We start from the raw sequence: 115,877 nt of genomic DNA on the forward strand, positions 1-115,877 counted from the left end.
ATCTGCTTATTTGAAGCCTTGCTTATCTGGTTAGCAAGGTGAGCTCGACTAGCAGCCCTTATCTCGACTAGCAGCAAGATAATGGTTAGGTGCGACCCTGACAGCTACCTTATTGTGATCCGTTGGTTTCCATATGCACTCTAGCCTTCTCCTATTTTGCTTCATCGCTCATAGCTCCTGATTGAACCAGGACGCAGGCCGAGCTCTGCATTGGAGAGGGTGTTTAGGAGCAATCATGTCTACAGCCCTGGTGGCAGCTGTAAACCAGCCATCAACCAGAGCTTCAACAGGAGCACCAACCACTCCGAAGCCAACTACACCAGAACACAGAGTGCTGTCCTCTGAAGATGCTGCCCACAGAGACTGGCGAAATGTTAGGAAGAACAACCTTCAGAACACGGCCAAAGAGCCCGAAAAACCCACAACAACCATTAGATCCCGTCCGTGAAAGCCTTCACAAATACATTGTTCTGGGTGGGTTTTGCAGTGTGGTTTTGGGCAGGGTGATGGGATTATGTTTCTATGCTGTGATGGGTATTGCAGGGTTTGTTGGGGTTTTTTTTTTTGGTGTGTGTTTTTCCCATTTCCGATGGGTCTTATGGGGGTTGTTTACTTTTTGCTTTGTTTTTTTTTGCATTTCCGAAGGGTCTTGCACAGTTTGTTTGCTTTCTGCTTTACTTTTTTTTTTGCATTTCTGAAGGGTCTTGCACAGTTTGCTGTCTGCTTTGCTTTTTTTTGCATTTTTGATTGGTGTTGCACGGTTTGTTTGCTTTCTGCTTTGCTTTTCCCCCATTTCCGATGGGTCTTGCACGGTTTGTTTGCTTTCTGCTTTGCTTTTTCCCCATTTCCGATGGGTCTTGCACGGTTTGTTTGCTTTTCTCCCCCCCCTTCAGCTGGAATGGATTAATCACATTTCCGATGGGTCTTGCAGTGCTTTGTGGAGGTTTTTTGGTGATTTTTTTCTTCAGCCGGAACGAATTAATTGCATTTCAGTGCATTCCTATGGGAAACGGTGCTTTGACTTATGACCATTTCGAGTTACGACCATAGTTCCGGAACCAAATAAGTTTGTAAGTCGAGGCACCACTTTAATCTCAACAGGTTTTGGCTATTAATTTCCTTGACTTCTAAAGCCATTTTCATTGCCAGACCAAGTCAGATTTGTGCCAACTTGATTTTCCCCATCTCTTGGTCATGCTATTCTATCATAACATGATCTTTAAAATTAACTACAGCAAGCAGAATGAAAATTTAAGATAAGCTTGCTTCTGTGTAAGCATAGCTACTGATAGGGATTTAAGTCCAGTAATTTCATTTGAGAATGCTCAATCTCCAGTCAATTTCACAACCAGCACCAGTCAACCCTGATCTATTCAGTGTAATTACCTGTGTAGAACATTTGCTAGGTGGATTTTCCTTATTTGTTAATTCTCTGAAAGAGAAAGTCACAGCTAGCACATATCATCCACTTTCTCCAGAGACGACAACTCCCACTGTGCTCCAATGGCACATATTTCTATCCACACCTACAAAACAAAGAGTGCATAAAGAGTCATGGAAAACAACATGGATGATGCTACCTTCTGGAACTTTACTAGTCTTACATGAAATCATGGAGATGACACATTAACAGTTTCATTGGGAAGCTCCCTAATGCATTGACTTTTGTGAATTTTGTGTATATATTGTCAAGTGCAAGAGCAGTTGTCTTAATTTTTTAAAAAAGAGAATACCATACTTTTCTCCTCACAGTGCCTTTACAGCAAGAAAGATTATGAAAGGTTGGTCCCCATTGCATCTTATGAAAATAAATGATTAATTTTTACTGTTTTCCTAACTTTGCACATAAGAAGACATTTTGAAATGGTTTTGCAAATGACTTGGAGCTTTTCCTGCAAATAGGTCTCATTCATATTAGAAATGGAAGTGGGCAGTGGTTTTGGAATGAGACATTTCCATTCAAACAACTTTCCTCTTCTTTTTTTTTTCCTTTCCTGCTCCATTTTATTTATCTAAACTGAAAAGCTACAGTATGCATGCACCCTGATAAACTTTTATAGGTTGCATTAATATGGCTGGCCCTGCATCCAAAAAATGGAGTAAGCTATATTCCTGTCTCTCCCACCACCAAAAAAAAGTAGATTACATAGATGTGAAAAAGTAAAGCTGGACCTTCACCACTTTAGCTGTCTTGGTGCCATTCCAGCTTCTTCCAGCAGGGAGCAAAAGCCTTCCACATTGAGACTTTAAAGCATTTTGCTACTATATGCTGCAGCAATATTCATTAGGGAACAAGTCAAGGTCAGCTTAAATGGACAAAAAGTTTAAAATGGTCATCTAAGTGTGATGATGTGAAGACAAAATATGGGGAAAGGGATTGTGTGTAAACACATATGCAAGTGCACAAACACACACTTTTGCTCGCTCATTTTTTGAAAAAGGACTCCACATCCCCTTTACCTCCTTCCATGCCACTGGCCTTCTAGCCATTTTTCATATGTTAACATTAAGCATTCTTCACTCACTGGCCATGAACAATTTGATTAAAGAACAAATTAAGTTTCTTCAATCTACTCTGTTTTTGTTTATGGGTTGTTGTCTTTTTTTTAAATTAGGACCCCAAGACTTAATAACCAGAGGAAGGTGAAAGTAATTTAGAATAAATTAACATAGCATCTCCAAGCACGTTATGAACAGAAAATTGTTTTTCAAAAGTGTCTGAACTTTTGGCTCTTTCAACAAATGTTTGCTCCTGCCTACCCTACGCTTCTCTCATTTCAGCACTGCTGTTACTGTTAAGCCATTTTGGTGTCAGAAAGCCTGCTGATCTCCCAAGCATCTACCAGGAGGTGCCACTGTCTGCCCATCCCAGGTTTAGCTAATTTAAATCAATACCAGGAGTGTTAGTGCCAATGTCAAAAGAGGATAATGGAGAGAATAAATTGGTAAGAGGGATGCAGGAGACACTATTGAACACAGATGTGTTCAAACTCAAGAGTATTTGTGCGATTACTTGGGTTGCAGTTATGATGTTTCTTGGAAGAGGGAGAATGAACTTTCAGAAATGATTGATAATCCTACCAGTCTTATAATAGTCAGAATAACTCATTCAGTCACCTCCAAAGGGAATTCCCACTTTCTCCCCCAAATACACTAGAAGCTGTATGATCTGTCCTCTGAGAAGCTAGTCAGATTGCTGCTGCTGCTGCTGCTGCCACCACTGTCTCTGGGCCGCCTCTCCTGCTGTGTATACTGAGAACTGGCAAGCAAACAAGTACAGGAGGGAAAATGGGCAGTGGCTTAATTTACAAGCTGGGCTAGGGCTGCCAAGGGTATAGAGGGCCCCTCTGGGACCTCTCAGTTGTTATTCATTCAAGTCCAGAGCTAAAAATGGCTCCATGGGAATTTACTGGCAGAGCCAGTGGGAGTAGAAAGAAACAAACACAGGACAAAGTGAAGGGGGGGTGTAGCAGAACTGGCTGACATCCGGAACAAAGAGAGAACAAGTGTTCCACCCGGATATTTGGTTTTTGCAAACTGGAAAGGCCCCAGAGAGATTGGTTGAATGCTGGCAACTGTGTGGGGCTCCTATAGGCTGGAGCAGCTGGTCAGGCTGTGAACAGGTACAAGACTCAGTTGAGCTGGCTACACACTAGGTTTTCAAGATACAGAAAGAGAAGGAAGAGCATGATTAGTAGACACATTGGCCTCCCTTCATTATTTTCACGTTCATCTTTGTGTTCAACACAGATGAAGCTGCTTTAAACTGAGCCAGACCACTGTCCCATCAAATCCAGTGTTGTCTACTCTGACCCTTCAGGACAATATATTTCCCAGTGAAGTCACGGAGGATTGAACCTGTGACCATCTATAGATGGGAGCAGTCCCTGTACAACCATCCAGGTTTGGCTGCCACCTTTCTCAGTCACTTTTGACCACATTGCAGGAGAGTCTAGAGTAGCCTCTGACTTACCCAAGTCAGACAGCCTGAACGAAACTCTCCAGGACTTCCTTCCCATCCAGTTCCTTCTTTCAAAAGACCTCAAAAGTTGATGGAACTCCTCACCAGCCATTTCCAGAAATGCCCCACCCATCATCCCCATCCCACCCTGCACACACCATTGGCTCAGTCTGTGAGAACCACCAACTCGTTGTCACTCTTGTCCTCGCCTTCTGAGTCCTCATCTTCACTGTAGTGGTACATCTCCCCATCGGGCACCAAATGGCTGTCCTCGGCCCCATCCCCATCCCCTTCCTCTGGCTTCAGGCTTCGCGTGTTGATAATGACTGGCATGTTGGGTTCCATTCCATGGGGCAAGTAGTGATCCATCAGGGGTGGAGGTAGCTGAATTCCAACCGAATGTTGGTACATGAGATCTGAAGAGGAGGGTGGCCTCTGGCTGCCCTGCGGCCTAGGAGAAAAAGAACAGCGTGCTTTAAAGAGCATGGACTTCTCTTCTGTCCCCTTTAGTCTACCTAGTTTTCATTTATTCATGTTTTTGCTACCACCAATGTACACCCCACTTCCTCACATGGGAATAGAAGGTCAGAGGTTAGAAAAATTCATTTCTTGGCTTTCAATTCCCAGAATCCTCCAGCAAGATTGGCCAAGAAAGGACCCATCTCAAGTTCTGGGATAGATTCCCCAATGCATTGGCTGGTGTTTGTGTAATACTGCTCTCTAGTGGATAGAACTGGAACGGATTAGCTATCTACCATCTCGTAACACAAACTGCCAATAGAGATGGGGATGAAGCGTCAAAATGATGCTTTGTCTTGGTTCGTGGGTCGTCAAACTTGACGAACCACAAATTTCACTCCCAGTGGCCTTATGAACCAATAATCAATTTATCAGACAGCCCATGAGACTATCTAAAAATAAAAGCTCCCCTTCCCACTGTCACATACCTTGCCCAGCTACCTCCCCCTGCTCTGCAATGGCTTCCACCAAAACAGACTGCTGGAACCACTGTTTCAGTTCCAGGAGCCTAGCTTTTGCTAGGAGCAGTGGGGAGGGCTTCCCTTTGGGCAAGCCTGATGGAGGCAATTCCCCCCCATACTGCCTTTCCAAACCGGGGGGGGGGGAGGGGGAGAGAGATCACTTCAGTAAGCCTTCCCCAATCTATGTCCCAGGGGCGTAGAAAGATGAAGCCTGACCCAAGTGATCCTCTACCCTCCTGTCTTTGCACAGACAGCAGGGTGAGGAATCGCTTCGATCCAACTTCCCTTGTATTTCTATGCCCACCCAGGCATAGAAAGACAGGGAACCCTGATCAAAGATTGGGGAAGCCTTACTGAAGTGATCTCTTCCTCCCCCCCCCGCCCCGCCCCACTGTTTGGAAAGACAGCTGGGGGAATTCTATGCTGCAGGGTCATAGAAAGACAAGGAAAGCCTGAGCAGAGATATTCCCCCCCCCCATCTTTGTAAACAGGGGGTGGGATTCCCTTGGAGCAGGCTTTAACAAGCCACCCAAAGGGAAAACCCCTTTCTGCCTATGCCTCTGAAGTACAGCTAATCCGCGGGGGCATAAGTAGAGAGGGATAGACAAAGGGACGGATATAAAAGGGTTATATTCATTGCTTCATATTTGTTGGGGTCTCTGGACCTCAAGAATACAAGGCAACGAATATCTGACAAATCAGCTATATTCACTGAATATTGTGATTCATTGTTAGCTTCGTCCCCATGTCTAACTGCCAAGCATTACTAGGAATTCCCTCTGTAGATCCAGAAAGGCTTTCAGGCCTGCCGGCCACCCATCAAATGCCACAGATGCCAATGTGATCCAGCAAAGCATTTAATCACGTGTGATCCTCCAAAATCCATGAGGGCTTGGAGGTGATTAAAGTTAAGGCCCCTGGCTCAGGATGACTCGGAGGGGTCCATGTAAATTGGTGACATCTTTGGCAGTGAAAAGAAATTTTCAAATAATATAGGGTTATGTTTCTCCATAATGATAACCCAAAAGCTTATGCTGGTCCCAGCTCTGATGGGGATACATGAACAACTCCAAAACTCATATTGTGCTCATAGTTTGGGGGCAATAATGTTTTGGATGATAACTCCCAGAATGCTGGCTGAAGGATTCTGGGAATTCTTATACAACATTTCCAAGCTGAGCAAAGCTGAGAATCACACAGTGGCCTTCAACACACCACGGTTGTTTTTGTGCCCCTCAGAGGCCACTCTGGAGAGGGAGAAATCCCAAATAGTTTTAGTCTACCCCACAGGGAGAATTATATCTCCAAGGACCACAGTTCTCAACCTGAGCTAACCTAAGGGTCCCAGGCAAAGCATAGGCTGCGTTGCCTTCCCAAAGCAGCTGCCTTTCAGCTTGAGGGAGTTCTTTGTTCAAAGGGCTGTGCTTGCTAGCAACTGGGAGGAAAGGGGTAGGGAGCCTCACGCAATCAGGTAGCCCTGCCTGGCGTCTTGCCGTCGGTTCCTCATCAGTGCCTTGTATTCACCCACACGGAGCCGCTTCCCTTCTACAATGCAAGTGCGCTTTGGGCGAGGCTTATATTTGTAATTGGGATACTTTTCCAGGTGCTGACGGCTGAGCCGTGCCTGCTCCTCATAGTAGGGCTGCTTCTCCTGGTTTGACATGGATTTCCACCGAGAACCTGCAAAGAAGGGGGGAAAGGCAACAGAGAAAGCAGAGGGGTGTTTAGCTGCCATGTTTGTTTTCAGCAGCCCTTGTCGGTCCTGCTTTCAGTGAAAACACTGCATCTTAATGAAGAAAAGGGTGCTTTTCTTTGGGAAGAAAGGAGAACAGGAGACCCGAAACCAAACAGGTGAGCTGACAATTCATATTTCTAAATCCAAGATCAGAAATTCAGATTAAGTCATTAGTCTTCCAAGACTAAAATAATCTCTCTAAAAAGATCATGCAGTGGACACAGATTAAGACAAGAGACTTTTCCACTCCCTTGTGGAAGATCAGCAGAACTGTGGAACGGGGGGAGGAGCCTCTAAAGCCCTTGCACTCAGAATCCAACCCAACAGCAAGAAGATATTCAACTGTTTTACAAACCAGCTGGATACAAGGCTTGCAGGTATGACCTATGTTTGTAAGGACATGGAAGAGAGCTTTCTCTGCAATGGCACCTCAGTTATAAAATCCCCTCTCTAGAAAAGTCAGACCACTGGCCCCATCCTTGATAAGATTTTACTGGCTTTAAAAAATGATATTGTTTCTGTTATTATAGAATGCTTTGCCTATTTGTTGAGATCATAAATGCATACTTTTTAACAATAAGAAAAATTGCTAAAATCCTAGCATCATTTTATGTTGATGTAACACAAGTGGCGTAGAATAGACATATACTGTTGCATAATGACTCATGGTACTCTGCACACAACAGACAATATCCATGCTGATTCCTTAATGTGTGGCAATTTGCCATCAAAAGTTACTCCTTTTTGCGTTACACTCACAGGCATACTTAATAGGATTTTGCTCAATAATGTATTACATCCCTATTTACAAAGTAAATATACTGAGAACTCCTTCCCAGAGGAATTCCCTCAGATGTCTTCATTTTTAATATCTCATGATCAATCCGGAAAAGAGGACTGTTTCTAATGTGCACTAAGTTTGAGATTCTGTGCAATTTTGATCCATAATCAGCAATTTTGGAACCTGCAACAAGTAGCACAAAATGCACCCCTATATCAACTTTATTAATTCATGGTGTAAAAACAATACAAGAAGCAATTACACCACTGAACACTTGATAGCATCTTCCCTTCTTCCACAGAAGATCAACAGCACTGCCACAGATATAAAAAACAAAATCAAATCAAATGTGCACACACACCTGTCCACCCCAGAAGTCTAGCCTACTCAGCCTTGGGGTGTCCTGCCCTCCAACAGGGAAGGTTTGGTGTACCCATAATAAGGATATGCCAGTCATCTTTCTGGATCAGAGAGGCCTGGTCTATGAAGCTTTGGCAAGACCCATGTTCAGCAGCTTCAGTGAGGCTCACCACCTGTCCACTGCTCCTCAATCAGCCTGCTGGAAATTTGTAGTTTTTTCCCCCCTTCATGGTGGTAGACCAGGTCACCGAGCCAGTCTAGCCAGGGGTGCTTTCACTGTGGGTGACTGGGAACGGGGCATTCTCTCTAAATTCAGCATCCTATGACATAACTCTAGTTTTCCTGCTCTAGTTAGGGCCCTGATTATAGTTAAAAAGATGCACTACACATTTCAAATCATAGCATGAATATTGACTAAGCAACAAGATCTAAAGGATTCTAAAGGATCTAAATGCCAATGCAGAAAAATGGGACTGTGGATGTCCATAGAAATACAGAACTTTCTTTGGCTCTTTTTCCCCATATAAATAGAAGAGTCCAGTGCCATTATGAACTGGCAGAAGAAAGGGAAAAAATTACTAGTTTGGCTAAAAGATGCAGAAAACTGCAGATAGCATGCCTTGTAGCCATGCTGGCTGGGGTCTTTGGCAAGCTGTAGTTCAAATAAGGTAATCTTTCCCATTCTTGACTAGCAACCCACACATTGCTAATTAGGACTACACCCTCCTACTGACCTTTCTACTCACCTTCCTACATTAATCTCTGGATTCTTTCACAGCACAAGGTATGGTGAGCAGGTGCAACAGCTAAAATAGACTCCCCTGCAGTGTAATTTGAATTCCCTAGGCTGTTTGACCTTTACTGTCATTCCCACCAGACTGCAGGCTAGGAGGAATGCAAGCTGGAGAGATATGGAAGGTTTCACCCAAGCAGTAGACCAAGGAATGAATGAATCAGTGAAGAGGAAGAGATATCTAAAATTACTTTAGTGACACTAAAGAGCACAGAATATATCAAATAAATAGCTAAACAAACCTGGACAAGTGTACTTGGTCAAGAACTCTCAGAAACTGAACTGATTCTACAGTTTCTTGAATCATCATCCCAACTTTCTAATAAAATTTAAAAATTTAAAAAATGTTTTTAAAATGTTTAAAAATATTTTAATGGTGTGTTTTTTAATATTGTTATAAATTTAATTCTGTTTTAGTGTTGAGTCTTATAGTGTTTTTCAAGGTTATTATTGTGTAGTTTTAACTGATTGTGAGCCATCTTGAGTCCCTAGGGACAGAAAGGCAGCATATAAATAAAATAAATAAATTTAACATAAATTATTAAGTAAACTCAAAAACAAAACAAAACAAAACCCCTTTACTTCTTTCTTTTTGCAGAACACAGATGTGTGCATCCCTTTAAAAAAAACAAGGTGGTAGAGACCATAGAACAGAGTATACTACTTCCAAATCATAGTGAGGGAATACCATTTTTACATTCTCCTAACATATCCTTTTTAAATTAAAAAAACCTCTGCAAATAAAAATTAGAACAGCAAGCAGACCTTTCTTCATAATGTCCTAGTTTCTACCCAACAGAGAGGATCAAGAAAACAACTAGGGAGCATTCATAAATGTCAGCACTTGTAACTGTAGTCAGCCATCAAGTCCACAAAGGTGCCAGGTTGCTTACTCCCTTCCCCTTCATAAGCTCTTGAGTATACTTCATGAAAATAATGCAGATCTCTAAGCATTAATTCATCCTACTGGTTACTGTAGCCTTGCATGATTAAATAGACAACCCAGCACAAGGATCCTCAACGTAATCTCAGAGATAGGAGCCCTATTTTAGCAACAATGCATGAACCCAAATTAAACATGCTAAGAACAACCACAAACCCCACTGCATTTTCATTCGCACCAGAATGGATGAGCTTTTCAAAGACCACATAACCATCCAAGCTGAGCTAGCAATAGTGAAACAGCAGCTGAACATGAGGCTAGGGTGTGGGAGATGCATATCAGGTTGAAGGACCACCACCAGTGCTGAGGACTTATTTTTATTTGCGGAATATGACACCCTTTTTTGTATTGTTTTATTAAACTTTCCACTCACTACCCTACAGTAGACGAAGAAATCAGAAAAAAGTACATGGAGATTGAGAAACCCAAAGTATGTATTTTGAACTGCAACCCTGTTTCCATTTACTTGAAAGTAAATCAGCCAACCTTTCTTCTGAGTAAAGGATTGCAATGCATGATCACTATTTAGCACTTTCACAGGTGGCTCATGGCCAGATCAAGGTAGGTGCCACCTCCTAGATTTTGGGATAAAGCATACATCTAGTCTTCCCTGCTGCATCTACAAGTTGCTACTCCTTAACAGCCTTGTTCAACTTAGTAGGCGACATTCATAATCTTCTATTTAACTTCTGGGCTATGCTTCAATTGCCAGAAGATAATATAGCTTCTCAAAATATACTTATTGGAACAATCTTCAAATTACATTTTAAACAAGAGGTTTATGGTCCTAGTTTATCCTCAAAATGGCAGGGGAGCATTCAAAGACATGTTTATTAGGTTGTGTTATATAGTCTCAAGTTGGAACTGACTTAGGGTTTCAAGATAAGTGAGATATTTAAAGAGTAGTTTTACCAGTTCCACCCTCTACCCTCAGTGAGCTTCCATGGCTGAGTGGAGATTTGAAAACAGGTCTCCTGAGTCTTAATCCATCACTCTCTCCACTACATCAAAGGCATACTACATGTGTATTATAGCTAGGCTCTTTTGCTCTGTCTCTAAGCAAGGACAAATTACAAGACACAATATTGATATTCAGGCTGAAGAACATACAGCATGTCACTGTTTGCTCCATGGTATAAGACTGCAAAATCACCAATAAGATTTTGGAAATAAGATCTGGCAGAGCTTGCTTTGTATAATTAAGGAAGGTGTTTCTTTCTCCATTCCCCATTTCTCATTGGCTCCTACACTGTTAACATTTAGAGATGTCCCGACACCAAGTAGTTTACTGATGTTGTTTTTTGTTTGTTTTGTTTTGTTTGTTTGTTTGAGTTAGCCAGCAGTGCCATGTATGCTGAAAATAATCATAATAGGCCTTTTACTTTCAGGCTAAAAAAATTATGGTTCCTCCAGATTGGTATACTTGGACTGGCTGCAAACTAAGATTTGATATTTCAGCAGGGAACACAGCAGAAAATGTTGTTATTGTTAATATTTGGCCCTTTACAGGCAAGCTCCTGTGGCTTACAACCTTGCTAAAAGAGATAATTGGCATGCATTGATTTTCTTCTGAATGATAAGTATAAGGCAATCACTCAAAAAGCGACTCAGTTACTGCAAAAAGATTCAATACTATTTTGTCCATTCTAACGTTGTGTGTTTTCATGCTGATATACTTTGCAAGGCTTTGGTTATGCATAGCCTTTAAGGTTATTTTGCCTCTCTCTCTCTCTCTCTCTCTCTCTCTCACACACACACACACACACAGAGAGAGAGAGAGAGAGAGAGAGAGTGTGTGTGAGAGAGAGAGTGTACATATTAGATGTTCCAACATAAGTTAAACTGTTTGTTATATTTCTTTTTATATAAAATATTTGTTGTGGTGTTTGGCTGCATGAACATCACTGATTGACTGACTTGTTATTATTGCCTTTACCTGTAGTGTATACTGAATCAAGACAAAAGCATCAGGAACAAGATTATGAAGGATGCAACCATAGTATTTTATGGCATTCAGCAGGGGAAAATAATTTGTCCTGGATTAGAAAGACCATCTGACTACACTATCCTGTAAAATACAGAAAACTGGATATCTACTTGAAGGGTGATGGAAGTTTTCTGCGATGACAGATCAACAACAGGTTGCTTCAGAGCAGGAATGGACAACTTGTAGCCCTCCTGATGTTTGCTGGACAATGATTCTCATTAGCTCAGCCCTGGCCAGCACATCCACTGAAGAAAGATGATGGGAGCTGCCATGCAAAAACATTGCAAGTTGCTTTTCCTTGGTTTAGACATAACCATTAGTTTCATACTCCAGTTCTCAGGCCATGTCTTGGAAACATCCCACTAATTTCAACAGAGCTCAATCTCTACAAAAATCCTTAAGAAAATAGATTTTAATTCTCATCTAGTTCTGTCAAGATAGTATATCAGCTGGTTATACTAATGGTTTGCGGTTATATGTTTCACTCTGGCACAATGCAATTATTTTAAGCAAATGTTCCTTGTGTATTTCTAATGGTAGAATTGATACAGGGAATGTATTAGCCTAGTGCAGCACAGCTGATTAGAAAACTGTTTAGTATGGATAGTATTAACAAGAGATCTGTCTAAATGGCCCAGTATCTGCCATGGTAGTTTTAACAGGTTACCTAGAGAATTCGTAATATGCTTCCCATCACTCCCTACAAGATCCCATTTCACGAGGCAGTGTTCACAGAACTTTAAAGAAGAGGTATGCAGCTTCTAAAAATTCAAAGGTGACACAGGTCCACTCCTGGACCTTGGAAAAAGTGGCCATTAGAGGGCCTTTTTCAGTAACATCTACTGAAAAAGGCCTTCTCACGGCCTATTTTTTAAACATTAGATTGGGGAAATGGGGGCTCAGGGGGAGAGAAAAAACATCACAGAACTGCCTTCCACTCCCCCCAGAGAGACATGATTTTTGGAGCTTTTTGTGTTATTGTTTAATTTAAACTGTTGAGGAATAAGGGAGGGAGCTGAAGGGCACATTCGGGTTCTTGAGGGGAAGTATACATGCCTCACAGACTGTACTTTGTCAACCACTATTTCAGAAGTATGGGCTTGGACTTGGGATATCTGGGTTCAGAGCCCTACTGAACAGACGTAAACCCTGATCTACCTCAAAAGGGTTACTGTGAAGACAGAATGGGAGGGAGAAAAGCCATGTAGAGTAAAGCTGCCTAGAGTGGTTGTAAGACCAGATAGGCGAGATAATAAATAAATAAATAAATAAATAAATAAATAAATAAATAAATAAATAAATAAATAAATAAATAAATAAATAAATAAATAAATAAATAAATAAATAAATAAATAAATAAATAAATAAATAAATGCTGGCTTGAGCTCAGTAGAACGTAAATCTAAGCAATGGATAATAAATTAAATAATAAATTAAACAGATTCAACCCTCACCCTCTTTGCCCTGTTCAATGGGCCTAAATAATTGTGCTGTCTTTATCACTGAGACTGGTTTGGCAAAGAGACACCCTTTTTGCCCAGCGACAATAGGCTTTGAAGATAATCCTGCAGGTTGATAAGAATGAATACTGGCATTCTGCACATTGCCACCTAGTTAGTGGAGACTAAAATGCCCGCTGAACAGGGCCAAAAATGCAAGCTCATGCTTTTGTTGATATCTTTGATCAGTCGATCGCTGCAAACCTGTGAACTTCAACGTTCATTCTAGGCACCTTAATGTGGGAACCTGGTTCGGAAGAAAGAGTATATGCTGCTGTCAGGGTAGCAAATGCATATCCCCCCAAATGGTGAGAATGCAGTCCCCATGACCCCTCACCACCAGCAATGCTGGCCAAGACTGGTGACAGTTCCCGTCCAAAAAAGCCGCTGGAGGGCCAGACAATCTCCAGCCCTGCCCTACTGCTGGAGGTCTTTCTTCTGTGAACCACATTTTCAAGGCCAAGTTCTTTGGACTGATACCAATCTATATTCCGTCTGCTTCCCATCAAGTCCACAGTGAGGGATTCCAGCCCAACATTCTGCTCTTGAGCCACAAACCCCTATTTCCCCCATCCTCTGGCCTCAAACAAATGATCCGAGCACAACAAAGACCGATCATGGTGTTTTCTTCTGAGACAAAGGAAACAGCTTGCCCGCACAGTATGTACAAGCGATCTCCCTGTAACCTGCCCCCTGAGATCTGCTAGGTATCCAAAGGAACTCCCAGAATTCAATATAGCTGCCGGCTAGTGGATTCCGGGTGCCACAGCCCAAAAAGGCACTTTTTCTAAACCCTGACCAGGACAGGCAGCATATCTGACTTCATAAATGACAGTGAAGGTTGAGAACATCTCCTCTAGACCAGTGTTAATCTTGTATTTGTATCATTAGCTTGAAAAAAAGGCCCATGACCACAGCCATATATTCAGCTCCCTGAGAAAGAGCCAGCCTTAACTTCCTCTCTGCTCATGTGGTTTTTCTCTTTTTCTTTTCTTTTTCTTTTTAAAATGTTCACATCTGTGTTTCTTGTTCAGGTATGGAATCTGAAGAATCAGACCAAAGAAGAGTAAAGATGTGCTTTTGTTCTTTTATCAAAGCAAAACCTGCTGATAACCTGCATAAGATTAGCAATAATTTCTTGCCTGAGGGCATAAAGAGCTAACAGTATGCTTGACAGAAACACTCAAAACCAGGGGAAATAGAACTAAAAGGCATTTGCCTGTGTACATTGTCTTACCTAGAATCTTACTGATGCTTGAATTGTGCATGTCTGGGAAAGCCTGCAAAATCTTGCGCCTCTCATCCTTGGCCCACACCATGAATGCATTCATGGGGCGCTTTATGTGATTGTTGTTTCTGGATTCTGGGAAATGCCTTGACCCTGTGCAGAAATGACCAAGGAACAGAGGTTGAAAAGCCACTGGAAAGCTCAGCTAAAAATAACTGATGAAAGGTGAGAGAGTTTGAGAAAAGCGCCCTCAGCATCCTCCTTTGTTGGGCCCCAAGGCCTATGAAACAACACCAAAAACAACAAAGAGTCTGATAGCACCTCTAGACTAATAAGTTTTATTTGGAAAAGCTTCCATGGATGGTAGCTCAGTTTTCCAGATGCATGGAAGACAGCCTCAGTAGACAGATTTTTAGATATACACAGAGAGGAGGTGGGGGATGTGAATTGACACAGAAATGGAAAATGTCCAGCATAGTGATGGCCTTAATGTACACCTATTGTTGCTTTTTGTGAAAGACTGCCTAATAGTCCTTGGGAGGTAACAGGACTCTTTAAACAACAATTAACTGCCACTGTTAAGACCATTACCATGCTGTACTTATATACACAACTGTAGTGAAATTAAGAACCTGCAGAGTTATTGGAAGTAATGAGTTCTCAGCTTCACTGGGGAAAAAATCTCATTATTCAAATAAAACACTTTCTTTTGCAAATTTCCCCTTCTCCTCATTATTGGGCCATGGAGATACTGACAGTGGGAAAAGAGCTCAAATTTTTAAGAAGGACAACAGTCATTACCATCCCCATCACAGGTTAACACGGATTCATCCAGTCTCTGCAAAGATGTTTCTTCTATCTGTTCTTTTGCAGGTGAAGAATCCATGCTAGCATGGTCCTGAAACCACAGAGGAACATGAACAGTTGCGTATTACAAGTGCAAGCAAGTTCTGAGGGACAGTTAACAGTTTCTTCCATAGAAGCATTTAATGCCATTTGTTTTAAGTTGAAACAGAGTAAAACTCAACTTCTGTTATTCCAGAGGTCCGAAAAGAATGGCTTCATTTGACCTTTCAGAATAATAAGCCCCAAACACTGGGCTAAAGAATTGAAAAAGTGCTCCTTTGTGGAAAAGCAAAAGATCAAACAACAGCCAATATACACTATGATCTACAGCACAAAGGAACTTGGGAGGGAAAAATATATGTACAGTACTCTACTTTAAAGGGAAGTCCCATTGTACAAACAAAATTCAGGATGGTTTCTGCAGGCACTTAAAAAAACCTATAGTAGGCTCAGTTATAAACAACTTTATGGAGTTCTTCAGCAGAACATTTATTAGTTCTGTTCTGTTTAATGATGCACCTAAAGTCTGCAACTGATGAGTTTCCAATACAATGTTTTCCAATTCAAAATATCTACAACAGGAACAGGCAAAATGCACCCACTGGCTATGTGCAGTACCTTCCCTCCCCCCTGGTATTTTGCAGTTCCTCACCATCCCCCCAAATTGTAAAAGCTTTTTTTCTTGGGGGGGAGGAGAAACACACCTTTTCTCCTCAGAAAGTCTCTTTGTCCTCTCTGTGTACATGGAGGGCAATTTTGCCACGTTTTGAGGGGCCCCAGCCAGCACACCTGAGGCTCCTCATCCCTCCAACATATGTATTATGGTTTTAACCATTAGAGTTGAAAAGGGATTGCTCACTTTTCAAAAACCAAAAAACCAAAAAACAAAACCACAAAAAAAAGATTAAGAAAACTTTTTTAAAGTTAAAGTGTCAGAGTTACATCTATTTTTCAGGTAACAAATGCCATTGTAATGACTTTTTTAAAAACAATAAAAAGAATACATATACAAATCAGTCTATTCAATAATAGCCTTCCCTTTAGCCCCTTCTCCTCTGATGTACAACCTGCCAAATCTGGAAAAAGTCCCTCAGCCCTACTGTAGTCACCCACCCCTATTTCCAGACTAAGCCCCCGGAGACTAATGGATCCGGATGGTTTCCTGAATGCTCTGGGGGAGTATCCGTCTGATATGGTTGGCGCTCCTGTCGAAGCTCAGGTCACCCTATGGAATAGGGAGATGACCCGGGCGGTTGACACGATTGCGCCTAAGCGCCCTCTCCCTGCTCGCCGAGCCCAGACAGCTCCCTGGTATACTTCTGAACTGCGGGCGATGAAGCAAGAGGGGAGACGGCTAGAGCGCAGGTGGAGGAAGTCCCGCTGGGAATCCGATCGAACACGACTTAGAGCCCATTATCGGGCCTATTTCGTGGCAATACGGCTGGCGAAACGGCAATATTTCTCCAGCCGTATTGCTTCCTCAGAATGTCGTCCAGCAGAGCTGTTTCGGGTGGTCCGGGATCTTCTTCAACCGGGAAACCCGGTGGAGGTCCCGGACTGCTCATCAGCTCGCTGTGATGAGTTTGCTATTCATTTTGAGGAAAAAATCACTCAGATTCGCAGTGGGCTGGACTTCACTGTTACTGCAAAATCGGAAGATGTGTCCAGTGTGCCGTGCTTAGGTCAAACTTTAATGGATGAGTTTCAATTGTTGAGACCCGAGGATGTGGACAGGGTGCTTGGATCTGTCCGTTCTACCACCACGCCGCTCGACCCTTGCCCATCTTGGCTAATTGGAAGATCTGCCAGGGGGGTTCGCACTTGGGTCCAGGAGGCCGTGAACGCCTCTCTGAGAGAGGGAGTGGTCCCTACCGCCTTGAAAGAGGCGGTAATTCGACCACTCCTTAAAAAGCCTAACCTGGACCCAAGGCTGGTGGTCAACTACCGACCAGTGGCGAACCTCCCTTATTTGGGCAAGGTGTTGGAGCGGGTTGTGGCCGGGCAACTCCAGGCGCTGCTGGATGAAACGGATTTTCTGGATCCATTTCAATCGGGTTTCAGGCCGGGTTTTGGTACAGAGACAGCCTTGGTCGCCCTGTATGATGACCTTTGCCGGGAGAGAGACAGGGGGAGTGTGACCCTGTTGATACTCCTGGACCTCTCAGCGGCTTTCGACACCATCGACCATGGTGTCCTTCTGGATAGGCTGGCTGGGTTAGGAGTTGGGGGCACTGTTTTACGGTGGTTCCGCTCCTTCCTAGCTGACCGTATCCAGAGGGTGGTGCTGGGGGACAGTTGCTCTGCCCCATGGCATTTATGTCATGGGGTTCCTCAGGGCTCGATACTGTCCCCCATGCTGTTTAACATCTACATGAAACCGCTGGGAGAGGTCATCAGGAGGTTTGGGCTGAGGAGTCAGCAATATGCTGACGACACTCAGCTCTACCTCTCGTTTTCCACCAATCCAGGTGAGGCGGTTTCTGTGCTGAACTCGTGTCTGGACCTGATAATGGACTGGATGAGGGTTAATAAATTGAAACTCAATCCAGACAAGACGGAAGTGCTGTTAGTGGGTGCTTCGCCGGACAGGTTGGAGGGCCACTTCCCTGTCCTGAATGGGGTTACACTCCCCCTAAGGGACAGGGTCCGCAGCTTGGGGGTGCTCCTGGACCCCAGTCTAACACTGGAAGCCCAGGTGGACTCGGTGGCCAGGGGCGCCTTCCTCCAGCTGCGGAAATTATACCAGCTACGGCCCTACCTGGACGAGCGGAGTCTCATGACAGTTACACATGCACTGGTAACATCTCGTATTGATTATTGCAATGCGCTCTACGTGGGGCTGCCTTTGAAGACGGTCCGGCGACTGCAACTGGTCCAGAATCGAGCTGCGCGGCTGGTGAGTGGTGGGGCCGCCAGAGAGCACATCAAGCCGATTCTGTATAATTTACACTGGTTACCAGTTGCTGTCCGGGCCCAATTCAAAGTGCTTGTTTTGACATATAAAGCCCTAAATGGCTTGGGCCCTGGATACTTAAAGGACCGCCTCCTTCCATATGAGCCTACCAGGCTGTTAAGATCTTGCCAGGGGGCCCTTTTGAAAGAGCCATCCCTCAAGGAGGTAAGAGGGATGGCTTGTAGACAAAGGGCCTTCTCGGCAGCTGCCCCCAGACTATGGAACGCCCTCCCAACTGAAATTCGCCTGGCGCCGACACTGATAATATTTCGGTGCCAGGTCAAAACCTTCCTGTTCCAGAAGGCTTTTAATTGAAATAACATTAACTGTGGGTCTTAATGATGGCAATTTTAATTGGATTTTTTAATTGTATTTTAATTGTATTTTAACTGTATTTTAATCATTTTGTTTTACTGCACTGAATTTTGGTTGTTGTGAGCCGCCCAGAGACCTTTGGGTAGAGTGGGCGGCATATAAATTAAATAAATAAATAAATAAATAAATAAAATAATTATGAACTAATTCTAAACCTTCCCAATGATGTATATAAATTAGTTTGGTTCAAGCAACATCCCCATGATTACTCAGCTCTTTCCCTATAACATTCAGCCTATAGGTCCCATGAAATCCTTCTGGTGATCTGGGGGGTCTTCTGCCAACCAAATTTACTGTCACCATCAACAGAAGTATATTATTGAAGTTTGATGGTATGGAAGGAGGCCTTCTCTGTCTCTCCTTCCAGAAGTGAGGGAAACACTCTGGCACTCCATTCTGCATCCTCTGTACCAGAGAGCCCTGCAATTATGGTGCAGTTATGACAATAGTGAGCACTGCAACAGCAATCTTGGTGGCGCAGATGTGATCCCTTTATATTGACCCTGGGAAACTGCCTACCCCTGCCTTACCTGCTAGCTGACAATGCCCTGTGAGGGCTACAACTGCCCTGTGAGGGCTGCTACTCTGGGAAAATAATACCCTTGTAGGGCTTCTGGTGTTCTAGTAAGCATATCTCAAGGATCTTAGTGTCAGTGGTTTTGCATTTTGGCTACAGCATCATCCCATCCTATTGTTTGTAATGCTGGGGGGGGGGGTAAAGGGAAGGATGGGGTTGGGAGGGCTTCCATGGTCATTTGGGCTGCAACCCAATCTCGTTGTGTTCTCTAACTGCATGAAAAAAGTGCTGAGAGGCCAATAGGTCATGTCCTGTTTCTGATAATATGGCATTGACAAGAAACTGTACAATTTAACTGTGCAAACTTACAATTAGTTAAATCTAGCCCAAATCCAAATTATGCCCCTAGCAACTCATCTGAAGCAAGACTATTTTAAATTGGTCCTGCACAAGGTTCCCTCTAATTTTTAGCCCTGCTAGGCTCTGCTCCTCTTGTGCATGACTGCATCCCCCCCACACACACACATAGGGTTCCGCTGCAACCAGAACCAAAGGGGCTGGAAACACTTGCTATGGGTGCACAGAGGGGGAGGAATGCTGTGCAGAGGGCGATGGATTTGCAGCTTAGAGGGAACCTGGGTTCTGGAGAATTTTATTGATCACTATTTCTTAACTCTCAAAAACCTAAATGCCAATCACTTTCTTTACAGACAGAAGTATATATATATCATATATATATGATTTCCATACTAGAATTATACAAATCTAGTTTGTGAAAATTTGGATTCCCTGTCAACCTCTTTTAAGCAACATACAACAGGATAATAAAACACCTGGGAGAATTTGACCCAGGTCAATTTGGGAACAAGTTTATAGAGGATTGGCAGTAGAGCTAGCATTATGTTTAGGACTCTAGTTTATAGGAGGTTTTTGGTACACCTGTTTAACCCATCAAGAATTCCAATATGCATCCTGGATGAGGCCAGCCTATGTTACACACTTCAGTCAATATCTGTTTCTTGGCATTAAAGTCCACTGGAAAACAGCACAGGATACTTTTTGTCCTAATAGGTAGGAACAGATAGATAACCTATTTGGCATGTCTTTCGTCCAAGCCATTTTCTGTTGGTAACTCCTGCCTCCTAAAACATCTGTATGTTGCAAGTGGCTGAAGTTTGGCAAGACAGTTTACAACTCTTTAGGTGATAATGGTGCAAAATGACCCTATTTCAAGTCTCATTTTATGTCGATACTGCAACAAAATATGACTTTTGGGGAACCAAGAGTTCCCATACTGGTGCCTGAGGGTTAACAAAACACACAATCTTAATATCCCATCCCTTTAATACCGCTCCAAAAAACAGCATCAGTAACTGCAGTACTTCTGACCTTCCTGTAGGAATGATTTGGAGAGCCATCTGTTGCTCTGCTTTGGTTGTGCAAAAGTTGTCGGGCATCCTGAATTGCTTTGGTGATAGCGTCCCCCTCTCCAAGGAACCCTACAAACAGTAGTAATAAGAGCAGCCGTTGGTAATAAGTCATAGTAATAGCAACATGAATATCATATGGCCAACTGACAACATCTCACAACTTCACAAAGATTTTCCCCTTTCATAAAGTTCTACGGGGGAAAGAAGATATTGTTTCTGTACAGAGATATATCTCTTCACCCGCAATCCTGGATCTATAATCTTTCTGAACTCCCAATTAATCCTCTGTTAGAATCATGAGAAACTTCTCTTCAGAAAAATTAAGATTGATGTTAAAATGATTCCAGGGCAATAGGATAATGGTGAGAATGTCCCAGGAGCCACTGGATGCTGACAATATCCTCCAGTGCTAGCAGAGACTTCCCTGCTGGCTATGCTTTACTGATATTAAAAGCTGGAGGATGGGGTGTTCCAGTGATATTTCAGAATCCACATACCAAGCCCCTTCATTCTAGACATATCTCTGGAATAGGGGGAAACACTATCAGCCCCAGAGTTGTTAAAATGTATTTTCCTCTTACTAGAAACAAAGGGAGGGAAATTTTGCACAAAACCCAAGAACTCCTCCTCTCTTTATGCCCTGGCTGCTATAAGCCCAACATCACTTAGGAACTAGTGGTTTTCCCTCTATGGATTTTTCTCCTTTGCCTACAATAAGATTGTTTTGTTTGTTATCTTGTTCCTTCACTTCTCAGCAGTCGTTGTGAGACTGCAGATTGTGCCCAGCTGATTCAAAAATACATTAAATCACCTCCATGTACTCTGCATCCATTTATCTAGAAATAATAACACTGCTTGGTTCAGTTTGTGCTGTTACTACCACAAACCAGAATCCCACTTCCTCCATAATACAGTTAAAAAGAGAGAGAAAAAAGTCCACCTTCCATTGTCTATTTTTGGGTAAGCATTTGGATCAAATGCTAAATTCCCCTGTGGGTATCTTAAATATATAGCTCTTGAACAGAAGCAGTTTTTCCATGGCATTTTCTGATCCATTTGTTGCTGTTTTGTGATGTCAAGTTGCTTCTGACTTAGGGCAACCCTATAAATTTGTGACCTCCAAACGGTCGTGTTGTTGTATTCGTGTTGTTAATAGGCCTGCTCAAACCTTGCAAAGTCAAAGCTGTCCTTTATTGAGCCAACACAGCTCATATTTGGTTTCCTTTTTTCCTCCTGCCCTCAACTTTCTCTAGTACTGTATTCTGATTCAACAGTAGAGTAAAAACAACCATTACCGCTGGGGTTGCAAGTAAGCACTCTCATTTTTTAAAACATAAATGCATCTTAAAAGGCAGTAAAATAAATTTAAACAGGATAAGTTGTTTTATTCTGAGTTGCACATTTGGTCCCCAACTAATTCAGTAGCATCCAGAAACAGAGAGGCAGTCAATTTCACAGCCCTACCTAGGAATGTTGCAGATAGAACTTAGAATCTATTGCATGCAAAGCATGTGCTCTGTCCCTGAGATAAGCCAATTCTCCTATTTTTCTAGTGCAATGATGACAATGTAGGAAAATATCCCAAACAGAATCTTCACACCCTTTCCTAATCAACAGCAGGTGAAATTCTTTCGAGCACAGCTTGAATAATTGCTTTTTTGACTATAGCTCCCAGAATACTCCAGCCAATATGGACACTTGGTTCTAACCCAAATGAGTACATTTACAAACTCACCATCAATGATGCAAATGGTGAATGATTATTCCTTATTCCACCTTAGAAACAATGAAAGAGAAATCTCCTTGGACCCACCTAGAGGAAGACTGGGAGGGCTGGTCTGCAGCTCCTGGGAAGGTCCATGATTTGGAGTAAGAGACTGACAGTTGCTGATCTTCAAACTAGGTGAGCTGGAAGAATTGGGAAGCTCTGAGCCTTTGGATTTTGCTGTTAAGTTCAGCGGCTGTGAAGACTCCTGAAAAAGAAAAAAGGGTACAAGAAGCGCATCTCCTCTGACATTCAGAAACCAACAAATAAAACAGTTCAGGAGTTTCACCTGGATTTGTAGGTGGCCTGAACTTGCAGGTCTCTTCAGTGCTGAAGGAGGGGGGCTGTGTAGCAGTTGCATGGGGTACTCAACTACAAATAATACAGAAACAAAAGAAGATCATGCACAGAGTTAAGCAGGAATTAAAATCTTTTGCTCAGCAACCAATTCCAAGGAACCAAGATTTCTACCCTAAGAACTAAGTACCAGACTCTCAGAATTATGCTAATCAAACAAGGTTTGCACAAAACTAAATTTTAGCTGCTAAACAATTACAGTCCTCTGCAGTGCTTCTCCAAGTGTGTGGGGATATCCATATCCTCTCCACATGCTACATGTTTTCTGCAGCAGACAGCAAGAGAACATCAGTCCTTGGCATATTTTGGCCCATTAGGATGGATCCAGACTAAATTTCTTCCCACTGGGAATAATGAGATTTACCTTACTCATTTCACACTGATTTCAATGTAACATATATGCAAGTAATACAACCTGAAACAGCCCATTAAATCCAAGTGTTTTGACTTATTTGTGACTTATTGATTGAAATCAAAGAAACCAACTCAGTTATCAACACAGACTTTCACAGTTTCAATCATTATATTATTCTGTCTTCAGTTCCCAAGACAAAAACACCAAGGAAAACTGTGTCTTAATACTAAGAATTCCATGTTTTCATTGCCTCTTCATACCTGGTTTGCAAGGGATTGGCTGAATGGGAAGTGCCATTTGAGGATCTGTGGTGACTGGAAGAGGCTGGTGGCCGGGGGGAAAGGCTGGAATCATTACATAGGGCATGTTGACCTGCTGAAGAAGCAGAACAAGGGAAGTGGAAGAGAAAGATACTTGCAATATTACCTTTGGGGAACAACATTAGACAATTAGAGAAGTCTATCCAGTATCAACTGGATAAATTTATTTTATTTCTTTCTTTTATTAGATTTATATACTGCCCATCTAGACAGATGGTCTACTCTGGGTGGCATTACAAAATTTAAAAACAATAGAACCAATAAACATGCAAAAATCCAAGATGTGAAAATGTAAATATTAACAAAACTGTGGAAACGGCCTTCTCACTTTCCAGGCACATAAATTTCAGGTGGTTAGTTCATGTATCCACTCATCTATGGAGATACAAATGAGTTATTATCTCAGCTACACTGGAGGAACATCTGAAACTTCAGTCCAAACACAAATCTGAAGTTAGAGATATTAAGATCCCACTGTTTTCAATGAGACAGGCTTTCAAGTGGGACATAACTCCAAATAAATGATTTACAACTGCAGCCTTAGGCACATATTCAAAGTCTCAATTGACTTAACCATGGCACCACCTTAAACCATTTTTATGCCAATATTTTTACATCCAAAAAAAAGAAATTAATGTGACACTGCTACCCTAATCTGAAAATAAAAGTTGGGGCAAACTCAAGTCCTTTCCTTTGGAATGTCAAAGTACCACAACTAAGAAAACCTTCCTTGATCTGCTCAAATGAAAAAGAACATCTTTTTTACCTGGATTTGTTGTTGTAGCAAGTTGATCTTGTGTTGTTGCTGGATAAGTTGTTGCTGTTGCTTGGCAATCTGAAAGAAGGAAAGTTGATGAAGAACTAAGGTACTTAACAAAGGTGTTTACTAACCAAGCTCTCTCTCTCTCTATCTGAAGGTCACCTGAGCAGATGAGCTCACTTCTATTGAACTAAGAGAAGGTCACTGTTTGTCTGGTGCTGGCAAAACAAGACAGTTCACCTATAAATTCATCTACAAGGCTCGTGGCAATGGCAGTGGGAGAAAAAACCCAACTCAAGGCATATCATATTCCCATTTCAATTTGCTCACTTGTTTTTACATCTAATACAGTACTACTGAGAAATTTCTACCCACTCCAAGGGCCATGCCAGAGCTACTGACATGGTATAGAATAAAAGGCCCAATGAAGAAGATGATAAGAGATTAATTTGTGATAAGAAAGGAATTAACACTTAGTTGAATTGTGTGTTAACAACACACGGACAGCTAAATTATTAAAATGAAAATCAAGATTATAATGCATGTAGTAATGATATATTGGAATAGGTTCTGAAAAATGCAAGCACTGATGAAGCTATGAGATCTCAACCTGTAACCCAGGACTGTGGATCCCCAGGGCAATGAGTCAAATGCTTTGTCTGTTATTATTTCCAAACTGCAACTACCAAAATCAAAGTATTTAATGGTAGCTAAAGAGAGATGGGCATTGGAGATGGGGGTATTCGTATACGAGTATCCCCCTACAGGTGGAGATAACAAGGGTCCAACCCTATGGGGCCGGATGGTCCACTCATGATTGCTCCGCTGCTGTGACCACCACAGAGCCTTCCAATGGCTCCAGAGATCGCGTTCGGTGAGCCACTCTTCGACCTAGCAGAGAGCCTTGTCGTTCCACCTCCTGTCAGGAATGGCGAGCCAAATGTGATCTCTGGAGCCATTGGAAGGCTCTGCGGTGGTTGCAGCAGTGGCGGAATCATGAATGGACCGTCCAGCCCCATGGGGCCGGAGCCTCATTATCTCCACCTGTGGGGGATATTCATATTCGTATACGAATATGAATACCCCCATCTCTAATGGGCATGAATCTCAGTTCAGGGGTTCATGCCGATTTGTATGTGTGGCACCACAAATGCTATGTGTTCCTTTCCCACACCTCCCTGGCTGGATCCTCCACTCACCAGCTGGCACACATTCTCTCCTCCTCCTCTTCAGCTATTCCATCAGTCTCTGGCAGTGGTACAGGCTTCCCTGCCCTTCCTCCTTGGCTGATTGCCCACTCAGACAAGGAGGCAGGACAGTCAAGCCCACGCTCTTGCTGGGACTGGCTGAACAGTCAAAGAGGAGGAGGAGCGGGTCTGACTGGTGAGTGGGTCACTGGCTGGGAAGGCAGGGGAAGGGACCAAGCAGCACCTGTGGTGCCACACATATGAAGCAGCACAAACCTCCAAAGTGAGGTTCACACTGATCTCTATAGCATTGATCTGCACACTGCAGGCATGAAGCCTGTTATATGAAATTGAGTTGTGCTTTTCAGGCAAAGAAGTTATTGGAAGGAACTGAGTTGCACTTTGCAGGCAAGAAAGTTGTTCCACTGTGACTTACACCAGAGGAGACATAGTTACAATTGAGTTGTTCTTTATATTACTGGATAGAAAATGTTCACATTGGTAAGAGTGACTTGCAAATCTACCCATATTGCTTTGAACTTTCTCCCTCTCATTGGCCCAGTCCTCTGCCCTGAGCACCGCCTACTAATGAAATGCACCTTTCTGAACAGCTGTGACCTTCTTGGTGGTGGTGGTGGGGGTACTCTTTAAGGTGGGCTGTAATCACCAGAACTTTCCAAGAATTCATGGGCACAGAGGACACTGAGAGCCACAGTCTCACTGCCCATTAGGCTCTATAGAGGAAACCTCCCAAAGAAAGACCCTTAGGAAACATCACAACTTTCCTTCTTTCCTTTTGCAAATTGACAACAGAAAGCAAAGGCCAGAGAAGCTAACACTGGATGCAAATGACCCAAAGTTACTTCTCTGGGGGGGAGGGGCAAATCTAAAAGCGTGCAGCTTTGGGTTTGTGGGCTGCAATTCCTAGAATTCTGTCTGGGGAATTCTTGGAGAATTCTGAGAACTGCAGTCCAAAACATGGAACAGCACACCCACACTTGGTAGCTTTACCATCAACCATCATATGCCCGCCAAGGAGCACTGAAGGATGCAGATTGTTATAGTCCAAATATATCTCTTAGGCCATCATTGTCCTCCTTTCTCCTTGACTCCTTCAAAATCGGAATTTCACCCATGAGCTAAAAAGGGTGCCCTACCCTCTATTCTAAAGGTTGCCCTCACCAGAAAACCTAAAATACAGGGTGTTAGTTTTTAAAAGTGTGAAAAGTCTGTCACTGCTATTACATTTGGTAGCACACCTGATGAAGTGAACTCTTATGCATTAAAAGCTCAGGCTGCAAAAATTATATAGTCTTCAGTGTTTTATAGCTCCCTTTCTCTTGGCTACAACAGAATCTTGTCTTCATAAAGATGTCAGTTTTTCTACACTCTTTGGAACAGTGGATTCGGAAGTATATGAGAGGCACAGGCATCTTGCTCAGTACAGAATCCTCTTGAGGAGAGAGATGGGGTATAAATAAGACAAATCATGTCAACCGCCCAGGTCATCTCCTATTCCATAGGCTGACCTGAGCTTTGACAGGAGCACCGACCATATCCACCGACCATATCAGACGGATAATCCCCCAGAACATTCAGAAACCATCCGGATCCATTAGTCTCTGAGAGCAGATCATCTTAATAGATCCCCCACCCTTGCAGAGGGGAGAAGAAGCTAGCAGACTAAACTTGACCAGGAAGTGGTCTGAACATGACAACAGGGTCACAACCAGCCCCTCCACATCCAAACCACCATCTTCCAGTCCTGTTGAGAAAACCAGGTCCAAGGTATGGCCCTTCTCATGTGTTAGGCTGTTGACACATTGAGACAGCCCCTTGGTTGTCATGCTGGCCATGAAGTCCTGAGCCGCCCCAGTCAAGGCAGCCTCGACATGGATGTTGAGTTCCCCCAGCACCAACAGCCTGGGAGTCCTCAACACCAGGTCTGAGATTACCTCCATCAGCTCAGGCAGGGAGACTGTTGGTATGCAGCAGGGTGGGCAGTACACCAACAGAATCCCCAATCAGTCTCGTAAGCCCAACACACAATACAGGCCCTCAAGACCTCCTCTCAAAGGGATAGGAAGCCTGGTCAAAGAAATAGAACTCCTATAAACTATAGCAACTCCCCCTCCCCGACCCTCCGAGCGACATTGGTGCTGGACCAAGTACCCAGGTGGACACAACTGGAAGAGGAAAACACCACCCTTTCCCACCCAGATCTCAGTAATGCACACCAGGTCAGCACCCTCATCCAGAATTACATCATGGATGAGGGCAGTCTTATTTTGTACTGACCTGGCGTTCATCAACAGCACTGTGTGGCTTGAGGGTTTGCTGATATGGTCACCTGATACCATCTGGTTGGGGGTAGGACTAGAAGAGGGGATAGATGTAAGGTATCTAACCTCTCTTCTCCTACGTGGGCATGTTCTACCCCCACCACCATTCCTTCACTATCAGAAAGTAAACATTTCCTATTTCTGTACCAAGAGTGCTGTGTATTCCCTTTCATCATTTGGAAGTCACAGGGGCTGCATGACAGGAAGAGGAAGTCTTTAATTACTGAAAATCACCACCACAACAATGTCATCCCAGTGGTATCAATTCTGTGTAATAAAAGACTTCCTCCTCTCGTCCTATACCTTCTACAATTTCCAAAAAAATTAAAAAGATTACATAGGAGCTGTGGGAACCACAGGACAGAAGTAGGTGGTATTTAATTTCTGAAAAATCATCCCTGCTGGTGAAATCATCAGCCTTACATGGGAATAATTGTACAAATAAGATTTTAGTCAAACATTGCTAAACACAGATGCATCAACATTGTTCAACACCACAGAAAAGCAAACTTAATTACTTTCAGCCCATCACGGTCCAAAATATATACAGTGGTGCCTCACTTGATGAGGATAATCTGTTCCAGCGAAATCGCTGTAGAGTGAAATCCTCATCAAGCGAAATAAAAAAGCCCATGAAATGCATTGAAAACCAGTTCAATGTGTTCCAATGGGCTAAATATCTCAGCATCCAGCGAAGATCCTCCATAGGGCGGCCATTTTGGGTGCCTGTAAAGTGAAAAATCCATCCTAAAGCACAGCGGGGAGCCATTTTACACAGCGGGTGGCCATTTTGAAACCTGACGATCAGCTGTTTTGATCGTCGTAATGCAAAGAATCGATTCCTGAAGCAGGGAACCAATCATCGGGAAGTGGAAAAAGCCATTTGAAACATCGTTTTGCAATCGCAAAAACCTCATCATCAAGCAGATTCGTTGTTTAATGAGGTAATCGTTAAGCGAGGCACCACTGTAGATGGTAAATTTATATTTCGTCACACAACTGAAATAATTTGTAGCCCAAATCTATAGAAAGGCTAAATATACAGAGAAAAGATATTTTCAATTACAGCTGTAATATAGGCATTTTCTCTAGATACACTGACTTTGTAATAAGAGAAGGGGGGAAATCAAAGCCCAAAGCTTTTGAAGATTTACATTACAATCCTATGCACAATGAGAATAATCTTCACACAACATAATGGGACATACATCAGCATAAGCAAGCACAGCATTGGGCCAATCACATGAATAATTACTGCTTGCAAAAGCTTTAGCTCTGGTCTTCCCAAGCTCCACTCAAAAGCTAGATAATTGGAACACTGTTCTTATTGTCATTATCCTTCTATATCACCGCAACATATTGTGTGAACTTTCAAAATGTATTTACTTTGTACTGGTGCAGTTTCTCATTTTAAACATCTCTTTGTATAGTAAGATAATCAGTGTTTCAGGTTTGATATTATGTTAGGTAAAAATCCCTTTCCGAGATCACACAGGATCTGTCAAGTTCCAGCTCTGTTTTTCAACCGCCTTCTAAGTTATATATCCCAGCTGCTCAGAAGGGTCAATGTGCACATTTCTGCCCCTTACCTGTTCTTGCTGCTGTCTGGCTAGCTCCATCTGTTGCTGCTGTTTCTCAAACAACATGGCTGCCATGTTCTTCTGCTCAGAATGGGCCGTCAACAGCTGGTCCCGCAGGATGGACAGCTGGTTAATCATGACCAACAGCTGCAACTCCTTTTCTGCCAGGCTTTCCTGAGTTCCTGGGACATTCAGCATCCCAAAGAAGAGAGAATTGGGAGATGGCAATGTTTAGGACTACAATATTAAAGCTGCAGTTCTTGGATCCCAAGGGCCATGCAGTTTTTTCAGATTTTCCCCTCAGGAAGTGGGGTAAGAGATTCACAGTCAGAGAGAGAGAGAGATATTCACAGGAACATAAACAGCTGCTTTGGTTCATCTATTCTATTATTGCTTGCACTGATTAGAGGGAGCTCTCCAAGGTGTCAAGCAGGATTCTTTCCTGTCCTAACCAAAAATGCTAGGAATTAAACCTAAAATCATCTACATGCCGTACAGGAGACTGACCTCTAGGCCACTGGTTCTTAACCTTGGGTTACTCAGGAGTTTTGGACTGCAACTCCCAGAAGCCTTCACCACCAACTGTGCTGGCTGGGGATTCTGGGAGTTGCAGTTCAAAAATGTCCGAGTAACAAAGGTTAAGAACCACTGCTCTAGGCTATGCAACCTTGCAATAGTTTGCAAGCTTTCAGGAAAGGTGTGCAGCTGCAATATCACAGTTCCAATCTCCCAAGAGCAAAATAAAATATTTTTCATGGGTGTGTTGCAACAGACTACGGATATGCATGCCTCTGACTTGTCCCTGGAAAGGAGGAAACAATACACCTGGACCTGAAGTTGGTGTAGTTCATTTTTACTTAGATCAGTGACAGGAGAAACTGAAAGAAAAAACAATGCCCCCAAACTGACAATTCCAAAGGGAAAAAGACTTCTGCCTTCACTCCACATTGCTATCATGAGCTGACAGTGCAATGGAAAAGCTGATACATTCCCTCTTCTTCCCCAATGGATTATGGATTCTGTTAGTTACAAATATTTTGATTTATTAAAAAGGTACCCTCAGTCAAAGAAGATCTATAGATATTTGTAATGAAGGTACTTTCACCATTTCAGAAGAGGCATTCCTCCTCTTCCTCCCACCCCTCCCCAGGAAGTTGCTTCTTGAAGGTTCCTGCTCTGACACATGTTTTCCTTGTAAAGCACAGTTCTGCTTGCAGGTGTAAATGGATCTAACTGATATATAATGCAAGCCATTCAACTTACACTATGCACAATTTCTTTATCTGGGTGACAGCTCAGATGAAATCCCACTCAAACAATTTTGTGACTTATAACCCAATTATACTAAAAGAATGTGTTCCCTCCAAACATTCAATCACAAACTTCTACAAAACAGTAGTTGCTTTTGCATGCATCATCATAAGACAGAACTATGAAATCTGATAATATAAATATGTTGATACTTGGACTTCAAACCTGATTTAACTGTATCTTGCAGATACAGCCATTTTTCTCTGTTTCCCTGTTGTTTCTTAGCACCATCAGAACATGGGGTTACTTATATTTGCATGCAAACCATCCATTTCTCTTTAAGAAAGCTGTTTCACACTAAGAGATCTTTAAGAAAACTTTGAAAGCACTCTTACAAAATCCATTGCCTGTTGGAGGTTCTCTGCTGGAAGATTTTCTTTTCTTTTGTTTAAGTGCTGATTCCTGATTGAAAGCTTCCAGCAGGCAGCTCTCTCTATGGAACTGAACTGCAAATGGGAAGGTTTAAATTTCCTCTCCAGTATAAATGGATACTTAAAAAACAAAACAAAAACAAAAAACCACCCTAGCTTTCTAGAGGTACAAAAAGGAGTGGGAAGTCATGGGCAAAAGCACTAGATGAAGCAAGGTAAGGAGAATGTCGTACAGATGGTGAGAAAAATACAGATAATATTGGTACAGAAACTAGAAATTTCAGAACAAATGCTCCAGCTGGAAAAGCCTTGAAGAGGGAACAAGAGGTTTTTGTATACAAGATTTACTCTCTCTACCCAACATACCAAATTCCCTCTTTTTTCTGGGGACTAGCCCTAAAGAAGATATAGTTTAAAGAAAAACAAAATTAGTCCAAGTGCTCACCTTTCACTTCTTTGGTTTCCATGGGACTTTTCCCCAGAAGTCTCTCTTTCCAGTCACTGGACAATAGCTTCTCAATAGTCGGCATTACTGTCACAAGGAGAATGGCAGTGTAGGTCACACACAGGTGGTGTTGCATTTTGAAAAGACAGAGCTTTAGAAATCATTTTAATGCAGAATATTACAAAGACTAGATTGAATCAAGGAGGATACATCTCCAACAAGTCCCTCGAAGTCAAAGATAATCCAGAACATTAGGAATTTAGTTCACAAGTTGTTTTTACACATTTCCTTGACAAAATCTAGGGGTGAACATGAAATTCCCTCCGCTCTACTTAATAAAATATTATTTCATCTTTAAAATGATTATTATTATTATTATTATTTATTTAATTTATATCCCGCCTATCTAGTCGCGATGGACTACTCTAGGCGGCCAACAGCAGAGATAAAATACAATAACATAAAACAACATAATTACCACAACAATTAAAAGTAGGGAAACATTAAAGGAGAGATGAAAATCAAAAGCTATCTGGTGAGAAAAGTTATTCCAAAGGCGATACTTTGCTATGTAGTCTGATACAGTATGTGCATTCAAAAAGTACTATATGTTCTTTCTGGTTTAATCATGTTCATTTGCTGCAACTAAAGATCTAGCCCAATAAGAAAGGGGTATAAAAATACACAAGCAATCATCTTTTACCAAGTGAAAACAAATACCAGTCACGATTGTCTGTCTAATTCAGAATCATTGCCTAGACCTAATGCCTGGAAAAGTTGTAGAACAACCTTCATTACCTTCTTTTAGGTTTTTTTTGAAATCCAATTTTTCCCGATTGTTAACTGTAGTTCCAAATGGGTTACTGGAATCTAATGCCTTGTCCACTAGATATGGTGATTCCTAAAAAATAATGAGCAATTGTTAATCGATCAGTCAAGGTCAACAACATTCAGGAAATTAAAAAATGAAGGATGAAGAATTTTCTTCACAGAGTCTTTGTTTTGTAACTACATTCCCTAGTGCAAGTATGGGCAACTAATGACCCTCTAGGTATTTTGGGAAACAGCAGCAGCTCATGGCAACCTTAGTAAGCCTAGCCAGTGGTAGCTGCAGTCCAACATCTGAAAATTTTTGTCAATAACATTTGGAAGGTGTTCTCGCATGTTCTAATGAATGAACTGCATGTGGCTCTGAGCGTTCCCCATTCAAATAGGAATGTCTGCATCCAACCATCATCTTACTTTATTTTAAATTGCAGAATGAATTTAAATGCTGCAATAAACTGCAGATCAGCTTTTAAACTAGGAATAGAATCTCTCTAAACAGGGTCCTGGGAAGGTATGGCATTGGATAACTAATAAGCCAGTTGAAGAGAAGAGCAAAGAGACATTCTGATGCTTGTTCTCTCTTCTGGATTTACCCCCATCTAGCAGGTTACTGTTTGCCTTAGGCAGCTCATCTTCTGATCTGCTGAAACTGATGCAAAACGCCTAGTTTGTCCACAATAAAAATTCTCTCATTTATTATTAATCTGTGGATGCATGAAGTGACTTGGTATTTATAACTGAGACCTGGAGGTAGGGAACAAAGACAATTTAGTCTTTCCCTGCTATGTATTCCTGGGTACTGCACTCAAACTTGAGGAATAAGGTAAGTCACTGTAGTTCATTTTCCTTCCCAGGTTCTGTGCTTGTCTGAGCATGTCTAGAGTTTGTTCTGGGCACTCAAGTCAGATGAGAGATTCTGCTGGGATGCTTCTAGCTATCCACTCAAGACTTGGTATTAGGAACAACGCCTGGTTATGACATTCTTCTGGATGAGTTGGATGAACTGGGATGCAGTGACATTGTATTATAGTAGTTCAAGTCCTACCTGGAAGACCAATTTCAGATGGTAGCTTTACTGTGTTAGTCTACAAGGTTCTAGTTTATCCCCTGTGCTTTTCAACATTTATATGCAACTGCTGGAAGAGATGATGTGAATATATGATTTGTGGTATTGCCAGTACTATTTTATTCCCATTCCTGATTTTACTCTTAGTTTTACTGTGCTGCATTGTTTTATTACTGCTGCTGGCTTTTTTATTTTAAGCTATTTCACTGCCATTGTTTATTCCTATGTTGTGTTTTATATGTTTATGTATTTTATCCATTGATTGGTCAGAGAACTTCAATTAATGGATGGTTAATTAATAAATCTGTAATGGAATAAGTTACGCCTTCATGAGTGCAATTTTTCCCCCAGGAATTATAAACATGAAATGATGCTCATACAGAAACATGACAGATCTACTACTACAACAAAAACACCTATATTGATACAGTACTATATTCTTTTACTGTCAGTCACTCTCCAAGGTCTCTGGAAAGCGTATCTGCCAGTCCTGCAATCCTCAAACAGAAATATTAGCAATTGAATCTTCAATCTTTATTCCCATAACATGTGTTCTAAACCTGGTCTGTGGGCCTTTACCTTCAATACACATAAGAATCCCTAACTCACTGCCCTTTCCAAATGTTTCACAGTCTTATAACAGCAAAAACTTGGTGGCTATTAGCCAGCTCATTTTGCAATACAGCATTGACACAGAAGTGCAAATGAAGATTTTGAAGTCTCTTTCAACTGATTCAAGGTCTAAAAGCCATCAAACTACTCAAAATGCAAAAGGATCATAATTAGCTCTCCCAATGCTTCTGTGCCTTCTTCAAAACACCCATGGGGTGGGAAATGTCTGAGTTTGATTAGAGCGGTGGTACTAAAGGAGTTTTCCTTGTGCCATCTACTACAGTATATAGTTCTCCTGACCCGCACAGTCCAAGAAGAGTAAACAGCAACACAGGGTGAAGGTTCTTAACCATTTAGGCAGTGCTGCTGATTTGATCAGATCCAAATGTCCTTACAGATGTTTTTTATAAGAAAATCAAAACATCAATGGATTCGCCTCAAATCCACTGTCATGGACACAAAAGTAATACCAACGCAGACCTGCCATAAGGCCAACAGAGATGATTGCCTCTGACAGCTGATGTTTGGATGTCAGGAAAGGGCAATAAATAAATTTTATTTATTTATTAACTATTGTAAATTTAATGCCAGGGCAGAGGCATATGTTGCCTCAGGCAGAAACTGGACTGGCTCTTTGTGAAATTAAATTTTTTTGTGCAGCTGAGCAAGAGCCCTGTCTCAAGGCAAGGGGTTAGGATAAAACTCAAGAGATTTTTCCCACCTTCGGGAGGGTTTGAGGATCACTGACTTCACACAGCAGTAATGGCGATTTCTGCAGTTTCTCAGAACCAAGTCTGGTACTAGTTGCCTCTCCCTGTGTAGACTTGAAGTAGTTCTCGTTCTTCTCCTCTGTTTTAATGGCACAGTTCACCATGTTCCCAGCTCCATTGAGCTCCACCTGAGGAGAGGCAGGGCTCCTCATGGACATCCTATAGGAAGAATGAGAGGAAAAAAGAAATTGCCATAGCAGAGAAAAGGAAAGAGGTGGGAATGAATTGGCCAACAAAAAGAAAAGGAGTAAAGGTGAATTGAGTTTGCAAAGGGGAAACTAATGGACTGAGACAGATATTGATGTCTGGGAGACTGGTTTAAGGAAGATCTTCCTATTTGGAGGGGAAAATTTCAAGTTAATTGTAGAGGTATTTATTTAGAGCTGTTTTGGGAAAAGTGATTGTCTTGCCTTCTATATGATTTATTTCAGGAATAGGAATAGATTCAAAGGACTGGTTCAAAAAAGTCAAATGGTGCTTTGGGTTTCAGATACTATTTCTTTGTATTCAGTTTCTTTGGCAAGTTATTTGTCTTTGAATCTCACCAGTTTCCTTTTCATGAATTGTATATTTTGTTGTATTGTGTGGGGAATCCACTATGTAGTTCTGGAATTTGGGACTTCAAATCAGCCCTTCCTCTACTGTTTTGGATAATTGTTGTCAAATCAAATAAAACAAGGCATAGTGCTTAATAACTCTCTGAAATGCCCTCTGCCTTGTTTTTTTTTTTTTTTTGCAACTATCCAAAACTGAGTATATATGGAAAGAACAGAAGCAGAACTCACTGGAATTTTGTTGGTATACCTAGGTAGGCAGCAACCAGTTATTTCAAAGGAATAGTCTGAACAACACTTTCATAATTGTTTTTAAATTTGTAAACTGCCCAGGGTAGACCTTGGATATAGATAGGCGGGACAGAAATTTAATGAACAAACAAACAAACAAACAAACAAACAAACGAATGAACAAACAAACAAACAAACAAATAATATTGACTTCTGTGACTGACATTGCATCTGAAGTTCATGACATGCCATATCCTTCCTGCCATGCGTGCGTGCGTGCGTGCGTGCGTGCGTATGTATGTATGTATGTATGTATGTATGTATGTATGTATGTATGTATGTATGTACGTACCGTGTTTCCCCAAAAATAAGACAGTGTCTTATATATTAATTTTTGCTCAAAAAAACACATTAGGGCTTATTTTCAGGGGTGTTTTATTTTTGCATGTATAACAATCTACATTTACTCAAATATAGTCATGTCATCTTCTTCTGGTTGCTGCACAATGGTGGAGGGCGGGGCTTCACTTAACTGGGGCTTATTTTGCGGTAAGGCTTATATTACGATAATCCTGAAACATCATACTAGGGCTAATTTTCAGGTTAGGTCTTATTTTCGGGGAAACTATGTATGTATGTATGTATGTATGTATGTATGTATGTATGTATGTATGTATGTATGTATGTATGTATGTATGTATGTATGTATGTATGTATGTATGTATGTATGTATGTATGTATTCGTTTGTTCGTTTGTTCATTTATGCATTCATTCATTCATTCATTCATTCATTCATTACATTTCTACCCTGCCCATCTAGTGGCAAGTCACTACTTTGGGCAGCTTACAACAAAGTATAAAAAAAAAGAAAAGAAAAAGAAAGAGAACCCCATCCTTAAATCCACTCAGATAGGCAGACATAAGCAAGTGCCAAGATGGTGATGGAAACAACATACATCAAATGATCAAATTTGTATCAGTGTGTGTGGTTTACTTTTTTCCTTATAAAATGAACACCCCATCATTTTATTTACCAAATGCGAGAGGACTGATTGGAAACATTAACAAACAACACCTGTACTATACACACAGATCTAACTTCATAGGTCCATTACTCAGAACAGCCCAGCCTCAGTGTCTGACCAAGAGCAAAGCCCAGCCTGCTGAAGAGTTCTGCAGAACCTGAGGATAGCCTGTTTCTGAGATTGTGACATAGAGCGTCAGACACAGAATCAGAAGATTTGGATTAAAATCCCTGCTCCGCCAGAGAAATTCATAGGCGTATAAGATGAATACTTACACATCACCAAAAAGAAGGAGAGCTCTTCAAATGGAGGACATGCAAGTCACCTTATCCAGAGCAGCCACTGCATGACTAGTCACGTCCTACAAGCAGGCATTGGGCAAATGGCCATCCTCTCTTAAGAAAGCCATTTTGAAATGGAGGTCATGACATTTTGTTAAATTTCTAACTGTGACTATGGCTTCAAAAAGACAGGAAACCCCTAGTCTAGTACAAAAATATTACAGTAATGCCCCTTCTGTCCCCTAAAATGCTGGAGAGATGGCCAGAATATAGTGTAATGGAAAATTCCTGAATCAGCAACAGGCAGTATCCACAGATATATATATGCATTCTTTCCATGTGGCTAAACATGTAAATTGAACCTTACATTTCCTTCACAAAAGCTATGCCAGTGTACAGCAAATGTCAAGGGCAAAGTGGCCCTTGGAGAAATCTTGTGTTGGACCTTTCAGGTTTCCCATTATCCAATCCAATCCAATGTGTAGCATTTTTTTCTGCTATACAGAGACAAAACAGGAGGAAAAGCATAACAGGTTGGGGGCAAAAGCAGCCATTGCAACTGGCCAACTGCCACCATCACTGCCACTCAGAGCTCTGGAAAAGCGCAGGGCAGTAATTACATAACAAACAAAGCCTGTCTCAAGCTGTGAATTAATCAAACTGCTGAAAATAAAACCTTCCTCTCAGGAACTTCAGACAAAAGAAATGAAAACAACAGGGCTGGCTGGGTAATGAAAAGCCAGCGCTCTGAATAGGGGACAAAAGGAAGTGGAACAATAGGGTGTTGGACAAAAGCAATAAAGTAAAGGGAAGTGTGACAGCTGAACAATGAGGCACTGTGCACACCAGAGTTTCTGATCTTAGCAGGGCTTTTTTATCTCAGTTCCCTGCCCTTCTCTGAACAAATCATTGTGCTTTTCAGGCTATTGAGTTTCCTTTGCCACTTGCTTTTTTGGCTCCTACAGCCATGCCAGTCAAAACCTGCATCCTTCCATTTTCACCCCAGTACATGCTGCATCCCACCAGAGACCAAATAGATTCATCTTCAGGAGACAAAAGCCATCCGTGTGTTGGGGAGGAGCACTGATAAGTGACAGGAACTCATTCCCCGCCCCATAAGGCATGCCAACTGCATTATGTAGTCTTTGGCACACATATCTAGTGGCAACAAAGAAGGTCCCTCTGCCACTGGGATGACAGTGTCAAAAGAATGGTCTCTATTTCCTCTTTGTTCTGTCTTGTGCTGAAAGACCATACAGGGCAACACTGTATAAATCATATACTGTATAGTGTTTATATATTATCTATATTTAGGCTCGTGCAACTAAATTCCCCCATCTCTCCAGCCCCCAGTGTGCAAAATGAATAAGTGTAGCTGTAGAAGGGATAGCCATGTTAGTCTATGCAAGCACTACAGGTGAAAACAAACAAACAAACAAACAAACAAACAAACAAACAACAACAACAACAACAACAAAGACAAAAATGTGGTGGCACCAAAAACTTTCATTTTTAGAAGAATCTCGTGATGCAGGTGTTAAACTGCTGTACTGCAGCCAAAACTGTGCTCACAACCCAGGGTTCAATCCCAGGTAGCCGTCTCAAGGTTGACTCAGCCTTCTATCCTTCCAAGGTCGGTAAAATGAGTACCCAGCTCGCTGGGGGGGCATTGTGTAGTCTGCATAATTAAATTGCAAACCACCCAGAGAGTGCTTGAAATGCTGTGGGGCAGTATTTAAGCAGTACGCTTTGTTATATAAGCAGCACACTTTGTTTTGCTTTTTTTTAATGTGAACTTTCGTGGACAAGTCCAGTTCATCAAACATAAGAGAAGGAGATATAAGATGGCAAATATTTATTTTGTTTTCACCTAAAATAAATAGGATGAGCTATACTGCCAGCAGGAAGAGAGTGAGTGCCTGAAAACCAAAAAGAGACTCCTTCTATTAACAAAGACTGAGCCAACTTCACTTAATGTGAGGCAGATCACAAAGAGGGTAAAATATTCTAAGGTGACAATGGAAATCTGAGTTGGATCTCAATATGACCTTCATTAAACCATGCAAGCAAAAGTCATCTGTAACTGCATACACATAATACCTCTTGAAATCTAGTTACGTCTATTTTATGTCAGAAGCAGGGCCAGATAGTGCCCATGCAATTTCTACAAAGCCAGAATAGATAGTTTATTATTATCATGACTATTTTGCCGTTAGCCCTCATTTCGTTTGCTTACCTTGAGTACAGACTGAACTCTGTTCTCACCTTTCCGCCACGTCAGGAAGCAATATAGTGTTCTCACAAAGAGGAGCAAACAAAGGGCATGCCTTAATCAGTCAAAGTGAGGCAACTGACTGAGGTGGAAGACACTGGGAGCAGTGGCCCTGTTCTTCTGAACTATTCTTTTTGAGCTGCCCTTATCACATCCTTTCTGCTGGAGGACAACATGCCTGCCTAGAGGTGCAGAATCCTAAACTAAGCTGCTGCCTCAGGTGAAATGGAGAATACTGTCCTGCCATCCACACTGAAACTAAGATTGAACAGCCAATGGACCAGCATCTTGTCCTATGTCTCAGGTAGCAAAATTTCATGGACCAGCTCTGCTATCAAGTCATTTGGTGTTTTAACTGGAAATCTCTGGCCTGAAGCTAGGGCCTCACTCAGTGAGTTTCGTGGAACTGTACAGGATAAGGCCTCTTCAGGTACATAAGCAAAACAAAAGCATGGGCACTGATCCACTGATGCTTTGTCCAAAAGAAAGAAATCCATCCCTCCAAAAAAAAAAGAAAAAAGAAAAAAGAAAAGAAAAGAAGAAGAAGAAGACGAAGACAAAGCTATGTGTAACACTTGCACATGCTATTCTATATGTATAGCCTCTGTAGTAGAGGTATTTTACTACTTAGGCAAATGTGGGGAAATAAATTTAGAAATAATAGAACAGGAATTCAAAAATGGCATAGTGGGGAAGACAATGGTCAGATACCCCATGGGTCTGTTCTCAAACTACCAAGTGCAGTCAGACAACCTCAAGCCCCTTGCTCTCCCTTCTCAGTGTCTTTTATCTTTAGACTTAGACTCAATAGGCATCACCCACCCACCCAGAAATGCTTCTGCCAGACCTCAGTCCAGAACATGCTCCCAAACCAGACTGGGAACTTGCCTCAGTGTCATGCTGACACTACACACAAACACATTCTCACATCATGCATGTGTGTTGTTTGCCCCTCATCTTTGGCCGAGAGATACCAATACCAATTGCCCCATTCCTGTTATACTTCAGGGCAGAATTTCCTTTGGGGGAAATTCATGTAAACAAGGATTCTTGACCCTGTCTCTCGATATATTTGCTGGTACACAGTGCTTGTCTGTTCCTGTGGCTTGCAAGACAAAGGCCTCAGAAGTAAAGTCCTGCTTTAAGAGTTAGTCTCCCTTACACTGGATGCAAGGAATGTTGGCAGGGAAACAGCCCACGCTGCAGTAAGTGGTGCATGGAGGGCCTGAGGCCACCTTTCTCAAGTTATCATACAATTCCCTTTACAGAACAGCTCAAAAGAATCTGCAGAAGGTCAGAGCGGGAGAAATGTAAAAAAGATCTTCAGGGCACCCTGTCCTGCAAAGATACAATGAGTAAAGATGAAAATGAACTGAGCATAAAGAAACACGTGCTTTCATTCCAGTCCTTATTACTTCAGAAACCCTGTTGAATGCATAACCCCATTATGCTGAGGGGAAAAGAAAGCTATATTCTTGTTGCAGGTCTCGCTCACTCACTCTCGGGTATGTAGCCGTGTAAGAGGGCTGCATTGTCATTGCGACAATGGGGGAATCAAGAACAATCAGTTGGTGGTGAGCTGAAAATGTATTCATTTTAAAAGAGCACACAAAGGGAAAGTTCCAATCCTCTGGCGGGTCAGATTCCTATTGTACTTTATCTTTTGGTACCACTGGAAGTTTACTCTCAAAATGGGTCCGTTACTTTAATAGGTGTCTGTTTGAAAAGGGACTCATTGTATTTTTTTTTTATTGCATGGCTTGCTGAACAAAAAAATGTGTTCAGTTATACTTGGTACAGGCTTGCTCCAGAGATGGGCCCATTCCTCATTCTAATAGTCTCAGGTAGTTACCTCAAGGGGAGCGCTCTGAACAGCAAACAATGGAAATGGGAACAATTGGCCCAGTACATGGGAAATGTCTTCCTGTAACAGGGCTTTTCTTTTCATGCTTCCTTTTTCCCCCACTGGGTGGGAGGCCTAAACAAAGCCTGAAGTCTTATAAAGTACAAGACAAAAAGAAAAAGTATGACTGAAGCAAGGAATTTTTTTTTGCAAAATTTAAAGAGAAACTGGCATTTATGTAGATAATAAAAAACACTTAAGCAACAATGTAAAGAGTGGCTTTAGATTGTTATTAAATAATTCACATGTATATAGCATTTATGTGCAAAAATAGTTTGCCTAAGAAGCATGATCTCTTCAACTTGACAACCACCATGATATTTATTGCCATTTCTAGTTCACCAACTGGACAATAGAACTAAAAGGCCAGTGGCTTTACCAAATATACCTTATAATGAGTCAGACCATTGTCCATCTAACCCAGAGGATGATTCTGTTGATTCTCCAGATTTATTATGCTACAGCTTCCATAATCCTTTACTGTTAGCCACACTAGAAGGGGCTGATGTGGGTTCTAAGACAAAATATCTGAAGAACTAAAAATTCCCTACTTCCCAACAACATTAATACTGTCTACTACAGTGGTTCTCAAACTTGGGTCCCCAGATGGTCTTGGACTGCAACTTCCAGATATACTGGCCAGCACAGCAAGTGGTGAAGCTTCTGGAAACTGCAGTCCAAAAACATCTGGGGACCCCAGTTTGAGAACCACTAGTATACTGCACTATTGTACTACCCATATCTTCCCTCCATCCCTAAATTCCAGGCAGGAGTGTCTGCCAGTGATGCAATTTGACAACATGAGACCTTCTATACACAAAGCATCCATGCTCTATTTCCAAGATATTGCTGCTTCCACAGCTGTATCCTCAGCTAAAAAAGAGATTTAAACCCTGTTGTCTTGAATCGGAATCCAAAACTGAACATTCCTAATTTCAGAAAGAAAGGTATATTATTTCCCTATCATTAGTAAATAACTATGAGCAATTCAGATGACCCATTTTTGAGGCAAAGACTATACTACATCAATTTTCTCAGAGCTACATTCTGAAGTCACTCCTAATTGGTACTGTTTATGGCCACATTCAATGTTCACACTGTTAATTTTGCTTGAGTTTGGGGATCCTTGTGTTAAACTATCAGAGACCTGATAACTATGATATTGAAGGGACACAATTTGATCAACGGACTCCTCAAAAACAGGCTTGAGGTAACTCTGAATCTGACTCTGAAAATATGCTGGACTGAGCTAGAATGTTAGTTGATTTACAGCTATTTGGCAATTGTCCTGTAGAGAGAGATCAGCCTATACTTTAGAGGCTGAAATCCAGTAAAATAAGTCACAAGCAGAGAAGGCCCATTGAATCAGTGGGCATTTAGTGAGTCAACTCCTCCATAAAATTCATTGGTTCAATGAGCCTATTCTAATTATAACTTACTTGTAACTTAATTGTAACTTGGATTTTAGCAGCTGAAAGGGAAACATTATTGCCTACCTCTAAACGCAACACCAAACATTATGTTTGAGATATATTTATCTTAAATAGCCTTGCCCTGAGAGCTAGATATATGCATCTGGCTGGAATAACCATTGAGAATAATCAAAGCCAGTTGAATTTATTTGTAAGCCCCAAAACTGAAATCTTGTGATGGCGCCAGACTCTCTCAACAGTGGCTGTGCAACTTTTTTCTCCCTTCATTGTTATTTCTTTGTGGCATACATCCTGCTATTCTCCCTCTCTGCACTGCCACCCTTCCTGGCTAAAACCTGACTCTGTCTCTCCTGTTTATTCTGCAGAGGTGGTTCCAGTGCCAGCAGCAAAAAATAGCAGCCCTGTGACTGGCACCATGTGAACATTTATAAACCTGAAATCAGAAAATGGCACTTTCTTGAGAACTAGTAAACACCTTCAAACAGTCCAGACTGTAGCCATATATGGTTTCTGAACCAAAGGCTGTTGATGTAACAATTATGATCTGGAAGAACTGGTCCTCCAATTTTGATAGTTTAAAAGTGGAGTCAAACAAAACATTCTTCATGAAGAACAGGTATGCAAGTACTGTTTCGCTTTAGATGATTATGATTTTGACATGATTATTTCTAAAATACTGTACACCCCTTTACTATATAGCAACTAGATCATATTTTATTTATTCCAGACAAACCAAAAAGTTGCAAAGAAAGCTACAATTGCACATATGTAAACTTGAACACAATATAAATGTTCAAGCCCTGGAGATGATCAAACGATTGCAATCACACTTTTCTGAAGTGTCTTGAGTAGGACAAACTGTGTATTTAGTGAAATTCATATTCTGCAGAAGACTCGGTTGCCCATCCAACTGATTAAGCAGGAAAGTGGGGATTTTATGAAGCATCAATATTAGTTCTGCTGGGACTTGAAGAACCAGGTTCAAGTCTCCATTAAGTCATTTCCTTTCATCCTGACCTACCTTACAAAGCATCTATAAGGATCAAGTCTGGCAGAGAGGAAAACCATGTATGTTTCCTTGACTTCCTTGGATGAAACATATCCAATATATAAATGATTTAAAAATAATATTTTGCTATATATTAGGCAATACTCCCAGTCATCTTCAAGTTTCCATTTTCATTCAACGTAAAGCAGTTATTTTTTTATCAAAAAGCAGGTTTCATTCATTTCCAAGCTCTTGAAAAAGAAGATTGCTTTTTTTTAAAAAAAAAAATGTGATCTAAACCACAGATATTTAATGTCTTCATTGAAAAACAAGCAAAGCCCACTTAATGTGGATGAGCCAATTGATGTCAAAGTATGGCAAGTCTGGAAAAGTATGTTTATTTGACTGTTGCAAATATAACTATGTATGAGGCAATGTGTTGCATGCACACTGATAGCATCTCTTGCTTAAATAGGCTCTAGTGACTACAGAACTCGTGTAGCCTTCGTAGCTGGGCAGACCAATTTCTTCCCTCCTCTTCTTGTGCGTTACATCAATCTGAGTTGAAATATATCAGATGGCTGGATAGTTCCATGAGTTTGGGATTTGGATGCAGAGCCAGAAATTGGGAGTTGAGTTATCTACTGTACATCCCAAAAGAGCCAGCCTGTGTGACCTTGGGCAAGCTACACAGTCCCCAGATGCTCTCAGGAGAAGAGAATGGTAAACCATTTCTACATATTCTTTACCTAAAAATCCCTGGAAAGGGTCACCATAAGTCAGAATTGACTTGACAACACACTATTCTTATTCTTATTCTTATCATCATCATCATCATCATCATCATCATCATCATCATCATCATCATTATAAAACATATCAGGAATAGAGGGAGAGGGAGTTGACTTTTAGTCCTCCAGCCTAGTTTGACATACTGTGCCTATGCTAAAACCAACACCTGTGGTTTCAGAGTGTGTACCCATGTTGGTGCACAACTGGCTTTTATTTCAACTGGCAACAAGATCACTTCAATATTTTTTAAAAAGGTCATTCAATAATATTCACATGTTCTGTGCTCTCCTTGCTATCAAGGTTCAACAAAACAGAAGTGTGTGGCACACTGAATTTATATTATGATAAAGAAGGGATGTCCTTGCTGTGTCCAGAGGTTATTTCTGCAACACTTCTAATCTAAAGGAATGATTTCCCAGTGGAAGTGACTGATTCCTCTTTTGCATTCCAATGCATCTTGTTATATTTATCTAAATCACATTTTGCTTCCCTCTTAATTAATATCCTCTAACATGGCTAAAGGGATGTGGTGGCGCTGTAGGCTAAACCGCAGAAACCTCTGTGCTGTAAGATCTGTAGATCTTCAGCTGTAAGTTTGAATCCCCATGACGGAGTGAGCACCCGTCGCTTGTCCCAGCTCCCGCCAACCTAGCGGTTCGAAAGCATGCAAGTAGATAAATAGGGACCACCTCGGTGGGAAGGTAACAGCATTCCGTGTCTAAGTCGCACTGGCCATGTGACCACTGAAGATTGTCTTTGGACAAAACGCTGGCTCTATGGCTTGGAAACGGGGATGAGCACCGCCCCCTAGAGTTGAACATTACTGGACAAAAATTATCAAGGGGAACCTTTGCCTTTACCTAACATGGCTAAAAAGCAATATGAGATCACAGAAACCTATATGAAAACGTTCAAACACCTAATAAAATCTAAATACTGGCCACAATAACCACAGCAGTAAAAAAACAACAACAAACCTCGTTCTTCAGAAGGAGAAAACTTTGGGAGTTCTGCCTGACACCCAACAGCCGATAAGAAAGGAGCAAGGTAAATTTCCCAAAGGAAAGACTTCCACAGGTTTGGCATCACTGCCAAACAAGCAAACAAATAAAAAACATATATTGTATGTACTGTATATCTCAAATGATTAGGGGGTATATAAAGGAAGACTCTAAGAACTTTCAATATACTCATCTTTATTTCTTTCTGCCTATGTTTGGAATACTGTGTCTAATGGGAGTTCAACTGCATATAATATAAATAATTTCTAAGAAATCTGAAGCAGCCAAACACCATGGAGCATGGCTGAATGATGTTAAGAAGCAAATCTGTCTCTCTTCCAGGCCAGAGTATGAGAGGAAAGGAAAGGTACAGCAAACTACCAGCACTGTTCATTGCCCTGTTTTGCATAATGGCAGGCTTCTTTTCTGCTCCACCTGAGGTAAAAAGAGAGAGGCTGTGCCAGTATAGAGAAGGCATTTTCCTCTTAAATGCTCTTTTACCCATGCTTTGAGGTCAATGTGCAAATAAAGATGAACAATTCCTGAAATGGTGTCTCTGATAAACACACACACACACACACACACACACACAAAATAAACTGGTGATGTGAAATTTCAACAGTCTCCAGACAACTCAGCGCTGTGACAACTCTACCAGCTCAATAGACAGGGCTGATCCTTTGTGACTGGGCTTGAAGCTGGGGAATATTCCTGTGGTGGCCATCTGTCTGAGTTTTTTAAAGTTGATTGTCCATGCTGGCTATGTTTAGAAAGCTGTTCTTGAATCCCCAAGTACTATATAATTATCAGCCAGTGTCCAATATTCAGTTATTGCACAAGGTACTAGACAGCATGGCAGCTTCTCAGCTCCAAGGGTTCCTGGATGAATCAGGTAATGTACAATAGATCCTTTCCAATCTGACTTCAGGCCTGATTATGGGTGAGCACTTTGGTTGCATTGATGGATTACCTACACTGGGAAATGTGCAGGGGAATTATGGCCCTCTTTGTTCTGCTAAACCTCTCAGTTGTTTTCAGCGTTACTGACCATAGTATCCTTCTCAAGTTATTTCTCTCAAATGGATCTTGGAGGTTCTGTTTTAGGTGGTTTTAATTCCTCCCAGCAGAATAGAGCTCTGAAGGTAGTGCTGGGAGAATCCTGTCCAACACCACGGCCATTGGCTTGTGATCTTAGCTCAATTCTGTCCCACATACTTTTTCACATGAAACTGCTGGGGGATGTTGTCTGCAGTTTTGAGGTTCAGTATGAGATCCTGAAGCTGAGGCTTCAATACTTTGGCTATCTCATGAGAAGAGAAATCTCCCTGGGAAAGACCCTGAAGTTGGGAAAGTGTGAAGGCAAGAGGAGAAGGGGACGACAGAGGATGAGATGGTTGTACAGTGTCATCGAGGCGACCAACATGAATTTATTTATGTATTTATTTATTTATTTGATTTATACCCCGCCTATCTGGTCTACTCAACCACTCTAGGCGGCTTCCAGTATAGGATAAAATAATAAAACACAAGAACATTATATAATCATTTGATACAGTTACAATAAAATAGAATGTGAATAAAATAAGGAGGAATAGAAAAGAAATCGGGAGGGAAGGCCTGGATGTACAACCATGTTTTTAATTGGGTTTTAAAGATTCCAAGCGTAGGGGCAGCACGAATCTTTGAAGGGAGATTGTTCCAGAGGCGAGGATCCACTGCCGAGAAGGCCCGGTTTCGTGTCTTTTCCTTCCGGGCCTCTCTCAGCGTCAGGCTCCTCAGCCTCACCTCCTGACTCGGGTACTAAAAAATCCTGGAAAGGGTTGCCATAAGTCTGAATCAACAACAGCTAAAGATTCAACTAGCTAAAATACATGGACATACAGAACAAGATAATATAGCATTTGTGCCTCCACAACTCATGCATGATAGGCAGGTGAGAATCATTCTTTTTCCCTTGATGATCAGCACTGTATTTCTATTCAAATTACAGTAATTATGTATAATTAAGACTGTGTTTGCATATATTAACCTAAATTTGCACATGCAAATTTAATACAAAAATGCCCTACTTTTGAGTAATTGTTGTCCTCCACACCCTCATTATTTATTATGCCTGCCATCTTTTTGGGGCAAAGTTACAATGACCACCTTAGACAGCCCTGCCCTCGGCATCATTCTTGCTACAAGCTTTGCTGTCAATCACTCTGCTCGTAAGTGCCTCATAAGCATCTATTTGGCCAGAAAATGAATACTGGACTTTACAAGCCTTTGGTCTGATCCACCATGATGGCTCTTACATAGGCAGTGCCTAGAAGAGTTCTGCACACACATACCAAACACTGCTGAATTTATAACATTTTTTGCATAAGCAACACAGAAATTGCATTTCCATAACCTCTCCCCAATACCTCTAATTGCCACTGATAGCATCTGGAGGGAAATAAAGGAGCTACAGTGCCCATTAGTTCTATTTCTGAAAATGACACTTTTAAAGTTATGATACAATCATATGCAACAAACCCAGCATTATCCCAAGAATTAAACCCAACATTATCCCAAACATCACAGTGTCATCCAAACTGCTAGAGTGTGGCCTTTGCTTCCTCACTAAAGGGATGAGCTGCCTTTTCCATCTGTGAAAAGCACATTGCCGTCACTTAGTATGTTATTAATGATCTATTTAAAAGGAGATCCTATTCTCATAAAGAGGCTAAAAAAGTGTTTATTCTTTCTTGGGTAGGGAACATTTATAATCAACATAATATATGTAAACTGTTAAATACTAATAATAAAAAACAGGAGGTTCAAGTAAACAATAAGCCAAAGCACATCCTGTTCAACATCCAAAATTCACTTTTTCCTTATGTTTGTTCCTTGTTCCCTGGGTCTCTAGAGAAATTTTAATTCAAAATCCATCTTATGCACTAATAAAAAGAACAGCAGCAGCAGCAGCAGCAGCAGCAGCAACAACAACAACAACAACAACAACAACAACAACAACAACAACAAGGATAGAACCAAATGCCTAAAGAAGTGGGATTTATTGTTGTTCAAAGATTAAAAACAACTAAAAAGTCCAAATATTTTAAAACACACTTAAAATGCAAAATCCATAGTCAGCAGTGTGATACAAAAAGAGAAGCTACGTAAATCAGAATCAGCCAAGCAAAATTATTTTTGAAAAATGCTGGCTGTTTAATTAAAATCTGGTTTTTAAAAAAGATTTATATTTGTAGTTTAAAAACAAATTTGACAGTCTTCATGTACAAATTACTCCAAATGAAACATATTAATTTTAACTAGGCTATTTGCAATAACCAGTTTGAAGATGACATTTAAAACGTCAGTCCCTTTCTTAAATTGGGTAGAAACCCTTTTCTAATATACACTATACTGCTAATCATCTTCAATTCGTAAAAGTGTGAATTTTAATACACTAGTTTCTAGTCACACCACATTAAGGACAAAAAAAGTAGGATGCTTACAATGTAAGTGGAGGCTTCTGTTTACAAAGGCTTGCCCCAGTGTGAGGGTTCGACCTTTGACTCCATTTTTGCTTCAAAGAAATCAGTAGATTTTTTGTTGCTTTGAACCAGGTGAAATATTTATTGGTGTATTTAACAAATAACAAATGTTTATAACATGGCTTGAACCAGAGTAGACTTCAGTCTAGATGGGTGGGGTATAAATCTAATAAATAAATAAATTGAACATTTTTCTCCTTTTGCCAATGAGTTCCAAAGGGGCTTCCAATCTTCAAACAGGAACAGGCTTCTACCCCAAGGGCCCGGCCAATCTATAAGGATATTGTCTGCTATGGGCTGTCCCATCTCACCTTCCAAGAGGGGCATGGTCTCGTCGTCCCAGTTGTCATTCCACAAGGAGTGTCCCTCTGGTACTGGTTCCTTCCAAGGTTCTCCCTGTAACCCTTCCTCCTCATCTCGTTTATCCTCCGTTTTAGTCTTTCTTTCCATTCTATCTCTACTCTCTTTTTCTCTTCCCTCAGTCTCCTTCTCCACTCTCTTGCCTTGGCTTCTCCCCAATATGAGGGTTTGGGTGGGATCTCTCTCCTCCTTCTATAATCAGCCTCTTCTTTGGGCACTCTTAATCTCTCTCCCATGACCTACTCCAGGGATCCTCCATCCACACCCATTCCCAGCCTGGCGGTAACTGTTCTTCCTTCCTTTTTATCTCTGCTGCTCCTGCCTCAAATTTCACCCTCTTCTTCCTCTCTTCTCCCGCAGTTTCTCCCTGAGCCCCTCCTAAGGTCATTCTTTGCATCTCTTTTCCCAGCTCGCTTGTCTCTGTCCCTCGCTGTTCTGTCTTTGTGGGAGCCGATGCTGGCTGGACTCGTGCCTCCTTGTCTTCGGTGTGGAGGAGGGATGGCTCTCCAGCAAGTGGGGTATCCCCCTCGCCTCCTGCCTCACACCCAGAAAGAAGGGTTTACATTACATTACATTACATTACATTACATTATATTATATTATATTATATTATATTACTCCTTCATGGATTGCTGCCTTGTCGTGGCGAAGGGGCTTGAGTAACTCAGAGAAGCTATGGGCTATGCCGTGCAGGGACACCCAAGACGGACAGGACATAGTGGAGAGTTCCGACTAAAAGCAATCCACCTGGAGTAGGAAATGGCCAGCCACTCCAGTATCTTTGCCAAGAATGCCCCATGATCAGAAACAAAAGGCTAAAAGATATGACGCTGGAAGATGGGACCCTCAGGTCGGAAGGCGTACAACATGCTACTGAGGAAGAGTGGAGGACAAGTACAAGTAGCTCCAGAGCTAATGAAGTGGTTGGGCCAAAGCCGAAAGGATGCTCAGCTGTGGACGTGCCTGGAAGTGAAAGGAAAATCCAATGCTGCAAAGAAAAATACTGCATAGGAACCTGGAATGTAAGATCTATGAACGTTGGGAAGCTGGAGGTGGTCAAACAGGAGATGGCAAGAATAAACATCGACATCCTGGGCATCAGTGAACTAAAATGGACAGGAATGGGCGAATTCAGCTCAGATGATTATCATATCTACTATTGTGGGCAAGAATCCCGTAGAAGGAATGGAGTAGCCCTCATAGTCAACAAAAGAGTGGGAAAAGCTGTAATGGGATACAATCTCAAAAATGATAGAATGATGTCAATACGAATCCAAGGCAGACCATTCAACATCACAATAATCCAAGTTTGTGCACCAACCAGCATTGCTGAGGAGACTGAAATTGAACAATTCTATGAAGATTTACAACACCTTCTAGAACTGACACCAAAGAAAGATGTTCTTCTCATTCTAGGGGACTGGAATGCTAAAGTAGGGAGCCAAGAGATAAAAGGAACAACAGGGAAGTTTGGCCTTGGAGTTCAGAATGAAGCAGGACAAAGGCTAATAGAGTTTTGTCAAGAGAATAAGCTGGTCATCACAAACACTCTTTTCCAACAACACAAGAGGCGACTCTATACATGGAAATCACCAGATGGGCAATATCGAAATCAGATTGATTATATTCTCTGCAGCCAAAGATGGAGAAGCTCTATACAGTCAGCAAAAACAAGACCTGGAGCTGACTGCGGTTCTGATCATCAGCTTCTCATAGCAAAATTCAAGCTTAGACTGAAGAGATTAGGAAAAACCAATGGGCCACTCAGGTATAATCTAAACCAAATCCCTTATGAATACACAGTGGAAGTAAAGAACAGATTTAAGGAACTAGATTTGGTGGACAGAGTGCCTGAAGAACTTTGGATAGAGGCTCGTAACATTGTCCAGGAGGCAGCAACGAAAACCATCCCAAAGAAAAGGAAATGCAAGAAAGCAAAGTGGCTGTCCAACGAGGCCTTAGAAATAGCAGAGAGGAGAAGGGAAGCAAAATGCAAGGGAGATAGGGAAAGTTACAGAAACTTGAATGCAGACTTCCAAAGAATAGCAAGGAGAGACAAGAGGGCCTTCTTAAATGAACAATGCAAAGAAATAGAGGAAGATAACAGAAAAGGAAAGTCCAGAGATCTGTTCAGGAAAATTGGACATATTAGAGGAACATTTTGCGCAAAGATGAACATGATAAAAGACAAAAATGGGAGGGACCTAACAGAAGCAGAAGACGTCAAGAAGAGGTGGCAAGAATACACAGAGGAATTATATCAGAAAGATTTGGATATCCCGGACAACCCAGACAATGTAGTTGCTGACCTTGAGCCAGACATCCTGGAGAGCGAAGTCAAGTGGGCCTTAGAAAGCCTGGCTAACAACAAGGCCAGTGGAGGTGATGGCATTCCAGTTGAACTATTTAAAATCTTGAAAGATGATGCTGTTAAGGTGCTACATTCAATATGCCAGCAAGTTTGGAAAACTCAACAGTGGCCAGAGGATTGGAAAAGATCAGTCTACATCCCAATCCCAAAGAAAGGCAGTGCCAAAGAATGCTCCAACTACCGTACAATTGCACTCATTTCACACGCTAGCAAGGTTATGCTCAAAATCCTACAAGGTAGGCTTCAGCAGTATGTGGACCGAGAACTCCCAGAAGTACAAGCTGGATTCCGAAGAGGCAGAGGAACTCGAGACCAAATTGCTAACTTGCGCTGGATTATGGAGAAAGCCAGAGAGTTCCAGAAAAATATCTACTTCTGTTTCATTGACTATGCGAAAGCCTTTGACTGTGTGGACCACAGCAAACTATGGCAAGTTCTTAAAGAAATGGGAGTGCCTGACCACTTTATCTGTCTCCTGAGAAACCTATATGTGGGACAGGAAGCAACAGTTAGAACTGGTCATGGAACAACTGAGTGGTTCAAAATTGGGAAAGGAGTACGGCAAGGCTGTATATTGTCCCCCAGCTTATTTAACTTATATGCAGAATACATCATGCGGAAGGCTGGACTGGAAGAAACCCAAGCCGGAATTAAGATTGCCGGAAGAAATATCAAAAACCTCCGATATGCAGATGATACCACTCTGATGGCAGAAAGTGAGGAGGAATTAAAGAACCTTGTAATGAGAGTGAAAGAGGAGAGTGCAAAAAACGGTCTGAAACTCAACATCAAAAAAACTAAGATCATGGCCACTGGTCCCATCACCTCCTGGGAAATAGAAGGGGAAGATATGGAGGCAGTGTCAAATTTTATCTTCCTGGGCTCCATGATCACTGCAGATGGAGACAGCAGCCCTGAAATTAAAAGGCGCCTTCTTCTTGGGAGGAAAGCGATGACAAATCTTGACAGCATCTTGAAAAGCAGAGACATCACCTTGCCAACAAAAGTCCGAATAGTCAAAGCTATGGTTTTTCCTGTCATGATGTATGGAAGTGAGAGCTGGACCATAAAGAAAGCAGACCGCCGAAGAATTGATGCCTTTGAATTGTGGTGCTGGAGGAGGCTCTTGAGAATCCCCTGGACTGCAAGGAGAACAAACCTATCAGTTCTAAAGGAAATCAACCCTGAATGCTCACTTGAAGGACAGATCCTGAAGCTGAGGCTCCAGTACTTTGGCCATCTCATGAGAAAAAGAGTCCTTGGAACAAACCTTGATGTTAGGAAGGTGTGATGGCAAGAGGAGAAGGGGACAACCGAGGATGAGATGGCTGGACGGTGTCTGCGAAGCAACCAACATGAACCTGACACAACTCCGGGAGGCAGTAGAAGACAGGAGGGCCTGGCGTGCTCTGGTCCATGGGGTCACGAAGAGTCGGACACGACTAAACGACTAAACACACACATATTATATTATATTATATTAATTATTTTATTTATTTATTTATTTATTTAGATGTAGAGAAGATTCAGCAGACAGTATCAACACTTTAATTTACTCTTCTGTTTGCATAGATTCTTAAGAAAAAACATTAATGCATAGAAAATCAAGTATTCACTAATATAAATAAACACAATGACACTAACTTCCTGATTGCATTGTACAAGAGCAAAGAAAATAGCCAGGAAAGTAATCCTTCTTTTATTGAAAAGGTTTGCTAGCTTCCAGCTACTTTAAACATAACAGGGAGCAATGCTAATCTAATAATATATTTTTTAAAAAATTATTTACACTTCCTATGAAGAGTTACATGGTCTAACTTCAATCTTATCTGATAATATACATTATAAGGGGTTTGGGAGTATCTAACCATAACCCTAACCCTCCCCCACCCTGCTTCCTTGGATTGTAGCAAAATAATGAAGTTTGATTGTCATCCCTTCAATCCAGAAAAAGAGACAAGCGACTTTCTGAACAAAAGTCTAAATATTTGGATGCCTGAAGCTACATATCAGGTGAAATTATTTGAAAGTGTCTGCTAAAAAATCACTTTTAGTAGGGCCATTTCCAAGTCAATCTGGAGAAAGCAAAAAATGAAGACTGAAACAACAGTTTCATTCATTCCCAGACGTGTAGGTAAATCACAGCTGTTCATACTCTTAAATTTTTTAAAAAAATGTTCCAATCAATGTAAATATTTCACAGTTAACAAGTAAATTCACTGAATTGAACACCTTATGTTTGATATGCTACTACAGTAATATTATATGTAAGGCTGCCTTTGAAGACTGTTAAGAACGTTTGGCTAGTTCCAAACATGACTATAAGTCTTCTGACCAGAACCTGTTAATGGAAACATGTACCGGTTCTTAACATCTTTACTGGTTACAAGTCCAATGTTTTATTATTAAATTGCTTGCACTTACTTTTAAAGATTTACATTTCTCGGGACTGGAGTATCTAGAGAAGTATCTGCTTTTACAAACATTCCATCCATTCATTCAGATCACTGGTTCTTAACCTTGGGTTACTCAGGAGTTTTGGACTGCAACTCCCAGAAGCCTTCACCACCAGCTGTCCTGACTGGGGTTTCTGGGAGTTGCAGTTCAAAAGCATCCGAGTAACAAAGGTTAAGAACCACTGATTCAGATCATCATTGGAGTCTAGTTTCCACAGCCTTCAAGACTAGAAATTTTAAAATACAAATAAGGATGCTAGCTTCTACAACTTAATCCATACTTCACACGTGTGTAACTACAATCATGAAAGCATTTCTTTGTGAGTACTAATGTCCAATTACATCTGAATATAATTTCAAAGAATAAGGAAATATATATTGAGTTTGGGGGAGCTGAAGTGTTTGTTCAAAATTAAACCAATTATTTCAGCCATTGCCACACATTTGTCTGAACTGGCAGTTCCTCTATGCTCAGGTATACTGTAAGGACTACTACAAGACGTGCTCTCTGTCTGTCCTGCCCTCATGGCTAACTGCACCAAAACTAAATAATCAAACTGAATCCAAACTGAAAATTCTGGCACACAGCAAATATCAGCTGTATACATGAGCTTTACTTACCTGATTATTTTCAGGGTTCCTTCTCTGTTGAGATCATCTGACTGGTTGTATCATCAGGGCAAATCAATCGACAGAGAGAGGCAGAAGGACAGGATGAGCTAGGATGATTCAGGCAAACTGTGGAGGAGGCCTAGCCTGGTTCACACAAGCATGCTTGTTACAGTATTTGATTAGGCAAAATATGGTATTTGCATGAATGTGTAGCATGAATTGATTCCAAAGCATTGTGATGATTTTTTTAAAAAAAATCTGTCTGTGCTCTTTGATCTTTGGTGGCCCATTCACACATGCAAAACATGACTGGTTGCTGCAGTCATCAGATGATTGATATGCAAGTATAAACTAGTCATAATCACTCCAAAACAAAGAAAGGGAAGATGGGCTTCCAAATGGGGAAAATACTGTAATCTATTGTGAGATGTAGACACAAAGGACTTTCTGGTGCTTTTAGGCTGTGGAACACTCTTCCAAGAGAGGCTAGTTTGGGCCTTTTATTCCTGCCTTTCTGCAAGGAAGCAAAGACCTTTCAGTTCAGGTAGACATTGGACAACAAGCTTATCTGCTAAGGACAAGGCTTTTGAAGAATGAACAGCAGACTTTTAAACTACTGTTATTCCATCATCATCATTGGCTTTTAAAACAAATTTTAACTCAGTTGTATTTTAATATTATAATTTGTTTACCTGTTTTTTATGTACCTGTGTTTGTACCTATATTGCACCAGGACAGGAACAATATGAATCAGATGAATATATAGGCTGAAATTCTGTTCTTTAGCCTAGTAAGTGGTATCTAGAGTAGACCCATTGAATCAGTGGAACTTCAGTAAGTCAAATCCTCCATAAGATCCATTAACTCAATGGGCCTACTGTAGTTACCGGTACTGGCTGAGTGGTTCAGTGGTTTAGGTATCTGATTTGCAGAGCCGGAGATTGTGAGTTTGGTCCCCCACTGTGCCTCCTGAGAAAAGAGCCAGGCTGTGTGGCCTTGGGCAAGCTGCATAGTCCCAGGATGTCCCCAGAAAAAAGGAATGGTAAACCACTTCTGAGTAGTCTCTACTTGGAAAAACCTGAAAAGCATTGCCGTAAGTCAGAATTGAATTGATGGCACATAATTACTATTATTATTGTACTTGCAGCTTACTATGCCTAGCACCAGGATTTCAGCCACAGACAGAAAGACAACACAATATGCAAATTATAAAGCAGTAAGCAGGACCTGGAATGAAAAAGTTGCAGTGCATTACCATCCTTTCCCATTGAAGTGCATTGGTCAACTATGTCTTCTATCTAGATGAAGAGTATGGTCTTCAATCAGGCTATTCCATTTCCTATCCCAGCTATCCATTTATCCTTTCCAGCTGACTAGAAAAGCACTGTGGCGACTGTGCATACCTAACACTCATTAGGCAGTTTGCATATGTATTGGGGAGGGTTGGGTTTGCCACCCTGGGGATTTTATAGGTTTTGGGCAACCAACTTTAGCAACACTGGTGTTCCCTTTAGCATGCCAACACCTTCCTCATATTTCTCAGTAGTCCATCTTTGGCTCTTGATTCATCAGCAACTACTGTGTATGTTCACAATTACAGGGACAATGAATTTAGACAGTTCAGCACAATCAAAAGGAGCCTAAATTTTATTTTTTGTCATGCAAAATGTGCTGCTTTGAAATCTGCTATGATGACTTCTTTAATTCTTTCGTTTCTGTTCTACGGGATAGCAGGATCAAGAATTTTGATAGAGATACTGTGGTCATGGGCAAGCTGTACAGTCTTAGAGCATCCTTTAAAGACAGGAATGGTAAATCATTTCTGAGTACTCTATACCAAGAAATTCTGGAAAGGTTAGCAAAAGTCAGGGCCAAGTACATTGTGATTGTTATTATTAGCCTGGTTAACCTTTTACACCATGTAATGCAAAAACAAAACAAATGGCTTATGGTATCTTTAAGACTAAGATTTATTTTAGTGTAAACTTTTGTGGATTACCTTCTTCTTCTTCAGACAAAATGCACAATTACCAGCTATGGTATGGCCATGAATCACTGTCAGACAGGATATACAGAAGGGCAAAGATGTGCCAGCTCAGCAGAATGTCCTCAATCCTAGAGACAACCAAGCTACCTTACTGTAGAGTAAAAGAGGCTATGAAAAAATCTTGAAATTCATAATATTCTCTACTTCCGTGTATCTCTTCAATGTCCCTGTGTGCCCTTTAAAGGTACCTTAAACATTATGAGTGGACTTGGAAACAGTTACAAGAAGTTATAACCATTTTAAGACTATAAGGCAGGAGGAGGAAGTAATGAACAGAGTCTAAAAGTGAAGCTCAGATTCTCTATTAATTAGGCCATGCCAATATCTTTCCAATGACTGGATATAAATTTGCCAACACTGCACTACTAGCTACAGGTTCAGTTGCAATGACAGGAGCAGCTCCACTTTAAAAAATTAGAGATGGCAACAAATGGACACACACACAAACAAACACACATACAGAGAGAGGAGGGGAGAGGGAGAGGGAGAGATATTTTAAGGCCACAGAACTGACTCAAAGATCCCTCCTTCCATCTCTTCAGCCAAATCTAAAGAAAAACCAAAGAAGATATGATGACTATCCATTTATGCATTACGTTTAAAAGATTCCATGTAGGAACTTTAGAATGTTAAAATATTTTAAAATTCTAGCATTTTAAACATTATATATAACATCTATATCTGATGCATAAATTGATGGTCGTTGTTTCTTGCTTGGAATATCTCCATTGTATAGCTTACATACAGACTTAAAGACAAATTTTAAGTTAGTGATGCTTTTTCAAGTATTTTGCTCAGTTCATGGAGGAACTCAAGTTTGAATAGATATATTAATCCTATTTTATCCATCCAGCAACCCAGACAGACAGATTAGGATGAGTTAGTGGCTTACTCAAATTGATTCAGTGAGCTTCATGACTGACCAGACATTTAAACATAAAGGGAATAGAATAATTTCCTTATATGTTGATAAACCAATATAGTGGACTCATCAAAGTGCATTCAGAATATATAACCCTAAACTACCTTGTAAATCAGCAAAAGTGAACTCTTCCTATGAAACCTATGTGGGTTTTCATAGGAAGAGGTTCCTCCAGATATGAAAACTTATTTGACGGGTTCCTCCAAAGAAAAAGGTTTGGGAAGCACTGTTCCTTTACATCACACAATAACTGTGAGAAAGTAGAAAGTAAATCACATTGAATTAGATTTTTCCTTCCCATCCCATTACCAGCTTTTTTCATTTGCTCTCAAATAAAACTGATGCAATGTAGTTCTTTATGCTGACGATATTACCATCCTACAGTGTGTGCAACATGAATCCTCCTGACCGGTTCTAAGCTATCAAGGTCACATTACTATTATTTATCAGAACAGCCAAGCTGACCTTTAAAAATTCCAGTTTAACTCTGAAATTTGATCAGAACAAACAGAGACACAATCACAGCCATGTGAGCTTGAAGATATTCCAACAGAATATTTCTTAGCTTGTCTATTATGAAACTCTATCCTGTGTTATTTCTCTCATTTTGCCTTTTATGAATTTCTCAGCCTGCCTGTTCAGCACAAAAAGGCGAACTCAGCTTACGTATGACATGTGGCTTGTTGTGAGGAGAAGCTGCCATGACCTCACTTACTATATGGCTATGTAGCAACCAGAAAATGTCTAGTATGTAGGAAACAAACAAATCTTACAACGAGTTGTTATACCACAGAGTGGTCCTATTCACTCTTCCAAGCAGTCAGCTTTGCTCTCCTCCAGGATACTCCATCCCATGCTCTCCCCCACCTGTTTTTACATTTTTCTAGCCCCACATATAGAGCATAATATGATGGCCATCCACTTGTAAGTGAATGGTGCTACATAAACCTGTTGCTGACACAGATTAGCATGACTAGTTCTTTGGAAATAAAGAAGTACAATCACCGCTGTCAATCCTGCTGCTGTTCATAGCCTAGCATCAATCTAAACAAGGACAAGGGTCTTAAATATTTGCAAAAGAATGGTACTCTGATTCAGCACACAAATTATTTGAAAATATTATATGTGGAAATTGTTAGTATATAAAAGGCTTTACAACTTTTAAAAAAAGTTTGTTGATATTGCAAAGTTACCAAAACAACACATTAACTAATCAACGCTTCTTTAGAACTGCTGGGTGGCTCAGTGGTTTAGGTCTGGAGTTCAATTTTCCACTGTGCATTTTTGACAAGGGCAGGACCCAATAATCAATAGGGTCTCTTCTGGCCTGTAGTTGTAAAATTTAGATTTAGATTTAACCTCTGACAATGTGGTCAGTGTTATTTTATCTTTTGTTTATTATTTATTACTTTAATTAATATACTGCTCCGTTAATGCTGAAGTACTGTTCTCGGTGGTTTACAAAGGATTAAAACAAGGCTTCACGATAAAACACTAAAACATAACACAAATAGCTGTAATGTGGCAAGAGCATTAGAAAACAAACAAAAAACCAGTGGCAGCAACAAATTATTACAGAAAAGCTGGAGGCAAATGCTCAACTGAGGTCAGATTGAAAAGCTCTTGGAAAATAAGTACTGTATTTTCAACTGTCTCCTAAAAGAATACAAGGAGGGAGCCAGGTGTACCTCTTCTGGGAGCTGGGTCCATAGTCATGGTGCCACCATGCAGAAGGCTCTGCCTCTGGTCTCTCTCAGGATGGCTACCCAGAAGGGCCTGGACTGAGATGATCTGGTGGGTTGGGCAGATGACATTGGGGAAAAGTGCTCTGACAGGTAATGTGGTCCCATTTATATGCGAGTGTCAAAACCTTGAACCTGATCCAGGACACAATGGGTAACTAGTAGAGGTTGTCAAGATGGGACAATGTGATCTAATTTGTTTGCATCAGCCGCCAGTCTGGCCACCACATTCTGGATCTGCTGCAGTATCTGGCTCAGGCTCAACAGCAGCCCCACATAGAGATCATTGCAGTAGTTGATCTTGGAGATCCCCAGTGCATCCACCAATGTCCTGAGGGAGACTTCAGGACATTGGTGTTAGAGACAGGCACTTAAAACCCCTGTGTAATTATGAACCTGTGTAATTAACATGCCAACATATGCACACAGTTGCCCACCTAAGAGTCATCTACTTGCAAGCACATTGACCAAAGTAGACAAGAAAACATGAATAAATAAATTAAAAAGAAAAGGATGAGGATGTGAACTAGTTCTTGAGTAGATGGACATATCACTGCTACAACCTTGTTGCAAGTCAGTTTTAGGTACCATAACTATTTTTTTCTGAAGCATTTCAGTAACTTAAAGATATATATGTTAAAATTTAAATGCTAAGCCTAATAAATATGTGATTCAATATCTTCCCATACTAAAGAATGGATCTCTCCAATGTTTTGGAAATATGTTTTTGTTTATATAGACTCAAAAATCTGTAATTTTTATCCCTCACTCATTTTAAGCTCTACAGCAGGGGTGGGGGAACTTTTACCCTACAGATGTATTGGCTTCAACTTCCATCACCTCCACCAAGCATAGCCAATGGTAAGGAACTGTGGAGACTGTAGTACATCTAGAAAGCCAAAGAGTCTCCAACCCTGCTCTGCATGGAAGCATATTAACAGTGGAAGTCATGAAACTACATGCAAGGGGTTCTGTTATGGACCAAAATCAGAGCACATATGTTAAAACCCCATCAGCCACTAAAGAATTTCTAGGAGGCAGTATGTTCCAGGATTCCTCATCAGAGGAATCTGTTAGGGTCTGATAATGCATTGATACAATTTTACTTTGAAGACCAAGTATTTTATTGGTCACATGTTAAAAATATAGGCAACTGAAATAAATGATCAAATTATGGTAATATAATTAACATAATAATATTTTCTTTGTTGCTTTGTCCCCCAAATTTCTGTAGCCTGAGTTCCAGTCTATCTTCGTGTGTGATTTCCAAAAGCAGCATCCTTTCAAGCATGCGGCAAACTTGTTTCTTTTGAGGGCACACATGAGACAGATCTGCAACCCAAGTCTGGCTCCGCAACCACTGTACTATATGAATTTCCAACATTCATTTATCTTACATCTTCAGATGTACACTTAAAACATTCAGTGCACAAAAATGCCCTAAGACAACAAAGTTCTACTCATTTCAAAGACCTGCTCATAGCCTTGCTTTGAGACAAAAATTGACGGTTAGTTCATTATCAAATTTGAATATTCAAGAGAGAGAGAGAGAGAAAGAGAGAAATCCATCCAAAATGATTCAACACTTTTCTCCCCAGCCGAGTGTTTTGCCCTCACATTCACAGAAATGTAAGTTATTGGTGTCTGCTAAAAGCACTCCCTCCCTCCTGCTACTTCCCAAGCTCATCTGGTCCAACACATTCATGCTTTGCAACCAAAGATTTTGTGCCATTTCACACTACATCCAGCCAGGACATTGCGTGATAGGGTGAAAGGAAGGAATTATCTTTGGCTCCTACTGAGGTGTCACTTAGATTATCCAAGTGCTAATCTAAGGGGCATTTTCACATGTGAGACACAAACACTTTTTGCTCCAGTTGGTTTGAAATGCAAATTTAACACCCACTCTGACCAAAAAAGGATACAGGTTGGCTTAGCAGTATCAGCAGAACAGGGAGGTGGGGGTGGGGAGAAAAGAAACAAATGTGGCAACACCGCACAAGGCACCAAAGCCAAGATATGCTTGCGCTTGCTCTCCTTCTCTCTTACCATCACCACCACAAACGAAAACTTACATTTGTAAATCTATTGTCGAAAATGATAATCAAACACAGTACTCAATCTCTTACTCTTCATTGGGGGACGTATCATTTACAAGTCCACCTAAAGAAAATCTTTGGTAGCATACCATTTAGACATATTATTTCTGTATACTGTATTTATATTCCAAATGATAATTAACAAAAAAGAGATAATTTTATGCATCTTATGTGCCTTTAGATTCTAAAAATACCAGGTATTTTAACAGGATATAGAAACTACATATCATATATTTTCGGGGCTCATTATCCCTCCTGCAAATACATCTATTAAAGTGAAGTGTTTCCCCCCTCCTTTACTGAAAGAGTTTCATCCACTTACAAGAGGTCTAAGAAAGCCATCATTCCTATCTGTCCCTTCTGAAAAGAGCCCTCCTCTTTATTTTAGTGCCTTGAAGATAACAAGAAAAAGACACCAAGTTTTAGTGGAAAAGAAGCCTCTTTTATTGCACTGCAGTAAGAAAACAAGAGGGTTTCAAGAGAGGAAGCTTTTCTTTTGCATTGTCTGCTGGCTTACAGTGATACATGACCCACCCTAAAGTTTAGGAAGAATGGCATTTGTTTTGTTCCACAACTTTGAACAACAGACAAGAGTCTCTTTGTGTCTCTTGCAGGACTGAGGCACCTGTTCTCACACTACCCCAATCCCTCACAGTACGCCCTTATTTATCCCTGCCTGTTCTGCTGCCTGCTCTCTCCAGCAAAACAACTTTGGCAGCCCCTTCCCACACCTGCCTTGATCTGGCGCCCTGTCCAAAGCAGAGGCTGGGCACAGTTGCTCTGCAGGCAACATAGCTATGTGTATGTCAAGCATTTGTTATAGGAAAATGCATAGCACTGGGGCACCAAACAGAGAGGAGGCTGTAACAAACAGGCACTCAGCTGCTAAACCTTCAAAGATCTGCATCAGCCTCTTTCAAGAAGAACTCTGGGCCTGAGAGGATGTTTCCTGGAGCCATGAAGCCTGACAGTACAGATCCAGAACCTGTTACCTAGAATGGGAAGACCTCATAAAGCTAAGAGGCTGTTGAATTTCAGGTTTGCCATAAACTAACTTTCGACAGACCAGTCCCTCTCAGTGGTCTTTTTCCAACAAAGTAATAATAATAATAATAATAATAATAATAATAATAATAATAATAATAATAATAATAATAATAATAATAATAATAATAATAATAATAATAATAATAATAATAATAATAATTTATTTGTAGGAAAGTGAGCAGAAGATATAGCAGGATCTACTAACAGATGTCTGGGTTTTCTCTATGGTGTTTGGAAAAACTGTTTTTTTTAATTATAGCTCCTAGGGTCCTCCACTAGCATGGCTGTTTGTTGGAACTATAGTCCAATAAAGTAACATTTTGGAATTCTGGATTTGCAGTACATCAGCCAAGTGAATAACCAAGTGAATATTTGCAAACCTTTTATTTAACAAGAGCAAATAAAATTTCAAGTAAAAATGAAAATGATTTCACTGCCACAGCTGACTTTGTCTTAGTAATCCTTACATTTCATCAAGTCTTTTTACTGCAGTCTTAAGTCAATGTATGTTTTAGAATTCAGATTTACACAGAGGTTTTCCCAGAATCTGGCCCATGATACGCTCCTCTCCCTTCACCAGTATTGTGCATATAGGTCCTCCTTCCCTGCCTGAGTGATTATGTATTTCATTATGGCACATGGCCACTGGGACTCTGATAAAAAAATTAAATGAATTCCACAACTGAAGATTCTCTACCCACCTCTATCTAATCATCATCGTCACTATCTTAGAACTGCAGAGCTGGAAGAGCCCCTATGGATCAACAAGTCAAGGAGACACATCGAATTCCCAATCTCTGGTTCTGCACAGATACTTAAACTACTGAGCTATACCTTTTAGCCTTCCAGTATAATCTCATGCACCTAGGTTCTACTGTATGTAGTGCATCTGATTGTCAGATTAGTGTATGTAGGATTTTATTCTTACCAGTTATTTTGTTAGGAATGCAATGGCCATCTATGAAAGAAGTGCACTGTTCTCCAAGGGTTTACATAAATGCTGTTCATCACAAGATCATAACATGGACAAGTACTTCTGGAGTGTTTCAGTCACATTGATTTTGATGAATAAATATTTACCCTGAGTCATCCCCATGTTTCTCTATTTTACTGAAAACTTCCTACATAAGGGGTAACAGTACTAATGCCATCTATATGATCACTGATCCCTGCTGCACAAGAGAATCAAGAAATCCTGATCTTCCCAGTGTTCACTAACTTTCAGTTTACATCAACATTCTTGAGTTTGACATTAATGCAGAGGCTGTAACTCTCAGAACAATGGATTTAATGTATTGCTCATTTATTACTTTATTTATAGCCCATCCTCATCCTTCAAGAGCTTGGGGGCAGTATACATATCATTCCCCTGAATATTCCCAATAACCCGTAATATGATATAAACAGGGAGATACTAACTAGCAGAAAGAGTGCTCCATAGTACAGGGAGTTCAGGTCTGGTCTCCCAAGCCATAATCTCACATTAAAATATTACGTCAAACTGATGATAACAGGTCCTGTCCAAACTACAATTAATGCATGTGCTTTTCTGTCCTACATATGATGGACAATGAAAATAAGACAGCCACAACTTGCATTATGGCCTAACTTTATAGTGCATGTGTTGGTAACATTCTGAAATGACAGAGGATGCTATATAAGTGTATCAGAATAGTCAACAACACTACAGAGTCTGCATCACATACAGGTACTATGTCGCACAGAAAATGAACAACTAGGAAAATATATCCATGCATCATATTACAATTGATATTCTTCTATCAGAACACCAGAAATGTACCCATCTGATATTTTGACTGAACATAGAAATGGAAATGCAACTGGTACTGACATACAACAAGCTTTACTTGGGTTTAGCAAATGGCAGTGCTTTGTTTCAGAACAATGGAGTCTAGATTGAAGAAGATTCAGAGTGTCAAATATAATAAACCATGGCTGAAATCCTATTGCAAAGTGTAAGCAAAGTCATACATTTTGATCTGTCCTCATGGATAAAGAGCCCCTTCTATGATTCTTAGAGGCATGTGTGCATGTACCAGCCAGCATGTATACACACCTCTTTTCCAAAAATGTTTAGCTATTTTGATTTGATAGTATGTTCCCTGACCTCTAGACTTGCTAATATCAGCAAAGCCACTTCATATTTCTGACATCAAGAAGTCTCCACACAGACCTAAAATGTCAATTATTTGTACTAGACACCCATATCACAAATGCATTGTTTTGTCATTCACCTCTTTGTTTCTAGTCATGCGGGAAGGAAGAGGGGAAAGTATAGGTAATCTATGAATATTCCTACACTTGGGGAGTGAGGACAAGATTCAGGCACTCAAGGAGCTGGAGATCAAAAGCAGAACAGAATTCTTACTTTCTTTGCTAGAAGGATTTCTTGGACATAAGGACCGCTAGAAAACAGCCGTTGTAAACCTTTAATGACTTTATACTACCAAAAATGATTTTGTTCCTGTCTAATCAATCTTCTCTCTCTCTCTCTCTCTCTCTCTCTCCCTCCTTATTTAGGGGGGAAAACACACACACAAGCCACTTTCTACCACAGCATGAAAAGTAGCAGTATTCCTTAAAGGTGACACTTTAAGTGTGCTCAGCTGGGATTGCTCTCTTCTGTAGACTGGTTCCTTTTTTTATTGCCTACAACCCTGCTGGGCTCTAGGTCATGCTGAGTAGTTTTAAAAGACACAGCATTTTTCAGTGTCTCCTCTGCAGCTTACATTTGCAGGTGTGAAAGGTGGTTAAAAGTAGCTACAGGACATGCACCCTGCAGTGATGTGTTGTGGTTTCCAGACCTGCCCAAGGTTTTCCATTATAATCTAGTACGTATCACAAAGTAAGTTATTTTTTATCTCTAAACAAACTTCAGAGTTACTTTTGTTTCAAAAAGACTATGAATGGTCTTTAGCAGTCTTCAGTGCTGTCAACTAATAATTGTGCTGGCTGAACTCTCATACTGCAGCCCAGTTCATTCAGCAGTCAGTTTGGAAGCAGAACTTCCTGTGTGTCCCACCAACATGAAATGGGCTTTTAGTGAGGGTCCTGGAAAGCTGCTGTCTCAGTCTTCTTTATTGTTTCCTTCTTCTTGTAAAGCAATCATTGCTTATTACTGATATGAGTTGTAAAATTGTATTGTAATGTTGTAGTCACATTACACATCTTATAGGGAAGAATGAAAGTCAAAATAATACACAGATCCATCCCATGGCAAGAGTTACAGACAAATCCATCAGCACTGGTGGAAATCATCCCAGTGATCGTTCTTTAAATAAGGTGACTTGGGAGATGTGGAACAGGTCTGGATCGACTAGTAAAGGTAAAGGTTCCCCTTGACAATTTGTCCAGTTGTGTCTAACTCTAGAGGGCGGTGCTCATCTCCGTTTCCAACCTATAGAGCTAGCGTTTGTCCGAAAACAATCTTTCATGATCACGTGGCCAGCGTGACTAGACACGGAATGTCGTTACCTTCCCACCGTGCTGGTACCCATTTATCTACTCGTATTTTGCATTTTGCATGCTTTTGGCAGGAGCTGGGACAAGCAACGGGGTCTCACTCCGTTGCGTGGATTCGATCTTACAACTGCAGGTCTTCTGACCTTGCAGCACAGAGGCTTCTACAGTGTAACCCACAGTGCCACCATGTTCCTTCCCTTCTGGACCGACTAATTGGTATCTAATTCCCCCAAGAGTTACAGAATCAGGCTCCTCCACTTCCTCTGGGGGCTGAAGTTTTAATTGGGGGTTATTTAAGAACAAAACCCTGCAAAGCTAAAATGCCCAGTAAAGCTTCTCTCTTGTGTCTTATTGGGGTTGTTTTCTAAAGGTCTCAAGCTCAAATACAGTAGCTCTAACTTTTCTAATTAGGATTTTTTCAGCTCTAAGACCCTTTGATACTTTGGCTCATTTACTCATTCAAAGTATTCTACACAATTTTTCTGAAAGCCTTCCAGTCAATGGAACCAATAACAATACATAATAATAACATAATAAAAATGTAATAACTTTTTAACTATTAAAATCTTCTCCAAAAGCATAGAATTGTAGAGGAAACGACCAGAAAGGTCACTGATTTCAATTCCCAGTCAAAGCAAGAAATCAACAACTAAAACATCCCTTGGCAGGTAGCTATTGGAGGTATTAAAAAAACAAACCCTGCAATGAAGCAAAGACTAGCACCCTCCAAGACAATCCAAGACAAACACAATTGTTGTTTTGTTTTATTTTAATATTGTTGTTAGCCGCCAAGAGTAGACTTCGGTCTAAATGGGAGGGATATTAAATAAATAAATAAATAAATAAATAAATAAATAAATAAATAAATAAATAAATAAATAAATAAATAAATAAATAAATCCATTCCACTTTCAAACAGCTCTCACTGAAGTTTTTCCTAACGTTTAGGCAGCATCTCCTCTCTTATAATTTGAATCCATTACTTCAGGTCTTCAGGCTAAGCATAGGCATCTCCCTCAACTGTTCCTCATAGGACTTTGTTTCCACACTGTTTAGCATACTGCCTGTGTCCTCTTCACATGTTTGAACTCGCTGATATCCTCCTTAAACTGCTGCTCAGAACTGGACACAGTATTCTTGGTGTATCCAAATTAGAAAACTGTATTATTTTCTTAAGTGGAAACCAACTGCAACCACAAAGAAATTATATTCTAGAGACTGGGAGCAACAGAAGTGAAAAACATTTCCTCTTATTATGTCTAACAAGAGGCCTCCTCAAGTCAGTGTGTCTTTACAAGGGCCTCTCATGGTTATCTTAACAATGGGATCAGTTCAGACAGATGGGCCCTAGAACATCCAGGCCCTATGCTGTTTAGACCATTGAAGACTGAAATCAACACCTTGATTTGAACTCAGAAAATAAATGGCAACCAGTGAGCAAATAGTAAAGTTTGCTCCTAAACAGACTGAGTATTCTGAAATTATAACAACCTCCATAAGAAATGCCTTTTCACTCATCATAACGCTTTTGTCAATCAAAATAACTAGTGATTAAACTCCATGTTGCAGGCCTTTTAAGGCCTGCACTATGGTTTGGATAAAATAATTGATAACACTACAAAATCAAAGACTTTTGAAATTGGAAGGTCATGATCTAAAAATGAGTTGGCATAAATATATATGATATCGTAAAATTAAAGAGCAGACACATTTCTCAGAATATATTGTGAGAAAAGCTCCATATTTAATATGGCAAAAATTTCAAGTGCAAACACACTTGAATGTGTGTAGCTCCAATAGAGGCCTTTACAATGACAGTGTTAAGCCAGGAAGAAGCTTTACTCATGTAGAAAGATTTACTAACTAAAGATCAAACGCTGAAAAACAAACAAGCTTTGGAGGGCTTGGGTCTATCAATAGATTGGTGGTCAATGTTGAAATTAGCATTAAAATTTAAAAGGGATAAAAATATGGGGGGTTTTGAGGGGAAGGTTCAGGTTTGAACTGAAATTCAGGTTCAGTTTGAGGGGAAAGTTCAGGATGAACTGTGGATTTACATAAAGGAGAAAATAATAAAAAATGTATACATATTTATTAGAATATGATCTGGAATATGAGAGTGAAGGAGGTGATAGGCACAAAGTTTTGGTTATAATATTGATATAACTACTGGATGAGAATGTGGAAAGATAATTATAAGTTGATTAAACCAGTTAATCTTAGAGAAAATATCCTTAAAACGTTTTATAGATGGCATCTCACACCAGTAAGATTGTCAAAAATGTCAGAAGGGATTAGTGATGCATGTTGGAAATTGCAGGAAAATCCAGAGAAAAAAGTTGGTTACATAAATGGGAAATGTCACAAGAAAATGTTCAGCAAAAGCTAAACTTTAAACTTTAAATATTTTAATTAAATATAATGCCAGAAATTGTTCATAAAAAATTAAATATAGTCTACTGTATATATTTACAGCAGCAAGATTGCTCTGGGCCCAAAAATGGAAGAATGGAGAAATACCAACGATGGAGGGGCTACTAAAGAAACTATTGGACATTGCAGAACTAGACATGCTTTCAGAGGCACTACAGGACATTTTGTAAGTGAAAGCTGGAAGCTGATGTATAATTGGGCCCAGAAAGAGACAGGAAATTAGGGGAAGAAAATATAGTGGTGAACCAGTCCTTACAAGAACCCCTTGATGATATTAGATGGCCTAGCTGATGGCAAAAATCTCAGATCTATATATGTAGTATGGATGTTTTGTTTTTATTGTTTTTGTGGCTTTTTGTTTTGCTTTATTTTGTTTTTTTGTATGTATTTATGAATAATAATAATAAGATTTTTTTAAAAACTCCATGTTGCAGGCATTTTGAGAAGGTCAGCAACACAAACACCTATTACTGCTGTGTGAAGGAAATATTGTAGTTCCCAAGTTCTGTTCAAGATAAGCAGTTAGCACAGTAAGTTCATTAAACACTATGCATGAGTGACAAAATTTCTCTCATTTTTTTTCAATATGGGAACAACAGATATTGTTAACAGCATAAAGATGCTACATGTGGTAACAAACCATGTACAGTATTCTTAAGTGTCCATACATTCAAAGGAACCATGAGTTTCACAAATTTTTTTCCAAAAAAGATTCCCACCCCCATATCTATAAGAAAGGACAAAAACAGCTCTGATATCTGTCAGAAAAGTTACAATCAAGACATGGCAGCCACCAAGATAGTGGCTTTCTCTCCAAAACCTGCATTTTTTCATCTTGCAGAAGTGTTATTCTAGCCATGCATTCCCTGGGGCTTCTGCGGGGAGGTGGGGGAGTATGCCTTCATTTCACAGTCCCAATATAAAAAAACATCTTGTTTGGTCCTTGGTGTTTTGATCATCTGGGAAGGGAAAGGAGTCAGAAAAGTATAATAGAGATGGAAGAGTTCTTTGTATCCAAATGGACGAGAAGCTTGGACTGTCCTTTTATTTTCATTTTTTTTAAAAAAAAAATAACCTCCTAAATACAGCCTGGTAAGAATCTCCTTCAATGAAAACAGGCACTAATTTCAAGCTCTAAAGTACTGCTATCATCCTCATTCAGCCATGCATGCAAAATCCTAGTCAATTACTTTTATCCTCGCTCCAACTGTGCAAGTGAAGCAGTGCTGATCATCATAAAAGATTATAGGCCAGTAGACTGCACAAAGAGACCAGTAAACATTCTCCCCATTTCCTACACACACACACACACACACACACACAGAGAGAGAGAGAGAGAGAGAGAGAGCAGTTCAAAACACAGTTTCATTTCTTCATAAGAATCCAGAATACTATAGCTGGTAAAAGCTGGTTTGACTGGAAAAAGTACTGTACTGGGAGGTACATCAAAAGTGAACATTTATTTTTATTTTACGTATTTATTTATTTTAATTTTTACCCCACCCATCTAGTAGCTAGGCCACTATTCTAGGTGGCTTACATTATCACACCATTAACATTAAAAAATGTAATAAAATTCAACAGTAAATGTCAACTTAGAACAGCAAACAAAAAAGACCCAATCCCATACTAACTATAAATACCAAATAACAAATTATGGTGGTGGAATAAATACAGGTGTTTTTTTTAATTTGCATTAGTTGTCCCAAGTGACAGTCAACATGTAAGAGAATTCAATGCAACATCACATTCCCTGCTCTTCATTCTGTCTTTATTAATGTTACTTTTCAGGCCCAAGTCAGACCGAAGGCCATTGTTTAGGACTGGAATGGTTCCAGGTTTGGACATATGGTGTTGAAGCAGGTGGACTAAGTACATCAGTTGAAGAATGGGAATGAAGAGCCCAAGTTTTGAATAACAGCTTAAGTTTCCAAAAAGTTTCAGCCTCCAGTAAGGCCAACCTTCCTCCTGTATGAAATGAAAAGAGCTCTTTGAACTCAACAGCTTCTCGGCCAAGAATTCAATGATTAAAAACTCATTAGTGCAAAGGAAACAATCTGGTTAGAGGTGTACACAGCTTGCAGCGAAGTCCACAGTAGAGCAGTTCCTCTATGCATAGCAGGGAGCATATTTCACTCAGTGGGGATAGAGAGATATTCTTCAAAGTGGGGGGGGGGGGTAGGGTCAACAAAGACCAACTGATTTGTTGCTATGTGAAACAACTGATATTCCAGTTGTTGGGCGATTGGGTAGCTTACATCTGTCACACACAATCTGTCATGCCAAGAACAAGATAAACAGGACACTGCCACCTTTTGTCCCTATAAATAGTTCCAAAGATCAAGGGGTTAAGGACCAAAGCCCCATCTTTAACTGTTTAGGAGTATATGAGAGCTCAGAGATGCTATGTCTATTTATTTAGTATAGGTGTTTGCACTGAATTTATATCTCATATTTTACTCAACAATGGGAACCAAAATAGCTCACACTAAAATTAAAGTTCAGAAATATAGCTCAGACCCCAGCCAAGTTCAAACATTAAGCATACTTGAATTAAAACTACAAATTATAATAGACCTGTAAATAAAAGACAGCACCCACTCAACAGAAATTCGCTTCCTCAGCAACCAGTCTGTTGCTGAAAGCCTGGCTGAGTTTTGTGGTGGTTTTGTTTGTTTGTTTGTTTGTTTGTTTGTTTAAGGATTTTCTTGCCAGCAGAAGGGTAACAAGGAGTAGGTAGCATTAGCTGATTGTAGCAGGGAGCTCCAGAATCTGGGAGAAGCCACTAAGAAAGCTCTTTCTTATGTCTCATCAGATATACCTTTGAGGGTGGAGGGATTAAAGGACAGTGCCCCCGTCCATTTCCAAATCTGGAAGGCCTATATTTTCCCATGGGAAATATAGGCCTTCCAATAAGCACAAACTCAAGTTGTTTAGGGATTCTTGTGTTGACAAATTTGGCAATTGTTTGAGATGACATATGGAAGTAAATACAGCAACACTATATGCAAAAACCAGTGAGGGAGGATGGAGGGGGATGATAAAACTGGGCATTTTTGTCCTCTCTTGGCTTTCTGCAAGTGACCACTTGCAGACTGCTGCCCTTTAGTCACTTCCTTCTTGGACTATTCCTCCCTTCCTCAAAGTAATGTTTTCCTCTTTGATCACCTTGCTCTGCAATGGATGGATGGCCAGGATAGCACCTCCATGCAGACCCTTAACATCCTTGCATATACAGCAGCCACTTCTAGGAGTTTCTATATGCAAGTCTAGGCGATGTTCTGTTTCATCTTGATTAGATTCCTTGTAACACGCATATTAAGTTTGTTCTTTCATGTTTTCATGAGCATCCTGAGTTATTCTTCCTAATTGATAATCATAAGCTAACCTTGTCAGCCTGCTGCACTCTGTTAACATAATTATCACAAATACCTACAAAGGATGATTATGAGGCAAGAGTTGGCAGAGGCCACAAACTTCTTAATTAGGGGTGCATAAAAACTTGGAATGGGGTTTGGAAGCCAGGCAAAAACCTATTCTGGATAAGTGGGAAAACAAGTATGTGGATCAATAGCACAGTTTTAAAACTTGTTCTCCTTTCGTTTTTCTTTCCTCACCAACATTATTGCATACCCTCTTAATCTACTTAAGACATTTAGATTTGAAGTCCCCAAATAACTATGACTTACTCTTTCTTCTTTCTGCTCACTGTTATTTTATATTACATATTGTAAGTATAAGAGTAACCACAAGATACTATTGATAGAAACAGAATACACACACACACACACACACACACACACACACACAGAGAGAGAGAGAGAGAGAGAGAGAGAGAGAGTATACACGTCTCATCATTCAAACTAGTGTGATGGAGAAACTACATCTCGGATACATTTGAGAAGGAGGAACTAATTGCACCTAATGAAAATTCAGCCCCTACCACAAAATACAAGAAGCAGCTTTCCCCAATTTCAATGGTGTCCCTGTGTCAACACATGGACAACTCATATGGTTTCTGTTCATTCCTTTGTAGGGAAAGTGAAGCACTTCACTTGAAGACAGTATGGAAGTGTTGGGAAGACTTGACTTCCAGTGTTGTTCTATATCTTATAAATATATCACTAAACATTCTTATCATTCACTGAGATGTCCTTCAGAACAGACCTTTAGAATCAGTTTGCAGTCTTAATACAGTATAGTGTAAGCCCCAATAGAATTAATGGATCATACTTCTATGAAGATGGATTTAGGATCCAAATCCAACTGAATGAGACAGAAATGAGAAAAATTAAACTGGATGCAAAGGTTAAGTGGCAAGCATTGAGTAACAGGATTTTACCACATTAGATATTGTCATAAGGTTTGATGGGAGTTTTAGGCGGCCCCGAATTTCGCACGGAAATAGAGTCTAAGTGTCAGGAACATAACGATTTTTATTAAACTCTAACATCAGGGTATCTATTATAACTTCAGTGGGCATAAACAAGTCCCGATCATTCAACTGTCTTTCTACTTTGTTAAACTGATCATGAACATAATCTCTCCTTAGAAATGGGTTGCTGGTCCAAACCTCTCCTTGTCGGTACGTTTCCTCAAAGGTGTGCTCCATATTGTGCATATAGTGCCGCAGCACGGATGGTGGGCCCAACCCCCCTCTGCTGGCGGTCTGTTGTAGGTGGGATCCAGCCACACCACCTTCTTTCAGGGACCGCGTCCCCTCAGAAACACCACCACCATCCATTCTGTCATCTCTTTCACCATGATCCCTTCTTCTCCAGACACCGGACTGAGCAACAGTCCTCCAACCTTTAGGTTGGGAAAGTCTTTCAACAAATCATTCACCTCCCTTTGTTTCGTCTCCTCTTTTGCTCTCTTTCTAGTTTCTACTACTTGAAAATCCCACTCGCCAGTTCCTTCTTTTATATCCTCCTCCCACTAACCACTGCTTCTCCCCTTTCCCATCACCCCTTCGGATATAAACAGACCTCTATCTTAACCCTTTCCTGGTTAATCTTTCCCTTTGGCTCATCCCTCTCTTCTCCATTCTTTTCAATGTCTTTTCTTCCTGGAGGAGACAGCACACTCGAATTCTCTAGTCCTTCAAAGCATCCAAAGCTCCTGCTCTCTCTGGTTCTCTAGATCAGTCTAGAATACATCATATGTTTTAAAGGCATATACTGAACTTTCTTTTCATTACTCCTAAAAGACAATGTCCAATATGTACCAAAGTTTGTCATTAAATGTGTGTCTAAGATAATGCATAACATGTAGTGGGGTTTTCCCACAGATTCCTGTCACATAATATATGCAGTGACAAGTGTTTTAAATAACTACTACACTTTCACACTGGTTCTAAAAATTTGCAGACACCCTGTTCAGTCTTTGACCCAAGAGACAATTCAGTCTTATTGTTCTATCAAAGATGAAAATGAACAAGCCGGGAGAGATCTGGCCAAGCAACAAAGATTTCTAGTACTCCCAATATGCCTTATGTCCCTAAGGCAGAGTATGCATATCTTCTTCCTTCCCTAGGAAGAACCTCTTGAGCAAATACATGGTCTCAGGAAGATAAAGATGCATATATACACAGCTACACAATTCATTATGCCATACAGTTCCTCCAGCAACTCGTTAAATGGGGACACAATTTTAATCCTGCCCAATCTCTCTCTCTCTCTCTCTCTCTCTCTCTCTCTCTCTCTCTGTGTGTGTGTGTGTGTGTGTGTGTGTGTGTGTGTGTGTGTGTGTGTGTGTGTTGGAATGCCACATTGCCTGAGAAATATTGAAAAATTGGACTAAATCCATACTGAATTTCAAAAGTTGTTTAATATGTATCATGAGGGAATCCAGTATGAGAAACCACCACTAACCTCAGTTGGTAGAAAATATATATGCAAATTGCTCTGGATCCTGGCCATTGAATTAATGATACTAATTCTGACATGCAAAATTGGAAAAAGAAATTGTGATGTGATGTGGAGATGAAATACAACCTAGATCCATAAATTCTCCTCTGCTTCATAAAACTGATTTGGCACAGTCATTTTCACTTCATAAGCTTTCCATAACCAGGCTGGGACCATGCCCTTTGACCTTTAAAAGTAGTTCTTCTTTCTTTCTTTTTAAAGTAACTATTGAGGAACTGATGTGATCGGAAGCAATAACTGATCACAAATATGATGTAATCTGTAACAAGCCCTCAGGATGGCGTAACAAATGGTAGAAACATTGTAATAGAATTTAAAATGAATACAAATGAACAAAATAAGAAAGCAGTGACAGAAACAACAATGTTAATCTGCGTACTTATCTATCCTGACTTGTTGGCAATAAATTAATTAATTAATAAATCCCTCTGATCTTCTGAAAACCAAGGATTACATTTTAATTCAGGAAGACAGGGCCACAGATGATGTAAGACCACCATTATCATTCAGCCATGACTTAAACTAGTGCAGTGTGCCACATATAAATCACTATGTACTGAACTAAAGCACATGGCTTCATCTATAGACTACACATCAAGCCACAAAAAGTACAGCATACATATTTGTAGGACATTATCAAGGAATGAAGTATTTATGCTTCACTTATACTCCAGATGGAGTAAAACAATAAAAAATAATTTATCTAAATATTTCTCTAGTTTTCAACTAACCTTACATAAAGAAAAGGTTATATACAGAGCCCACAAAATAACATTTAGGAAAGCAAAGATGGGGGGCCTCCAACTGAACTATGTCCAATCAGTGATCACAGATAAGAAGATATTTAAACTCTAGGAAGCTCGTACATTTAACTGAATTATGATTTTAACCCCAAGATGCTATTACGTGAAACTGAGCCTGGGTTTGGAGTTCACAAAACTACTATACAGACCAACTGTTCCCACCCCCAACATTCAATCACAACACCGTTGAGCAAGGTTCTCGCTAAGCTGGGTGCACGTGTGCATGTGTGCACAAATCCATTTCCCTCTATGCAGCTGTGTTCATCTTCCGTGCAGCAATCGTGTTAGGTTCCTGTTGTGATGGAACCCAGCATGGGGAGGGGCAGAGTCGTGCACACAGGGGCAGATTTGTGAGAGAAAGAGAGAGGTGGGGCCCTGCCCAGCGGAGCTGAAAATTAGAAGGTATGCTGCCTTTGAGCATTGTTCAACCCAAATATGGAGCAGTCAAGAAGCCAGTGGATCTTCCACTTCGTAAGTGGAAAGACAATAATATGTCTTCTGCCGGGCCTCTGCTCTGTTGGTGAAGCACCAGCCCTGATAGGTAGCAGTGGCTCACCATGAAGAAAAGAGTGGCTAAGAGCTGCAATTTTACTTCCCCATAACACTGCTGAAACATTGGGAGCAATATCAAAACAGTAAATCTAAGCTGTAGCTAAATTTAGGTCCTTATAGCCAGGATTGTTTGAAACGGGCCTCAGGGCCAGCATCAGCACTGAACCTCACCAGAGCGTTTAGGCTGCAACAGCAGCTGTGCAAGGATACAGTTAATGTCTCTGGAGCCGTGATGTCACAGTTCAAAAAGATCCCGTTTTAGTTATGAAGGGCAATAGCCAATGTAACAAATAACACAGGACAAAAGATGGAAAAACTTGGCAAGATAACGATTATGATAATACACCACACTCTAAGTGCCTCTAGATATTGTGGTTCTCAAAGAAGGAAAATAGGAGCTACTTTTTTTGCTGACCAACTCATGTCGCATGTAAAGATTGTTACCTTCTTAGAAACTGGAAGGATCTGTAAAATATTTCTTATAGCATGTACACATGAATTTCATGTGAAATACTATGGCAAAGAAAAACAACCTCTGTTAGATGGCATCAAGGTATAAGGCTAGGACAATGAAAATTAAAGAGAAAATAAATCATTAAAAAAACCCAAACAAAATAGCCCAAGCAATTTTGTCCATGATGGCCAGTGTTTAATTTTCTTAACCTTATGCTTGAACTCTGCATGTAGTCATTGCTTATTGCCACTGGATTACTGTTGTCCACATGAATCAACCCTCAGTCAGACCAAATGAGGAATTAAGTGATGTTCTCCATCCTGGCTTGACGAGCCTTTGCTTGCACAGAAATGTGTTACTTGACTCTAGGTGCTTAAACCTGGCATACATACAAAGGCATTGTCATCCAAAAAGTTATTGTTTCAAGAGTTGAGAAAAACTGGATTCTAATACAGTGGGGTCTTGACTTGAGAACTTAATCCGTATTGGAAGGTGGTTCTCAAGTCAAAAAGTTCTCAGGTCAAATCTGCATTTTCCATAGGAATGCATTGAGAACCATTTGATCCGTATCTGCTCTTTTCCGTCCATAGAAACTAATGGGAAGCTGCTATTCCGCCTTCAACCACTAGAGGGGGATATTTTGTTCCTTTTTTTCTTAGGTCAAGAAAGGTTCAGGGAAGGCAGGGAAAATACAGTCCAGGCAGTACAGTACCAGGCAGTCCGAAGACTGTCTCCCAATCCACTCTCTAAACGCTGGGAGGAGTGAGGAAGCAGACAGGCACCCTTTTCACTGGCCAACAGTTAACTGAAAGTTCAAATTTTGCACTTTCACTGCCTCCCACGTGGTTTTTTTTCAGTTCTTAACTCAAATCTAAGTATGTAAGTCAAGTCAATATTTTCCTGTGAGAGTGGTTCTTAAGTCAAAATGTTCTTAACTCAAGCCGTTCTTAAGTCAAGACCCCACTGTATTGATTTCAGAAGTTAAAAGGCTGCTCAGAAAGGTTGTTCTCGAGTCCCATATAAGGCTCAAAATTAAGGAGCCAGAATGTAACTATTTGCCTTTTGCCTCCAGATAAACTACACCAACATGGATAGAACAAGTCAAAAACATAGCCTTGCTAATGAGTTAACCTGCTACAGCTAACTCCTAAATACAAGGTACAATAGTTTATAGCACTCACATGAAATATTCAACTGTAAGTCCAGAGCATATCTACGCTTTATCCCTTGACTATCCACTGACAAACAGGAATCTGTTAGCAGAATCGCCAGAACAATATTGTAACATTTTCATCTTTATTTCACCCATTCATTTCCAGACCTGACTGACATTTTTATTCTGCGGCACTCCAAATCCTAAATTTTGTACAAACAGAACTATTTAGACAAATACAGGTTTATACGGAATGACAGAACCTCGAGCATTCCAATTTCTGGTACTTGCATGACATGGATTTTGTAGTATTGGATGAGAATAACTTTTTGTAGCGAATACATTTCTCAATGAAATACCTAATTTTTAAACACGATCCTTGCCTGAGACAGGCAAAACTGCTGAAATAGGGCAAATCTTTGCTCCAATGAACACATTACGTAGAGATAAACATATGTTTACTATGGAATGCACATGAAAATGCAGACCATTATAGCTCTCTAAAAGGAAAACCAAATGATACACAAGTTTACAAACCTGTATTTGTCACATTCACACTCTTCATTACAAGGTACAAATATATGGCAAAGATAAAAAGCATCTATTAGATCATACACATAGGAGTTGCAGATTTCTCCTTTCATGGACAGCTCGTTGCACTTTATGGCAGTGGTTCTCAACTAGTGCTAGATACACTGCTAATGTAGAAGTAATCTAGGTGAGAAACAGAGTTTTTATAAAAATTACTAGGAAGCAGATTATAATCCATGAAAGCTCACACTGAAATCATTCTGTTAGATATGCCGCAATACTTTTGCTTTCTTTCTCTTCCTGTTAGATATGCCGAAACAGATTAACATAGTCAACTCTCTGAAAAATAAGAATTCACGCTTGCTCAATCTTCATGTTCTTCTCCAAGTGCAGTGTGCTATCTCCTACTCTCTTACCTCCATGGACAAACTCTCTGTGACTTCTTAGCAACTTCTGGCAAACAGCATTTCTCAAAGCCCTCTGTTCCTCTGTCCACAATTTGCCAAAAAATATATGAAATGCATGAAAGGAGTGAGCTTTTTGTCTCCATCATGCAAGAGCTTGGGTTCTTTAAACAGAATGACTGGTGAGGCATAAAATCAAAACGTTGAAAACTTCTGCCTGTTGGAATATAACTCCTGAAGGTCTGCTAGTCTCTGAAACAACATATCAAAAGTCAGGAGAGGTGCATGAGAGAGGAAAGGTTTCAAATCCCTAATAATAATAATAATAACTGAATGCCATCAAGTCAATTCTGACTTAGGCCAACCCTTTTCAGGGTTTTCTAGGTAGAGACTACTCAGAAGTGGTTTACCATTCCCTTCTTCTGGGGGCATCCTGGGACTGGGCAACTTGCCTAAGGCCACACATACTGGCTCTTCTGTGATGCACAGTGGGGAACTGAACACCCAACCTCTGGCTCTGCAGCCAGATACCTAACTCACTGAGCACAAATCTCAATCCATAGTTATATGTTTTAGAAACGTCATGTATCAAAACGGTCTCTATGCAGATTTACTATTCCATTCAGTGGATTTACATCCTGATCCAATAATACCGTGTGAAGACTTGCTCCAATATTAAACTATAAACACAGCAGAACAGGGCACACTCTCCCCTGTCTCCCCTTGTACTTCAACGTACAGTTGTGTCTGATTCACAAGCATCACAACATGTTGCCAGATGCACCTAATAATAATCAGTGGGGCACAGCCTATCTAGAATGCATTTGAACTTGGCTGCATTAGTGCATTAAGATAGTGTGTACGTATGCCACTGTATATTAGTTCTCTAATGATCTCTGTAGAACCAAAACATCCCTAGGAATGATGACTTCTGGCTAAAAAAGGAACAAAATATGTGAAACTGGCAATATTTAAGGATATAACCAACACTCAAAAATGTTCTTGCCCCGATAAAAAAAAACCATCAGCAGGTGCAAGATTTTTTGCTCTTGCATGAGAACAAAAAGATCAGCAGCATTAGCAAGTAAAAGTATTTGTGTGTGTGTGTGTGCAGACTAGGACCGTTTGATACACAATACAAATTCTTGCACAAAAAACACTTCCACAAATGTTTTGGAAAAAAAGTTCCCAAGTCCAAAGAAAATTAAAAAACCAGCAAAAAGTATTGATTTTTTTTTCATTGCCACTCTTGAGAGCAAAATAAGCAAATATACTGTATGCATCTTTGATGATGAATTATCCAAGTGCCTATAGCGTCAGTGGAGATAATTGTTACTGCAACTGGGAGAAAAGTATTGCATTCATTTCAAAGCAAATCTCAAATGATGACTGATTCTATATAAAGTTGTGGTTCCCAAACTTGAGTTCTCCAAGGTTGGTGGACTTCAGCTCCTGGAAAGTTCAGCCAGAACACCCAATGGTCAGAGATATTGGGAGTAGAAATGCAACAGCATTTGAGGAGCTGAAGTTTGAAAACCACTACTCTAAAACAGGTTTGCTGTTGTTTTGCCTTCCGCCATACAAACAATATTGTGATGCATTCCCACTTTACCAGGATTGTTTTGCTTTCTACCATGCAAGCGCTGAAGCATGAAGCCTGTGCTCTTGATGTAATTATTCTCCTCACCCGCCCCTTTAAATGCACATCTTGCAACGATCAAGTTTGTCAGATCGGTTTAATGCCCCCACTGCATTCCCATTCTATGTATTCAAATCAGAGAAAACACACAATTAACAATAATAACAGGAATACATTTTTTTAAAAAAACATATTCCCCCACAACAAAGAAATTATGCCTTCACAGAGAATAATGGTTTTGCACAAAGGGCAATAAAAAGTGAGATAGAGAAGAGATTGCCTTTATTACAGTATCTCTAAAGTGTAAGAGAGAAAAAAATTCTCAAATCAGTCCATTATTTGCAAGGGGTCAATAGTTATACTGTACACTGAATTAACCTGAATGTCTATCAGTTAACATGAACTCCATGTGACATGCATAAAGTAATACTGTACATTTTTTTCAGAAAGCAAACAGATGTATTATTTTTTTTAATGGGGAGGAAAAATCCCAGTATTAAGGTTACAGTCCTGCCACCTCCTCATTTTAAGTGAGAATTAACCTCTTAGCTAGTTGATGTCTGGGAGCTTATTTTATAACATGCTTGGTGACCTCTGCTGGTGCCTACAACTGTAAGAGCTTCACCCTGCCTATCATCAATTGACTATGAAATCATTGTATTACAAAACCCCACAGACTGGCTGGCGAGACAGTGCCCCTAGTCAGTTATAAATATGCTGTTTTGTTTTGGCCAGGAGATGGGGGGGGGGGGGTTGTTGCAAAGGCAGGCAGGAAATGGGAGTAAGAGAGAGTAGCTCTAATTCCTCTTGAAAAGGTCCCCCATCATTGCCTGCCAGTCCTGACCTATGTGATTAAGTTAGCTCTATCTAAATGAATGTCTGGGAAGAAGCAAGATCTGATATGGTCCTTGTCCACGAACACAGACAGCCACGCTACCCAGAAAACATGCGAGATGGTGCTGAAAACCTGATGGTCTGGGTTTTTTTTGGGGGGGGGGGGCGACGACAGTGGAGAAGAGAGTGAAGATCGCCTTTAACCGCTTCCTGTCCGGGCCCTATTAGGAAATGACAACGCACACCGCAAACACATACCCTGACGCGAAGCGCCGCTTTAGAGGGAAAGGACTCCCACGCACAGCCTACTCTGGAGGAGCTTCACTGAGGTCTCATTGAAATCAGACGAATTGCTCCCAAGTGCGGGATCTTGGGGAACTCACCCAGCCTCTGGCGGGGGATTAACCGAGGTTTCCACCCCACCGATCCTGACGGGGAATCCCTGTCAAAGGGCGAGTGCCGGCAAAAAGTAATCCATTGATTCCGAGCGCGCCGTGTGGAGTCCCATTGATTTCCACCCAAGAGGAGCACACACGTCCGCCGCAAACCGACCGGCCCACGGAGACCGCTTGCGGGAGAGTTTGCCGGCGGGGACCGACGACCCGAAGGAAGCTCCCACCAAGCCCGCGCGCCTTCGCTGCTGTCCCGGGTGCGCCGAGAGGCTTCCCTCCAGAGGACCAGGGGAGGGGAAAGGAAGTTCGCTGGTGTTGGGGACACGGGGGGGGGGAGGTCGGGGAGCGCCGGGGGGGGGAAAGAAAACAGGACACAAATCCGTGTAACCCAGAATGAACCCAGTCGCAAAATAAATTAAAAAAAAGCACACCCATCCCCAGCCCACCCCTAAGAGCGGCAAGTTCCCCCGAGCCCCCTCCGACCCGCCGGGGGACATCGCGAGCCTCCTTTCCACCCCCTCCCTCTTTCTCTCCCTCGGCCGGTGGCCCTGCTTCGAGCCCGGAAGAAATGTCACTCCCTGTGAGGGTTTCAAAACGGGGGGGGGGGGGAGAGATACGCGGGAAAGCGTCGGGCGGGGGCGGGAGAGGAGAGAGTCCAGCACGGTTGGGGGGGGGGGTTCCTCACACACACACACACACACACACACACACACAGAGCCACCGAAAGGGAAGACCCGGCGGGCAAGACTTACTAAGCTGCTTGGGCTGGACTCGGCGCGGCTCCCTCCGGCAGCGAGCTGCTCCTTCGTGCCGCCGGGTTCGGGTTGTTGTCTTCCCGACCGACCGCCCCGCCCCAGGGGCAGGCCGGACCCGTCTCTCCCTCCTCCCTCTGCCGCCCTCTGTACACCAGAGGCGCTGGCTCGGACTGGACGAGCGCACGCGGCGGGCGTGGAGGGCTCCGGAGGGAGGGGGCACGCGAAGGACCCTCCTCCTCCTCCTCCTCCTCCTCCTGCCGCCGCTAGGCTGGCCGTGCAGTTTCCAAGGGACGCCCCGCACGCGCGCACCCTGGTAGCCTGTTCGCTTACCCGGTAGCCTCCCCAGCTGAAGGTTGCCGACGGTCAGGAGATGCGGACGCTGCTGCTGCTGCTCCGGCCTCGATCCCTCGTCCCCGCATCCACCTCTTCTGCACGCCTCTTCTCCCTTCCCACGCTATCCCTCAAAGTTGCAGGCACTTCCACCGCGTGCTTTAAAATGTTGAGCGTTTTGAATTAGGGTCCGCACAGGACTTCTGCCTTGTCTTCAACCCGAATGGGTAAAATAGATCTTCCCGTTGAGAAGCCCTGGAGATGGTGAATGAGAAGGTGCATATTTTCAAGATTGGCAGAATCCGTTCGGCAGCTGCATATAGAAATGGCTGGTTTTGGATTACTGACCCTTCCGAAGTGGTGAGCGCTCTTAGGTCGTGTACTGATAAATGTAAAGTCAAGCTTTAACGTCTCCCATTAAAACATCAGTGGAACTTTGTATTGAATGTCACCTTAAATAAACAGGGAAATCCTACAGATTTCCAGAAGAATTTGGAATCACCAAATACAACATCTTACTAGGGTTTTTTTTTTTGTGTGTGTGTGTTTTGCTTTAGTGATTTGGCAGAAGTGTGTGAGTGTATAAGAGAAAACCACCAGCCACTTAGTTTTCAATTTAATCCAATAATGGGATGAGCTGTGGAACTATGACAAAGAAGAGATGAGATGGTTAGCAAGTCTCCATTTGTTACTGGAGCTTCCGGTTTCCTTATTGTCTTTTCTCATGGCCTTGTGTTAAGTCTTCATTGTTGCAGTTTAAAAATTGGAAATAAGTATCATCTGATCCATACAATATATGATGGGAAAGGTGTGTAAAAGAGGCCTTGGTTTTGAAAAAATCAAATGTTTCTTTTGGAAATGCAGAAACCATAACATATCTGTAGAAATAATAGTTAGCTAAGATAGGACTTTTCACTCTGCTTGGGGAGGAAGTGCCAGGAATAGGGGTGCATCACAACTAATAGAATTGTTGCCCAAAAGTTTATAATTGATCTGGTTGACACTATATATTTATCAGCTCATAATTATCAGATATAAGTTGATGTCCATTTGTCCAGAAGTTCTTCTTTGGCTTAAAATGTGAACTAAGATTTAGTACTTTTGGAATCTTGCAAGGACCATATACAAAATATGCTCTTTTTTTAAAAAGGTAATCTTTTACTTCTTGTCAGACTCTCAATTACTGCTGTGAAATGGCATGCACTACAAAAAAATCCAGCTGCCTTCTAGGTACATGTTATTATTCATGTTATTATTCATGTTGTTATTATTATTTAAAATATTTGTATCCCAGCTTTCGTCCCAAGGCGGTTTACATCCTTGAAAGACAATGTTTAAAGCTGAAAACAATGAGTATACAATAGTGGCTTACATCATTAAAATACGATATTTAAAGCTGAGAACAATGAGTATACAGAGGCAGCTTACATCATTACAAGACAATATTAAAGCTAAAACAAGTACAGTGGACCCTTGACTTACAGACGGCTTGACTTACAGACTTTTTGAGTTACAGACTTCTCTGGCCGCAAAATTTAGGTTTGACTTGCAGACTGAGATTTGACTTACAGACCGGAAAAAAACCAAAATGGAACAAAAACGGCCTGTTACGGGATTAATCGGTTTTCAATGCACTGTAGGTCAATGGAGACTTGACTTACAGACTTTTTGACTTGAGAACCGCCTTCCAATACGGATTAAGTTGTCAAGTCAAGACCCCACTGTATACAAATATTAAAAAGGAACAAATACCACAGTGAGATGGTAAACACAAGTAGTACTAAAGACCTAATCAGAGCAGTAATGCATAACAATCCATCTCAAAGTCACACTCATGTAGCCAGTCACTGAGGAAAAGCTTGTCTGAAGAGAAAGGTCTTTGCCTGCTTGCAGAAGGATAGCAGAGATTAGGCCAGTCAGGCCTCCCGTGGGAGGGAGTTCCAAAATCTTCTCCTGTGTCCCCACCCACTGTGCCTGTGAGGGTGGTGGGACTGAAAGAAAGGTCTCACCTGATGATCCTAACTATATTTATGCTCAACGTGTGATTGATTGCTGTGAATTGTGTGGCAAATTGTTGTTACATGCTATCAGATTGCCTCTGACTTATGGCAGCTTTATGAATAAGCGATCTCCAAAATGTCCTTATCCTCAACAACCCTGCTCAGCTCTTGTAAGCTCAAGACTGTGGGTTCCTTTATGGAGTCTTTCCATCTCATATTTGGTCGTCTTCTTTTCCTGTTGCCTTCAGCTTTCCCAGCATTATTGTCTTTTCAGACAGAGAGTCTTGCCTTCTCATGATATGATCAAAGTAGGACAGCCTCAGTTTCATCATTTTTGCCTCCAGAGATAGTCCAGGACATTTGCAAAGGTCTCCTTCAACACCACAACTTAAATGAATCAGGGTTTTTTTTCTGTCAGGTTTTTTTGTCCAGTTTTCACACTTATACATGGTGATCTGGAGTACAAAAGTGTGGATGGTCTTGGTCTCCAGTGAAACATCCTTCTACTTGATGATATTTTTTATTTCTTCATTGTTGCCTTTCCAAGTGTCATTCTTTTTCTGATTTCTTAGCTGCAATCTCCATTTGAATTGATGAATTAAGGCATACAAAAACTTTCACTATTTCATTTGTTTAAGTGTCAACGTTAAAGTTGTGTAGTTCTTCAGTAGTCATGATTTTTGTCTACTTAATGTTCAACTGCAATCCTGCTTTGGCACTTTCTTCTTTCATTTTCATTAAAAGTAATTTCAATCATTGCTCCTTTTGCCAATGAGATGGTGTAATCTGCATGTTTTAAATTAGCTGTGTTTCTTCTACCAATTTTCACTACAGCTCTATCTAAATCTAGTCTGACTTACTGCATGATATGTTCTGCATACAGACTGAAGAGATAAGGGAATAGAATGCACCCTTGTCTGACACTTGCCCATAGGAAATCATTCAGTCTCTGTATATTCTCAGTGGTAGCTTCTTTTCTACACATCAGAACAATCAAGTGCTGAGACCCACCATTTCTTCTGGGTTTGTCATTTCCAGAGTAGAACACATTGTAGTTTTCGAAAATATCCTATTCCTGTCCATTTTAGTTCACTAATATCAAGCACTGTAATTGTTACACATTCCATTTCTTGCATTACAGTTTACTTTGATTCATACTGCTCATGTTCCAATTGTATGTGTTGTGCAACATCAGACTTTCCTTTCACTTCTGTGCATATCAGCCATTATTGTCTTTTCCATAGTCATTTTGGCTTTAATCTAGTTGCATCATTAGCTAGCTACAGAGCTATTTGTACTTGTCTCCTGTAGCAGATTGAGTGCTTTCCAACCTAGGAGTCTCATCTTCCAGTGCTATCTCTTCTTTCATTTCAGACTGTCTCATCATAGAGTTTCATGGTAAGGAAAGGTCAGTGGGACTTGCCATTGCCACCTTCTGCTCACTACTAAGAAAAGTTAGCCTGAGTGTCACTGCCATTGCCTTCTCTGCCAGTGTCACTTTCAGCTACTGCTGCTACCCAGTAGCTGCCTTTGAACAAGGTGGATGCATCTTAGTCTGGTGCCTCAGCTGTGATTGTTCTGTCCTGGATAGCCCTGCTAGGAGTCCAGGCTCAAAATGAAGTCAGTCCTCCTGATGGTATTGTTCTCAGCATTACTGACACACTCAGACCCCTTCTCCATGTTAAACTGTGCATCCAAGAAGGGATATGTGGCAAGACCATTTGCTAAATATCAGTTTGGATTCCAACAAATCTCTAGTAAATTTCTCACAAATCATTTTATGGTGGGTAAATTTAATACATACTGCCCTCCTGTCTATCTGTAGAGAGCAAGGCTATCCAGACATTTTTTTTTGCCATGGCTTGTGTGAAGACAAACTAACATTTTTAGAGGATAATGCAATAATGCATATGTATGTTACAAGCCAGGACAGCAATATTTGGATAGAGATTAGCTTTTTCTAACAATTCTCTGGGAAAGCTCATAAATACCAAGTTGGTTCTCAGGGCCAGGGCCATTCACTCATCATTCATTTCTGTGCTTCCAGTTAGATGCTGGAACACTAATCCAGAAGTAACCAATTGGAGTGACTCAATAAACTGTCCTACCAGCTTCTGCAGTGACAGAAAGCAATAAAGAGACACATCTTCTGTAGTGCCTTGGTCAGCACTTACACCAATGGAAATGGTGAACATAATCATAGAACTGCAGAGCTGAAAGGGACCCTATGGATCATCAAGTCAAGCCTCTGTCAAAGAGGCACTGTGGGGAATCAAATTTCCAGCCTCTAGCTCTGGCTCTGCAGCCAGATACATCAACCACTGAGCAGTGAAGCATGCATTTAGATCTGCATACTAATGAAAGTAATGTATTATGGATAGAATCCACATGATGGGTGATACTCAAATTCAGATACAAATGCCATTAATCTGCACTGCATTCTTCTTAATGCAATGTGTATACGTATATGTGTCCTGTTTCACATTCTGCCCCAATTAGTTGAATGTGTGCAGCTGGATCAGAGTGAGAGGTCCAGCTGTTCTTTGTAACTTTTCTTCCTGATTCTCATAAAGATGTGTGAAAAATTGCTACCTAAAAATTGCAGCACTACTTAATTCATCTTTACCCAGGATTTAGAAAACCTTTCTCATATTACAGTACTAATGAATGACTATTGAGATAAAACAGCCCAGGTTATTCCCAATTAAAAGATAAAAGGGAAAAAAGGATAAAAGGATAGTTTGATTTAAAACACAGATAACAGATTTCTCATACTGTCCACAGGTCCATGTCTAAAGTGACATTGTTTTATACATTGATGATCTGAAACGCACTTTAAATAACAATAGGAAAGTGAATTTTAGATAAATATGAAGAACTTCTTGAAACAGAGGAGTGGAGAATATGTAGCCCTGTAGATATTGTTAGAGTGCAGTTTCCATCAGCCCTAGCCAGCATAGCTCCTGGTGAGATACTATAAGACAGTGGTCCCCAACCTTGGGCCTCCAGATGTTCTTGGACTTCAACTCCCAGAAATCCTGGACAGCAGAGATGATGGTGAAGATGATGGGAGTTGTAGTCCAAGAACATCTGGAGGCCCAAGGTTGGGGACCACTGCATGTAAGAGATACATTTCAACAGCATATGGAGATCCATCCAGTCCCCATTCCTGAAGTGGTAAGATCAGCAAGCTGCAAAATAATTTTCCTCCATGTTTTTTTCAGATGGAAATAGGGTCTTGTCTGAGGAGAGGAATAAACTAAAGGACTCTTTAGATCTCTTTATAGTCTTTGATTTCTGTAAAAATGGAACTAGTATTTATCAATGGTGGATTTGGTGGATAGATCAGCACTCAGGACACCAGAGTCCAAATCCTTGCTCAGCCATGGAAACTCATTGAGGAGTGACCATGGTAAATCAGTCCTTAAACACCTCACGTACCTCAAAAGCCCTATTAGGGTCACCCTAAACTGGAATTGAATTGTAGTGCTGGAGGAGGCTCTTGAGAGTCCCCTGGACTGCAAGGAGAACAAACCTATCAGTTCTAAAGGAAATCAAACCTGAGTGCTCCCTGGAAGGACAGATCCTGAAGCTGAAGCTCCAATACTTTGGCCATCTCATGAGAAGAGAAGACTCCTTGGAAAAGACCTTGATGTTAGGAAAGTGTGAAGGCAAGAGGAGAAGGGGACAACAGAGGATGAGATGGTTGGACAGTGTCATCAAAGCAACCAACATGAATTTGACCCAACTCCGGGAGGTAGTGGAGGACAGGAGGGCCTGGCATGCTCTGGTCCATGGGGTCACGAAGAGTCGGACACGATTAAATGACTAAACAACAACAAACTGGAATTGAGTTGATCGCACATAGCAATAACAATATTGCCACTGAGTCCAAAGAGTTACTGTGTGGCATAGTGGACAGAGTACGTAATGAACTCTGAAGATTTGAATTTGAGTCCAGAGTCTGACTCACCAGGAAATTTTAATGAACATTTCTTTTAATGAAAGATTAAGTAATTTTATTATCCAGCCTATCATTTTCTAGAGGAGTAGACTAGCAGCATTGTTCTGCTGCAGGAAGATACAACTGATGAAGTAGACTCTGATACACAGAAGCATATGACATAATAAATATATTAGTTTTTAAGGTACTCCAGAGCTTTCTATTGTTTTAGCTCAATATTATGAGTCTGACTCATCTGCTTGCCATCTGGCCATTAGAGGTATATGGAATGGACTTTGGCAGCTTTTGTCTTTGACTCTATGTGCTATAACACTGAGCGATGGCCTCTGCCATACAGGGATACTATGAGAGTCAAATGGGTAGAGGATGACAATGCCATGTAGTGGTCACAGTGTTGGTTTGAAACTTGAAAGAGCCAAGTTTCCACTGAGCAATTTAACTAACAGGATAACCTTGGACGGTCACTTTCTCTACAGTCTGACCCACCTCACGGGGGTGTAGTGATGGTAAATTGTGGGAAACAGTCACATCCCCCTCATGCTCGCAGGAGAAAAGACAGGATATAAACATTGCCTATGAACGGGTGGGTAAATGAATGAATGAATGAATGAATGAATGAATGAATGAATGAATGAATGAATGAATGAATGAATGAACGAACCAACGAACGAACGAATGAACGAACGAACGTATCTTCTCTTAAGCTGCTTGGAACAGGAATAAGATAACATCCAATATATAAATTAGCCATTAGAAAAGCTCCCATATACTTCTAATGGTGCTCCTTTAGAAATAGTTTGCCCAACAATTAGTTTAGCTTGTCTCTTTTACACAATACACATGCACACACCACTTTCTTTTTCCAAGTCAGAGTCACTTGCTTCTAATCTCAGAATCCAGCCCAAAGAAGAAAATGAGGAAAAGAAAAATGTAACTGCTGCTCCTTTTTTATAATTATTTTAATTCATGTCTCCAAGTTTGTATGTAGGCTGGCATTTTGAGGCAAGGGGCCTCTGATGCAATGCCAAACATAGCTTTGATCAATGTGGTTCTTGCTCTCTGCAAAGCTGCCCCAGTAAGTGTGCAAGTCTGGGAGATTTCCTGAAATATGCCAGTCCAAGGGGCCAAGCGGAGAGCCGTGGGAGACTAGCCCCAGGAGGTCAAAGGCGGCTGATTGCTTTGTTGTGAGATTGCCCATCAAAGCCCTTTATCTTTCGAGGGTCTTCCTCTCCTAAACATTCTTTGGGCCTTTTCCTTTTCTTTCTCTCTCTCTCTCTCTCTCTCTCTCTTTCTTTTTTAACCCCTTTTGTGGAGGACAAAGTGTTAATTACTCCACCATGTTGCAGGCTCTTTTTTAAAAGACAACAACCAAGCACCCCTTGATTTATCTTTAGTTGTATGTAATAAAAGAGCGGTGAGCAAGAGGAGGGGAGGAGGGCAGAGTGAGTAGGCACACCCCAGGAGAAACAACTGGACAATTAAACAAGGAGGCCTGAGGGGAAGAACAAAAACAATTAACAATCCCAAAGGAAGAGGGAAGAGAAAAGGCTTTGTTCTGGTCGCTATAGCAACAGCTGGGACCTGAAGAGAGGAGAGGAGGGAGCATCACCATTGAACACTTTCACTTTCCTTTCAGCCCTTCCAGTCCTTTCTCTCCCATCCTCCAATATTGACAGTGCTGGTTGCAGCAGCTTGCATATCCTGGAGGCAGATAACAATGCTGAAGCAGAGGAGTGATATCCAGATCCACCAATCTCAGAGATGCATCCATGCAGCCAAGGTGCTTCTGATAGATTGGCAAGTAAGTCTAGCACAGGGTTTATTGTGATGAAGAATCCTACACCACTTCTTATTTTGCATCTGTTGTCACCCTTTTTACAATGGATGGTGTTATATCATTTTGAATTCACCCCTCCTTCAAGGAGGTCATGGTTCTTCCTGCCCACCCATTTTATCCTCCGAAATTACACTGTGAAGTAGGTTAGAGTGAGAGAGAATGGTTTCTACAAGCAGCACTCTTTCTATAAAGGCTCTAAAAACCAAATGCTTCTGGACAGTTGGGTGTATTTAGCCAGGAGAAAAGCCCATTGAAGGGTGATGAGAACCATTTTAAAATATCTGAAGGATGGTCATGTAGATGATGGAACAAACCTGCCCTAAAAGGTAGGGTTCAAACCTAGGAATCCGAATTCCAAGAAAAGAGATTGTGAGTAAACATTAGGAAGAAAAGCGTTGTTTGACAATGAAATGAATTATTGTGGAAGACAATGGAATCTCCTTCCTTGGAAGTTTTTAAACAGAGATTGGGAAGTTTTAGCTATGGATTTCCTGTATTGACAAGGAGTTGGACTCAATAACAGTTGGAGTCCCTTCCAACTCTACAATTCTATGGCTGACATCCTGCTGTGAGGCATGGTAAGTCACACTAGAGTAGGCCTACTGAATCATTGCTGATTTGGTGAATCTACTCCTTCATACATTCCATTGATTCACAGGGGGCTACTCTCATTATGACACACATTAGCATAGTAAGTGCGATTACACTAAGCAACAAGATTTCAGCCAACGATTTTAATGATCCAAGGCACTTGGACTCTTTCACGAAGTTGGTTTGTACTAAACAAACAGAACATGTTTTCCTGCAAAGTAGACTACCTTGGAAACTTGCCATCAAGTGGTACAAGACCTTCAATCTTGATGACAGCTACCTAATGTCCAAAATGTTCCAGGTGATCTTGAGGAAGTGAGAGACGTCAGGGAGACATCTCAATGAAGTATTTCAGTTGCTTTCAGTTACTCGTTCTGGTCAGTAAAAAATAGATAACATTCCCAGATACCCTAAATGACTGTACACTACAACAGTTAGTCAAGGAAAGAACTGCAGGTCTGAACTGAATTTTATATGATGCTCTGGGTGTAGTGTGAGATACAAGTATCGTTTAATTAGAACAATACTTTTCAACAGTGACCTCAAAGCTATCGAATTTTATTTATATGTACGCACATTTCAGGTTAAAAAAAAACCTTTAAAAACCTAAGAGATTGTAAACAAAGAAATTAAAGGGTGAAGTTAAGAGACTAAATTCTTTCTAGAATGCCTGGAACTTACCCACAACTATATTAAACAGAAGTCTGGTTAGAAAGTACCCTGACCTGTAAGGCAGGAAGGATAACCAGCAAAGCCAAAAGGTTACCATTGTGATTAATTAGCAGTGACAAGGGAAAATGCTTCCTTTGGAATATGCAAATCTTGTCCAAATAAGAAGAGTTGAAAATGAACAGAAGTTTGTGCAGAATAAATGCAAGCAGATGATAAGGGGTGCAAAAAAGAGAGAGAAAGGATTAGGGGTATGTATTCATAACCATTGGAACCCTAGATTTTTTTTAAAAAAAATCTCTGAACACATCAGAAGCAGGAAACCAGTTAGAAAAGTAATTGAGATGTCTCTCTCCTCACTATAGAAGGGAGTTCGAGGAAGTAGACAGACAGTGGTGCCAAATGATTAAATTCTATGGCTAAGCAGTACACCAAAAATAAAGAAATAACAGTCTTTAGATAATATCAATCTGCAAGTTCTTAAAGAATTCTAATATGGAATTGCTGGCATACTATCCCTAAAATTAGCCTGTATAGCAGTAACTTGAATAATCAATGTTAGTTTTAAAAGAGCGAGTCAGGAAATTGCTGGCCATTTAAGCTTAATGTCTGCCTTGAGTAAATTAGGAAAAAGCATTATTAACGATAAATTCTGTGGTAAAACTAATACTACTAATAATTATCATTAGTTGAAATGACACCTGGTGAGTCTGTTGGGACCCAGACTTACAAATGGGCATGAAGAAACAATCAACATTTTATTCAAATCAAGAATGTGTGAACTAGAATATTGATACTCAAGCGTTTTACATGATGTGCATAGGAGAAGGCCCTAATTTACCACCCACACCAAAATTAAAAAAATATTTTTTTGAAGGAGCAGCCATATTAATCTGTACAAGCATGTCAGAGAAAAAAGCAAAAGAAAACAAAACAGGTGGTAATAATGTTGTGGCATCTTAAAGCCTAACTGCTATATTTAAATGTGAGCTTTCATGGATCAAGTCTACTTCCTTTTTATTTGTTTCCTCTGAAAGAATCATTTATTTGTTTGTTCAGAACATCCCCTTGTCCCTTCTATTAGACAAGAGGTAATTCCATCATCATTTGAGGGTCCTGCAGGGATGCCACACATCCCAGTTTTTAGAAAATATTTATTTTAAACTATAGAAGATACAAGGTGGCTTTTACAATAATAAAAAAGGTAAAATAGGGGTATTGAGAGGTGGTTCCATTCTCCAAGATGCAAGGATGGGAATGGACAGCTCCTGAACCTCTAGAAGTTGCCTGCCTCTTGGAGCAGACAGTCCTGGTTTTTTTGTGGGGTTTTTTTTGGGGGGGGGGTCATTGTATATCCAGCCTAATGCAATGTTCTTAAAATAAATAGGAATTTCTCATAGATCTCAGTGCTCTAGAGCCCAACTCCAGAGTCTTTATTTTAGAATATAATGGGCCTAAGTGCAAACAGTGTTTAATTTAATTGAACCACTCTCACGCATTGGAAGAAATCCAGTTGAATCCGTAGAGAGACGAATGCTGGGACTGGGGAAAGACAATGCTGTATTGCCTAAAGGGAAAAGAAAGGCATGCTGCTAGCTAATATTTTTCTCTTCCAAAATGCTGGCAGCATGTCTTTTGTCTGTCCATTTTGTCATTGTAAGACCCTGAAGCATCACTAAACTGCATACCTCTTCTTAACGCTGGGCAGGTTACAATTTTTCAGCAACCCTGTTTCAAGCTACATTCAACTGAGTCCTGGGAAAGAAACAGACAATAACTTGCTCCTTTTATGGTTGGTTGGAGGGAAAAAATGAAAGGGAACAAGCCAGCTTTTACTTCCTGTGAGGAAACAAACCATTGTTTAGAAGTGGGCACGGGCCTTGTTCCTTGCCAGGCAGTGTGGAAACATATAACCTAAACAGCTACATTTGCTACTGATAACACTAGGTACATAGTGTATTTTGATTTTCTTCACTGTCTTCATCCTTTTTAATGCCCAAAGCTGAAAAGAAAAGCAAACTGAACACTGAAAAGGAATAAAAGAGGGCATGGCATTATTTGTTTTTCTTTCCTTAGATACTTCTGCTAAAGATTATGTCTGTTGGCAAATGTGTTAAAATGGACCAAGAACATTTTTCTTTGTGAAAATCAGTGTGTGGTTTTCTTTCATGCTTACTTTTGATGGAAATTTAAGAAAGTAAATGATGGATCCACATGCATTATCTGCAACTCTGAGGCAACAGCAGTTCAGCAAGATGTAGCCTCAAGTGCCAGCTTAAGGATTTGTCCCCTAAATGGGTTGGTTTGACTTTCTGTTGTCTTACTGGCAGGCAATGCCTCTTCATGGTTTGGAAAACAAGTCTTTCTTAGCTCTGCATGTTTATACTAAGGACTTAACCTGAAATCTATTGCATACAAATCATATGCTTCACCACTGAGCTAGTGTTTTGTATCAAGTTGTTTGCAGAGGAAAGAACAAGATTCTTTTTACCACTCCAGATTTTGAAATGCATATAAAGGGGTTTGTTCTTGCAAGCCCCTGCTCTATTAGGAGGCCAAAGAGTTCCACCTCCTATGATGACAGCCCCTCTTCTGGACCCCCATCTCAACACAATAGTACTTATCTCCTGCATTATTCCAGTACATTTGCAGAGAACCTAAAGAAAATATTAAGTGAATCTAAAGATAAGAACCTTCTTCTCCATGAATTACTGTATCCAGCCTGTTCAGGGGAGGGAAATAGCTGGCCTTTAATTTGGGGCTGGGTTTCAGGGAAGCATGCTGGCTAGAAAACTCAAGTGTGAGTTAGGTACTGACGGTGGAGCTAGAGGATGGGAGTTCAGTTTCCCTGTCTGCCTTGGGCAAACTGCACAGTCCTAGGGCACCCCCAGAGAAAGGAAATGTCAAACCCCTTCTGAGTATGCTGTACCTAGAAGACTGCAAAAAGGATCACCACAAGTCAAAACTGACTTGATGGCACACAATTATTAGTATTCAGGGAAGAAGAACCAGCAAGAAGGGTACCAAGAATGCAGGCAAAGTATTTCCAGAGACACCCAAGAGTCTTCACACTAACATAACAGTACCTCTCTCCCAACCATTCAGTACCAAAGAAAGACACCTTTAGTCTCTGAGCTTTAAAATATATGCTATTATATTTGATAGATAATTTGTGTGCAATCATGAAGGCTACACATTTGCTAAAACATGAATAAAGGTAAAGGTAAAGGTTCCCCTTGACAATTTTTGTCCAGTCGTGTTCGACTCTAGGGGGCGGTGCTCATCCCCGTTTCCAAGCCATAGAGCCAGCGTTTGTCCAAAGACAATCTTCCGTGGTCACATGGCCAGTGCGACTTAGACACGGAACGCTGTTACCTTCCCACCGAGGTGGTCCCTATTTATCTACTTGCATGCTTTCAAACCGCTAGGTTGGCGGGAGCTGGGACAAGCGACGGGCGCTCACTCCATCACGTGGATTCGATCTTACGACTGCTTGGTCTTCTGACCCTGCAGCACAGGCTTCTGCGGTTTAGCCCGCAGCGCCACCACGTCCCTAAAACATGAATAGTAGTCAATATTTTCAAAAAGACAAAAAGTATCTCACTAAGGAAACAGTTCTTACTCTGTTCTTAAACCATGATAACATTGTCCTCTTTATCTATAAACCTGAGTTTAAGAATAAGAAATACATATCCACCATCTTTGCTCATAAGAAGAAATGAAAATGAAATATTAGCTAATAAAAATGAGGAGGAGGAGGAGGAGTAGAAGAAGAAGAAAGACAGAAAAATACAATGTATTTCTCTTTCATAAATAGCTGCCTTTATATTTGGAAAATGCTTGTAAATACCTGCTTAATAAAAATCTAATAGCCTGACACGTTTACAACAGACCTTGTTTTAGCATTTACCAAGCTGAAATCGCCATCCACAAATGGTAGAAGAAAGTCCTGAATCGTTCTGGTATCACTGTGTTCCTTAAAATACAGAAATCTGACAGAGCTATTCTCAGTAGCAATTATTATTCCTAGCAAGAATCAACCCATCTCCCCTCACAACTTTAAGAAAAGACACAGAGGCAACAGCAAAACTGGCCTCCAGAACAAGACAAATGGGGATTTAAAAGACAAACAAGGGCAGAAACATGTCATTTGGATTTGACACCAAAAGGTGAACAATAGCAGGATAGATAAAACCTGGGGGAAAGCAATTGTGAAGGATGGAGTAACAGTTGCCAGCTTTAGAAATCTAGAAAAGAAAAGGATGGTGATGAAGCAACCAACAAAGCATCAAAGAGAAGAATAACTAAAAGACTCAACAAAGACTAAGCTGGAACAAAAGACTAAGAGTGGGAGAGAGAGAGAGAGAGAACAAATAATATAGTACAAAAGACCTGCTTAGAAAACAAAGCAATGGAACAACTTCCACTCATTACCTACTTACAGATATTATGAATATTTTTAAAGAGGAAACCCAAGATTGTTAGGTGGCAAGGGAAGTTTGAATTCTTTCTTTCTCTCTCTCTCTTTTGACATTCTGACATTGTCTCATTTAGGATAGACCCATTGAAATCAATGAGACTTCAGTTGTGTATTTTATGTATTGTCAAGTCAGTTCCAATTTATAGTGACCTTGTTAGGATTTTATAGGTAAGTGAAATGTTTGAAGAGTGGTTTACCACTGCCACACACACACACCATAAGTTTACATGCATAAGTGGGGATTTGATCACAGGTCTCCTGAGTCTCGGTCATACACTCTATCTACTAGACCTCACTGGCTCTCATTACACTTCAGTTAGTCATGACTCAGTTAGATCCCACTTATTTAAATAGACCAGTTCAAACTATACCACATCTAGATTAAATCCATTGTGTAAAAGAGTTTGTGGTCTGCGAGGTAAAAGGTAAAGGGTAAAGGTTCCCCTTGACAATTTTTGTCCAGTCGTGTTCGACTCTAGGGGGCGGTGCTCATCCCCGTTTCCAAGCCATAGAGCCAGCGTTTGTCCGGAGACAATCTTCCCTGATCACATGGCCAGTGCGACTTAGACACAGAACACTGTTACCTTCCCACCGAGGTGGTTACTATTTATCTACTTGCATTTGCATACTTTCAAACCGCTAGGTTGGCGGGAGCTGGGACATGCAGCGGGAGCTCACTCCGTTGCGTGGATTCGATCTTACGACTGCTGGTCTTCTGACCCTGCAGTACAGGCTTCTGCGGTTTAGCCCGCAGCACCACCACGTCCGTGGTCTGCAAGAGAGAGCCAAAAACAAAAGTTCAGAATTAACTGGAAGGGAGTGTAGATACTTGCTGTGGAAATGATTGGATTGCTTCTCTATTTAAACTCAAAGATCAGTGCAGTGAGATGAATTTGAGGAAGTGTGTCTAGATTTGATCCTGAGTGTCTTGATTAGGTTCACTCTCTAATTAAATTGGAGAGTGCAACCAAGAAATTAGATTGTGATCATCAGGTGAAGATACAGGCAATAGGCAAAGTGGCAATGCGTTGTTAATAGTGGAATGGAACAATTAAAATATTAATTATTTGAAATTGTAGGCTTAGATTTAGCTGTCAGAGAAATGCTAAGAGTTATTTCTGGAGTAGAGGTTACAATATGAGAAGGAAGACAACTATTTTATACCCATATGATACTACAGAAAACTACATTATTAGTAGATTAAAAAGTCTTAATCTTTATTCCCCTAGAGATTCATTTACAATTGTTAATGTAGCCAATTTCCACTCTCGCCCTCTCAAATCTCTCTCTGCAATTCTTCCCCCCTCCCCTACAATAGCCACTTTGAGATTCATAAGAGAATATACTGGGGTATGGTTTCTCTGTATTGCTATTTGTGATGTTAGACTTATATGTCCATTCATTCTTTCACGCAGAGGTGGTCCCATTTGTCCTAAACAGCATGCAGAGGGGCACAGGTGACAAAGACATGAATCATACTAGAGGCTGAGCAAGTAAATAAATCCCTGATGTTGTGGCAAACATTGTTGGGACCCTCGCCAGTGCAGATTTTGGGATGGAACTGACCGCTAGGTATCTAGCAAGGTCTATAGAATAATGTTAAGAGGTCAACCCTAATGAGATTGACTAGACATTTGGAGAGTTTGGGTCTCCTCCATTGCAACACCCATGCCTCATCTCTGGATTGTTCAGTCTAAGAATATTGTGCTGTTGACAGATTGATGGCATACATAGGTACACACAAGCTTTTCCCCACCCTCTAATGCTGATATTGATGATCACACAGCTGCTGTCATTCTAATTTCTAGTATTATTGATCATGATCACAGTATATTTTACATGATTTTCAACCAGTTTGTCAAATTATTGTTTTCAAATTATGTCACATTACTTTTATAGTTTGGAAAGCAACCCCTAAATTTACAAGTAAACAAACTGTTCTGCAACTCACTGGTTAATGTATAAACAATTCCAGTTGAGAAGCATTATTTCACTGAGATACTTGTGCTCGCTTCGGCAGCACATATTAGCACATGTTAGTGGCTGAATTTAGGAACATGTGCAAGAGGCATGTGTTGAAGCCCGTTTGTTCATTGTACAAGTTTTCCTTTCAGTAATATGCATCTGATTGACAGTGCTTGTTTGTAGTGATAAAAGTTTCTTGGCATTCATGATCTGCTTCTGCATTTTGCACTGAGCTTGGAAACATTACCCGGTGTCTGAAGAATGCAGTCCTGATTTTGCTTTTTCTACATGTTCAGGTGTGGTGTGAGAACAGAAAATCCATGATGCTGTATTTGTAGATAAAATCCATGCATTTGAACCTTATCGAATTCATTTCAGTAACTGCAGTTAAAAGCTGAAGAAATAACCAGTTTTATCAACAGGATGTTTCTTCTTGATAAGACAATCAAGATCAGAAAAAAGTAATGTAAACTGAAACTCATCTGTACAAGCTGGGTTGCCCTGTGAGATTGGCATCAACATGGGGCAACTATAGTAGTATCTGTTAGCATGCTCAGTTTTCATTCTCTGCGTTTGGTCCAAGAACAATGACTGATAGATTCCACAGCTTCCAAGTTCAGGGGCAAAGGATGCTTAGTGTTTTTGTCAATCAGACCCTTTTGTGCCGAGTTTTTGCTTTGGTATACACTCAGGATGTACATGATCTTTGGGCCAATGTGCAGAAATGGACTGAATTAGTAGAATCCAAATAGTTCCAGAGTGACTACAAGGTAGAGAAAAAAAGCCACAGGGGCAGAGCAATACTCCGTAGACCTTTTATATTTGCAAGGTTAAAAAGCTTTAAAGATACCAACCTTGGTTTTTTTTTCCATCACACTATTCACAGTTTGTGCAAAATGGCTGCACTGCCTTTTCTCTTTGTGAGGTTAAGCATGCACACAAACAGAGACACACACAAACAGCATGAAGAAAACACCAGTGCAAAGGCAGGCAGCAGTTACATTTTCTGCCTTTAGAGAAATGTACAAAATCAGTCTCACAAGTGCACCAGTTCTCCCCAGGACTGACAAAATAAATCAACAAACCTGTATTGCAAGTGAGGAGAAAACTTTCCATTTTCTTGTTTGGCATGTGAAGTTCAGACAAGTGAGCATTTATATCCCTATAAGCTAGGCTGAATTTAACCAAACATGGACCATATCGTTGAGTATTTATTTTGGAGACTAGCCAGAAACTATTTGCAATATGTGACAATTATACAGATTAGGCTACATGGCCAGCTACCTTGTAATGGCTTCTAATATGTGCAGCTACTTGCTTGTGCAGTGTACAACAAATGCTGTACCCCACACAATTTGTATTCCATTTCCAGAACACTTCATATAATCACTAAGACCTTGTACAACAGATAATAATACAACTATAATGTCTGTTAAAGCTAGCAATTGTTTGGACAAAGGGTTGCACAATTGATTCCATTCCCTCATTTTTATCAGGATGTTTATCTTTCACAAACTTCTTTTTTTCAAATCTGATGGTGCCCACATCTGCCTATCAGCAATCTTTATTAAAATAAACCGCTTTTCAGCTTTGCTTTCTCCCCCCCCCCCCTGATTTGGTACATGCCTTTTTCTCCCTCAGTCTTTTCAGAGACTTCTCTTCAGGGACTCTCCCACCCACTTTTCTTTTACACACACCTGCAAATATTACAAGGCCAGCATCATGGTCCTCAGTTAACGATGAATCACGGTTTGCCATTATTGACAAGAAACAGTGAATTGGTAGGTTCCACAGCTTATTCTCATACAATGGCTCAACAAGTTGAGCTAAAACTGATTATTGTAGTACAATGTATGCCAATTTGATGACAGCTCTCTATCCCGCATCCAGAAATACTACCAAGCCTATGATCCAGTCATGTAGTGTACAGCCAGCAAGATTGTACATGCCACTTATATGGCTATTAATTTACACTGTGTGATCACAAGAGGATTCTGGCCTAGGACTTTAAAGAATGAGGAGTGACCATGAACCATTCATATCTATAGCTTATTATTTTTCCCTTCTCATACCTTTTTCTGGGATTAGATTTTCCAGGTGACAACTCTACACCTATTTTAGGGAACAGTTTGCTGTGTTAAGCAATTCTAACAAATTTATTATATATATTTTCAAAGACAAATCTGTTCATCAGATGCATTTGCTTTACTCCAGAAAAGCTTATGCCATAATGTGAATTTCGTTGTATGGGTATACTGTGTATATACTTACAATGACAAATTATTATTATTATTATTATTATTATTATTATTATTATTATTATTATTATTATTATTATTATTATTATTATTATTATTATTATTATTATTATTATTAAACACATTAATTAGTCTTTATTATAATCTTTTCGAGGTACTTCAAAACTCTTTGTTCCATCTGCTGCAACACAGTTACATACCGTATTTTTCGCACCATAAGACGCACTTTTTTCCCACAAAACAGGGGGGGTGGAAAGTCTGTGCGTCTTATGGAGCGAAGAAAACAGATTATATTTTCCTGTTTTCTTCTCCTAAAAAATTGGTGCGTCTTATGGAAAGGTGCGTCTTATGGAGCAAAAAATACGGGTAGTTACTCCTCTGGAGATAATTAATCTAGAAAATGCTATGCACCAATTCAGTGACAAATTCCCAGTTTCTCTGAAAGAAAAACTAATAAAATCTTATCTTGGAGGCAATATGTTAATAAAAGAGTTCTGCTTTGGTGAGTTTTCTGAAAGTAAGGAGCAATGAGACCTGATGAACATCCAGTGGGAAGGAATTCCAAAGGGACAGGGCCACCACTGAAAAGGCCCAAATCTTCCTTGACAGTCTTCTGGCCTCTTGCACTGTGGCCATTCTAAAGAACTAGGCCAGAGAGGAGCAGTTAACAGGTAGTAGTTTTTTGGGAGGGACAATCCAACAGGTACAGAGGTCCCAAACTGTATAAGGCTCTGTAAGTCAGCACTAAAATTTGGCACATAAACTGACAAGGAGTCAGTCCAAATGGGCTAGGATCAGGGGAAGCAATAAAGTCTCTAACCCCAGAAATTAGCCTGATTATAATTGTTCTGGCTTGGACAATCCTTATGAATGGGAATTTACAGGAGTGGGGAAATTTGCATAGCTTGTACAAAGTCACTACAAATGTGTTGTGCACTGTGTCTTTAAATTGCAAGACTAGAAGTCCTCAGGGAAATGGAAAGAATTATTTCCATTTGGGACAGAAGCTAAGGGTAGCTGTTGGGGCCTCTAGTGGCTAAGACACTGGAACAATTGATCCTGGGACTGTACAGTTAAGTTTATGACTACTATCCTGCTGGTTAAACCGCTGAAGCCTCTGTGCTGCAAGGTCAGAAGACCTTCAGTCATAAGAGCGAATCCACGCGACGGAATGAGCCCCCGTCGCTTGTCCCAGCTCACACCAACCTAGCGGTTCAAAAGCATGCAAAATGCAAAAATGTGAGTAGATAAATAGGTACCACCTTAGTGGGAAGGTAAACAGCGTTCCGTATCTAGTCATGCTGGCCATGTGACCACGGAGGATGGTCTGCAGACAAAACGCTAGCTCTATGGGTTGGAAACGGAGATGAGCACCGCCGCCTAGAGTTGGACATGACTGGACAAATTGTCAAGGGGAACCTTTACCTTTACCTTATCCTATAGCCTAAAAATGGAGCAGAAGGCAAATTGTGGAGTCATCCCCCTTGCTCCGACAATATGACCAATTGCTTGACTGGTCTCTCAATCAATTGGAGAATGGGTCCATAATAAGGAGCCTGCTGGACTGTGGGGATGCTTATGATTTTTCCTTTCCACTCTGCTTTTAGGCAACTGGTTTCTTACAGCTAGATGATGTTCTGTGTCCAAAACGTTTTAATGAATGTTAGTAAAGATCCATGTGTAATCCTCTTTCATATATTATGGAAACCTGTACATAACTATATGATCATGGATACAATTGGACACTTTCTCCCAAACATTCTGTTCCATTCAGTCACTGGAGAGAGGCCAGCAGGTTGTGTGATCCGGCCTCTCCTATGCACTGTTGTTGTTATGTGCAGTCAATACATCTGACTTATGGTGATCTTAATAGGATATGTGAGACATTTGAGGAGTGTTCTAGCTTTTGCCAAGCCCCAGTGGGTTTCCATGGCTGAGTGGGCACCCACAACTGCAGGGACCTCTGGCACAAGGGATAGGCAGAACTGTTCACTGCCAAGGGACAGAGCTGAAAGTGCCAAACAAAACTAGTATCTACATGCAGCTTGTTTCTGCAAAGGCATCATGTATGGACAGGTAAAACTTTGAAAATACATAGAGTGACACCTGATACCTGGTTTCTACCTGGCCACACTGGGAAGGGTTCCCACCCATTCTGAAACCACAACATCCACAGGGGAGCAAACTGCTGGTCCCTCTTTTCACACAACAAGGTTGACATCTAAAGGTGGGGAAGGAGTTCCCATTTTGGATTTTACACACACACACACACACACACACACACACACACACACACACACACACACACACACACACACACACACACACACACACACACACACACACACACACACACACACACACATCTTTTCTGTCTGCAACCATGCAAGAAATATTGTTCAGCACTGCACAAAAAGCATCTCTCAAAATAGAAGCACCGGCCGAGCCTGCCAGTGGCTGTGTGAGATAACGTCTACTCGAAAACACTGGTGCCTTTGTGTTGCTGTCACTGTCCCTATTGTTCGGAAGCCTATTGCCTTGGGGATATTGTTCCTGTCTTTTGTCTCAGCCTGGCTTCTTTTTGTTTGACTTTACTTACCATTTCATTCCTCTCCTTTGTGCTCAGGTTCTCTCTTTTGTCTCCCTCTCCCTCTCTCCCTTCTCTGTGGGATTTGTATTTAGCAATTGTTCCAGGCCCATTGGAAAAAAACAATGTTACCCAGGGGTTCTTTTCTCTCTCAATTCCCCACCTATTCAGGTGGGGCTGCTTAGGAGGGAGGGAGGGAGGGAGAAGGGGCCAGGAGGAGGTTCCAGAGTTTCAGCGCTGGAAGACACACACTTCTGGCTGGTGACTATTATTATACAATGGGGGGGGGGGGGGATTGTGTAAGAACTACCTAACCGTGTCAGAGAAACTGAATGTTGAAATCAGCCTGGACCAGCATATTTTTTTACCCTCATCTGTAGACGTACTGGTTAGTTCATAAACATGAACAAAATTTCCAGGTAACTTGCATCTCCCAACAAAACATACAGATAATGTCTGGGTGCTCAGCTCCTTTAAAACTACAGTATTTGCTTTTTATTTTAATGCAGGGAATGGGCAATTTTATTTGGCCCAGAGGAACATAATCACTCAAAATGACTAGATAGGCGGGGTATAAATAAATAAATAAATAAATAAATAAATAAATAAATAAATAAATAAATAAATAAATAAATAAATAAATAAATAAATAAATGGTTATGTATACAACTGCATGTGCACCTAAGGTGTATCAGAATCTGAGTAACAATGAGAAAGATTAAATGTGGTCCTGATAGGATCAATTTGTGTGTATGGATGTGTGTGCATGTGGGGGGGGGGGGGAAGAGATGCTTTCAAGTAACTCACCTTTCTCTTACCCTCATTTCCTATCAATCCCCTCTGATGTTGCTGTGAGGCATAAAAACTGAGCAGGCTGAAACAGAATTATCAGCCACCTGACCAAGAGCAGAATTATAAGTTGGAACTGGGATTCTACAGATGTGATGTAGGTTTCATAACCTGCTATAAACACTCTGCATAATTAAGACTATTGACTCTATTATGTTTCAATAGCTTCTGTTAAATGGGAATAGTGCATGATCTTCCTTGTCTTTAACGCAGGGTCTACCTTATCTGAAGGCTGTATTTTCATTTTCTGGTGTTCCTGTATTATTATGTGTTTTTGCACTGACAGAAACAAAGTCTCCTATTTATCGGTGGTTTAGCTTTGTAAGCTAGATGTGGGTTTTCAAAAACAATTGTTCGCATGTATAAAAGAAATATGTTTGTTTGCTTGCAAATGTAAATTCAAATTATATGTAAGAACTAGAGAAGGGCACTTACTGTGTTTCAGTGAGGTTCGGAGGATCAGACTCATAGGTGTTGCATGGGAAAACTAGATTCTGAGCCTCGCCTCCTCCTGCAGGCGCCCTGTCAGAATTAGTGCTGCTGGCTTCTCTGCCCTGCCTCCTTCTCTGAGTGAGTGCCTATGGGAGGAAGTGTGGCGTGGAATCTCGGGCTTCAGTACAATTGTGAGCCCGATCCTCTGAACCATGCTGAACCACGATAAATGCCCCTACTGTATCTAGTTAGAACATATGCTTAATATATCTGCACCTGCTTTTGTTGCACCTATTTATTGAGTTTTGCTGTTCTTGAAGGTTACATTTGACCATAATTTTGGGGGGGGGGGAAAGCATATTAAAAAGTTACTGATGAAAATGATGATATTGTGTCATGATTATGACTTCTCTGTTTATAATGCATGTACTGAACCACTGGCACTGCTCTGGGTTTCCTGACCTCCCTAACTGTTGTGACAAACGTATGAATAAACTCTGTTACCACAACAGATTCATCCACAAGTTGTAGAATATACCTTTTAAGCTTCATCTAGGCTAGAGATTCCTCACAATTTGGAGGTGCTTGTGGATGGACTAATTGATTCAAAACCACCTTTTGATGTCTTAATCCAGCAGGGCAATCCTGGTTGCAGAGTGGTATGACTAAAATGACCTGGTGGCTCTAGACTCCAGTAGCTTCACCCTCCAGTGGCTTCAGCCTCTTGTAAATACAGGTCATTACTGCCATTTGACTTGGCAGAAGACACATTTAGGAACAAACACTAGACTGATATTCTGCATCCACCCCCAAACACAACTCACTTGGAGTAGCCATAGTATGTCCTACTTTACAACTTGAAGGACTGACAAAGGACAGCCCTCTGTTTGAAAGACAACACAACACAAAATTGTGCAAAGAATTTGTTTATTGGTTCTTAGAGACCAAGAATCATAAACCACCATTTTTGGCTCTCTCATCAACATTTAACACTGGACGTCAGCATTCGGAGGCACAAAAGTCACCAGATCAGTGTGTCCCATTAGAAATTATTTAGTATATTCTATTTGAATTACAGTAATTATTTCTGAGTTTACATCAATGTCTACAAAGTAGCATATACAAATTTATGCAGTGATCTCCTTGGAGTCAAGCTATTTCCTCTTTTTTGGACAACAGGTACCATAAGTAACAGATCTGAGCCAGAATTGGCTGAGCTGCCAAAGCCTTCTGGAAAATAGATGGATGGAAAGGAAACTCATCCTGCATTTGACTTGCACTTTACAAGCACATCAAATAATTAGGCAAAGCCCAGCTACTCCCACAGCTCTGTAATTTTACTCAGAGAAATCTCAGTTGTTTGTTATGATTAGTTTCCCTTTGACCAGTTCTTTATTTTCACAGGGCCCAAAACAATAGCAGCATTCTATATGCATTTGCACATGCAAATGTCTCCCAGTCAACCTGGTGCATTTGGGAGATCGGGTGTGATAAGCAAAGGTGTATGGATGATGATAGAAAGGGAAGCATGAAGCAGGAGGATTCATCCTAGCACACAGAGATCACATATACCTTGTGAAAGCAATATAATATAAAAATAGTTGGTGACAATGGAAGGAACCCTTGATTTCCATATTGTACGGGGAGATCAGCACCCTTTCTCTCTAATCTGAGGATTGTGGCAGCTGTCACGCAGCACCCAAAGAAATGCACCCTGCACATTGGTGGAAAAGTAATTTAATTGTTCTTACCATGTAAGATGTTCCAGATATTCTACTGAAAACAAAGTGGTGGAACACACAGCAGTATTTTTGTAGACACAAGCAATTTACATCTATCTATGCCTACACCCATACTTGTCATTTTTAGGATGCCCATGAGCCCATGGATTATAAATACAGGTGGCAGGGTACTGATGGTACTCTCTTACCCCTTTCCCAGCTGGCACAGTGACCAGAATCAGAGTTGGCTACAATTATTCTCCATTGGTTCACATAGGGTATATTTCCTCAAAGCAGAAGTGGGAAACCTGTGGCCAGAGGTAGTTGTCCTTCTTTCTTTTACAAGTGGCTATGCTTGCAAGGGCTTATTAGAGTTGAAGTCCACCAAATATGATGCGCTAGAGATTTTTCATCGATGTTCCAAAGGTAAAGATTCCTGAAGACTTGTGGGTGGGAGTGCTTGCATACAGATGCTCCTGTATATCACTCCCCATATGGCATGCTGTTCAGAGCAATGTAGGTAAAAGAGATAGCATAGTGCCGGATACAAGCAAAGTCTTCATATGTGGATGAGTGCATTTTGTTGGCTGCAAATGTTTGCTGCAAACAGCACAGAATTTCTTGCAGCTGTTGTACACATGTAGGTTTGGAATAATATAGAATCTAGACTATGCATTCTTCCTACATTCCAATTTTCTTTCTTTTTTTTAAATTCGGTACCCACTCTGTAGCCCAGGGACTGGAGAGAAGTCTGTGTTGTTTATTGGCATTCCCACCCTCAGAAAGCGTGAGGCAACAGGAAAACTCTGTAGACTGCAGCCAGAACCAAACCAAACAATGGCCATTCCCAGAGACAAAAATGCTCTATTGTCTTGCTTGGCCTTTTCAATCTGTTCCATTCTGCTGCCTGAGAATCCACAGTTAACAAAGGAGTAACTAGAAACCACTTCCTCCTTCTCCTCTTCCTCCTGTAGCAGGGCACATCCTGCTCAGCTCAGAGGGCAGGCTGAGGGAGACATCATCCTGCTCTAATAATGTTTTTACAAGTTTTTCTGTTAAGCCCTCAAGAAGCACTTGGGATGCAGTGGCCCCTGGACAATATTTGCATTGTTATGGCTTCTTCTTCTTCTTCCTCTTCTACAGAAGATGGATGTCATAATAGCCACTGTCACTCCGGGTGCAGCTGAACAATGGCAACCAAGTCAATCTCTTATGGTTCTATGGGCAATATGTTCTTCTCTTCCCTGCCTTTCTTTTCTCAATTATGTTATCTTGAATGATCAGCTATAGGAATCCAAAGTATTCTCGTTCTGCATATTATGTGTTTTGTTTTCTTGATCCTTTTTCATGTGCTTTAATACTTCTTCATTGGACACTCTCAGTCCAATAACATCTTAGCATCCTATGATACAGATACAGGTAAAATACATCTGCTTGTTTTAAAGTCAGTGATTCCATGCCATACAATACAACCATTATGATTTCAAAGAACAATAAACTAATTAACAATAAAACACCTGTTTCCATCAGATTTTCTTGTTTGTGGCAAAAAACTGCACCAAAATGGAGAGGCTTTTAGAGAATCAAGTAGACTGTCTCTGTGGGAAGAATCAGATAATTAGCAAGGTATATTTTTATATGGGCACTGGGTGGATAGACCAGCGGCTTGGGGAATCCACTTCTCTTTTACCAGCTACAAGATCTGTCAGCTGGAGCCTGATGGGAAAAATGTATGCAGGAGGACTGGTTAGATGTTTTGGTAACAGAGGCTGGAGACTCCAATATCATGGGGATCACAAATCCACCCCTGGTTTTAATTCAGACTTAATTCTATTTTGGCTCAAACTAAAACCCAAAGTAGATTCATTGCTTTGTGACATCAGACTCGCTAATTTCCACTGTATTCAGGATACAGGGTTAACCAGAATGCATGAGGAAAGGGAGAAGGTGAGACCTGCCTCTTCTACCATTAGACTCTTCATGTGAAGAGCACTAGTCTGAAGAGGATGACATCTTCTGCATGCATAGCATCTCCCTGCCATAACAATCCCTGCTCTTTCAGATTCATATCACATAGAGAGCTTGCTTATAGAAGTAGCTTTGTTTTGCTTCATTTAAAGGTGATGGAAGGAGCAGGGATCATCTCAGATAGGTTAACCTATCCTCAACACTTAAAATCGAGTTGTGCATTTGGTGTTTTTTTTGGGGGGGGGTTGTGTTTTTTTTCGGTGTTTGCTTTTAAAATCTAAGGGTATAAATTTGTTTGGGGTACCAGAACTGAACAGAAATCACAGGTCTCCTACACACAAGCCTATATTCTGGGCTACCCCACATTTTCTTCATGTCAGCATTAGACTTCAAGGGCAGTCTCTTTTTTTCCTCCTGTTGGTAAACATTTGGAAATTGTAAACCTTGCTGTTCGCACAGTAGATCAAGATCTGCCCACCTGTATCCTAAGAGATGGTGTGTGGTATATGTTTTGGCACACAAGAAAAGGACTGCCGTGAAGAGCAAACCTGAGCTGCCCAAATTAACCAACCAGGCTGAGGTAAATTGTCTGCAATTACGAAAAGCAGCCCAGCCTCTGATCCTTGGATGATAATACTTGCTAAGGCACACTTGAAAAGCTACTCATGATCCACCTCTTTTAAGAAAAGGCATATTGACATGAACAATTATTAGAAGTTGTAATAGCACAACTTCAAGACAGAAATCTAGTTTGCTGGAAAGTGCAAGGGAGGACAAATAAATGGAAATCCTCCCTTACTCAGTCTATAGTGGTTTCAATGTCATTAAAATATGGGGGGGGGGGTTTGGATAAAGGTGGTTGAAATGTTTTCATATGGTTGCTAACTATTTGCAAATTCAGGCACTAATTGCCATATTTTTTTAATGTGCCATCAAGTCAATCTGAGTTATGGTGACCCTTTAAAGTGTTTTCCAGCTAGAGAATACTAAAAATTGGTCTACCATTCCCTTCTTTTGGGGGCACCCTGGGACCGTGCAGCTTGCCCAAGACCACACAGGCTGGCTCTACTTGCAGGAGGCACAGTGGGGAATTGAACTCCCAACTCCTGGTTCTGCAGCCAGATACCTAAACCACTGAGCTATCCAGCCAACTGTTGCCATAATTCTCAACCAAGAATTTGAGGTTTTGCAAAAGTGAGGTTGCATTTTATATCATTGGCATGGAGAGGAAAGACCCCTGGAAGGGGTCGTCATCTCCCTCGCTCCAGCCTACACTGGAAGAGACTTAGGACAAGGAGACGAGTTTGGCCCTACCTCTTGGTAAATGGAAATGTAGTGCCTCCAAAGCTTACTTTCTTCTTCCTAGCCAATTCCTTTTACCCTTTTAATGTCATTTTTGTTAGCTTATAAACCTGTGATCTAGGTTTACTGCCCAACATTTAGGTTGGGATATAAACCTGTGGTCCCCCAGATTATAAATAATCTGCCATCCCACACCATTGGTCAGGTTGGCTGGAGCTCATGGGAGTTAAGAGTACAACAACATATTGAGGCCTACAGGTTCTGCATCTCAGCCTAGGTGCTTTATACGCTTTAATAATAATGAAATAGTGTAAATAAAATAATAATGAGGGAAATCAAATATTTTCAGTTGTGATGGTATTAATACAGAAATACAGTGGCAGTAGCAATAATAACAAACATGATGATGGTGTAGGAACCTGTTTTAGTCCTAACTTCAGCTAAGCATCTGTTGCAAGGAATAACAATAGCAGGGGGTCTCTGGATGCTCATTCCTCCTAACAAGAAAACAGAAGGATGCAGGGGTGGAAAACAGCAGGGAGGTAGGAAGTGGGAGGAAGAAGTGAGTACATGGCTGTGTTCTTTATGCCTACTGGACTGGGTGTATGGATGACAACTCCCACCCTCATTTCCTTTTCTACAGAAAGTCCCTATGTGTTAAGTGGGTGACAAGTGGATAAGAGCTAGAGATTAGGCTGAAAAACATGCATCATATACCACAATACGTCTAAAATCCCCCAAACGGTTATCTCCAAGCAGTATTAGGCAATTCAGCGGCTTTAGCTGCGAGAGTGAACTTTTTAGGCTTCTAACACAATTTTTGCTTCTAGCACAGTATTTTCTAATCATGGGCACCACCACTTTCACTTCTAGCTTCCTCTGCAACCATACTGTTAAATGCAAAAAGAAAACAAGCAAGACCCCATATAAGGGGTAGTTGTTACCATCACTGATTTTACCTGGTGGTGTCTATTTTCCCAATGCTGATTTTGCAAATACATTTTGATTAGGAATTATCAGCATGAGAACTGGGCAGTCAGCTGGTCACCCACACTCACTGAGCATTCACCAGGTCAGGATATGTCACCACCTCCAGGCATGAGCCCAGCAACAGTGATTAAATACCAAATGCATGTCAGCTTGCTTTCATTTTATATAATCAACATCCCACAGACAAGGCTATTTGCATTGCTCTTTCCTATGTAAAAAGTCAAGCTTCTATGTAAACTACGGAAAACAAACACAATCTCAAACTGGTCTGATGTTCATAGCATAAAAATGGCCCTGACCCCGACAAAGGATTTATCTAGATAGGCAATACCCTGTTTTCCCAAAAGTAAGACCTAACCTGAAAATAAGCCCTAGTATGATTTTTCAGGATGCTCGTAATATAAACCCTACCGCAAACATAAGCCCCAGTTAAGTGAAACCCTGCCCTCTACCATTGTGCAGCAACCAGAAGATGACATGACTGTATTTGAATAAATGTATATTGCTGTACATGAAAAATAAAAATAAAAACAAGCCCTAATGCATTTTTTGGAGCAAAAATTAATATAAGACCCTGTCTTATTTTCGGGGAAACACAGTAGCTATGCTCCAGCTGATCACAGCTGTACCTAGTTCTTAGACAGATTTGCATCTGAACTGTACTGCAGAAGGCCCATCTGGAAAAACCACTTGTTTCTAGAATACTGTAAACCCTTATAAATAAACTCATTTGTGTAGCTTTCCTTCTGGAGTTTCCCCCATGCTAACCTAATCTAAAGATCAATGAATCTAATTAATGGCTTCTGATCAGAGCTTCTGATGCAAAAATAAGTTCCCATTGAAAGCCCCATACTACTAATCTCTGCCCCCTGAACAAACTAAACCAGCCTTTCAGCTGGAAGCAAAAACAAACAAACATAAAAAGTACAGGAAAAGACACTGATCATATTGGAGCAATGCCTTGCATCATGTGGATGGCAAGCAAAACCAACAGCCCAGAACCTGGTACTTTTCAGCACAGTTTTTACCCTGTGTGAATTATCCCAAAGCCACCCATTTTCTGCAGCTTTCAATATTAACATTTCTGAAAGGTCTTGGAAGGGATTTGAATGTCACCCACAAGCCCTACTTTGCTCAAATTTTTTTGCAGGGTCCAAACAATCCTTTGACAATGAGATATTAGAATGGAGATAAATGCCAACCCTAATCTATTCACGTCAACAGGATGATCAGCTTTGCTGGCTACTTCAACAAACCCATTGAACACAAGCAGACTACACATTATATATTTCGGGAAGCCCACAACTTGGAGAGGAAGACAACTTGCGGTTGCAAGTATTTAATACTGTGCTGCTGTCCCTGCGACTTTGTTGTGATAGCACCATCCTCCACAAATGTGTCCAACTCCTTGTGAAAGCCATCTAAACTAGCAGTCACCAGCACAACAGACAACAGTTAAGTTCCACACAACAGCTACATGCTATGTGACCAAGTACTTCGTTCTGACTGAAATCTCACAGTCATCTTACCTGGATGACTCTGGGTTCCGTTGTTAAGGGAGTGAGGAGCAACCCCCCCCCACACACGATTTTCTCCATATCATGAAATTTATAAAAATTCAACTTGTATTTTAGAAATCTTCATTTTATCCCTCTTCTCACCTTTCCCTACTCTGATCAGCCTCATCCCAGGCCTGTCACTGTGAAGATATGGGGAGAAGCCCAAACTCAGGTGACCACAGGCATAACATACAGCATCAAAGATGCTATCAAAGTCACACTGTTAAGAAAAGCTTTCCCACAGATGGCAAACACTCATTTCAAATTGTCCACTAGCCTGATTCTCTTCATATGCAAATATGCAACAGGAAAGAGCTCACCTCTTCCTCAGAGTCAGACTAAGTGTTTAGATCAAAAGCTCCTTTGTGATGGCGAACCTACCGCATGCGTGCCACAGTGATGGCAAATGTACCGCACGCGTGCCACAGCTGGCACACAGAGACTTCTCCCTGGACACACAAGCAGAGCACTACCCACCCACCCCCTGCAGCCGAACCTCAAACTGCATGATTGTAAGCCACCTAACCCTACTACCTTCCTTGGTTGCGGCACTTGTAAATCACTTCTTTTATAGATCAGAGATAAGACTGCTTTATTGTTTTCTGCTGTAGAACAGCCCAGGGCAGTCAATCTGGCTTGTCAATTACTACTTCTGCCAAACATGGCTGCAAGCAGCAGGGAAAGCTCCAATTAAAGTGGGAAGGAAGGTGTGAGAGAGGGACCGGTGGATTCATCAAGCTTGTTTAAATGTAAGATTGTAGAAAATTTAGGAGGGAGGGTGTATGTGTGAGAGAGACTGACTTTCATAAAACCATTTTAAAAAAAGGCCGTGACTGCAAGGAGAGAAGGCTCCAATTAAGGTGGGAAAGAAGGTGCGAGAGAGGAACTAGGTGGTTTCATCAAGCTTGCTTAAATGTAATGAGAGTAAACGGACACACTGAACCGAAGCAACTGATTGTTGAAAATGTAGGGAGGTGTGTGTGTGTGTGTGTGTGTGTGTGTGTGTGTGTGTGTGTGTGAGAGAGAGAGAGAGAGAGAGAGAGAGAGAGACTTGACTCTTTCCTAAAACCATGGAAAAAGGAACCTTCCAATTTTAATCTCCACTGCATTTAGCTCTGCAGTTTCTGCTGAGAACAGCAAGTTCTTCAAGATTCTGTTTAGACGCTGAATTTGTTCTGGGCAGAACTGGAATATTTAGAAGAGTCTCGCTAACACCAAGCACCTAGTAAAAGACAACCAACACACCTGGGACTGGATGTCTGAAGTGTGTAGCAATTGTGTTTCTCTATTTCTCATTCCCAAAGCAGGCAAGAGTATCATAGTTTATTCTCCAAATCTGAATCCCTGTCTCTCTGCTCCTGGTCCTGCTTTGAGTGCAACACCAAACAAAAAGTCTTACAAAGATTGTAGCTTTCTTTATTGAGCCAATCCATCTCATGTTCATTCTTTTTCTTTTCCTACTTAATTGCACTTTTTCCTGCACTGCTGCCTTTTCCAGTGAGCTTGTCTTCTCATGATGCCACTGTAGTACAAGACCCTTTGTTTCGTTATTTTAGCTTCTAGTGATAGTCCACACTTAATTTGCATTAATTATCTCTCTGACAAGTCATGCTATCTGTAAAACTCTTTTCCAACACTACATTTCAAATGTGAAATGTGTGTAAAATGTGTGTATACACTTTATGTAGTATATAAAATGTGTATTAAAAGTCTGCACTTCTATAGATAGCTGCTTTTCTGAGGGTGGTTTACTTTGGAGGAAACAAGTCCAGGATTTCAGTGTAGCATTCCACACTTGACTTTTTTCTAAAAGAGCTGTCAGTTGGAGGAATCAATAAAGAACCAGACAGACAAAATGTGTAAATGACATCAGGAGAGAAGAGCTGGTGAAACTGTTGTTTTTGCCTGGAAGAACACAAGGGAGAGATATCTACAATGCTGTGATGGAGGCATTTTTGTCACAAGACATGAGCAGAAAAAGTGATTTGTTACTGGTGATGGGGCACCTTGCATGGTGGGGGTGACATCTGGTTTCATACAGTTCATTGTTAAAGAAGCAAAACATCTGGTCATTCAGTTTCATTGTATTATACATCAAGAAGCTCTTTGTGCCAAGGAAAGCAGCAAAAAATTAGAAGATATCCTCAGAGACGTCACAAAAATGGTGAATTACATCATGGCTCATGCTCTTAATTTTCAATAATTTCAAGCACTTCTCGATGAGGTTCAGACACAGTAAAATACTTTACTTATGTACAAGAATGTACAGTGTCTGAGCAGAGGATGAGTCCTGGAGAGATTTGTAGCCTGCTTAGATGAAATTAGGCTGTTTATGACTGAAAAGGAGCAAGAATATCCACAGCTCACTGATATGGCCTGGCTTACCAACCTCATGTTTTTTATAATTTTACAGCATACTTCAGTGTACTGACCAAAAAGCTGCAAGGCTTAGGGAAAACAGCAGAAAGGATGTTTTGTGACATCAGAACATTTGAGAGAAAACTGCAGGTTTTTGAGAGAGACCTTGAAAGTGAGCAGCTAAAATATTTTGCAAATCTAAAAATGCATTTGGAAAATTCTACAACATTTACGGACAATCCTTCAAGCCATCACGAATTTTCTAGCATTGTAGCAGCTGCAATGGAGAATTTTAGCAACAGATTTTTACAGTTGCGTAAGATGGAGACAACTCTGTGTTTTCTTACTTCTCAAGATAAAGCCACATTTGAAGAACTTGATCTTTCTTGCTTACAGTGATTAGATTCTGGAAATCTGGAAATGGAGAACTGGAATTTCAAGAAAACTATATCTGGAAAAATAAATTCTATGACTTGCATCCAACACTGGAGAAGAAAGAGTGTGAAGGGATGACAAAGGACCTAACAGTTGGTAGTTCTGAAAATGAAATCCTTAAAGTGTGGAATTCTCTGCCAAATAAGTGTAAATCAATGAAAGCACTCGGGATTGCTCTTCTTACTTTGCTTGGGTTATCTTATGCTTGTGAGCAGTTGTTTTCAGCTTTGAATTATATCAAATCTGATACCAGAAACAGACTGACAGAGGATATGAGTGCTGCATGTGTTGCTCTCAAACTAACAGCGTATGAACCAAGGTTTGAGAAATTATCAGCAAGCATACAACACCAAAAATCACATTAATTGTGCAAAAGTATGCCAAGTTGAGTATCCCTTATCAAAATATGCATGCACATAATTATTTTAAAAGTTTGTATAAATTACCTGGCTTCAGATTATGTGTACAATGTATTACTTTAATCTTTTTTTCCATTTACTAGAGTTAGTGGTTATTTTTCCAATAAAAACGTTTTTGTATCATTGAAAATTCTGTTTTTCTTTGAAGGCAAAAGGTGCTGAGTAGTTCAGACAACTGCATGAGTTGTTTTTTTCTAAACTAAAAGCTTAATATTCAGATTTAATTGCAGTGTTGGCACTTCGAAAGAAATAATTTGGTTTTGTGTTGCAGTTTGGGCACTCGGGCTCCAAAAGGTTCACCATCATGGTACCTGACCAAGTGGTTAAAGAATTTTTAAAATACATACTTTATTACAAAGTAACAATTGCCATGGAAAACAGAGTTCAACATAAGCTTTTCTTAAGTTACCGCTCAATTGCCCCAAAACACAACCTCTCTCCTGGGTTACAAACTACAGTACTGTAATACCTTTTCTCTCCAGCTCTTCTGACCCCTCCTCCTTTAGGCTGTCCACGATAGGCTCACCTCCTGCATCCCCCAGCCAATCACATAGTTTATCCCATTATCATGCAAAATTGGCTAGGATTTTGTCACACCCACTAACTTAAAACATCCCAAACACTAAACTTATTTTCTCATCCCTTGAAATGAGTAACCCTTCTACAATATGGCTAACAGACTCATCATCTTATCTACTGGTTCTAATCATCCTGAACCCAAGGATTACAAATTATGATGGCTTATTATTTTACTTAAGTATGATCTTTTGCTATATTGTTGTCAGGTGAATTGATAATTTTATAGAAAAGGGTAGTTGGATCACATCTGGCCAATTCCATCTAGAACTGTCAAGTGACAAAAGAAAACAAAAACAAAACAAATCCCACCAGCTAACAGCTTCTGGGATCACTGCAGTGGGAAAACATTACATCTGATCATTGGCTGTTCTGCTGCCTGCTTCTTGCAAATGCAATTGGTAGGGCTGTGTCTCTGTCTGAAGAATTAAAATATGGTCTTGGAGCTTTTCACATAGGCAAGAGGGGGCAGCACCTTCTTTGTCATTCATTTGTTTCTTGGCCCCACTGCTGAACCACAGCAGCAACTGTGGTAACCCGATAGAATTTGGGGATGCTCAGCAGCCTTTCCCAGTCCAAACCACTATTTTTTGCTCAGTTTGGATTAGGGAGGCTTGCACGTAGAGAGGGGTAGAACATATATGCAATACAAACACAACAATGAAGCAGAAAGTTAGGAAAGTTTAACTTAAAAATGTTGGTGTTCTTCTTTGCTCTTAGGAGTGACAAGGATGGCTCTTCTCCTACTCAGCAACATGATTTTGCAAAGCAGTGATCAGAAAGCATGCACCTTTTTTTCTTGCTACAGCACCAGTGAGAATAGCCTTACACCTTGCAACTCCAATCCATCTTTCTTCCACATTGTTGTGAAGCCAATAAAAGAAAAAACAAATGCTGCAGGAACTTTGCTTCAATACAAGGAAGCCTATTCTTGCCAAATACAGCTATGCCCCCTGCTGTCCAGGAAAGCTAAGACTTTTCAATCACACTTTAGAGTGTGTTGTATGATGCATTTCTCTCAACCCATTTACACAACCCAATCCCATTCTTGTATGGTCAGTTCTTGCTTAACTGTGAAAACAATACATCTTGCTCAGAGTTACTGT

The 115,877-nt window shown here is 40.8% G+C and overlaps 1 protein-coding gene across 6 annotated transcripts; it reads right to left on the reverse strand.

Annotated features, from left to right (window-relative positions):
• Positions 1-613: 613 nt before the first annotated feature.
• Positions 614-81,617, reverse strand: SOX13 (SRY-box transcription factor 13). Of its 6 annotated transcripts, none has more exons than XM_020797038.3 (14): positions 81,479-81,617; positions 34,409-34,616; positions 31,980-32,082; positions 31,182-31,268; positions 29,064-29,236; positions 23,952-24,020; positions 23,126-23,237; positions 22,443-22,525; positions 22,202-22,361; positions 20,348-20,457; positions 15,069-15,165; positions 14,277-14,420; positions 6,405-6,621; positions 614-4,412 (listed from the first exon to the last, which is right to left on the reverse strand). In XM_020797038.3, the coding sequence occupies exons 2-14, from the start codon at positions 34,613-34,615 to the stop codon at positions 4,127-4,129; spliced, it is 1,848 nt and encodes a 615-aa protein (XP_020652697.3). In that variant the 5' UTR covers position 34,616; positions 81,479-81,617; the 3' UTR covers positions 614-4,126. The 6 variants fall into 6 exon arrangements, with proteins under 6 accessions (XP_020652697.3, XP_020652705.3, XP_020652686.3 ...); XM_020797046.3 differs by having other exon boundaries at positions 6,423-6,621; positions 23,126-23,240; XM_020797027.3 differs by having other exon boundaries at positions 23,126-23,240.
• Positions 81,618-115,877: the final 34,260 nt, after the last annotated feature.

This window comes from Pogona vitticeps, chromosome 4 (genome assembly GCF_051106095.1).
Source record: "Pogona vitticeps strain Pit_001003342236 chromosome 4, PviZW2.1, whole genome shotgun sequence".
Lineage (NCBI taxonomy): Eukaryota > Metazoa > Chordata > Lepidosauria > Squamata > Agamidae > Pogona > Pogona vitticeps.

Bases quoted from the DNA above. Each gene is read 5' to 3' on its own strand.
- SOX13 (XM_020797027.3), bottom strand. From the start codon at position 34,615: ATGTCCATGAGGAGCCCTGCCTCTCCTCAGGTGGAGCTCAATGGAGCT. The intron at 23,241-23,951 runs GTAAAAAAGATG...CTGCTTCTTCAG, and splicing joins TGCTACAACAACAAATCCAG to CAGGTCAACATGCCCTATGT. The intron at 22,362-22,442 runs GTGAAACTCCTG...TTTCTTTTTCAG, and splicing joins CAGGCCACCTACAAATCCAG to GAGTCTTCACAGCCGCTGAA.